The sequence below is a fragment of the Chiloscyllium plagiosum genome, unplaced genomic scaffold, assembly GCF_037043375.1.
Source record: "Chiloscyllium plagiosum isolate Xiang-an unplaced genomic scaffold, Cpla_swu_hap1 HiC_scaffold_42, whole genome shotgun sequence".
Lineage (NCBI taxonomy): Eukaryota > Metazoa > Chordata > Chondrichthyes > Orectolobiformes > Hemiscylliidae > Chiloscyllium > Chiloscyllium plagiosum.
In genome coordinates this window covers 13,894,589-14,038,767 of record NW_028270180.1, presented here as the reverse complement: position 1 = coordinate 14,038,767, position 144,179 = coordinate 13,894,589, and the positions used below count along the sequence as shown (strand labels likewise).

General features: G+C 43.6%; 1 protein-coding gene across 1 annotated transcript; it reads right to left on the bottom strand.

The window, feature by feature from the left end:
* Positions 1–58,871: 58,871 nt before the first annotated feature.
* loxl1 (lysyl oxidase-like 1) lies at positions 58,872–140,870 on the bottom strand. The gene is made up of 7 exons (XM_043680198.2): positions 139,556–140,870; positions 106,534–106,642; positions 92,103–92,240; positions 77,758–77,914; positions 71,230–71,325; positions 71,026–71,141; positions 58,872–60,406 (listed from the first exon to the last, which is right to left on the bottom strand). Exons 1-7 carry the CDS (start codon positions 140,733–140,735, stop codon positions 60,400–60,402), a joined length of 1,803 nt encoding a protein of 600 aa, XP_043536133.2. The 5' UTR covers positions 140,736–140,870; the 3' UTR covers positions 58,872–60,399.
* Positions 140,871–144,179: the final 3,309 nt, after the last annotated feature.

Genomic DNA, 144,179 nt, shown 5'->3' with positions numbered 1-144,179 from the left:
TCAGAGTTTTAATGGGATGTTCTGAAGCCTGAGTTTTCTGAGGGAATAATAATATTTCAAATACAAACCTCACTCTGAATTAAGCTCCGGTTTGGCAAGATTTGGAGCAGCGAGATCATAACACAAGCCATTGATTAGTGGAACAATGGACCAACAGAATTCTCAAATAGTCTATTATATATAATCATATAATTACTGAGTTTTGATTTATTTCAATTTTAATGCCAATTCTAAAAGCTGCATGAAAAAAAACTTCACAATTACACCGTGCCACTAATAAATTATGATATTGTTGGGAATATAGTCTAAGCTTTAACAAGGTATTAAATACAGTGCTTCAATAAGGTAGTTCACCATCATCTTCTCAAGGTCTTTTTGATTTTGATTTTATTGTCACGTGCAATTTACAGTAAAAGTACAATAAAATACAGTGAAAAGCTTTCATTTGTCACCACAAAACAGAGTCATTTTGAATAATTTAAGAATACAGAGAAAAACAAGGCAAATAACTAAAAGTACAGGAAAGGTATCAATCATCCAGAGACAGGCAATACATGCTGGCCCAGCCAGTAACACCTATGTCCCATGAGTGAATTAAAAAAAAAGAGGTAAATCTTAAGACAGAGGTAGTACACATGTGCAGTCATATTCATAGACAACAAACATTTCCATTCACGTAGCACCTTCAATATGGTGACATTTCCCAATGTGCCTCAGAGGGTCGCTGCCAATTAAATCCGGCCACACAGAGTGTTATGGGAGCATATGAGGCCTTGGTTGAATCAACAAGCAGGTTTTTAAAAATGTCTAAACTAATGGGGTAGTGGCAGAAACGTTTAGGAAGGGCATTTCAGAATTTTGGGGACAGGAAGCTAGCAGTGTAGGTGCCAACATTGGAGCCACTAAAATCGGGAAAGCGAAAGATGCCACAATTACGGAAGCACGGTGATCTCAGAGGTTTGGTAAGGAAGGAGAAGAAAGAAGGAGAACACACCCCCATCGATATCAACAGAGCGGAGGTTGAGAGGGTAGGAGAAGGTGAGGACTGCAGATGCTGGAGCTCAGCGTCAAGAGTGTAGTGCTGGAAAAGCACAACAGGTCAGGCAGCATCTGAGAAGCAGGAGAGTCGACGTTTCAGGCATAAGCCCTTCATCGGGAATGAGGCTTATGGGTCAGAGAAGAGAGACAAATGGGAAAGGGGGGTGGCTTGGGGGGAAGGTCGCTGGGAAAGCGATAGGTGGATGAATGTGAGGGAGAAGATGATAGATCAGAGGGGGTAGTGATGGACAGTCAGGAGGGCGGTGCTGAGTTGGAGGTTTGGGCCTGGGATAGTGTTGGGGGAGGGGAAATGAGGAAGCTGTTGAAATCCACATTTATCCCGTGTGGTTGCCAAGCGGAATATGAGGTGTTCCTTCTCCAGTCATCGGGTGGCTTGGATTTGGTGGTGGAGGCGGCCCAGGACCTGCATGCCCTTGATGGAGTGGGAGGGTGGGTTGAAGTATTCAGCCTCAGGGCGATGGGTTTGGTGGGTGCTTGTGTCCCAGAGATGTTCTCTGAAAAGATACAATCTGAAACAGCCCTGTGGCTTATACCCGAAAAGTTGATTCTTCTGCTCCTTGGATGCTGCCTGACCTGCTGTGCTTTTCCAACACTACACTGTCCTGAGATTGAGAGAGTGGAGAGCATCACGTTCCTCGGAATAACGATAACTGGAAACCTGACCTGGACTTCCTCACGTAGATGCAACAATCAAGAAGACACAACGCCTCTTCTTCCTCAGGTGGCTCGGGAAATTTGTCATGTCCATAAGGACCCTCACCAACTTCAACAGATGCATCATTGAGAGCATACCATCCAGGCCATAACGGCCTGGTACGACAACTGATCTGCCCATGACTAGAACAAGCTACAGGACGTTGTGTGCACAGCCCAGACCATCACGGAAGCCAACCTCCCAATCATAGACTCCAGCTACATGGCTCCCTGCTGCAGAAAGGCAGCCAACATCACCAAAGTCCCACCGTACCCTGGGGTAATGATCTCCTACAATCTCTTTCATCAGGCAGAAGGTACAAAAGCCTGAACTGGTGACTGTCTTACATCTAGCTTCACACTCCATTAGGAGTGGATGTATTTTCTCTATTGGCTACTCCATAAACCTTTCCAGTCTCTTAAACTTCCCAAATAGGTCAGATTCTCCTTTCAAGAAAACTGAGCTGCGGTCGGCTCAGCCTTTTCTGATGATTTCAACCTCTCAGCTCTGACATCGTCCAGGTGAATCTTTTGCTGCACTTTTCCAAAATTTCTCTCTCCGTTTCGCAACAGCCTGGAGCTGTGCGCAGTACATGAGCCTAAAGTACTGCAGTCTGATCTGCCTCAGTCCAGTCTTTCATTGCCAAACACATCCCCTTGAACCAAACAAAAAAGACAATACAATTGCAAAAACAATGACACCCTTCAGTTGAAATTTAAGAATCATATTTTATTTATTTCAAGACCAAATGATCTAAACTCTCCGTTCTGCTGGAGTGAAGTTATTGACCCCAGATCAATAGACTCTCATTTGGAGGAAAGACTAGTCATCTATGAGATGCCGACACAGTAGAGTGAGAATGATTAGGCGCATTAACGAGATTTGTCACATCAGATCATTTTGCTTTATATAAACGGGATTGCATAAAGGAACAGAATGGCAGGTTTATCAAAGAGACAGTAAAGTGGCAAGCTGAAGGAAGAGCTCTTTTGTCTATTCAGTGTTTTCAGGAGATGTTAATTAGCCCATGTGTACAGCACTGTTTGCAGTCATCCGTTCAGACAAAACTACAGTGTTCTGCTGCAGACATCATAGTGGGCCTGGCAAGTTAGGCAAGCAGATATATCTGAAATAGAAACAACGAAAGCAACTGGGCACTTTAGAATAGACAGCCCTCTGGAATAGGCATCAATAGTGTGTGTCAAAAGGCTACATTGTGAGCACAATTAGCTTTAGGAGGGACCACAAATTGATGGCAAGCCAACGTGCTATCCATCCTGGTATAATGACACTGGTGAATCACTAATGGATTTCTTACATAATGTATGCATAGTCACACCATGTTCTCTTATGGGGCACAGCCCATCCTGGTGTGGAGCTACATTGCCCATTCCTTCACTGTCACTGAGTCAAACTCCTGGAGGACCCTACCCGCTGGTGCATTGATGGCTCCTACAGCCCATGGTCTGCAGTGGTTCATGAAGGCAGCTCACCACTCACCTTCATCAGAGTGATTTGAGATCGCAGACAAGTGCTGGTGAAGCCTGCAATTCCACAGACCTGGGTGCAAAAGGGTAAGTTTGAAAAACCCAGGCCCGTGTTGGCAAACCTGGGAGTGGAGACTACTCCATGTCACCATCTATCACACACAGCGAGAATATTCTGGATGCTTGCGGTCTTACATCGTTGTGACAATGGCTGGGTCATACCCCGCAGAACTCCCTCATAAATCATACAATCCCTACAATGTGGAAGCAGGCCACTCAGCCCTTCAAGTCCAGACCTACCTGCTAAAAAGCATCCAACATAGACCCAAACCAACCCCCACCCTATCCATGTAACCCTGCATTCCACCTTGGCTAATTCACCTAGCTTGCATATCCCTGGACACTATGGGCAATTTCCTATGGCCAATCCACCCTGACCTGCATATCTTTGGACTGTGGGAGGAAACTGGAGCACCTGGAGGAAACCCACACAGACATGGGGAGAATGTACAAACTCCACACAGTCAGTCGCCCAAGGCTGGAATCAAATCTCATCATTAAACCCCTAATTTCAGATTTTTATTGCATTCAGGATTTGGATTTAGGTTCCCAGACCATTATCTGGTCTCTTGATTAACAGTCCAGAGACAATACCATCAGGCTACACCTTCCCCATCTCAAATCTCAATGCCTTCTGTCACTGTACTATCAGCCTCTCTCTCACTCACCCTGTCCACATTCTTTTCTCATCTGAGGGACACTATTGGTACTCAGAGCTGGAAACCAGGAATGGTTAGCATTTGCACAGTAGCTTTCACACTCTCAGGGGGCTCCAAACCACATTTAATAACATTCTGAAGTGTCGTCTCTAATATAACATGCATTCGTTTGTCACACATCAGGTTCCAGCAAGAAGTCTTGTGACCTTGGCCTGAAAATCAGCTTTTTTGGGGATGGAACAGGTACAGAGAATGTTGAAACAAGTCAGCAGCATCTGTGGAGAGAGAACCCAGTGTTGATCTCCTAGTCTGAGGAAGGACATTCTTGCTACTGAGGGAGTCCAGTGAAGATTCATCAGACTGATTTCCGGGAGGGCAGAACTGACATTTGAGGAAAGACTGGATGGACTGGGCTTGTATTCCCTAGAATTTAGAAGAATGAGATGGGGAATCTCATAGAAACATAAAATCCTGATGGGACTGGACAGGTTAGATGTGGAAAGAATGTTTGCAATGTTGGGTAAGTCAAGAACTAGGGGTCACAGTCTAAGAATAAGGGGGAAGCCATTCAGGACCGAGATGAGGAAGAATTTTTTCACTCAGAGAGTTGTGAACCTGTGGAATTGTCTCCCACAGGGAGCTGTTGGGGCCAGTTCATTAGATGGATTCAAGAGTGAACTGGACGTGGTGTTTGTGATTAAAGGAATTAAGGGGTATGGAGAGAAAGTGGGAGTAGGATACTGAGATTGCATGATCAGCCATGATCATATTGAATGGAAGTGCGGGCTTGAAGGGCCGAATGGCCTGCTCTTGAACCTATTTTCTATGTTTGTATACTTCTAAACAGAGGTAGCAGTTAATGGATAAATATTATCCAGGACCAATTTGAAACTGGCATCGTGGAATCCAGTTGGGGTGCAGTATTGTCTGCAACAACTTTGATTGGCAGACCACTACCTCCTATCCAAATCCATTCCTGTACTGAAATCAGGAAAGAAAGGAAATGATAGCCAGGATGGTCACAAAATTGTTGTCATTTCTTTGCACCAATAGAGCACATAAATTGCTCTATTCCCATGTCAGATTAGTTTATACAGCAGCAGTAAGTTTAATTTCATTTCGACTCTCCCCTCTTCATTTAATAGTCTCAATGAAGTATTTGAAAAACATTAAAGAACCACTCAACAAATAATTTAATGAAAAGTTCTTCTAATGACAATTTGAAATATAATTTTCCACAATCATTATTGTTTTTGAAAGCTTTTTCCCCTCAGTAAATGCCATCATAACTTAAGCTTCACATAATATCAACACAATCGCAACTGTAAAACGTTATAATGACCTGAATAACTAGCTGTTCTTAATGGTTAATCCTAATGCTGAATCCTCAACTACATTTTAATTTATTGATATGGCAGGGATATTGCTGGCTAGCCCAGTGTTTAAGTTGCCAAAGGAAATGGTGGAGGCTGATACAATTACAACATTTAAAAGGCATCTGGATGGGTACATGAATAGGAAGGGTTTAGAGAGATGTGTGCTAAATGCTGGCAAATAGGACTAGATTAATTTAGGATATATGGTTGGCATGGACAAGTTGGACCGAAGGTTTCCATGCTAAATGACTCTATGACTCTATGACCAGTGAAAGTTTTCTGATTTGCTGAGCTTAAGACACTGAGTTTGCTACTAACTCTGTATCAGGGACACACCTCTGCAGTGTGTAGCTTTGTTAATGTCTCTCCACTAACGTTCTGAAGGGCCTGTGCTGGAGATTTGTTGTGCAGGGACATTGGCTTATCCTGAAGCTGTTTATGAAGAACCACCCACTTCACAGTCTGTCAATTGACATTTGGGATTTATAATGAGAAGTTTCTGGTGATTTCTTGTGTTCCACATCCTTGATCCAAAAGGAAGCCTGCTTTATACGGAGGAACTTTTGGATGACTTTTATTTTCTAAAATTTTCCAAAAATTAATCTTTAGACCAAGCCCGTCATCCTACACATCCCCATCAAACAAAAGTACCTTAATTTAAGTTACCCATCAGTTCCCCATCATATCTTCAAAATGTTGATTAAATCACATCTTAACCATCAATTTTAACATTATCTTGTGCAATTGTTGTAAAGTGATCTTTAATACTTCAATTCATCAACATGTTTAAAGTCTTCTATATTTAACTTAGAGGCTGTTCCAGCCCTTTCACTGTGCAGCAGCTCTGACAACTAAATGCTAATTAACTCCTAAACAGACGAATTTATTTCAGGTCCAATAAGAATGAAGAACAAGAATATGATAATGGGAAGTATTATTATAATTATTCATCCGTTTGAGAAGGGACAATCTAACTAACTTAGAAATAGCTGGAAACATATTGTGGCACAGAGACACTTGTTAAGTAAATATATCAGGTACGTTACACACCAGAAATATTCCTGCTTCCCACTTCCTGTACAATGTGTCTCCAGCCATTATGGTTCCAACTAATACCAAACCAACATGGTGGGCAAAGAACACAATCGCTAACACAAATATTCTTTCCTTAATCTTATACTGAATGCCTGTTTAAAATGATGCTATAGAAAACATTTGGAAGATGAAATATTAGCAATGCCAATAAGGGAGAGGGAATCATCATTAATGTTGTTGGTTCCAAGTGAAGAGATAGATGAAATTAGGGTGATGGGCTGAATGATGTTTTTTAGCAATGGAATTTGTTTGAATCAACACTTATGCAGGTGATGTTGTTTTTCTATTTGTCGTGAGATGTGGGATATCACTGCAAATTACAACATTTACTCTTCATCTCTATCTTCTCTTGAGAAAGTGGAGACAAGTCACCTGAGGAGCGGTGGAAGACTCTGAGTCTGCACTCAATGGAGTTTAGAAGGGTGAAGGGGGATCTGATTGAAACGTACCGAATAGAGAGAGGTTTGGCTAGAGTGGACGTGGAGAAGATGTTTCCCCGAGTCGGAGAGACTAGGACCTTACGGAACAGCCTCAGAGTGAAGGGACGGCCCTTTAGAACTGAGATGAGGAGGTATTTCTTCAGCCAGCGGGTGGGGAATCTGCGGAACTCATTGCCGCGGAAGGCCATGGTGGCCAAATAATGGCAGGTATTTAATTGATTAATAAGGGGATCATGGAAGTTTCTGGTGACTTCATGTGTTTCACTTCCTTGATCCAAAGGGTGCCTGTTGGCAGATCTTGATCAAGAAGCCTGCTTTATACAGAGGAACTTTTGGATGATTTTTATTTTCTAAAATTTTCCAAAATTAATCTTTAGACCAAGCCCCTCATCCTACACTTCCCCATCAAACAAAGGTATCTTAATTTAATTTACCCACCAGTTCCCTTCCATATCTACAAGACAGGAGAATGGGGTTGAGCAACACATTAGTCATGAACGAATGGTGGAGCAGATTCACTGGGCTGAATAGCCTAATTCTACTCTATATAGAGTCACAGAGATGTACAGCATGAAAACAGACCCTCCGATCCAACTCATCCATGCCAACCAGATATCCTAACCTAACCTAGCCCTTCCTATTCATATACCCATCCAGATGCCTTTTAAATGTTGTAATCATACCAGCCTCCATCACTTCCTCTGGCAGCTCATTCCTTACACGTACCACCCTCTGCATGAAAACGTTGCCCCTTAAGTCCCTTTTAAACTTTTCCCCTCTCATCTTAAACCCGTGCTCTTTAGCTTTGGACTCCCCCAACACAAGGAAAAGACCTTATCTGTTCACCCTATTCATGCCCCTCATGATTTCATAAATCTCTATAAGGTCACCCCTCAGTCTCTGATGCTCCTGGGTATCTTATGGTCTTTTGGTCTTGGCCGCTGCATTCTGCGTGGCGTTGTTTTAACCTCCTCCATCCAGTTTTGTTCTCATTAAATATTCTCCCAGTGGCTTGGAACAACTTAAAGAGAACAGGTAAAGATCTAATAATATGAAGAGCAAACTGAACAATGATGAGGGATAAGAAGTCGCCATGATACTGGATTAGCATCTCAAGCTAGAGTTCCAATCACATTGTGGCAATTTTACATCAATTCCGTGAATAGTTGGGAGATGTTGGGATAGCGTTCAATACCATGATAGGTGTGGGCAGATTCAAGAGAGAGAAACTGTTCCGACTGGCGCATAGGATTTACTGTATTGGCAAAAGAAGAAATGGAGGCATGAGAAAAAGATTTCATTCAATAAGCTGCTAAGACCTGAATGTGCTACTTGAGAGTCTGGTAACATTTAATCAAGGTATTTCAGAGGCAATTGGAGTATTATCTGAAAAGGAAGAAAATACAGGAATAAATTGGGTTGTAAGTTTGCTCGCTGAGCTGGAAGGATTGTTTTCAGACATTTCATCACCATGCTAGGTAACATCATCACTGAGCCTCTGGTGAAGCTTCACTGGAGGCTCACTGATGATTTTACTTAATATGGTGACGAAACTTCTGAAAACAAACTTTCCAGCTCAGTGAGCAAACTTACACAACCTCAACCTGGGCTACAAATCTTCTCAAACATTGCACATGGAATATACAGCAATGAATTGCATTGCCTTCCCCAGAAAGGACTACGTCCCCAGCACTGACTGTCATCCCCTCTTGGAGAGCTCGTATGGATACAACGAGGAGAAAGGCCTCCTGATCTGTAATCGTTCTGCTGCTCTTGTCTGGCCCTCTCCAGAGGTTGGCTGTAGATCTGGAATAGTAGACTGGGTAAGGAGGATAGATGTCCTTCCCTAAAGGATGCATGTGAACCAGATGGGCAATCTGATAACTTTGGTTAAAACCACAAGAGGCAAGTTTCACATTCCAAACTGTGTTAAATATGTATGATGGTGAATTCACGTCTCTCAAAGTTTTTTCCTGGATTACTAAACTCTAATTGCTCTAATGAACAACTGTGGAGGGAATCTATTCAATAGATGCATAGCTTTCGTCTTTGTTGGCAAATTGTTATGAACATATAAAACTTGGTATTCTTGCATTTGTGCTGATGAGTGCATAATGGAAAGCTTCAGCGACATGTTTCTCTTTTCAGCAAGATTCAAGTTTTCCTTTTCCTAATTCAGTGCTTTCTTATTTTTTTTTTAAGTCAACACAGTGTCGTAATAACACATAACAATATATTGAATGTTTGGCACTGGTGTAATACCTATTACAGCAATTGCTTAATTAACAGACTTTTAATTATAGTTTACATCGGACCAGTTCGAACAACTTCACTGAGTTAATGTCATTATTACAACTTAAAGAGATTATCCGAAGTACATTCTGTGTGATTGAACTGTTTCAGCTTCCCAGATCTCACTGGGATATCTATTGATGATGAGACCTTCTCAATACACACACCCACACTAATCAATACTGCTTTCTTCATTCAAATTCTTTACATGGAATCTCACTGCCCTTGCAGTTCCCACAGTTTCCCTCCTGTGAATCTGGACAAAGCTACCATTGCAGGCTGAGTGAGCGAGATTATGTTTGCGTTTGATTCCCATCCGTGGCTGCTCAGATTCTTCCAATCCCCTCCGCACCGCCTCACCCACATCCTCTTCAATCTGCCAAGGGTTGCCCTGGATTTGCATGGGTTCCCCACGTGAAAGGGAACCACGTTACCGATCCATGGCCTGTTCGTCCACTTCAGTGTCGCTACAGCAGCTGGTCGGCCTGTGACACGTGTTTAATAACAGCACAGGCAATCTCCCTCGAGCTTTTGTTTCAATTTCAAAGAGAAGAGATTGCCACGAGGCTTAGCTACTTCAAAGCCAAGTTCCTGCATGCTGTCAATCGTTGCCATGGAAACAGTCCAATTTTCATCTGGGTTTGTTGATGCATCAACGCTGAAGTGGGGACCACATATATATTATGTAGTACATCTTGTTCCTTAGCGATCTGTTAATGCTGTAGCCTCCAGAGCTGACCTCTCCTTCTTTATCCTGTAAATGAGCTGTACCTGGAAGACCAAAATGCAAATTTAATCTGAATTTCTTTATTTTAATATCTCTCCTGAATTGTATTGCTGACAGCCTAATATTCGTAATGCTAATTTAGCAGTATTCAACTCGTTATTGCAAGGCAAGCTGTGAGATAAAGACATGGTGTGCTAATGGACCGTTGTATTGTGACATTGAATGCCAGAGTAGGATATTGTAACCATATTTCCCAACCCCGTGAATTCTTCTTTAGAAATAAACTACTGGATGCCATTTTTTTTGTTTGCAGACAAGTGATGGAGAACATAATATTCTTGATCCTTTGGGCCGCTACAGAATATTTATTGGATCTGCTGTGGTAAGGAACATATCAACTTTATTTAAAGGACATGTTGCTGAGTCCTCATCTTGCCACCAGCTGTAAAAAGAGGGAGAGAGAAATCGCAGAATCTCTGTAGTGTGGAAACAGACCATTTGGCCTATCAAGTCCACACTCACCCAATAACCCTGTATTTCCCATGACTAACCCACACATCTTGGGATTGTGGGAGGAAACACACTCAGAAACAGGGAGAACGTGCAAACTTCACATAGACAGTGCCCCAAAGGTGGAATTGAACCCAGGTCCCTGGCGCTGTGAGGCAGCAGTGCTAACCACCATGCCACCCAAAGGATTGTGCACGAATGACAGAGTGTTGACACAGAGTGAGAGAAAGAAGGGCTGACAGAGTGAGAGAAAGGGAGTTTCAGGGAGAGAGAGCATAAGAGGGAGGGTGACAGACAGAGAGAGCATAAGAGCGAGGGTGACAGACAGAGAGAGAATAAGAGGGAGGGTGACAGACAGAGCGAGCATAAAAGGGAGAGAGCACAATGGAGAGACAGAGCAAGACTCAGAGGAAGTGGAAGTGGGCGAAATGAGAGAGAGAGAGGCACACACTGATCAAGAGATAAAGATCGGGGAAGAGGGACAAAGAGTAAGACAGAGAAAGAGTGAGAGAGCATGAGAGAGAGAGCACTAGAAAGAGTGAGTGAGAGAAAGCAAGTGAGGGAGAGAGAAACAGTGAGACAGAGAGTGGATGAGAAAAAACATGATACAGAGAAAAAGAGAGTGAGAGGAAACAAGTAAGGGAGGGAGATAGCAAGAGGATGAGAGAGAGCACGAGAGAGAGTGAGAGAAAACAAGTGAGGGAGAGAAATGCGAGACAAAGAGAGGATGAGAGAGAGTGTGATAGAGAGAAAGACAGAGTGAGCCCAGTGGAGAAGGAGTGAGAGAAAGATCTTTGGATGTTTCATGGCAGCCTGCGACATTGTATACTGTGTCTCATTAGCAAATGTCAGCCAGAGATAATCCACTCAAAGAAAAATCAGAAAGGACAATGCAACATGAAGATTGCATTCATCAATCTAGAGAAGGCTTATGACTGGATGTCTAAGGAGGAAGGCCGGAGGTATGCTAGAAATTGTACATATTTGAAGATACGTACAAAGAGTGGCAGAAAAGAGACAGAAGCCGTGAGTAGGAGACACGCAGTTGACATGGAGTCCTTTCCCCTCTCTAATTATCATGGATGTTTTGTGAATACCTCTTAGTCGATGAAGTTTGGAGATGACATTGAGTTGTTAGTTAGAGATTGTTTAGATATTGGTAAAAATAAGCAAGCTTTTTTTTATTTTTACCATCAGATTTTAATGTCTGGAACCTTTGATGGACTCAAATGGTTTTATCAAAGACAAGACATTGATTTGAGATGGTCACAGGGATCACCTGACCAGGCTGATCAAGACCATGGAAAAATCAAAGAACAAGACTCCTGAAATTAACATGTCACCAACCTGACAGAAACCACTCACTTCCATCAATAACCCAGTTTTATTTTAAAACTTTCTAGAAGTTTCACAAATCGGGATGAAAGACTAGCCTGTAGATTACCTAACTTGAAAGGAAAACTTCGCAGCCAGAAGTGGGAAGAGACAAAGAAATTGTATTTCAAGCTGCAGTTTATGTGCAGAGTAGAGAGACAAATAAGGGATCTGTAACAGTATAGTGGCGAGGCTTCCTCATTCTCTCTCTCTCTCTCTGTGTTTCTCTCTGATTGGAGTAATTGAAAGAAGCACAGTGGGGTCTTGTGTGACATAAAAATATAATTCAAATTGAAGGGAAGAATCTACAAGCCTTTGCTTTATCCTGCAGAAACCCGAAAAATATCAAGACAGGAATGATGAGCAGACATTAATGAGTTGTGGATGTTGGGATGGGTGAGTAGCCAAAGAAGGCAAAAGCAGGAAGCAGGTGCTCAGTAAAGATTGTGCAAGAGTCAAAGCAAGTAGCCAACAGAAGATTGAAATGGTATCCATCTGTTGGGGGAGACATAGTCATTGAATTGTATAGCATGAAAACTTGTCCATGTCCACCAGATATCCCAAACTCATCTCGTCCCATTTACCAGCATTTAGCCATATCCCTATCTATTCATATAGCCATTCCGATGCCTTTTAAATGTTTCAATTGTACCAGCCTCCACCACTTCCTCTGGCACCTTATTCCACACACGCACCACCCTCTGCATGAAAACGTTGTCCCCAGGTCCCTTTCAAATAGAGTCATAGAGATGTACAGCATGGAAGCAGACCCTTCGGTCCAACTCATCTGCCAACCAGATATCCTAAATTAATCTAGCCCCATTTGCCAATATTTGGCCAATATCTCTCCAAACACTTCCTATTCACATACCCATCCAGATGCATTTTAACTGTTGTAATTGTATCCACCTTCACCACTTCATCTGGTAGCTCGTTCCATACACTCACCACTCTCTACATGAAAAGGCTGCCCCTTAGGTCCCTTTTAAATCTTTCGCCTCTCACCATAAGCCTATGGCCTCTAGTTTTGGACTCCCCACCCCAGGGGAAAGGCCTTGTCTATTCATCCTATCCATGCCCCTCATGATTTTTTAAACCTCTATAAGGTCACTCCCTCAAACCCCTATGCTTGAGGGAAAACAGCCTCAGCCTATTCAGCATCACTCAAACCCTCCATTCTTGTGGATCGTTTTGGAAAACAAATGATGAAATTGGGAGTGCCAAATGGATGGAGGAGAAAGAGGTTTAAGAGCAGATGGAAAAGACACAGTGATGATAATCTGAAAAAGATCAGGATTGGAAAAGGAGTAACTGAATGGTAGGAGGAGATGGAGAAGGCCGATCAACCATTGTCATGGCAACCAAGTAAAATGGGTGACACCAAAAGTAAAAAGAAATAGAAGCAGAGCAAACCTTGTCAAATTATGTAACATCCTAACCGAAGAACTGATGGTGACATTTCCCCAAGGTGATTAAGTTGTGATGTCAGCTATTTTGGTTGTCACTCCAATTCAACAGGATGGAAAAACTCCAGACAAAACCAATGATTTGTGCCCTCCCCACGAAACCCACTGTGCTCACCCATCCTCACCCCTTTCCCCACCCTCCACCTCTCAGGTGGATGCAAAAGATGACATGACCCTGAGTAAATCTGGGTGGAGGGAAGCAAGGATTGGAAGTTGGAGGGGGAGGGCATGGTGAGTTGGAATTCTCGCTGTTTGCCTGGGCCAATATCCCTCAAGCCACATCATTCCAAATTCCAAGCTCACTGCAACGTAGCTGAATGAGGGGAACTTGCTGTTCACAAATTGGCCATAGTGTTTTAAACATTCCCCTTTTTTTCACTGGAGCGTAGGAGGTTGAGGTGTGACCTTTACAGGGGTTTATAAAATCATGAGAGGTATAGATAAGGGGAATGACTGGTGCCTTTTCCCAAGAGTGGGGGAGTTCGAGACTAGGGGCCATATTTTTAAGGTGAGAGGAAAAAGATTGGAAAAAAAACATGAGGTGCAATCTTTTTCCACAGGGAGTGGGTCATGTATGGAACGTACTTCCAGAGGAAATGATGGATGCAGATTATTCACAACATTTACAAGACATTTGGATAAGTCCATGAATAAGGAATGTTTGGAGGGAAATGGGCCAGAAGTAAGCAGGTGGGACTGGTTTAGTTTGGGATTATGGTAAGCATGGACTGGTTAGATTAGATTCCCTACAATATGAAAACAGGTCTTTCAGCCCAACCAGTCTACACCAACCCTCCGAAGAGTAACCTACCCAGGCCCATTGGGCAATTTAGCACGGCCAATTCACCTGACCTGCACATCTTTGGACTGTGGGAGGAAACCAGAGGAAACCCACAGAGACAATGGGCAAACTCCACACAGACAGTCATCCGAGCATGGAATCGAACCTGGGATCCTGGTGCTGTGAGGCAGCAGTGCTAACCACTGAGCTACCATGCCGCAGAAAGGGTCGGTTTTTGTGCTGTATGACTCTATGACCACAATTCAAAAGTAATTCATTGCACGCAAGTCATTGCCTCAAAATCGTTTCAAAGGTCACGAAAGGTGTGATATGAGTGCAGGATTTTATTTTTACATCACTCATCATCAGACCCGGCACTCACAGTGTGAGTTAAACAGAGCTAGAAATATTTTGATAAAATGAAGCATTCCCCTGCTTTGTATGCAAGGTGCAATCTGTAGCCTCATGACCAAATAAGTCATCACATCTGCTCCACACTAAAATTAATGTTCAGTCTTTAAAAGGCAGAAGGGAAATAATCTGGGCTATATCCCCAATTCAAAGTATCATGATTCACATCATTAATTCTACTACATGACACAAGTTATTAGACTCATAAAATGGAAGGATTAAGAAAAACTATCACCAGATGTTCCCATGGTTGGTCCACCTTTATGACACTACCTTCTTATGCATTCACAACGGCACTTATTCTATATAAATGAATGTTTCTTTTCCCACATGTATCAATATTTGGATTCAGCTTTTCTCCAAGAGGGTTAGCTGCAGTTGAATTTTTGTAACCCCTTTGTGCATAGGAAATGTATCAAAACAAAAAAGCAATGTAATTATTAATTTAGTTCCAAGAAAATCAGAAAACTAGACATAATTTTTTTCTTAGGGAATTGTTTTATTCAATTAATTGCGTATGACTGCTTCCTAATAATTGGCCAGCAAGCATTCCTTATAGATGTTTTTAATCAACCTGATCAAGGATGTCATGATCCACTTCTTGAATCCAAGACTCCTTGCCCATAGTTAAGGACACTCCCCCTGAACCACAAGAGCCCCCACAATCTCTATTTGTAGATATTTTTCCATCAAGTTGCTCAGAAATGTTACGACACACCTCTGGAGCAGGTAGAACTTGAAATAACCTCCGGTACTCTATCACTACATCATGATAATCTTAACTGGTTTGATTTGATTTACTGTTGTCACATGCACCGAGATACAGTGAAACGTGTTGTTTTGCGTGCTATACAGGAAGATTGTGCCACACAAAGTGCATCGTGTAGCAGAACAGAATGCAGATTACAGTGTTACAGCCACAGAGAAGGTGCAGAGAGACAGAAATCATTAATATTTGAGAGGTCTATTCAAAAGTCTGATAACAGCAGGGAAGAAGCTGTTCTCAAATCTGTTTATATATGTATTGAAACTTTTATATCTTCCACCTGACAGAAGATGATGGAAGAGAGCATACTCTGGGTGGGAGGTTGTGTTGGTTGCTTTTCAATCTGTTCAGGCAAAGGATTGTTGTTGACCGAGGGGGTGAAAGATTATTGGGGGTGGACAGGAATTAGTATTGAGGTTACAATTAGATCAGCCACATTTTATTGAATGACAGAGTAGTCCCGAAGGGCTGAGTGGCCTAATCTTGTTTATTCTTTCTACGTATACATGCTCCCTCCTCAGAGCCATCCAGCTGTGGATATAGACTCAGATGAGGCAGGCATTCAGCTCTTATGACTACCTCCAAGAACCACTGCATGGGTATGTCATTGGCTACCTTGGCCAATACCAGGAGCAGATCTAGGAGTCAATACTGAGATAACCAAACTCACCTATCTTCCCCCTACACCCTCTCCTCGTGGGTTTATTCTTAGCAGAATTGACATATTTTCTGCTACTCACACCTATTTTTAGCATCTATTCCATAGCAATAACACTCCTCTACAATCATTAGCACTCCATTTTGTCTTTTGCTTTTGTTACTCTTACCTTAAGTTCCTTACACTCCTCCTGCCCCTTTGTCAATGGCATTGAAAGAGTATTATCTTCCAGCCCTCTTTAGTTCTGAAGAAGACCTATGTCAGACTTAACCTTGCTACCAGACCTGTTAAGTATCTCCAGCAATTTCTGTTTTTATTACAACAGTGACAATCCTTTAACAATATTTCATCAACTGCAATGTTGGGATATCCTAAGACAACAAGAGGTAAATTTTAAATTGTTCTTCTAGATTTTGAGCACTAAGATTAAGCACTGTACATAGCCCATGCAAAAGTGAGAGGTGGATTTTCCCTTCAGGAGGGCAAATAGGACAGAATAGAATAGAATAGGAACTTATTTTACAAATAAATACAATGAAAGGTGTTTAATTCGCTATAATCCAACACCTAAAGTAATACCAGATATCATATATTTAAAAAGTTAAGACAAAGTCTACCTTTGTTCAATTCAAGGCTTGTGGGTTTCCAGGTCAAAAAGTGTGGTCCTGGAAAAGCACATCAGGTCAAGCAGCATCCGAGGAGCAGGAGAGTCGAAGTTTCAGGCATAAGCCTGTGAACAGGTGAACAGGAATGTGGCTGGGAGAGGGAGGGAGATAAATAGTGGGACGGAGGTGGAGCTGGAGGGAAGGTAGCTGGGCAGGAAATAGGTGGATGTAGGTGGGGGTAATTATGAGAGGTCAGAGGAGAGATTAGAGTATTTAGGTGGGAAGGAGATGGACAAGTAGGACAGTTCAAGAGGGCGATGCCAAGTTGGAGGGTTCAATCTGGGATAAGGTGGGGGCAGGATGAAGAAACTGGTGAAATTGACATTGATTCTGTGTGGTTGGAGGGTCCCAAGGTGGAAGATGAGGCGTTCTTCCTCCAGGCATCAAGTGGCTTGGATTTGGTGGTGGAAGAGGCCCAGGACTTGCACGTCCGTGGTGGAGTGGGAGTGGGAGTTGAAGTGGTTGGCCACAGGGTGGTGGGGTTGTTTAGTGCATGGGTTCCAGAGAAGTTCCCTGAAACGTTCCACAAGTTGGCATCCTGTCTTCCTCATGTCGAGGAGACCAGATCGAGAGCGATGGACACGGTGAATGAGGTGGATGTAACATCTGCGCCCACACCTCCCCCCTCACCTCCATCCAAAGCCCCAGTGTTTCTTTTCACATCTGGCAGAGATTTTCCTGCACATCCACCCACCTCATCTATTGTGTCCATTGTTCCAGATGTGGTGTCCTCTACATTGGGGAGACAGGACACCAACTCGCAGAGCATTTCAGGGAATAACTCTGCTACACACATTAAACAACCACAGAACACTTCAACTCCCTCTCCCACTCCACCAAGGACATGAAAGTTCTGGGCCTCCTCCACTGCCAAATCTAAGCCACCTGATGCCTGGAGGAAGAACACCTCATCTTCCACCTTGGGACCCTCCAACCACACGGCATCAACATTGACTTCACCTGTTTCCTCATCTCTCCTGACCCACCTCACCCCAGATCCAACTCTTCAACTTGGCACCGCCCTCATGACCTGTCCTACCTGTCCATCTTCCTTCTCACTTATGTGCTTCCCACTAACCTATCAAAATTACCCCCCACTTGCACCCACCTATCGCCATCCCAGCTTCCTTCCCCCCAGCCAAGCCCCACCCTCCTATTTATCTGTCAGCTCCCTTTCCCCCTCCACATTCCTGATGAAAGGTTTATGCTGAAAACGTCAATTCTCCTGCTCCTCAGTTGCTGCCTGACTTGCTGTGCTTTTCCAGCTCCACATTTTTCAACTCTGACCTCTCCAGCATCTGCAGTCCTCCCTTTCTCCTCATGGGTTTCCAAGGTCTTTCTGGAACCTCAACCTAACTCCAGGGTTAAACTGTGGCTTATTTTCCCATGTTCTCACTGTGGCATCGGTAGTGGAATGAATAATCTACCAGTTTAAGAGGAGAAATAGGCAGTGATGGTGGTCAGGTTAAAGATGGTGCTTCATCATGCAGGCACTGAGTTAACCCTTTGAATAAAATATGGTTCTTGCAAATGGGCCAATCCTGTAGGAGGGGTTTCAAATTCTCTACAGGCTGACCTTTAGCCACGCTACCTTCATGCAGGGAATGTTATCCCATAGCACCCCTTCCAACCTGCTGCATTCAGGCATCCATGTCATTCAATACTGGTGCAGAATCCTGAAAGCCAAATGGAAAATTTAATTTGGCTTCCTTTAATTGCCCTGAGTCAAGTTCTGAAATAACCAACTTGACTATCCAAGCCAGCCCAGCTAACAGGAGCAACGTTGACATTTAGGATTTCCATTGGTACTCTCAGGCTTTTGGCCCATGATCTGAATAATCAGCTGGTGGCATTATCAAATGCACTGAATGTTTGCAAAGACAGTGGATCTTCTAGACTTTTTTATTTATTAATTCACAGAAAGGTGCCCCTGAGAAAGTGATGGGGAGCTGCTGTCCTGAAGCTGCAGCCCATTTTGAGTCAAACCATGCAATTGCTGTCTCTTTAAGAAAGGACATATGTGTCCATAATCTACCAGTTTCCATAATCTCCTTGCATTGGGGAGACAGGGCGCCTCCTAGCAGAGCGCTTTAGGGAACATCTCCGGGACACCCGCACCAATCAACCACACCGCCCCGTGGCCCAACATTTCAACTCCCCCTCTCACTCTGCCGAGGACATGGAGGTCCTGGAGGTCCTGGGCCTCCTTCACCGCTGCTCCATCACCACCAGACACCTGGAGGAAGAACGCCTCATCTTCCGCCTCGGAACACTTCAACCCAGGGCATCAATGTGGACTTCAACAGTTTCCTCATTTCCCCTTCCCCCACCTCACCCTAGTTCCAAACTTCCAGCTCAGCACTGTCCCCATGACTTGTCCGGACTTGTCCTACCTGCCTATCTCCTTTTCCACCTATCCACTCCACCCTCTCCTCCCTGACCTATCACCTTCATCCCCTCCCCCACTCACCTATTGTACTCTATGCTACTTTCTCCCCACCCCCACCCTCCTCTAGGTTATCTCTCCATGCTTCAGGCTCTCTGCCTTTATTCCTGATGAAGGGCTTTTGCCCGAAATGTCGATTTCGCTGCTCCTTGGATGCTGCCTGAACTGCTGTGCTCTTCCAGCACCACTAATCCAGAATCTGGTGCCCAGCATCTGCAGTCATTGTTTTTACCTCTGTGTCCATAACCTACTGCCGTACACCAGTAGCAAGCACTCTGAGGTTGCAGAGTTGGATGCAAAGCAAAATTGACCAAAACCAAAATAAAAACACAGCACAATTTTAATCTTAAACTCTATGCATCCAAGTCTACACTTCAGTTTCCCCCAGACCTCCTGACCTGTTCAACTCCAGCTCAAAATTGACATTGACATCCCATTCATTGGATGGAAACTGACCTAGCGTGTTTCATCTACTGCCTTTCCAGCTAACCCACAGAGAAAAGACAGTAACCCCATTCATTAGTAGTTGGAGTCAAGTCTATAGAGGCAAAAGAATAACATTTTAATGAGATGTATGATTAGTACCCTATGGAGACGATGCTGAGAAAGAAAAATGCAGAACAAAATGTAATGTATGGAAATCATAATCATGTTGTGAAAAATTCTGAAAGGCATTTTCACCAGTTAAATGAAGCAATCTAGTTTTATTCATTACAAGCTATTAGAAATATATTTATGTTTAGGCTTTAGAGTGGGAAATAGCCTTTTTTTGTGTGTAATGGGAACCAAGAACATTCTGTACTCAAGTGAGCATCAAGCAGCTTAAAAGGAATGTTATACTCTTGCAGGATCCAAAATGTTGCTGATCACCATTCACATCACGGTAAGTAAATGAATAATTTCTTCACTTAATTCCAAGAACCAAAGTTTTCCTGAAAATGTGAAGGAACAGGGTAAGATTTAACACATTGTGTGGCACTCCTGTCAGGCTGAAAGACAACTTGAATTTGACATGTGATTGGGGAATGGGTTCAAAGATTACAGGTGCAGCTGTTATCTCTGCTCGGGCAATCTTATAGAGTCATAGAGTCATACAGCATGGAAACAGACCCTTTGGTCCAACCAGTCCATTCCAACCATAATCCCAAACTAAACTAGTCCCACCTTCCCATATCCCTCCAAACGTTACTTATTCATGTATTATCCAAATGTCTTTCATAAGTGTACCAACATCCACCACTTCCTCTGGAAGTTCATTCCACACACGAACCACTCTCTGTGTAAAAACATTGTCCCTCATGTCCTTTTTAAATCTTTCTCTTCTTACTTTAAAAATATGCCTGCTAGACTTAAAATCCCCCTCCGAGGGAAAAGTCACCTGCCATTCACCCTGACTGTACCTTCTTATCTACATCTTCTCCAGAGTCTCTGGGAATGCAGGGAATTTATTGGGGCTATGATCTACTGATGTCATGAGATCCAGCAGATATGTCAACCCTGTGATTGCATGCATTTCAGAATCTATAATGAAAAGCAGGAATTTGATTTTACATTTTGTATATATATGTAGTGACTGGAACCAGGGCCAGGTAGGTCTCATTGACTGTGAGGTCCTTATCCCTAGACTGAGGAGACCTTCTGAAGCTCCTGTTTTTTGCTGTCAGAGCCCATTTACTGTGCACATGTAATTGACTTGGTGATGAGATACCAACCTCTGTGCAGTAATTTCAGTACAGATAAGTAACATGAATGGATATATTTATTTGCCCTTGGACCAGCATTGACAGAGCCTTATAGAGCCGAAGTAGTCCATTTGGCCCATCTTTCCTGTTTGGGCTCTTTCAAAGAGCTATCCAATTTGTCCCTGCACTTTCCCTGCAGCTCTTACAGCCATCATTTTCCTTTTCCAGTTTTAACTTATTTTTTTTTTAAATGTTATTCTTGAATCTTTTGAAACTAAATTGTAGATACTAATACTAAACTGCATTTACTAATTGTAAATACAAATGAATAATAGATCATAAAAACTCCCTGCATTAAAAATACTTCCCTACCGTTCCTTGTGTCTTTTGCCAATTAACTTCCAGAGGATGAAGTAAGAGCCCAGCTATAGGGTTAGCTAAAGTCAGTTCAATGCAAAGAGCGACTTATTAATGATGTTATTTATTGACCCTTGTCACCATCCAGTTCCCCAAAGCACAGCTTGTTTTACGGGCTAGCCCGAGATTCATATAAACCGGCTTGATGAATGGATCTTGTTCATAGCTACGTAAAAACATATTAATTTTAACAACCCCTGCCCCCGCCTCCCCATTTAAGAGGCAGGTTCAGTGGCATGTGCACCATCTGGTGGAGATTAGATTCTTACCCTGTGACTGAGTTTATGTGAACCCTAAAAGACAACAGGAATTCAATTCTGTCAAAAGAGAAGCCACCACTTCTTATCACCTTACAACTTCCTTGTCTTTCCGAAATTTTCATTTGCTAACTCTGACAGGGAAAGAAAAAAAATCTTAAAACAAACATTTGAAGAAATCATGGTTGAGAATGTAGTACTGGAAAAGCACAGCAGGTCAGGCAGCATCCGAGGAGCAGGAGAATCGATGTTTCGGGCATAAGCCCTTCATCAAGAATAAATCATGATTTGAAGAAATCATGCGAGATTTGCTTTAAGAAACGTTGCAGTTTAAAACAAAGCAGGTTTATACAGGGAATATGACGTTATACAGTTAGTGTTCATTGGTTATAGGTTTTTTAAATCAATAAATCTAAACCAGTTCTTCAGCTTTTAAGAAACAGTCTTGCTGAGTGATGTTTCCTCAACTTTGAAATGTAATCTGAAATATTCTCAACCTTCAGACATCAACTGATGGTTATGTTCCAAGGTTAATTGCCAGACCTATATTAAGAGTTAAAAAGTGTGGCACTGGTAAAGCACAGCAGTTCAGGCAGCATCCAAGGAATAGGAGAACTGACGTTTCGGGCACTTCATCCATTTACTCTCCTGTTCCTTGGTTGCTGCCTGACTGGCTGTGCTTTTCCATCGCCACACTTTTCGACTCTGACTGTCCAGCACCTGCAGTCCTTACTTTCTCCCAGACCTATATTAAGGTAAAATAGGCTCATGATTATAGCATTGAACTAGACAGAGGTAATTAAGCAGATCTATTGTGTGACAGTAGTCATCAAGCCCATAGACGTGAAATACATAAAAGCAAATTGGGAATGGTACCTGTATAGGGGTCAGAGCAGGGTGAGAAATTAATGTAAAATTCACAACAGAGTTCTGTTTGCAACACAAAGCATTAAAAGGATGATCACATGTGGTTCTTTGTAAATTAAAACTTACACTTCTCTACTCTCGAATTATCTTTGTGGCTGTTTACCATGTCTGTATTATCACATGCTTTGCAGAAGCTTTGAAACGATACTATGTACAAATGCAGGTACGAAAGCTTAATGCATTCTTGCACAGTATCTCCAATTCCTATCCCAAGTCATTGATCCCATTTTAAAACTGCGGCTAAAGCAATTCATAAAAAAATGTCTGCACACGATTATTGCAGATTGCTATGAAAACACTAGCCTTTTTTTACTGATGGGCTGTGGCATTTCAAAACTAGTTCCTGCAAAAATCTTTTCATTTCACAAATAAAATTCTGCATCTACCGAGGTTCCATAGTTTCCTGGAACATTTTAAAGCTCACAAATGATTAGTTATTGAGAAGCTGCGAATCGCAGTTTGAACTCCTCGTAGATACTTTTAATCAACCTGTTCAAACACACGTCTGGAGCTGGTGGGACTTAAACCTGGGACTTCTCACCCAAAGGCAGAGACGTGATCGCAAGAGGTATTTAACTCCTGGGAACTTAACAAATAATCTTAAAACACACTTGTTTTGGCAAACAGCATCTGCTGAGGAGAGATGTTTGCACAATTATTTAATGGCTTTCCTGAATAAGTGATAATTCTGTTTTTCACATTTGGCGGTGTTAAAGAGTTTATTGTGCTGACAATGGATAATGGTTTTTAGATATTGGATAAATGTTGAGTGAATGATTGATCTCAGCCTTCTCTTAAGGTTTCCAGAATCACAGACGTCAGTCTTCAGAAATTTTGATCCATTCATTGTGATATCAAGGATCAGCTAAAGGCATGGGATACTGTAAAATCTGACAACATTATACCGATGACCTGTGCTCCAGAATTAACCATACCCCCTAGCCTAGTTGTTCCAGCACAGCTATAGAATTGACATCGACCCAACAATGTGAAAGAGTGCTCAGCCATGTCTTTCTCACAAAGCAGGACAAATATAAACCAACCACTTACCACCCCATTAAGTTATTCACAACCGTAAGCAAGGTGATGGAAGGTGTTGTTGATAGTGCTATTAAGTGGAAGGTAAGGAGATATATAAACTGCACACTGATGCTCAGTTTGAACTCTGCCAGCTCCAATCACCTTCTGACTTCATTCCAGCCATGGCCAGAATATGGAGAATAAAGGTGAACTCAAAAAGGTGAACCATAATGACTGCTCTTGACACGAGTGCAGCATTTGACCAATTCCTGATGAAGGGTTTATGCCTGAAACGTTGATTCTCCTGCTCCTTGGATGCTGCCTGACCTGCTGTGCTTTGCCAGCACCACACTCTTCTGATCTCCAGCATCTGCAGTCCTCACTTTCTCCCAGCATTTGACAAAGTGTGGCATCAAGGACCCTTAACAAAACTGGAATCATTGAGTCATAAAGGTTTCCTGTACAGAAGAAGGCTAATCGGTCCATTGAGTCTTTGCCAGTCAAAACCACCTAACTATTATTAGTCCATTTTCCAGCACTTGGCCCATAGACTTGGATACAAAATTGGTTTGAAGGTAGGAGACAGATTATGGTGGTGGAGGGTTGTTTTTCGGACAAGAGGCCAGTGCCACAGAGATCTGTGCTGGGTGCACTGCTTTTTGTCATTTGTAACAATGAATTAGCAAATTTGCAGCTGACACCAAAATTGGTGGTGTAGTGGACAATAAAGATGGCTACCCAAGCGTACAATGTGACCTTGATCAGATAGGCAGATTGGCCGAGGAGTGGCAGGCACAGTTTAATCCAGATAAATGCGAGGTGCTACATTTTGGAAAGGCAAATCAGGGCAGGACTTATTTCATACAGTGAAATAAAAACAGAGAATACTGGAGAATCTCAGCAGGTCTGTTAGCATCCATGGAGAGAGAAACAGAGTTAACATTTCGAGTCCAACTTGACTCTTCTTTAGAACTGGAGGTTCTGGAGGTTGGCAAACGTGGTGCCACTGTTTAAGAAGGGCGGTAACGACAAGTCAGGGAACTATAGACCAGTGAGCCTGACCTTGGTGGTGGGCATGTTGTTGTAGGGAATCCTGAGGGACAGGATGTACATGTATTTGGAAAGTCAAGAACTGATTAGGGATAGTCAACATGGCTTTGTGCGTGGGAAATCATGTCTCACAAACTTGATTGAGTTTTTTGAAGAAGTAACAAAGAGGATTGATGAGGGCAGAGTGGTAGATGTGATCTATATGGACTTCAGTAAGGCATTCGACAAAGTTCCCCATGGGAGACTGATTCGCAAGGTTAGCAAGGTACGAGCATAAGAGGTACAGTTAATAAATTTGCAGATGACACCAAAATTGGAGGTGTAGTGGACAGCGAAGAGGGTTACCTCAGATTACGACAGGATCTTGACCAGTTGGACCAATGGGCTGAGAAGTGGCAGATGGAGTTTAATTCAGATAAATGCGAGGTGCTGCATTTTGGGAAGCAAATCTTAGCAGGGACTTATACACTTAATGGTCAGGTCCTAGGAAGTGTTGCCGAACAAAGAGACCTTGTTGTGCAGGTTCATAGCTCCTTGAAAGTGGAGTCGCAGGTAGATAGGACAGTGAAGAAGGCATTTGGTATGCTTTCTTTTATTGGTCAGAGTATTGAGTACAGGAGTTGGGAGGTCATGTTGCAGTTGTACAGGACATTGGTTAGGCCACTGTTGGAATATTGCGTGCAATTCTGGTCTCCTTCCTATCGGAAAGATGTTGTGAAACTTGAAAGGGTTCAGAAAAGATTTACAAGGATGTTGCCAGGGTTGGAGGATTTGAGCTATATGGAGAGGCTGAACAGGCTGGGGCTGTTTTCCCTGGAGTGTCGGAGGCTGAGGGGTGACCTTATAGAGGTTTACAAAATTATGAGGGGCATGGATAGGGTAAATAGGCAAAGTCTTTTCCCTGGGGTCGGGGAGTCCAGAACTAGAGGGCATAGATTTAGGGTGAGAGGGGAAAGATATAAAAGAGACCTAAGGGGCAACTTTTTCACATAGAGGGTGGTATGGGTATGGAATGAGCTGCCAGAGGAAGTGGTGGAGGCTGGTACAATTGCAACATTTAAGAGGCATTTGGATGGGTATATGAACAGGAAGGGTTTGGAGGGATATGGGCCAGGTGCTGGCAGGTGGGACTAGATTGGGTTGGGATATCTGGTCGGCTTGGACGGGTTGGACCGAAGGGTCTGTTTCCATGCTGTACATCTCTATGACTCTACGACTCTAACTGAAAGGGATTGGAAAGTGATTTTTAAAAATTCTATTGACAGCCGTTAACTCTGTCACTTTCTCTCTCTGTTGGTGCTGCCAGACCTATCTAGTTCCTTCCAGCAATGCTTGATTTTATTTCAGATTTGCAGCACCCACAGTATTTTGGTTTTGGAAAATGCTGCTGAGTCTGATTTGATTTGATTTACTATTGTCATATGTACTGAGATACAATGAGAAGAATTGCTTTGTGTGCTAATCAAACAATTCATACCTTACATCCGTATATCAGGGTAAGAGAAGAGAATGCTGAATATAGTGTTACAGTTATAGAGAAGGTGCAGAGAAACAACACAGAGAAACAGAGAGATCCATTTATAAGTCTGATAACAGTGGGGAAGAAGCTGTTCTTAAACCTGTTGGCACATGATGGAAGAGGGTGGACGAGATTATAACCAGGTGGGAAGGTTCTTTGATTATATTGCCAAAACAGCAGGAAGTGTAGACAGAGTCAATTGCTGGAAGGCTGGTTTTCATGATAGACTGGACTGTGTTCACAACTCGCTGTAATTTCTAGCGTCCTTGGGCAGACCAGTTGCCATACCAAGTTGTGATGCATCCAAATAGGATACTCTCCATGGTGCATCTGTAAAAATTGGTAAGAGTCATTGTGGTCGTGCTGAATGTCCTTAGTCTTCTGGGGAAGTAGCAGCGTTGTTGCGCTTTCTTGACTGTAGCATTGACGTGGATGGAGCAGGTCAGTTTGATGATGATATTTACTCCTCAGAGGACTACGTCAGCCAGAAAGGTGATTGAATCTTGTGTACTTAGTGCTAAACTAAACCCCCAGACTTGTTAACTGGCCTCTTTGTTGAGATTCTACAAATTATTACTCAAATAACTAGTTTAAATCCATGAATAAGTTTCTTACCCTCAGAAGTCCCTAATTTTTTTATATAAACAACATGTTCTGTTGATTCACCCTTCATCTCTGCTATTTTCTGAAGATTTATTACCTCCAAGCACAATGCTTACTTCAGCTTTAATTAGAATGTGGTTTTTAACTCACTAGCAAGGATATAAAAGGAGTGAAATCACCTTAAAGCACCCCTCATCAAAGCCTTGTATTCAACTGTACGCACATTCCTGATGGTTTGAGATGAATTCAGATGTTATCATCCAAAAAAAATGCTTTGATAAAGAAGGAAGAAACCTGACAGAACAAGGGCCTCAGAGATACTGATTAATATCTTTATGTTTCCTCCTGGCGATTTTGTCTTTTTGTTTTTAGCTCTGATGTTGACTGCTCACCATTAGCAGCTCCCCCTCACCACTTTCAGTCGACAAAAATGCAGCCTGTTTAAATACTCTTAAACTGACGATGATAAGCTGACTTCAAACAAATCTCATTCCAAACATTATCCATCATGTTGCAAATCAAATTATCCATCATCCCATACATGAGACGCATTTTGGATTGTGAAAAATAGAGGTTCGATTGGAGCATAAGCAGTGAGATGTATCAAATTGGGTGGAATGGGATGTAAATTCCAAATCATAGCAAAGGTCACCTTTACCTGGTAAAACTCTAGGGTTCTGAAGTGCACAAAGGCACTCCATTTGCATTATTCAGTTTCAAGATGCAGTAATGCCTCACCACATCAGCAATATTTTATCCCATTCGCGAAAAAAACCCACTGAATAGCAATAATGCAGAACCTCCTCAAAGAATGATCCATTTATTATTAAGTTGCAAAGCAATTGGATTATTGAGTTGTTAGTTATCTATGGCAGCTAAGATTAAGTACATGCACCTCCAATATTGTTCTAATATCAGCGATTTGTTATTACTTCCGCAGTTGGCAGTACTGGGTTTTATTTTTAACTTAAGGATTGTATTTTGTGCAAGAAAGTGATTCTTAAAAAGTCCCTCCCTCAAACTGAAGCTACCCCCCCCCCTCCTTTCCTTTGCCAATATTGGGGAAAGGTATATGTTTTATCAAATGAAACAATTATTCATTTGTAGAGATTATATCGAGGCACTTTCAGTTCAATTAATTCTCTCATTTCATAGTGATTTTCAAAATGCTTCCAGCAGAAATGTTTGTGCAACGGTCATCACTTCCAACATCAAGCAAATAAAGCACAAACAGTAAATCCTCTGTTTCTGCAAAATCACAAGTCACAAATTTGCCTACCTGCACTAAAAAATAAGTGACAACAAAAATCAACAGGCAGAAGTTGAGTATCCACAATATTTTTAATTATTTTAACTTATATTTAACATGCTTTGCATTCATCAATTTCACTTTCGGGGTTCTCAGGAACGGAACCCTCTCAGAGATGGGGGAGCACCTACAAAAGGGTGCTACTGTCACCATTGCAAACAATTAGGTGCTTTCTGATGATGGTCACCAGACTGATTCATGGGCTGATGGAGGTCGATTCGGAGGAAAGGTTGAGCAGGTTGGGCTTATGTCCATTGAAGTTTAGAAGGATCAAGAGGATCTTAATGAAACATACAGGTCTATAGCGCAACAGTTGCATTCCTCTGCAACCTTGTATTATAGAAAAATCACGCTGTAGAAAATCGCTATACCCGTTCAGTAAAATGTTTGCACCATCCAAACAGTGTTCATGATTCATCAATCACATTATAGCCGATTCATATTAACGAAACGTACGTTATACCAGAACGACCTGTATATGACCCTGAATGAATGTTTCTTCCTGAAGCACTAAAGTCATAGAGCTGCACAGCACGTGAATAGACCCTTCGGCCCAACTCGTCCATGCTAACCAGACATCCTGACCTAATCTAGTCCCATTTGCCAAATTGGCCCATACCCCTCTAAACCCTTCTTATTCAGGTACCCATCCTGATGCCTTTTAAATGTTATTATTGTACCAGTCTCCACCACTTCCTCTGGCAGCTCATTCCATACACGCACCACCCTTTGTGTGAAGAAGTTACCTTCAGGTACAATTTGGGTTCCTTTTAAATCTTTCCTCTCTTACCTTAAACCTAAACCCTCTAGTTTCGCTACCCTGGGGAAAATACCTTTGCTATTTACCCTATCCATGCCCTTGATGATTTTATAAGTCTCTATAAGGTCACCTCTCAGCCTCCAATGCTCCAGGGAAAACAGCCCCAGCCTATTCAGCCTCTCCCTATAGTTCAAACCCTGTAACCCTAGCAACATCCTTGTAAATTTTGTCTGAACTCTTTCAAGTTTCACAACCTCCTTCCTGTAGCAAGTCTAGAAAAGAAGACAGTTTAAAAATAATTGACATGGAGATTAGGGAATTTTCTTTTCTGTTGAAGCATCGTGTGTCTCTTCGCTAGAGCGTAATGTAGACAGGATCATTGAATTATTTTAAGAAAGAAGTAGATTGGCTCTTAACTAACAAAAGTTAATGGCGCATGGAATGCCTGTAATCATGACCCTGAGCATTGAGTTTCCTGGCCAACTCTTCTGTCTTAGGTCTGCTGCAGTGCTCCAGTGAGAGTCAGAGTAAGTTGGAGGAACATCATTTCATTTTCTTCATGGGTACTTGCGGTCTTCAGGACTCAATGCCAAGTTCAATGATTTTTAGGGCCTGAATCCCTTCTTCCATGTCCTTCCCCCTTACACCCCAAATCCTGTCATGATGTGGAATCTTTCATCACAGCCAGTGCACCTTCACCCACTTACAGTCCCCATTATCACCTAACTAGCTTTTGATCTTTCATGGTCTTTTATCAACAATCACTTTGCCCCTCTCTCTGTCTCTCTGGGCTCTGTCTCTATCTTTCAGCTTATTCCTTCATCCCCTCAACTCTTTGTCAGCAACAAAAAATATTGCTTTCTCCCCCCAAGTATTTTCAGTTCGATGCTGGGTTACTGGACTTGAAATGTTGACTCTGTTTTCTCCCCACAAATTCTGCTGAATTGCTCCAGCAAGTTCTTCTCGTGTTTTTGTTAAGGAGCCAGTGGCTATGGAGAGTTTTGCCATAAAATGGAGTTGAGTCTAAAATCAGATAAACCGTGGTTTAAACCATATCAGCCATGATCGAATGGTAGAACACACTCAATGGGCCAAATGCTCTAATTCTGCTCCTATATCTTATGGTCTTTTGATTTAACTCAATGTCAAAGTAGGCTCAAGGGATTGAATGGCCCATTCCTCCTCTTAATGTCTACAATCCCTCCTAAACCACTGAAATTTAAGTCAGGGGGCAGTGAGATCATTTATAGCTGAAAATTTAATCCACACTAGTTTCACTTCTGGGCCGTACTATATCAAGATGTGGAGATGCCGGTGTTGGACTGGGGCGGACAAAGTCAAAAATCACACAACACCAGGTTATCGGCCAACAGGTTTATTTGAAATGGAAAGCTTGTTGGACCATAACCCATGTTGTGTGGTTTTTCACTTCTACTATTTCAATGCACACCTGGTTAGTCTCCCAATTTCTACTGTCCACAAGCTTGTGGTTATCCAAAACTCCGCTATCTGTATTCTTACTCACTATCATCATCGGGAGAGGCTGGATTAGCTGGGACTTTTTTCTCTGGAGCACAGTAGGTGACCTTATAGAAGTTTATAAAATCATGAGTGGTACAAGTAAGGTGAATGGCTGGTGTGTTTTCGCTAGGGTGGAAGATTTCAAGACAAGAGGGCATTTTTAAGGTGAGTGAAGAAAGATTTAATAAAGACTTGAGGGGCAACAATGAGGGTGGGTCATGTGTGGAATCAACTTCTAGAGAAAGTGATGGATGCAGGTAAATTACAATGCTAAAAAAATTTGGAAAAGCACATGAATAAGAAATCTTTGGAGGGATATGGACTAAGTGCAAGCAGACGGGACTAGTTTAGTTTGGGATTATGGTCAGCATGGACTGGTTGGACCAAAGGGTCAGTTTCCATGCTGTATGACTCCATGACTTAATGTGGGTTAAGCGATTCCTTGATTTAAAAATTCTCATCCAAAACTTGTTTGCTCAGTAAGTCTGCAACTTCCTTCAAGTCTCCAAGATATCCATACTCCACTATTTTTGACTTGTCTGTCCAACTTTAAAACCCTAAGCTTTAGAATTATGTCCTTAACCTTTCCACCTTGAAGATGCTTCTTGACATCTGCCAGTTCGTGAGGCAATATTTGTTAAATTTGCACCAATACCAAGTGGTGCTTATGATTCTGCAAACCTTTGTTATGACAATTTCAGGCGAAACATATCGAAACAATCAATGCAACTGAGCGGAAGTTTAACCCTATTAATTAATCTGTTATCCTTCTGCACGGAATGGGTCCACTTAACCTTGTCTCTCAGTTGCAAAATGCCTCAAATCCAAGCATTGCACCAAATATTGTTTCCCCTGTCATGTCAAAAATCACATGACACTGGGTTACAGTCTAACTGGTTTATTTGAAACTGCGAGCTTTCGGAGCATTGTTCCTTCCTCTGGTGCTGGTGACTCCGAAAACATACTTTTTCTAATAAACCTGTGATTTTTGAATTTGTCTGCCCCAGTCCAACACTAGCACCTCCACAGCCCTGCAGTGTGGCTTTTCTTGAACTCTGAAAACATTCAGGAATTTCCCACTCAAATCATGGGTGGTGATTGAAGACATCCCTTATAACATCATTGAATTTCCTGTCAATTATTTCATTCAGGTTGCAAATAGCCAAGTCAAAAACTTGTGTGGTTTGATGTCAAGTCTTGCTCTTGTGAAGGCCTTTAGGTCTTCTATCATATAACAATGGCATGAAACAATGACAGGTGTTGTTTACATACATGAATCTTTGAAAGCAGGACACTACACTGCAGGAGTCAGTTAATAAAGTCAAAGAAAGACTTCAAACTATTTAGCACTTTTTGTCACCTCAGGATGTCTCAGAGTGGTTTTGTAGATAATAACTTTACTTCAGCAGTGGAGTCATTGTTATAAGTGAGGGAACACAATAGCCAATTTGCACTTTGCAAGGATTCTCAAACAGCAAATAATCTATTTTAGCAAAATGATGGTTGAAGGACAAGGCATTGGCCAGAAACTGTTCCCCTATTTTTCTTTAGCTCTTTACCATCTTGTATGAGACAATACTCCTAATAATGAAGGACTGCAGTGGAGGGTCTGCCCTGCGTTTATGCTTAAAAAACAGTGAATGCAGATGTATTTGTATTGTACATCCAAGAGGCACAAGAGTGAGATTCAGCTGGTTGAAACTGAAACAAAGATATCTTGTAAATTTGGCTGAGGAAACTCAACAACTCTTTGTACAGTTACAAACAGCTCTTTCTGGTTATACAAGTCAATGGTATCATGCTAAAACATTTGGAAAATGTAACATGTAAAAACATCACATTTACTAAAAAACATCTTGCTCCATACCACGGATTACAACTGATGGATCATTCACATTACCTTAAATAATTTAAAATCATAACACAGTAAACCAGCAATGTGTTTGATATTTTGACATAAGGGAAGAACTTCTGCAACACATTAATTTTAAGATCGTGTTTAATGTTAACATGGTTTAAATATTCCTTGTAGGCTCGCAAATGAATACAAATATCAGGAACTCCCAAAAGCGATTAATTCACTCTGGGGTATGGTCAGATTGGGGGGTGGAACCTCCCAGACAGTACATGTTTTGTAAACTAGTGCCAACAGTTGCAGAAACTTGATTTGCGCCAATCACAACTGATGCTTAACATTTTGCAACTCTTTGCGTGCATTATGACAATTTCAGGGAAAACATACCGAAAGAATCAATACGCCTGAGCAGAAATTCTGCCCCCCCCTTATTAATCTATCATCCTTCCTGGCTCCACTTAATGTTGCCACTCAGTTGCCAAATGCCTCAGATCCCCAGCATTCCACTGAGCATTTGCTTCCCCTATAGTATGACATTTCTTGAACTTTGAAAACATCCAGGAACTTTCCACGCAAGACATGGGCTGCAATTGCAGAGAACATCATTGAATTCCTGTCAGCAATTTCACTTGGGTTGGAGGTAACAAGGGTGAGAGGGTATAGCTTAAAACTTCAAAGTAGGAAGGCAAAGGGCCCAAAACAGAGCTTTCCCTTATCTTGAACTTATCTTCTGCAATAATTACATCTTTGTACAAAGTTAAAAATTGCACAACACCAGGTTATAGTCCAACAGGTGTATGTCGAAGCACTAGCTTTCGGAGCGCTGCTCCTTCATCAGGTGGTTGTGGAGTATAACAACCTGATGAAGGAACAGCGCTCCGAAAGTTAGTGCTTCCACATACACCTGTTGGACTATAAGCTGGTGTTGTGTGATTTTTAAATTTGTACACTCCAGTCCAACACCAGTACCTCCAAATGATTTCTTTGTAGCCATAGAGTCATAGAGTCATAGAGTCATAGAGATATACAGCATGGAAACAGACCCTTCGGTCCAACCAGTCCATGCTGACCAGATATCCCAACCCAATCTAGTCCCACCTGCCAGCAGCACCCCTATCTCTCCAAACCCTTCCTATTCATATACCCATCCAAATGCCTCTTAAACGTTGCACTTGTACCAGCCTCCACTACTTCCTCTGGCAGCTCATTCCATACACATACCACCCTCTTTGTAAAAAAGTTGCCCCTTAGGTCTCTTTTATATCTTTCCCCTCTCACCCTAAACCTATGCCCTCTAGTTCTGGACTCCCCGACCCCAGGGAAAAGACTTTGCCTATTTACCCTATCCATGCCCTTCATAATTTTGTAAACCTCTATAAGGTCACCCCTCAGCATATGATGCTCCACGGAAAAGAGCCCTAGCCTGTTCAGCCTCTCCCTATAGCTCCAATCCTCCAACCCTGGCAACATCCTTGTAAATCTTTTCTAAACCCTCTCAAGTTTCACAACATTTTTCTGATAGGAAGGAGACCAGAATTGCATGCAATATTCCAACACTGGCCTAACCAATGTCCTGTACAGCCGCAACATGACCTCCCAACTCCTGTACTCAATACTCTGACCAATAAAGGAAAGCATACCAAATGCCTTCTTCACTATCCTATCTACCTGCGACTTCACTTTCAAGGAGCTATGAACCTGCACTCCAAGGTCTCTTTGTTCCGCAACACTCCCTAGGACCTGACCATTAAGTGTATAAGTACTGCTAAGATTTGCTTTCCCAAAATGCAGCACCTTGCATTTATCTGAATTAAACTCCATCTGCCACTCCTCAGCCCATTGGCCCATCTGGTCAAGATCCTGTCGTAATCTGAGGTAACCCTCTTCGCTGTCCACTACACCTCCAATTTTGGTGTCATCTGCAAATTTACTAACTGTACCTCTTATATTCGCATCCAAATCATTTATGTAAATGACAAAAAGTAGAGGACCTAGCACCGATCCTTGTGGCACTCCACTGGTCACAGGCCCCCAGTCTGAAAAACAACTCTCCACCACCACCCTCTGTCTTCTACCTTTGAGTCAGTTCTGTATCCAAGTGGCTAGTTCTTCCTGTATTCCATGAGATCTAACCTTGCGAATCAGTCGCCCATGGGGAACCTTGTTGAATGCCTTACTGAAGTCCATATAGATCAAATCTACCACTCTGCCCTCATCTATCCTCTTTGTTACTTCTTCAAAAAACTCAATCAAGTTTGTGAGACGTGATTTACCATGCACAAAGCCATGTTGACTATCCCAAATCAGTCCTTGCCTTTCCAAATACATGTACATCCTGTCCCTCAGGATTCCTTCCAACAACTTGCCCACCACCGAGGTCAGGCTCACTGGTCTGTAGTTCCCTGGCTTGTCCTTACCACCCTTCTTAAACAGTGTCATCTAAAGATAATGGTAAATGGCAAAACATAAGGCTTTGTTCAAGTCCATAATGATTGGGATGTGTTGATACAATATTTTATTCTCGCAGATGCTGACATCAGTGACCTCTGTCTGGGAGGACAATACAAAGGGCAAACAGAAACAAAAAAACCTTGTTGGCTGAGCAGGCCCAGAGAAAAAGAGGCCAATGAATCACGAGCAGCACAGTGGCACAGTGCTTAGTACTGCTGCCTCACAGCGCCAGAGATCCGGGTTCAATGCCCACCTCAGGCAACTGCCTGTGTGGAGTTTGCACATTTTCTCTGTGTCTGCGTGGGTCTCCTCCCACAGTCTAAAAAAATGTGCAGGTTAGGTGAATTCTATGAAAAAGGGAATCATGCACATTCTTAACCCTCTGTGTTCCAAGGTGGCTCGGTGGTTAGCACTGCTGCCTCACAGCACCAGGTCCGATTCCAGCCTTAGGTGACAGTCTGTGTGGAGTTTGCACGTTCTCGTTGTGTCTATGTGAGTTTCCTCCCACAGCCCAAAGGTGGATTAGCCATGGCAGTTACAGGGATAGGGGAGTGTGTCTGGATGGGATGCTGTTCAGAAGGTCAGTGAGGACTGGAAGGACCAAATGTCTTGCTGCCACAGTTGGGCTTCTGTCATTCTCTGCAATGAAAGAGAGGGGATCCAGAGCTGTACGAGGCAATGCCAAAGAGAATGTTTACTTCCACAGCACAAACCATTAGCTTGAGAGAAGAAGGCTGCCAAGGTATAATTATTTGCATGTCAGAATGAGAGACACTTTTTTAGCATCTGCTAAACTGCTTTGCTTTAATGGAACAACCATAATGCTACTTGATTTTCATTGCCCAATAAACTGAGTGGACCACTAAATGCAAAACATTTGCGGCTCCAAAATATGATATTCAGCCCAACCATTCAACACTGGTGTTTATGCTCCACGTAACAGTCAACTTAGAGTCATAAAGATGTTCAGCACGGAAACAGGCCGTTCAGGTTGAGCAAGTTGGGCCAATGCCCATTTAAGTTTAGAAGAATCAAGAGTGATCTTAATGAAACCTGTACGACCCAGAGAGGATGCTGAAAGAATGTTTTTTCTTGAGGCACTAGAGTCATAGAGCTGTACAGCACGGAAACAGACCCTTCAGTCCAACTCGTTCATGCCGATCAGATATCCCAAATTAATTTAGTCCTATTTTCCAGAGTTGGCCCATATCCCTCTAAATCCTTCCCATTCATATACCCACCCAGATGCCTTTTAAATGCTGTAACTGTACCAGCCTCCACCACTTCCTCTGGAGCTCATTCCATACATGCACCACCCTTGGCAAAAAAAGGTTGCCACCTAGGTCTCTTTTAAATCTTTTTGGTCTCACTTTAAAACAATGCCTTCCAGTTTTGGACCCACTTACTCTATCCATGCCCCTCATGATTTTATAAACCTCTATCAGGTCACCCTCAGCCATCGATACTCGATGGAAAATAGCCCTCATCTAGTTTGAGGCCCATTACCCACCTATTGCCTTCTCTCTGAGAAACATGCCTAAACTCTCTCAGCTTTTCCCTTAAGTTCATCAGTAGTGTGATTTCACTCCTCACATTAGAGTCGATATGTTCCACTCTTATGTCTATTTCTATTGTTCTTATAGATTTTATCTCTTGCTTAATTTTAATTAAAATAGCTTAAGAAAATTGAGTTGTGACAACTTTAATTGAGGTAATGAAGCAACAACTATAGAAAGAAAAGTTGTTGGTTGAATACAGAGGAACTTCAATTAACTGTCATTCAATTATACAAATTTCAGATTATGTGGACAAGATCGCAAGGTCCCAATGCTTAGCTAAACTGTGTTATCCGACATTCGATTATTTGGATATTTGATTATCCAAACAAAAGTCTCCCCGCCCATGTCATTCAGATAATAAAGGTTCCTCTGTATTTGACAATGCATGGAAGAACATCTCACAAGGTTCAGAATTGGGGTCTACTTGGAAAAGCGGCTCTGACGCTGAGAAGGCCCTTGCTTTGCGGAGTTTAAGAGTTGGGTCACTCTTCCTGTAAAACAGAGATAGTACAAATAAAGGTAACGTCACTATTGTCCCAGAGGCTTACTCCTTATTAGAGGAAGAGCTTAACATGAGGGTCACCATGATTTCAGAACATAAGAACACAAGAACCAGGAGTAGGCCTTTGAGCCTGCTCCACCATTCAATAAGATCATGGCTAATATTTTCAGATCCAGTCCCCTCCCCACCTTACCATAGCCCTTAATCCCTTTACTGTTCAAAAAATTATCTATCTTAGTTTTAAAAACATTAACGAGGAAGCCTCAACTGCTTCTCTGGGCATGGAATTCCACAGATTCACAACCCTTTGGATGAAAACGTTCCTCCTCAACTCAGCCGTAAATCTGCAACCCCCTCTTGTCCTAGTTTCAGCCGTCAGTGGAAATATCCTCTCTACTTCTATCTTGTCAACTCCCTTCATAATTTTATGTAGGCTTTGGACTGCACACCTTTGGACTGTGGGAGGGAACCCGAGCACCCAGGAGAAACCCAAGCAGACATTGGGAGAATATGCAAACTTCAAGCAGATGGGAAACTGAGGGTGGAATCAAACCCAGGTCCCTGGTGCTGTGAGGCAGCAGTGCTAACCACTGTGCCACCATGATCAATGAGTTGTGGCAAAGGGTTCACATACTTCAATATAGGGTTATCAGCAGATTGAGAATAAAGGGTTGCTTGAACAAAATGGAGATGAGTTGCATGTAACTGCATAGATGCCAGACAAACATCTTCAAATTCAGGACATGGTTAAGAAGAATTTACCCTGTGTAAAGACCAGGACACTATGAGAAGGAAAGCATGCGTTTCCAAAAGACAGGTAGATATGTTGGACATTCATGAGAATAAAAATCCCTGGACAATGTTTGCAGAAGTGTTAGCAAGGAAACGTACCTCTGTGATGGGAATTCAAGAGAATAAACGTCTGTTAGATCAGGTAATGGACCAACTATTGGGTTTAGCTGAAACAACACCTGCAAGTGATGGGAGGCAAACTATCTCCACTGGAAATGATTTGTATTGAATCGGAATCAACGTGAATAATTCAAGGTATCAATCATCCAAATCAGAAGAGAACACATTGTGGAAGCCATGTGAAAACTCTAGACCATCAGAATTTGTGAATCAGACTTGGGTGCCTGTTCTTATTAAGACCCATGAGTAGCTCATTCTCCACTACTGTTCAGCAATCAGGCCCTCAGTACAGAAAGGAAGCTTGGTGGCAGCACTGTACCCCATCTGTGGTGGTTGGTACTGAAATGTAGGACAGGCCCCAAATCCTTTCCATAAGATGGCTGACCACAACTCTCTCCCAATCCAACTGCCTGGCTTTAGCATGTGTTAGAATGGTTTCCGGTAGATATGGCCCCGTCAAAATGCTCCTTCCTTGACCCACCAGTCCTGGAGTGGGACTCGTCCCAAGCTTCTTATTCTGGAGAAGGGGCACTAACCATTTCACTACATGATCTCTAGTTGTACTGAAAGAGCAGTTCTAATCTACAGGAGGAGCATATACAACAGCAATGGTGTAGGTGCGTAACCTCAACTGGGAACACTTAAAGTTGTCACATTATAGAACAGATTTCCTCTAATCACTGGTAAAATGCTGGGTGAGCAACAAACAGCAATACACCAATTTGAGGAGAAAGTGAGGTCTGCAGATGCTGGAGATCAAAGTTGAAACTTTATTGCTGGAACAGCACAGCAGGTCAGGCAGCATCCAGGGAACAGGAGATTCGACGTTTCGGGCACAGGCCCTTCTTCAGGAATTCCTGAAGAAGGGCCTGTGCCCGAAACGTCGAATCTCCTGTTCCCTGGATGCTGCCTGACCTGCTGTGCTGTTCCAGCAATAAAGTTTCAATACACCAATTTGATCCAAGTCTTCAAATGCCAACATTAGTTGGTACAGCAAAGCTGGTGATCTCTCAGTATCCCAGTTTGGATATCTCTCAGTGACCCAGGATGGACATCTCTCAGTATCCCAGTGTTGCGATCTCTCGGTATCCCAGCATGGAGATCTCTCAGTATCCCAGGATGGAGATGTCTCAGTGGCCTGGCATGGAGATCTCTCAGAATCCCAGTGTGGAGATCTCTCAGTATCCTAGTGTGGAGATCTCTCAGTCTCCCAGTATGGAGATCTCTCAGTACCCCAGTGTGGAGATCTTTCAATACCCCAGTGTGGAGATCTCTGAGTATCTCAGCATGGAGAAGTATCAATATCACAGGATGGTGATCTCTCAGTCTCCCAGCATGACGATCTTTCAATATCCCAGTGTGGAGATCTCTCAATATCCCAGCAAGGAGATTTCTCAGTATCCCAGCATGATGATCTCTCAGTATCCCAGCACGGAGATTTCTCAGTATCCCAGCACAGTTATCTCTCAGTATCCCAGCATGATGATCTCTCAGTATCTCAGCGTGGAGATCTCTCAGTATCCCAGCATGATGATCTCTCAATATCCCAGCGTGGAGATCTCTCAATATCCCAGCATGGAGATCTCTCAGTATCCCAGCATGATGCTCTCTCAGTATCCCAGCGTGGAGATCTCTCAATATCCCAGCGTGGAGATTTCTCAGTATCCCAGCACAGTGATCTCTCAGTATCCCAGCGTGGAGATCTCTCAGTACCCCAGCGTGGAGATATCTCAGTATCCCAGCCTGGTGATCTCTCAGTATCCCAGCATGGAGATCTCTCAGTATCCCAGCGTGGCGATCTCTCAATATCCCAGCATGGAAATCTCTCAGTATCCCAGCATGACGATCTCTCAATATCCCAGCCTGGTGATCTCTCAGTATCCCAGCATGGAGATCTCTCAGTATCCCAGCGTGGAGATCTCTCAATATCCCAGCATGGAAATCTCTCAGTATCCCAGCATTATGATCTCCCAATATCCCAGCACAGTGATCTCTTAGTATCCCAGCATGGTAATCTCTCAGTATCCCAGCGTGGAGATCTCTCAGTATCCCAGCCTGGTGATCTCTCAATATCCCAGCATGGAGATCTCTCAGTATCCCAGCGTAGAGATCTCTTAATATCCCAGCATGGAGATCTCTCAGTATCCCAGCATGATGATCTCTTAGTATCCCAGCGTGGAGATCTCTCAGTATCCCAGGACGGAGATCTCTCAGTATCCCAGCGTGGAAATCTCTTAATATCCCAGCACGGAGATTTCTCAGTATCCCAGCATGATGATCTCTTAGTATCCCAGCGTGGAGATCTCTCAATATCCCAGCACGGAGATCTCTCAGTATCCCAGCACGGAGATTTCTCAGTATCCCAGCATGGAGATTTCTCAGTATCCCAGTACGGAGATCTCTCAGTGGCCCAGCGTGGAGAGCTGTCAGTGGCCCAGCATAGCAATCTCTCAACCTTGCATTGTGGTCTTTCAGCAGTATGTAGTGGTCTCTTAACCCGGTGTGGCCTCAGCATGGACTTTTGGTCTTGAGTTGATTCCTTGAAGTGCAGTCCCTCTTGGTTAAGTGATTAAAAGATACTGCAATGTTTGACTTACAGCTTTATTTCTTTACTTACTACTTAAAACTAAGAAAGTTTGCAATGTTTAATTTTTAACCTTCTTTTGGATATGTTTCGTTATACTATAATTATGCAAAGTTTAACTTTTAACTTTGTTCTTTTTACAGTCGGTTCAGATATAACGCAGTAGTTCGGTCTTTGTGAGATCTCGCCTTGTAAGAAAACCGCACATTAGCCACTTCAGTTTAACTAACGAGGCCGGAATTGTGTTTTAGCCAATGCAGGTGAGGAAAGTTTGTGTTCTACAAATAACGTTCTAAATTCTTCAATCACGTTAAAGCCAATTTGTGTTGAAGAAATACACATTAAAACAGAACTCACTCTATCTTGTTGTAAAGATTCTGTACCTAGGTGCTTGTATCTAAGATGGTGCCTTGTGTGGTGACATTATACAGTTTTCACTGCACTCCCGTACTTTAGTACTTGAGTGCACATGACAATAAAATCAAAATCAAATCAAGTCAAATTGAATGACTTGTTACAATACCTTCTTGCTGAGCTTGTACTATAACTTCTTGTCACTTGCATGTAATGCTGATTACCTTTAGATTGTACTCCTCAGGATATAAAGCCTGACGGCAGGTGCCGAGGAGATTTACAGGATTATTCCATGCGTAAAGGGCTACAATTATGTGGAAAAGCTAAAACATTTTCTCCTGAGTGCATAACAAGGAAGATTAAGGAACTTAATAGAGGTGGTCAAAATTTGTGAGGGATTTAAATAGAAAACATGCTACTGACAAGAGAGTTGGTAACTAGAGGACACAGATTGAAATTAGTTGGCTAAAGACACAGAAGGGAGATGAGGAGTTTTCTTTTTCCACTCATGATTTATGATCTGCAATGTGCCACTTGAAAGGATTTTGGAGACAAGCATTATAGATACTTTCAAAAGGGAATTGCAAAAGGAAATATTTGTCGGACCCTTGGCAAAGGTAAGGGGGTTGGGACCAGTTGGATAGCTCTTTCAAAATGCTGGCTCAGGTACAATTGACCTCGTGCTGCACTGCAGTGCCAGCAGTGTTTGTTTCTATTGTTTGAGCTGAATTTCTCTGCTGTATTACAGAAGGCCAAAAGCTAAATGTGAGCATTTGGCAGACACCATCATCTCACACCTGTCCATGCCAACACATATGGGCCACAAGCAAATCATCTGATACACCACTCCCAACAAAGTTATCACTTTATATTTCTGCTCTCCACAATATTTTGCTCAGTTTCAGTAAAGCAAATTACTCAAGATGCTTGAGAAACAGAAAGGTCTGCGAATAAGTCAATCGGACTCGTAACATTAACTCTGTTTTCCTCTCTCCATGGCTGCTGCCAGACCCCTTGAGTATCTCCGGCACTTTCCACTTTTATTCCAATAATGGGTCAATGAGCTAAAGAAAGGCAGAGTTCAACTTGGATAAATGTGAGGTATTTCATTTTGGTTCAACAAACAAGGGCAGGACTTATACAATTAATGGCAGGCCCTTTGGTAGGGCTGTAAAACAGAGAGACCTAGGGGGTTCAGCTACATAATTCTTTGAAGTTTGCATCACATGGAGACAGGGTAGTTAAAAAAGGCATTTAGCACGCTTGCCTTCATTGCTCAGTCCTTTGAGTATAGGAGTTGGAAAGTTATACAGGATGTTGGTGAGGCCTCTTGTGGAATACTGTGTCCAGTTCTGGTTGCCTTTTTATAGGAAGGATATTCTTAAGCTGGGGAGAGTTCAGAAGAGATGTACCAGGATGTTGCGGGACATGGGAGGTTTGAGTTATAAAGAAAGGCTGGAAAGGCTGAAATGTTCTTCAGAGTCAAGAGCAGGGTACTGGAGAAGCACAGCAGGTCAGGCAGCATCCGAGAATCAGGAGAATCAACGGTTCATCCTGGAATGTTTTTCACTGGAGTGTAGGAGATTGAGAGATGACCTTATAGAGGTTTATAAGATCATGAAGGGTATAGATAGGGTTAATGAAGGGTATAGATAGGGTCACAGAAACCCAGAAATGTGGGCATTGTCGAGGGTTAGTCAGTCATAAACACTCCTAATTTATGCAAACATTAGGTCGAACAATCCACTTGATTGCACACTGCCGGGGCCCGTCTTTGACTACGTGTTTGGGACTGAAGTACGATCAGAATTTGAGGAACAGCCCACTCAGACAATGGGCTACAACGTAAGACATCTTAAACTGAGCTGAACACCGTCACCTCCTGGCCACAGAAATTACACACCCATGCTCCTCTGTAGCTTTCCCACGCCTAACATTATTCAATACCACCCCCACCACACAACAACACCCCAGTGTGCAACACCACCCCACTATTCAACACCACCCCACTGTTCAATACCACCCCACTATACAATACCACCCCACTATACAACACCACCCCACTATACACCACCCCACTGTACAACATCACCTCACTATACAACACCACCCTACTATACAACACTACCCCACTGTTCAATACTACCCCACTACACAACACCACCCCACTATACAACACCATCCCACTCTACAACACTATCCCACTATTCAACACCACCTCACTGTACAACACCACCCCACTATTCAACACCATTCCACTAAACAACACCATCGCACTATTCAACACCACCCCACTATACAACACCACCCCACTATTCAACGCCACCTCACTGTACAACACCACCCCACTGTACAACACCATCCCACTATTCAACACCACCCCACTATACAACACCACCCCACTATTCAACGCCACCTCACTGTACAACACCACCCCATTGTACAACACCACCACACTGTACAACACCACCCCACTGTACAACATCACCCCACTATACAACACCACCCCACTATACAACACCAACCCACTATACAACACCACCCCACTATTCAACGCCACCTCACTGTACAACACCACCCCACTATATAACACCACCCCACTATTCAACACCACCACACTGTACAACACCACCCCACTGTACAACACCACCCCATTGTACAACACCACCCCACTATACAACACCAACCCACTATACAACACCAACCCACTATACAACACCACCCCACTATTCAACGCCACCTCACTGTACAACACCACCCCACTATATAACACCACCCCACTATTCAACACCACCCCACTGTACAACACCACCCCACTGTACAACACCACCCCACTGTACAACACCACCCCACTGTACAACATCACCCCACTATACAACACCACCCCACTGTACAACACCACCACACTGTACAACACCACCCCACTGTACAACATCACCCCACTATACAACACCACCCTACTATACAACACTACCCCACTGTTCAATACTACCCCACTACACAACACCACCCCACTATACAACACCATCCCACTCTACAACACTATCCCACTATTCAACACCACCTCACTGTACAACACCACCCCACTATTCAACACCATTCCACTAAACAACACCATCGCACTATTCAACACCACCCCACTATACAACACCACCCCACTATTCAACGCCACCTCACTGTACAACACCACCCCACTGTACAACACCACCCCACTATTCAACACCACCCCACTGTACAACACCACCCCACTGTACAACACCACCCCACTATTCAACACCACCCCACTGTACAACACCACCCCACTGTACAACACCACCCCACTATTCAACACCACCCCACTGTACAACACCACCCCACTGTACAACACCACCCCACTATATAACACCACCCCACTATATAACACCACCCCACTGTACAACACCTCCCCACTGTACAACACCACCCCATTGTACAACACCACCCCACTATATAACACCACCACACTGTACAACACCACCCCACTGTACAACACCACCCCACTATATAACACCACCACACTGTACAACACCTCCCCACTATTCAACACCACCCCACTGTACAACACCACCCCACTGTACAACACCACCCCACTATATAATACCACCACACTGTACAACACCACCCCACTGTACAACACCACCCCACTGTACAACACCACCCCACTATATAACACCACCACACTGTAAAACACCTCCCCACTGTACAACACCACCCCATTGTACAACACCACCACACTGTACAACACCACCACACTGTACAACACCACCCCACACTCAGGCTTTCAGAACCCAGCACTAGTCCAGCACTGACACACTCACTTCTCTGCCAGCAAGCTCCTGCAGTGGACAGTTGTTGGAGGAAGGGATAGCCCTTCATTCATACACATTCTCCACTGGAAGAGCAGTTAATAGACACTATGGACAGGAAGTCTGGCAGGAACCCACATCAGGGGAGGCTGGAGAAGAAGATATAACCACAACATTTATATTCGCAGCATTGATGCCCCATTTGACAGCAATCTCAGAAATGGCCTGAAACTAAATGAAAATTAAAATCCTGTTTTGTACTGCCTCATTAAATTGAACTGCTTTCCAACCAGCATATGGTGCATTTCTTAACCAATGTCTGGTATTTAAAATTAATTTACCTAAGAGCTTTGTCCAACAGCATTTATTACTTTTCTAATGATAGCAACATCTCTCTACAGTCAAATAACACTGATCTTAAACTGACAGTCAGCTGAGAACCATTAGGCATGTGCTACACAGTCATAATAATTTCAGAAAGAACTGACAATAACCAATTGGCCACCTATGACTGTGAGATACATATCCTTTTGACTGTGGCTCAATAATGAATCTCAAGGTTCAAATCCCACTCCAGGACATCAATATATAGATCAAGGCTGATGCTTCATTACTGTTTGAAATGCTGCTTTTTGTTTTGGATGACATTTTAAACAAAGGAGCAATCCATCTGCTTGGAGATGTTCAAGATCTCATGTGTGATGCATTTTAATGTCACTTCCTCTAAGTTTGGATTTTGAATAAGTGGCATCTGGGTTTTTCTGTATGTCAAAGAATCATGGAGACATACAGCATGGAAACAGACCCTTCAGTCCAACGCGTCATTGAAGACCAGAAATCCTAAACTAATCTAGTCCCGTTTGCCAGCATTTGGCCCATATCCCTCCAACACTTCCTATCCATATACACATCTAGATGTCTCTTAAATGTTGTAATTGTAACAGCCTCCACCACTTCCTCTGGCATCTCATTCTATACAAACACCATCTTCTGCATGAAAAAGTTGCCCCTCAGGTCCCTTTTAAATCTTTCCCCTCTCACCTTAAACCTATGCCTTTTAGTTCTGGACTCTCCTACCCTGGGGAAATTACCTCACCGATTTACCCTATCCATGCCTCTCATGATTTTATAAACCTCTTTAAGGTCACCCCTCAGCTTCCAATGCTCCACGGAAAATAGCCCCAGCCTATTCAGCCTCTCCCTATAGCTCAAACCTTCCAACCCTGGCAACATCCTTATAAATCTTTTCTGAACCCTTTACAGCTACACAGCAAATTTCCTATAGCAGGGAGACAAGAATTGAATGTGGTATTCCAAAAGTGGCCTAAACAATGTCCTGTACAGCTGCAACATGACCTATCAATTTCTATACTCAATGCACTGACCAATAAAGGCAAGCCTACCAAATGCCTTCTTCACTGTCCTATCTGCCTGCTACTCCATTTACAAGGAACTATGAATCTACACCGCAAGGTACCTTTGTTTGGCAACAATCCCCATGACCTTACTATTAAATGTGTAGGTCCTGCCCTGATTTGCCTTTCCGAAATGCAGAACGTCACATTTCTCTAAATGAAACTCTATCTGCTACTCCTCAGCCCATCTAATCAAGATCCATGTCTCAAGGGTTTAACCATTAATTTGGAAGCATCTGTGTGACCATGGTTATTTCTTTTAAAACAGTTTAGGGGAGATAGTCTCAAAGGACTAATGGATTTTTGTTCATATAGGGGAAGTGTATGAGTGAGCAACGTACATTAAAGCTCGGATAAAAGCTTCTGGGCTTGTTTAGTGCAAGCTTAGGGGAAATACCCTTGACTGAAAAAAAATTGGTTTTAGTTTCAGTTGGGGTAATTCTACAGAAATCTTGGTTAAAGATGGATGCTTAAAATGGCTGCTCCTGAGAAAGGGAGAAGAGAGTAAGAATGCATTACCTTAAATAGTTTTGTGAAAGTGCCAGATCAAAAGTATTTGAATAAAACCCAGTGCAGTAATTTGAAGTTGAGAAAGTTTAAGCTCAGGCATGTGAGAGCTTGAGGAAGATAATATTGCATTTTCAGACTGAGTGGAAATAACTCTATGGAGGTGTTAGAGAAGTGATTGTTGCTACAGTGAGTACAAACAAAATTGTTTTGGAGATCTGTAAAGATGTATGTGGAGATCTAATGAAAGAGTGTTTTTGAGTTTAATAGGATTATATGTGATCACATTTTTCAAACTTGTAAATTTGTGTTATTAATAGATAGTCTGGTTTATTACCATATTATTGTCTTTTGTTTTACGTTTAAACTCATTTTATTTGTTATAGTCAAATCTGCAACATAGTGTGCTTGTGTTTCAACGAAGTTCACCTCATTAAAACCAAAATAAAATAAAATATGATCTATCAAGCCAAATTTCAGTCTGGGGTCTAATTTGTCCAATAGTAGCAGCAACAGTGTTCATAACACACCACTGTGTGAAGACCAGAAGAGGACATACCTCGTGTCCTTGGCAATGCAAAGCCCTCAATTAATGTCACTAATAAACTGATTCAAACAGTGGTGTTTTCACACCACTGTCTGTGGAAGGTTGCTGGGTGCAAATTGGCAGCCAAGATTTCTATTTGTGGTCCATTAGCTCTCAAGTGGGGGTGGCAATGGTCTTGTGGTATTATTGCTAGATTATTAATCCAGAGGCTCAGGTTATGCTCTGGGGATCCGGGTTCAAATCCTACCATAGTGGTGTTTGAATTCAGTTAAAAATCTGGAATCAAGAGTCTAATGATGATCAAAACACAATTGTTGGGAAATCCCATCTAGTTCATTAATTCCCTTTTGGGAAGGAAGTATGTCACCCTTACCTGGTCTGGGTGACATGTGACTCCAGACCCATTGCAATGTGGTTGATTCTTAACTGCCTTCTGGGTAATTAAGGATGGGCAATAAATGCTGGCCTACTGAATGACATCCAGATCCGTGAGTGAATAATAAAAACACTTTTCGAGACAGGTGGGATTGTGAAAAATGCAATGTAAATTGCATTTTTCATTTTTAAATTTGTGTTATTAATAAGTCTAGTTTATTGGTTTATTCGCTTTTCAGACACTCCATCTTTCCTCTCAGATTTAATGGTTTAAGGAAGAGCAGGGAAGTCTTCCTGGTGCTTTGGTCACTACTTAATCTTAACCTTTAATCAACATCACATCTACAACGCTGTCACACTTGAACCCTATCATTAGCCTATCACTATAGCATCTTCACTCAAGGGTGTTGTTATTATAGTGTGACAGTGTATCAGATCCAGCTCAATTGTCAATGAACCAGAAAATCCTAATTGCATGTCCCAGCCCTGAGCACAAATATCAAGATTTAAACCCTGCTGTCTATGCCACCTTCATGTTGAGATACTGAAACAAGTTCACCTCTGTCCTCTCAGATCAACATTAAAGATGTTTTGAAGAAAAGTAGGATAGTTAGCCCTGGTGTTCTGACCCATCAATCTGCATCAGGAAACACAGAATCTGGTCCTTCCCACATTACTATTTGTGGGATCATGCAGCATAGATATTGGCTGCTATATTTTCTACATTGTATTAGTGAATTAACAATTCAAAACGTACTCGATTGGCCACCAAGTGCTTTTTGTCATGAACGGCACTATTCAAATGCAAATCTCTTTTTTTTTTCATTAGAAATGTATGCATTCTAAATGGTAAAAAAATGATGTAAGATTTTAAACACAATATGAAAATCATTCCTAGGTATCACATTACAACTGTTTGCAACAGGAAAATATTAACTTAGAACTTCTCACATGTAATTATCTGTTTCCTGAGCTTTGAGTTGGCGCAGCACTTCAATAATTGAAAATAATTTTGTAATTATTTTTAAATTGCTTTCTTTCATTCAGATATGAAGAATCTATTAGATGGTACATTTCTGCTCTAATTAGTTTATAAGTCACGGTTTATTCTAACCTGAGATACTGAAGTCTGCATCCTCAAGGAGTGAAGCAGAAAATTCAATCATGCTTTCTGAGAGGCAACATATTGCTTGAGCAATGTTTATGAGAGTGTTGTGATTGACAGTGGCTCAAACGCAAGATCCAATATTGGCAAGCTGAAGTAATAGATTTCATTAGGTGAAAGAACTCCATCTTCAAAAGAATACATCAGTCCAATATTAATCAGCAGTGAATGGCTCTGGTCAATGGCTTGCCATCCCAAATTGGGAGGGAGTGGGATGTTGGCAATGGTCCTTGGATTAGGAATTCTGAATGCTGGATTAATGTTCTGGGAATATGGGGTCAAATCCTGCCTGGGTAGCTGGTAAAATCTGAATTCCATTACCTCTCTTTTGTTTTTTAAATAAAAGCTAACCCGGGTTCAATTCCATCCTCGGGCAACTGTCTGTGTGGAGTTTGCACATTCTCCCCGTGTCTGCGTGGGTTTCCTCCGGGTGCTCCGGTTTCCTCCCACAGTCCAAAGATGTGCAGGTTAGGTGAATTGACCATGCTAAATTGCCCAGAGTGTTAGGTGAAGGGGCAAATGTAGGGGAATGGGTCTGGGTGGGTTGCTCTTCGGAGGGTCGGTATGGACTTGTTGGGCCGAAGGGCCTGTTTCCACACTGTAAGTAGTCTAATCTAATCAGTAATCTAGCTCATTAACATCAAAAGATGTTTGATGAGTTGTTGGTTAGATACAGAACTGGCATAGTCTAACTTGGATTGAAGCTTTCACAATCAAGTTGTCTGTATTTTCTGTGTTGAACTGCAAAGAGGTGATTGTGGCTCATGTTTGGTTTCCTGGTGGCTAACAAGTCACATAATGCTGACTGTTGAAAATTTCTAGCAAATTTTAGCTTACGCATTTATAAATTAGATGCTTTGAAACAGGTATTTATTAATATTTAATGAATGAGAAGTATCAAGATAACTTTGTATTTTGCAATATATGTCTTATGTGCTTCCAGCACTTGCACCTGACACAGAGAGTTAGAAAGTCATCGAGTCCTACAGCACGGAGTAAGGCCCTTTGGCCCATACTGACCAAAATGTCCATCCATACTAACCCCATTTCCTTGCATTTGACCCATATCCTTTTAAACCTTTCCTATCCGTGTATTTGTCCAAATGTCTTTTAAATGTTGTTATTGTACCCACTCAACCACTGGCAGCTCATTCCTTACGCATACCGCCTTCTGTGTAAAGAAGTTGCCCCTCAGGTTCCCTTTTATTCTTTCCCCTCTAACCTTAAACTGATGCCCTCTATTCTTCGATTCTCCAAACCTGGGAAAAAGACTGAATACATTCACCTTATGCATGCCTCACATCTGAAGATAATTAGCTCCCTTGCATTATACAAGGCTATTGGTGGGTCATAGAACATAGAATATAGAACAATACAGCACAGAACAGGCCCTTCAGCCCTCGATGTTGCGCCGATCTGTGAACTAATCTAAGCCCACCCCCCTACACTATCCCAACATCATCCATGTGCTTATCCAAGGATTGTTTAAATCTCCCTAATGTGGCCGAGTTAACTACATTTGCAGGCAGGGATTCCATGCCCTTACCACTCTATGTGTAAAGAACCTGCCTCAGACATCTGTCTTAAATCTATCATCCCTCAATTTGTAGTTATGCCCCCTCGTACATGCTGATATCATTATCATTATCCTGTCTACCCTATCTAACCCTCTGATGATCTTGTATGTCTCTATCAAATCCCCTCGAATTACTTCAATCACACATGGCACATCAATGCCACATGAAAATTTCATATCTTTCTCCAAACTGGAATATAGAAACAGAGGAACAGGAACAGGAATAGGCCAGGTAACCCCCTCAAACCTGTTCACCATTCAGGGCTGATGTCTATCCCAACTCCACACAACTGCCTTTGGTGCATATCCCTTCATACTTCTGCTGAATGAAAATCTGCCTGTCTCAGATTTAAACAAACATCTGATGCAGCATCCACTGTCATTTATGTAAGAGAGTTCCAAAAACTGGGAATTCTCATGTAGAAGATGAAGCAAGTTGTGAATAATCAAAGTATGTCTTATGATCTCTAACCCCACAGAAGGCAAGAGCAGTAATTTAATAGCTACACCATAAACTCCAGCTTCCCCACCATACATACACTATATTGATGCGCTGGAAGTCACACATCAGCAGGTTATAGTCCAACAGGTTTATTTAAAATCACAAGCTTTCAGAGCGTTGCTCCGTTATCAGGTTATGTGTTGAAAGAGCAGCGCTCCGAAAGCTTGTGATTTTAAATAAACCAGTTGGGCTATAGCCTGCTGTCTTGTGATTTCTGACTTTGTCCACCCCAGTCCAACACCAGCACCTCCATATCATATTGATGTATCTATATGTTATGGCCATTTGGCAATCTGGATTTTAAAGTAGAAGTAAACTAGATCTGTGATTTCAGTACGGTGAAGGTAACTGTTTTTTTAATAGAGGTCACTAACTACATCATTTGCAAATTGGTATGTGACTTAAATGCTTAGAAGGATATCTGTGGGGTTAATAAATGTTCAACTTGGTGAATATTTTATGACATACAGAGAAAACAGACTGGGGCTACTAGTTTTGTTTTCAGTTCAGTTCAGAGATCAGTTTCACCCTCATAGCAGAGTTGTGAAGTCTCTGACTTGAGAGAATGTTGTCAAAAGTTTACAAGCTGTCAAAACTGGAAAGAAGTCTCTGGCCCATCAAAACTAAGAAAAGTCAGTTAAGTAAGAAATGAAAGAGTTAAAGTAGAAGTGACACTTTTGATTGGATTAAGTATCTTTAAAGTATATCACTCAAAAAAAGGTTGAAACTTTGTTTTGCTGTTTAAGATCTTTCTAAACTATCACATATGTATAGTTTAGATTTTCTTGTTTTTCCCTCCTTCTTTTAAACTTGCGTTCTTTTGTAAAGGACATTGGCAGGCTCATGTGAAAATGTTCAGTGACTAACTACCATGGTAACCATTAAAAGTATGAGGTCCCAGATTTCACTTTGGAAACTGCTTTGTCCAGCATTGCCATCAACTGGTTTGATAATACAATGCCAACTTGGTCAAATATAGCGGCCACTTTTTAATTTTTCTGGCATCTCGAAGATATACTATTGGTAACCCTCCCTGCAAATACTGCAGTGTTTCCCAGAAAATGGTCAGCCACTATGACAATAGGGAATCTAGGGATGGGTTAGATTGGGCCTTGTCACTATGGATATATCCTAGAAACAATTGTTAAGGCAACTTTGATGGTCAAATTCTTGTTGGGACAAATTTCACACCAGTCCTCATATGCATCATCCTTATTATACGATATTAACTTTTTTTTTAATATTCTGATTTTATTTAACATTTCATAGAAACAAATTCTAAGTTACGTGATGACGGCTTCTCTCTATCGCTCCAAATGTTTGTACTGTGGGTACTGGTCTCAGTCAGAACCAAATCAAGATACAACACAAGTATAGGGGACTGCTTATCCCATCCATTACAGGATCCTCCAACGTAGTAGCAATTCTGCTTTCTCGGTAATGAGGAACTGCCTCTGGAGAACCAAACTGGCTAGGATCCGACTGTGAACAGATGATTGACTCCAACACAGGAGAATGGGTCAGGGTCAAAAGTCTTGCCTGACCCCATTTTCAGTTTTGGTAGTAGGTTTGATGAAAAATCCTACTCTCCAACTTCTCTCTCTTGCACACAAAGTTTCACATCCATTAATCATCGCTTTCTGGAAAATCCCCATTTTCTCCCTTCCAAACTGCCTTTGTATTACATATTTCATTTTTGGCCCATTCCCTTATAACTATATACCAAATAGAAATCCCAATAGTCACTATCTTATTGGATCACATAAATACCTTGACCTCATCATGTTCAAGTTAGTTTATACTTGGAATAATAGTAATTTGGCCAATATTTGGTGTGAATCATTGCTTTCTTCGGAAGCATTTACAACTTGTTAGCTGGCCCATTTCTATGTGAAGTGAGAATATCCGAAAGAACAGTTCAGTTATATTCATTCATAGTGTGTGGGCTTTGCAGGAAAGGCCAGCATTTATTGCCCGTTCCTAATTGGCTTGAATAAGGTAGTGGTGAGGTGTCTTTTTGAATCATTGCTGCCAAGTGATGTGGAGCCACCCTGAGTTTGACTGTGAGATCCAGGATTTTGACCCAGCAATGGGGGAGGAGTAAGATTATATTTTTCACACAGGACGGTGAGAGATTTGGAATGGAACTAGCAGATGGTGATGTTGCCATGCATCTGCTACCCTTGTCTTTCTTCGATTTGTAAAGTACTGTCGAAGGAGCTTTGGTGAGTTACTGAAATACCATTTTATAGATGGTACACACTGCTGCTCCCAAGCATTGGTGGTGATTGGAATGAATGTTAAAGGAGGTGGATAGGGTGTCAATCGAGTGGTCTGCTTTGTCCTGAATGGTGCCAAGCTTCTAGATTGTTGTTGGAGCTGCACCCATCCAGGCAAGTGGGGAATATTCCATCACACCCCTGACTTGTGCCTTGTAGATGGCGGTCAGGGTTTGGGGAGTCAGACAGTCACTACTAAATTCCAAGCCCCTGAGCTTGTTTTGTAACCACAACTAGTGGGAAAGCCGGCATTTATTTCCCATCTTTGACTTCCCTCTAGGATGGCAACCTTCCTTTCTTCTGTTTCTTTATTAAGATTAATATATTTGCTAGTATTTCTGGTTGTGAAGTAAACTTGCATCAGACCAGGCTCCTGCCTCATGCCGAATGTTTACCTTTGTATCCTTTACCTGAACAGTACATCCTAAATCCTGGATGGCATGGTGGCTCAGTGGTTAGCACTGCTGCCTTGTAGCATCAGGGTCCCAGGTTTGATTCCAGCCTTGGGTGACTGTTTGTGTGGAGTTTACACACTCTCCCTGTGTCTGTGTGGGTTTCCTCCCACAAGTCCAAAGATGTACAGACCATGTTAAATTGCACGTAGTGTTAAGTGCGTGCATTAGCCAATGGGATTGGGTGGGTTACTCTTCAGAGGGTCAGTGTGAACTTGTTGGGCTGAAGGGCCTGTTTCCATACTGTAGGGAATCTAATCTAAATTTGAGCTTGCAAAGAACACACATATCACATTTATAATGACCAGCCTTACCAGGACCGTAAGAAACCACAGAGGCATAGCCCAGACCATCACAGAAGCCAATCTCCACTCCATTTACACTTCCCGTTGCTGCAGAAAGGCTGCCAACATCACCAAAGACCCCTCCCACCCTGGTGATGCTCTCCTACAACCTCTTCCATCAGGCAGAAGATACAGCAGCTTGAACACATGCACCCACGGATTCTTTCTCCCATTATTAGACTAATGAATGGACTTTTATAACTTCAAATAATGTTTTGATATGGAGGGTCCAGTGTTGAACAGGGGGTGGACGAGGTCAGAAGTCACACGGCGCCAGGTTATAGTCCGACAGCTTTATTTGAATTCGGAACACTGCATCTTCGTCAGGTTTGTGCGACTTCTGATCAAATAATGTTGATCTTGCCTTGTGCCCCTCCTGTACAGTGTAGCCCTGTACGCCTCGCTCTGCCTAAGCACCCTGTGATCTGTATGTTCTTGTTTGCTGTAATCTGTCTGTACCACTCGCAAAACAAGGCTTTTCACTGTACGTAGGTACATGTGACTACAATAAAACAAATCAAATCAGATCAAATTAAATGAGGAAAGTGCTTCAACGTGTGCTGTACAATTTGATAATCAGTCACAGGAAAACCTTCATTCCAAACACTTAAAAGTGTTCTCACGTATAGAGGTAGTCGAACAGTAGGAGACACATAGTAAAAGGAGGCTGAATCAGATGGTCTCAAACCACAACTTAAAGTGAAATGTTTCCTTTATTCTTATTAATATTGTAACTAAACATCCGACCTACAGAAGTTGAGCAAAAATTATCTATTTCTTATGAAATATTTCTGATACTTATTTGGTGTCTACACATAGTTACCAGGCAGAGCCCTTTGAGTGCAATGTTATATCTCATATAATCACTTTGGTTCAGTTAAAAGGTGAGTCATTCAGTAGGGTTAAGCTTGTCGTCAGGTTTTCCAGTTTTTGGTTCCTGAGTGTCTGGAATAAAAGCACAAATCAATTCATGTGCAGTTGTGTCCAGTTCATTGCTCTATGCTGTTATTCTAGTAAAAACAAATAGTTTAATTGCTTCCCACCACTATTATTTCATTCAGTTCCTTCTGGTACACAGTATATCATTATTTTCTTTTGTCAGTAGTAAAGATTTTCTTTTTACTACAGTTATTTACACAAAACAATTAAAAGATCCCATTCAAGGCAAAAATCAAGGAAGTTATTGTGTTAATTTTGTTGCCAAGACTAGGCAAGAACGTGAAAGAATTTTTTCAAAGCAGTTCCTCCTGCCCTCACTGCCAGAGGTTAAAATATAATCAGCAGCTCCCCAGAGATGTTCAACACTCTTAACAATGAGTATCCTGCCAACCACCTCAGTGAAATTAGCAGAAATGCTTGAACTTTCACACAGACTGGAGTCAAAGGCCACATTAAGATCAGCTTTCAGGCCTAACCTGAAACCTTCTACTAACTTATAATTGAGATATTTGCAAATGGCTGACTGCTTGATTAGCTCAGCTGGCTGAGTGGCTAGTATACAATGTAGAGTGATGCTAATAGTGGAGTGTTCAATCCTTATGCCAGCTGAGGTTACCATGGAAGTCCCACCTTTTCAACCTCATCCCTTGCCTGAGGTGAGGTGACCTTCAGCTTAAATCACCATTCAGTCACCTCTCTCTAATGAGAGTTTAGTACAATGGCAACTCTATTTTACTGTCTTATCATTGCGTAGAGATGGTTTTCTGCTCAGTCTGAGGCCCAGAAATAATAGGTAGACCTCCTCTCTCTCTCTCCCACTATATGGAGGGGATATTAACTATCTCTCAGCCAAATTGCTTTTGGACGAGACTTAAACAGAAGCTAAGTCTGCCCCCTCCAGTGCTTGTAAAAATCTCTGTGCAACTGTGGGAGAAGAACAGCTTATTTTCCCCCAGTTTCCTGGACAATATTTATCTTTCAAACATTACAAATACAGATATTCCAATGAACATCAACACAGGCTCAACGAACAGTACTTTATCTTCCTACTGGGCATTTTACAGACTTCTGGACTCAACGTCACTTTTATTTCTTTAACATCTTCCCCTGTTTTGTTCACTTCCTGTATTTTCTTTCTCTCTCTTATCTCCTAAGCTTTCAGATGTCAGCCATCCAGGATCCTGTGTACAATTCCCACCTCCTCTGGAATTATTTTTTTATTCCTTGAGTTGTCCCATTACCACTCTCATTGGACTTGCTTCAATAACCCTTTTGTGGCTTAATCTCTCCTGCCGTCCACCTCCATTACTGTCTCTTTTGTTCTTTGACTATCCCCACTTCTCTTAACGTTCTCTTGTTCAGAATCCTGATTTTCCCCAATTCTGATGAGAAGTCACAAGAACCTTCTGTTTCTCTCCTCTCAGATGTTACCAGACCAGTTGAGCATTTCACAGATTTATTTTCTTTACAAACAAAAGGATAGTCGGATCATGATCATTGTTCTGTTTGTGGGATCTTGCTGCGCCCCAAATGGCCTCTGAAGTTTCCATGTGACAACAGCAGACTTCAAAATTGATTGTAAAGCACTTTGGGACATCCAGAGGCCACAATAGGTGCTACATAACTGCCTCTTCATTCAAAGGTGCTTGAAGCAGTTAGCAATTCAGGACTTCCTAATACACAGAAACTTGGAAATCATCAGGCATACTTTGTAAATCAGAGTTTAGATTAGAGTGGTGCTGGAAAAGCACAGCAGGTCAGGCAGCATCCGAGGAGCAGGAAAATCGACATTTCGGGCAAAAGCCCTTCATCAGGAATGGAGGCAGGGAGCCTCCAGAGTGGAGAGATAAATGGGAAGGGAGGGGTGCCCTGGAGGCTACCTGCCTCATTCCTGATGAAGGGCTTTTGCCCGAAATGTCGATTTTCCTGCTCCTCGGTTGCTGCCTGGCCTGCTGTGCTTTTCCAGCATCACTCTAATCTAGACTCTGGTTTCCAGCATCTGCAGTCCTTACTTTTGCCCATACTTTGTAAATCAAACATCTTTAAAAACAGTGTGGTGTAACTAAACCTCAAAAAGCCTGAGAAATAGGATTGTTCAAATAATCAGGAGAAAATATGAAATAGATTTTAACCGAAACTTTGGATTGACATTAATTAGAAGGCTAAGAGGGTATGTTACACTGATCTGCACCTCAAATCCTACTAGAGAAATATAAAAGTTATATATTTCCCCCTTTTGACCCCTTGTCATTTCCAGGTTAGTTTCATAAGTCAGCCATTACAGTATCCTGGAATGATTTAAAAACAATCTTTCTTTGGCAAATTGCTATGAAATTGGCTTCACTTTAAAACAAAAAAAATCACATCAAAGCTGATGTCGGATTGGAAAGGAAACACAGTGCAGATATGTTGACATGATTTCGAAAGAGACTTATTCAAAAACATAATGCATTATGTCCATGCAGTGTTTCAATCCATAAGGATAAATCATAGGTTACATGACAATGACACTGAACTTGAAAGTATTCAGTTGAAAAGTACTCCATTTACTTTGATCCTATAAATCCTTCTCCTTCTCCTAATCTTAGCTCCCTGTCATTGGAACTCATCAGAAAGATTTGCCAACTGATAGTCAACATACTTTGCCATTGAGCCCTGGATTGGGAACACAAACTCCACCTTCTGGGTCTGAGGTAAGGATAATACCCACTGTGTCACAAAGCCTCCCTGGCTCCTCTGTTAAGACCCTCCTGGAATACCTTCCCCAGGTCTCCATTGTGGCAGCCTGTGCAGATCCTTGCTGTCCAGGAAGAACGTCAGAACATTCTACCATAGCGACGCAAATTGGTATTGTAACAAGTGCCAAGGGGTAAAGAGGTTGGGCCTCTTTTGAGAGAAATAAAAGTTGCTGGAGAAATATTAGCCAAGATATGGACAAATGGAGAGCACTCAAAGTTCCTCGAGATATTAAGTAATATAGTTGTGTAAAGGTACAAACAACCATATCATCAGGAATACATTAAAAAGTAATTTTAAAATATGTTTGCAGCTGTCTAGCCGCATATCTTTAAGCTTTCCCCCCACAACTTGACATAATTCTCTCTCTTCCATTGGAGGATGTGTCCACTCAGGGAATCTGCATTGCCATAACAGCATGCTGTCGTCTGGAGCCACGTTGGGGAGATGCCGGTATTGGACTGGGGTCGCCAAAGTCAGAAGTCACGCGACACCAGGTTATAGTCCAACAGGTTCCTTTGAAATCACAAGCTTTCAGAGCGCTGCCCCTTCATCAGGTTTACAAATAAACCTGTTGGACTATAACCTGCTGTCACGTGACTTCTGACTTTGCAGTCTGCAGCTATATGGATAGTGATAGTTCCAGCTTTCTTTCCATCCCATGTCTGACCAGGACCTTCTCCTAATCTTAGCTCCCTGTCATCGGAACTCATCAGAAAGATTTGCCAACTGATAGTCAACATACTTTGCCATTGAGCCCTGGATTGGGAACACAAACTCCACCTTCTGGGTCTGAGGTAAGGATAATACCCACTGTGTCACAAAGCCTCCCTGGCTCCTCTGTTAAGACCCTCCTGGAATACCTTCCCCGGGTCTCCATTGTGGCAGCCTGTGCAGATCCTTGCTGTCCAGGAAGAACGTCAGAACATTCTACCATAGCGACGCAAATTGGTATTGTAACAAGTGCCAAGGGGTAATGATCAGCTCACTGCAAATGCGCCTTTTACGTAAAGTGAAGTGATCTTCAGACTTTCTACGTCCGTTGAATGAGTGAGGAGATGAATTCTGATTTTTAAAACTGAGGAGGACAGGGAGGAGGAAGAACAAACTTGACCAACTGAGAAGTATCAGCAAAAGAAGATTTGAACCAATAGTATTCAGAACTGAGATCTACTTCTGATCTTTCACTCGATTCTCTCCTCACTGTAACATACCTTCCCACATTTATTTTTCTCTTGGTCAATTTTTCACCAGTTCTATTGTGGTTGCAATTCTGGTGAAGGGCTCCACATCCAAAACATCACAAACATTAATCCCTCTCCATAGATTTTGGATGATCCTCTGAGTACGTAAAGCAATTTGGGATTATTATTTTCATATTTCCATTACATTATAAACATTGTTTACCCCTTCCTTTGACAATTCCTGGGAACTGTCTTGATGAATGCAAGATGAAAGGCTTCAACAAACGTGTGTCTTTTCACAGCAACACTCGATTTCTTCTGTTTTTGCTTCTTATTTTGATTCAGACCATGAATAAAAGAAGGGAGATCTGTAACAATGATGCAAAATGCTTGGAATGCAGAATAAGTCCAAATCATCCTCTTCTAACGTGCCCAGGGTTCTTTGACACTCTCAATATTGTCCCTGCCGTTTCACAGATGTTGACTGACTTAAAGTCAAAGAGACATACAGCATAGAAACAGACCCTACGGTCCAACTCATCCATGCCGACCAGATATCCTGAATCAATCTAGTCCCACTGGCCAGCCTATGGTCCGTATCCCTCCAAACCGTTCCTATTCATATACCCATCCAGATATCTTTTAAATGTTGTAATTGAACCAGCCTCCACCACTTCTTCAATGTTGAGGAAGTGGTGGGCGCTGGTACAATTATAATATTTAAAAGGCATCTGGGTGGGTATATGAATAGGAAGGGTTTCGAGGAGCATTGGCTAAGTGCTAGTAAATGGGACTAGACTAATTCAGGACACCTGGTCGGCGTGGATGAGTTGGACCGAGAGTCTGTTTCCATGCTGTGCAGCTCTAAGTCAGTCAGCAGTTGTGAAAAGATAGGGACAATAATGACAGTGGAGAAGGATCCTGGACCACAGGAAGAGAAGGACATTGGACCCTTTAGACTGTTCTCAAATAGATGGGAGACACAAGCAGGGTTAATCTTTTCCTTAGAAATGACTAATTTGCTTTTTCTATAATCCAAGGGCATCAAAGCAAGCTCCTGCAATGGACAGAGTACCAAAACTGAAAAGTAGGGCCACATACAGGGCAAAATGAGCCTGTACTCTCTCATGTTTTAGAATGAGAGATGATCTTATTGAGAGGTTAAAAAAAAGTCTGCAAAAGTTTTAGAGTGCAGATGTGGAGAGACCGTCTCCTTGTGCTGGAGACTTTAGAACCAGGAGTGGTAATTTAAGGGGAAGACGAATTTTTAATTAGGAACGGGTTGAATGGATATGGAAGGTGGGCAGGAAAGTGGAATTGAGGTCAAGATGACATTAGCCATGATTGTATTGAATAGAGACTCCCAAGGAGCTGAAACTGCCTGTTCCTGCTCCTAATTGTTATGTTGTTATGATCACAAAAAGGGAGGCAATGGCCAAGAAACTCAGCTAATGTTCTGGGGGACCTGGGTTCAAATTCCACCATGACAGATGGAGGAATTTGAATTCAATTAAGAACCTAGAATTAAGGATCTGATGATCATGGAACCATTGTCGGTAAAACCCATCTGGTTCATTAATATCTTTTAGGGAAGGAAACTACCATCCTTACATGGTCTGGTCTACATGTGACTCCAGACCCACAGCAATGTGGTTGACTCTTAACTCTTCTCAGGGCAATTAGGGATGGGCAATGCATGCTGGCCTAGTCAGCGATGCCCTCATCCTGTGACTGAATTTTTAAAAAACGATACAGGGTAGCCATTGAGATATGAGATGAGGAAAAGTGTCTTCATGCAGATGGTTATGAATCTTTGGAACAATCTACCCTGAAGAACTGAGGATGTTCAGTCGTTGAGTGTAGTCAAAATTGACCTTGACAGATTTTTAGAAACTAAGAAAATAAAGAGATAGGGAGAGAAAGTGGAATTGATGTAAAAGTTCTGTCATGATCGCACTGAATAGTGGAATAGTAGGGCACTGCTAAAAGTGTGACTGCAGTGATTCTTTTGCTAATAAGTCAAGCTCACTTCATACAAGTGTTGCGAATTATAATAGAACATTTCTCAGATGCCCACACAACCTCACTGGAAATAATCTGGTGCCTAGTCCATGTTAAGGATTGTTCGCAGTTGTTGGCTCAATATCCTGTAGCTTCACGGGCAGATTCTTTGGTTATGACTGAAGTCCTGTTAACTCCCGATGACGGCTACCAAACATCACAGCTGCTGCACGATCAAGTTCCACACGCACCAGATGTTTGCTCAGGATATACAGTGTCGTGTTTTGAAATTGAAACCTTGTAGATCACGACCTGTTAAAAAATGAAGGGATGAAATTTCAGAAGGAATTTCAGATTTGACTGGCCAGCAGTCAGCTTGAATTAAATTCATGGTCAAGACTGCATAAAAATGCAAGAATCCTTTCCAGATTGGCTCTTTCAATCTCAGAAACTTAATATTTCAAACCTAAATGCTGGATTAAAAAGACCAATGCAGTTTTAGACAGTCAGTTCTGCTGTAAGGCAGTAATTCTGTTCTCATGCAACCCCATGTTATTAGAAAATCACATAACAGCAGCACCATTAAACTAACATGGGGCTGGAATTGCATTATAACCAATACATGCTTTAAAAGTTCATACCACAGAAAAGTGTCCCCAATTCCTCAATTGTGTTGTAGCGAATTCATGTTAATGAAATGTGCGTTATAGCAGAACAAGCTAAACTATCACCAATGCATCGATGGGTTTAACCCATGGATAGCTGAGGTATACCCGAGGTTCTATCACAATTGCTGCTTAGTCAATCTTAAAGAGACAGTGGCAGCTGCAGTACAAATGAACTCAAAACTATTTGGCAAATTGGCTGGAGTTCCCCTTTTCAGTTTATTGCATAGTCTTCTCCCAAATCCACAACGGCTCAGTGGTAAGCACTGCTCCCTTATAGTACCACTGATGAAGGAGCAGCGCTCTGAAAGCTAGTGCTTCCAAATAAACTGTTTGACTATAACCTGGTGTTGAGTGATTTTTAACTTTACTCTAAATGCAGCCGATGTATGGAAGCTTCCCTCTAAGTCAAACCTCGTTCCAGATTTGGAAAAATATCCTCATTGAGGAAAACCCTGGAATGGTCTACATGCCTTGGACACCTGGACAACAGTGATTCAAGGAGATGACTCACCACGACAGCAATTTTAAATGTGCAGACAAAGTTAGCTTGCACATTCTGTGAATGAATTAATCGGACAAAAAAAAGTCTCCTGTAGGTATAGCAGGGAATAGGGAAAGCAAATGGAATGCTAGCGTTTATTGCTGAAGGAATAGAGTATGAAAGTAGGCTAGTATATTGTTACAAGGCATTACTGAGATCTGACCTGGAGTATTATGTACAATTTTGGCCCCCTTACTTCAGGAGGGATATAGTTGGATTGGTATGTTTCTGAGATTAGATTCCCTACAGCATAGAAACAGGCCCTTCGGCTCAACAAGTCCACACCGACCCTTCGAACAGAAACCCACCCAGAACCATTCCCATACCCTATATTTACCCCTGACTTGGCAATTTAGCATGGCCCATTCACCTAAGCAGCACACCTTTTGGACTGTGGGAGGAAACCGGAACACCCAGAGGAAACCCACACAGATTCAGGGAGAATGTGCAAATCCCCACAGACAGTCGCTCGAGGCTGGAATCAAATCCGGATCCCTGGCGCTGTGAGACAGCAGTGCTAACCACTGAGCCAGCGTGCCACCCCATAGATGGGAGACTGTTCAGAGGACATCCACTTGATTGATTCCAGAAATTAAGGGTTTGTCTTATGAACAGAGAGTGGGCAGTTTAGGCCTACACTCTGGAGTTTAAAAATCGAGAGAAGATCTAATTAAGGTTTAGAAGCTACAAAAAGGGACTGACAAAGTAGATATAGACGGGTTATGCCATGTTGGAGTTCAGCTAATTAGATGAGTTAGTACATCTGTATAAATACATTCCCCCCAAGGTTCACACATGAATAACGGCCATTTAAATGACGGTCTCCTGGATAAATAACTGAGACAAAAGTAAGCTGTCCCTGCACGGGATCATTACAGAATATAACTGGTTGATATATAGTTTTAAAGATTTATGATCCACACAAGACGAGTAGACACTGGGGATTTAAAGGCCAATGTGCTCGCTTAGAGATTCATGCAACTTTCCATTGATCCCAATATGAGGGATTTAGGTGCAGATAGGATGGCTCAGTGGTGAGCACTGCTGCCTCACAGTACAGGGACCCAGGTTCGATTCCAGCCTCGGGTGACTATCTGTGTGGAGTTTGCATGTTCCCTCCATGTCTGTGTGGATCCCCTCTGGTTTTCTCTCACAGTCCAAAGATGTGCAGGTGAAGTGGTTTAGCCATGGTTAACTTGCCCTGTATTGTCCAGGGACATGCAGGCGAGGTGAGTTACCCATGGTTAATATTGGGGATAAGGTGGGTCTGGGTGGGATGCTCTTCAGAGGGTCATTGCAAACCTGATGGGTCAAATGGCCTCTCTCTGCACTGTAGGGATTCTATGGCTCCATCACCAGTTACACTGAAAATAGCTGTACTTACCTTGCAGCCAAAAGGTAAGGAGGTAGGATCCTACAATCTAAACAGAGTACGCCAGAACCTAATGATTTGGAACGTGTCTGCATCACTTTCAGAAACTTGAACACAAAACCAAAGGCTCCTCAGTCCTGCAAAATTGGAAGTGCTGTCTTTCAGATGAGACATTGAAGTGAAGCCTCATCTGTAGTGTCAGCCGAATGTTAAGGATTCCACGCCATTATTCGAAGAAACAAATGGAGGTTTGCCCTGGAGTCTGGCCAATATTGATTTGTTAACTAATAACTAAAAAAAAACATTTCTCTCAGTGCTGTTGTTGCTGATTGAAATTTGGCAGCTGCGTTGGCTACATTATAACAGCTTTGCAGTACATTAATGGAGCATTACGCAGTGCTAAGGGATGTCCTGAGGTAATAAATAAGGGCTGCACTAAGTACAAACCCATGAAGACACCAAATAGCCATTTCATACAGAGGGCCCCTATGTGGCAGATCCTGCCTCTCTCAAATTAAGTCTCTTCAACCATCAGGGCGGCACGGTGGCTCAGCGGTTAGCATTGTTGCCTCACAGCGCCAGAGACCCGGGTTCAATTCCTGCCTCAGGCGACTGACTGTGTGGAGTTTGCGCATTCTCCCCGTGTCTGCCTGGGTTTGCTCCGGTTTCCTCGAACAATCCAAAAATGTGCAGGTTAGGTGAATTGGCCATGCTAAATTGCCCATAGTGTTAGGCGAAGGGGTAAATGTAGGGGAATGAGTCTGGGTGGGTTGCGCTTCGGCGGGTCGGTGTGGACTTGTTGGGCTGAAGGGCCTGTTTCCACACTGTAAGTAATCTAATCTAATCAGGAAAAAGCGCCCCCAATGGATTAGCTGTACGTCCATCACCTTGGACTGATGCTGACAATCCTCCCTGCCATCATCAGAGGCCACCAATCACCATCAAAGCCAATTCCTCCTCATTCAATCCCAGCTTTCCTTTCAGTTTGTCTAAAGAACATGCTAATTTTATGCCAAAATTGAGAGGCTGTTCTGCGTCTTCGCCTGAGCCAATTCGGATGTCTGGTTTGATTTGATTTGTTGCAGTCACGCGTACCTAACTACAGTGAAAAGCTTTGCTTGCAAACAATACAGGCAGATCATAGGGTGCTTAGTCAAGATTGAGGCGTACAGGATTACACTGCACAGGAGGTAGACAAAGCACCATCAACACCAACAAGACCAAGGAGACACTGAACCTCCTTTCAATCACACCATAACAAGCCAAATAGACTCTCACTCAGTCAATCTGGTTCTGCTCAAAACCAGAAGGTGCAAAGGCACCACTGCTTGTTGTCTCTGGTAATTTTTGGTAAACCTCTCTGCTATCCATTACAGTAAATAAACTGATCTCCTGCACAATATCTCCATCACCTTCTACAATTGAGAAAACATTGTAAAACTTGCACTTATGCACCCATACAGAGGCTTCAAACCTGGAGACAAAAAATGACGCCCAGGTCCGTTTCTGTGAAACCTTGTGGTTGAGTGGACAAATACCTTTTGCCAGGAGACAACTGGGTTAATAAAAACTGGAGGAGGGGCAGGTGCCAAATGCAGGGCCCCTCAAAAGTTGCATTAAGAGTACTGTGTGGCCTAACCAAGTTCCTGAGCAATCTGTGGTGAGGCAAGAGCAGAAGATGTCAAAATTGCTGCTAAAATTGGGGTGGCACAGTGGTCCAGAGGTTAGCACCGATGCCTCACAGCGCCAGAGGACCTGGGTTCGATTCCCGCCTCGGGCAACTGTCTGCGTGAAGTTTGCACATTCTCCCTGTATCTGCGTGGGTTTCCTCCGGGTGCTCCGTTTTCCTCCCACAGTCTAAAGATGTGCAGGTCAGTGAATTGGTCATGTTAAATTGCCCATAGTCATAGGTGCATTAGAAGAGAGTAGTGAATGGGTCTGGGTGGTTTACTCTTCGGAGGGTCGGTGTGGACTTGTTGGGCCAAAGGGCCTGTTTCCACACTGTAGAGAGTCTAATCAAAACAAAGATGCAGTTTTTAATTTTTGTTTGCCTGAGGTTCAGATTTCACTGTAGCCTTTCAAACTCAATATTAAATTGAAGTCTCATCTTCCCTCTCAGGTAGATATGAAAGACCCCATGGCTCTAGTCTGGAGAGTAGCAAAGTGAAACTATCTTTCTTCACTTGTAGGACATGAGCATCACAGGTTGGACCAGTATTTATTGCCCGTCCCTAGTTGCCCTTGAGAAGGTGGTGGTGAGCTGTCTTCTTGAACTGCCTGCAGTCCATTTGGTGTAGGGCCACCAACTGTGCCATTAGGGAGGGTGTTCTCGGAGTTTGACCCGGTGACACTGAACGCACAACAATAATATTTCCAAATTAGGGATGATGAGCGGCTTGGAGGGGAACTTGCAGGTGGTGAGGTTCCCATGTAGTTCTAGATGATCATGGTTGTGGGTTTACCATTGACCATGATCATCTAGATCATGGGGTGGGGGTGGGGGTGGGGTAGTTTTCTATAGTGCATCTTCTAGATTGTGCACACTGTTGCCACTGAGTATCCGGGGTGGATATTTATGGATGCGGTGCCAATTAAGCAGGCCAAAACCATGTCAAACTTCTTAAGTGTTATTTGGAGCTAGCCTCATCCCGACACGTTGATGTTTTCTTGTCGCCTTGGAGATGATGGATAGGCTTTGAGGACCCAGGAGTTACCTGCTGCATCATCCCTAGCCCCCAAGTTGCTCTTCTACCCACAGTGTTTACATAACTGGTACGCTGCAGTTTCTGGTCAATGGTAAAACCCCAATAAAATGTTGACAGTGGGGGGTTCAGTGATGGTGATACCACTGAATGTAAAAGGGGTGAGGGTTAGATTCTGGTTTTGGAGGTTATCATTGCCTGGTATTTGGGTGGCAGCAATGTTTCTTGCCCATCATCATTGTCGACACTAAGCATCTAAAAGCAGGGTACCTCTTTGTTATGTTTGCTGGAGTCTTGCTGTGTGAAAATTAGAGTCGCCAACATGACCCCACTAATTACACTTCAAATACACCATGTATATTTTTACTAATTTTGTTATCCACAGGATGTGCAAAAGGATCAACAGGATCTGGGAAGGCCAATGCTTGTTGCCCATCCTTAAACTGGCCTTCACCTTGAGGTGATTACTGGGGCAATTCAGAGGGCAGTTAAAGAACCAACTTCATTACTGTGGGTCTGAGTGAGACGTAGACCAGTCCAGGTTAGGATGGCAGCTTTTCTGGGTGCCACAGTGGCAAGGACTTGGGTTCGATTCCAGCCTCTGGCAACTGTCTGTGTGGAGTTTGCACATTCTCCCCGTGTCTGTGTGGGTTTCCTCTGAGTGCTCTGGTTTCCTCCCCCAGTCCAAAGATGTGCAGGTTAGGGTGGGCTGGCCATGCTGAATTATCCTATAGTAAACTGGAAGGTGCAGGCTAAGGAAATGCAGGGATCAGGTGGAGGGATGGGTATGGGGGTGGGATGCTTTGCGAAGGGATGGTGTGGACTCAATGGGCCAAATGGCCTGTTTCCACACTGTAGGAATTCTATGATTCTCTCTGAAGGACCACGCGACCTTTAAACAATGATTGATGATACCTCCACAGTCGCCATTATTGAGATTAGGATTCCAGATGTATGCATTAATTTTAAATCCCACCAGCTGTGTGCCTAGAATCCATGCCTCCAGAGGATTACATTAAAAAAAACTGCAGACACTGGAGTTCTGAAACAAAAAACGAAATTGCGGGAGAAACTCAGCAGGTCTGGCAGCATCAGTGGGAGGAAAGCACAGTTAATGTTTCGAGTGCGCTGACTCTTCATCGGCATGGCAAAGGATTAGCCTTGCCTTCAAACATTAGCCCAGTAAGAAAACCATTACACTTCAATCTCCTCAAGTCAGCAATAACTGGACCAGGACATCTTGAGATTATGAAAGGTGCTATGTAAATGCAAGTCTTAAAATAAAATCTGCACCAGGGTCACCATCAGAATGCCGCACTCAATCTGTTCACTCTTAACACTTTGAAGGGGGCTGCACCAACCACACAGGCCCTCAACCTTACAGGGATCGAGGGAGCTAGGGAGTGAGTGAGTAAGAGTCAGTGAGTGAGAGTGAGAATGTGAGAGACAGAGTGAGAGAGAGTGAGAAAGAGAGAGAGAGAGAGAGAAAGAGTGAGAGTGTGAGACAGAGAGAGAAAGAGTGAGAGTGTGAGACAGAGAGAGAGAGAGAGAGAGAGAGAGGAGGACCTAGCTTGATGGAAGAACGTCGACATCCATACCTTAGCACGGACAGGAAAGCATAGCAACATAACCGGGAACCCCGGCAGCCACAGCTGATGGAGAACATGAGTAGAATATAAGGAATAGGAATGAGAGAAGGTGTCAACAGAGCAGGGTGTTCCCATCCTGACAGCCTCGGGTGTACCTGTACCCGCACTCACTGCCACAGGGGTCAGATCGGCGTTCTGGAGGGTGAACCCACGGAAAGCGACAGGCCCGGATGTAGCCCTCGGCTGTGCACTCAGATCCTGTGCGGACCAGCTGGTGAGAGTATTTTCAGACATCTTTAACCTCCCTGTACTACAATGTGAGGTTCCCACCTGCTTCAAGATGACCACCATCATCCCAGTGCCAAAGAAAAATCAGGCAATGTGCCTTAATGCCTACCATCTGGTGGCTCTGACCTCCATCATTATGAAGTGCTTCGAGAGGTTAATCATGGCACACATCAACTCCAGCCTCCCAGGTCCCCTACAATTCACCTACTGTCACAACAGGTCCACAGCAGATGCCATCTCCCTGGCCCTACACTCATCCCTGGAACATCTGGATAGCAAGGACATCTGCTTCAGAGTCCTATTTATTGACTTTAGCTCTGCCTTCAACACTATAATTCCAACAAAACTCATCTCCAAACTCCGAGATCTATGACTCTGCTCCTCCCTCTACAACTAGATCCTCGACTTCCTGACCCACAGACCACATATCAGTAAGGATAGGCAACAACACCTCCTCCATAATTCTCAACACTGGTATCCGCAAGGCTGCATACTCTGCCCTTTACTATACTCCTTATACATTCACGACTGTGTGGACAAATTCAGTTCTAACTTCATTTACAAGTTTGCTGATGACACCACCATCATGATGAGACAGAGTACAGGAAGGAGATGGACAGCTCAGTGACATGGTGTAAACAGAAGAATCTCTCCCTCAATTTTGGCAAAATGAAGGAGCTGATCATCGACATCAGGAAGCAGAGTGGAGGACATGCCCCTGTCTGTGTCAACGGTGCTGAGATTGAGGTGGTCGAGAGCATCAAGTTCCTGGGAGTAACTATCACCAACAATCTGTCCTGGTCCATCCACATTAATGCTGTTGTCAAGGAAACACAGCGATGCATCTCCTTCCTCAGAAGGCTAAGGAAATTAGGCATGTCCACAATCCCAATAGGACAGTATCCTATTCAAATGCATCGCAGCTTGGTATGACAAGAAGCTACACAGAGTTGTGAACGCACGCCCAGTCCATCATGCAAACCAGCCTTCCACCCAGTACATCTGACTGACTTGTGAAAGCAGTCAACATCATCAAAGACCCCTCCCACCTCAGTTATACTCTCTTCCACCCTCTACCATCGGGCAGAAGATACAAAAGTTTGAAAACGCGTACCAACAGATTTAAGAACAGCTTCTTCCCTGATGTTATCAGACTTCTGAACGGATTACTTAGTGATTAAAGGTGATCTTTCTCTGTACCTTCTCTGTAGCTGTAACACTATATTCTGCATTCTGTTTGATTACCCTGATGCACATAGGTAAGTTATGATTTGTCTGGTTAACATGTCAAATAATGCTTTTCACTGTATCTCGGTGAATGACAATAATCAATCTAATCAAATCAATCTAGGGAGTAGGCCATTTGGCTCCTCCAGCCTGATCCACTATGGACTTAGATCATGGCTGATGCAACATTCCTCACATCCACTTTCCCATAACCCTTGATTTCAAGAATCTACCTATTTCAATATACACAAGGACTCTGCCCCCACAGCCCCTTTCTGAGGCAAGGACTCTCAAAATGAGAGAGAAGAAATTCCTCCTCATCTCAGCCTTAAAAGCTGGACAATGGAATTGTTGCTTTTCATACAAGTTTGCAAAGGCAAGTAGCGGGACAAAGACAGAGAGGTGCACTCATCAGCGAGCCGTTGTCAATTATACAATCGTCAGTTACCACCTCCCACTATGAAATCGAGACTGGACGAGGCAGGGAGATAACTGAGTTCCTTCCCCTTCTATTCATGGTCAATAACAGTCAGATTTAACACTTGCTCCTCTCTCCCCGTCCCACCAAGGGATATTGGAGACTTGGGACAATGAGTGACCACATGATGGCGCCCATGTCCATATGTACACATCTCTTGGCATAACACTGCACTCAACAGAGACTGTGAATGAGTTGCGTGGTATCATATTGTGGCACGACAAGGTAACCTTCCAACAAATGTTTGTATTTCAAACAGGAATTTTAATGATACAAGTTCTAAGGGAATGTGAAACCTAGCACTTAAAGCACATATATTGATATGCAAAAAAAACAGTAGGCGTTTCTCTAAGAGCTGCTTATAGTTTCTTTAATACACCCTTGCTTATCATCTCGCGAGCAACAACTGATACTTAGAGAGCACCTTCAAACATAGAAGAGACCCCTCCCCAAACCAAACTTCACCGAAAGAGAAAAACAGCTGCTCAGTTATTGGGCAAAGGTTGAATGAGCTAACATTGGGATGCGTTGGAAAGAAATATTTGTATTAGGTTAGACTAGATTTCCTACAATGTGGAAACAGGCCCTTCAGCCCAACCAGTCCACACCGACCCACTGAAGAGTAACCCACCCAGACCCATTTCCCTCTGACTAATGCACCTACCATGATGAAGGATTCCTCACCCACCAGACATCTCAAAGCACTTTTCAGCCAATGAAATGTACTCCAGGAAACACCAAGGGCCATTAGTGCACAGCGAGCTCCCGTAAACAACAATGTGATCATCTGCCAGTCGAGGAATAAATGTTGGCAAGGACACAGGGGATAACTCGCCCTATTCTACCTCAAAACAGCCACAGAATCTCTGACCGAAGCATCTGTTTAACATCCCAAACGTAAGACAGCCAGTACTCTCACCCTGAAGCATTGGAGAGTCAACCATGTTTTATTTAACAGTCAAATCCTAGTATAGGGTTTGAACACAAAACTTTGTGAGCGAGGTGAGAAAGGGGATGTCACTGCAGATACAGTTGAAAAGGTTCTGAGGTGACTCCTGAATGTGAGGAGTGAAGCAAAGTGAGCAGCTGTAGCGGACATTGGTTAGGCCACTTTTGGAATGTTGTATGCAATTCTGATCTTCCTGCTATGGGAAGGATGTTGTAAAACTCGAAAGGATTCAGAAAAGATTTACAAGGATGTTGCCAGGGTTGGAGGATTTGAGCTATAGGGAGAGGCTGAACAGGCTGGGACTGTCTTCCCTGGAGCGTTGGAGGCTGAGGGGTGACCTAATAGAGGTTTACACAATCATGAGGGGTATCAATGAGGTGAATAGGCAAGGTCTTTTCCTTGGGTTGGAGGAGTCCAGAACTAGAGGGCATAGGTGTAAGGTGAGAGGAGAAAAATTTAAAAGGGGCCTAAAATGGTGTGCGTATGGAATGCATACCAGAGGAAGTGGTGGAGGCTGGTACAATTACAACATTTAAAAGGCATCTGGATGTGCATATGAATAGGAAGGGTTGAGACGGATATGGGCCAAGTGCTGGCAAATGGTACCAGATTAATTTAGGATATCTGGTTGGCATGGATGAGTTAGACCGAAGGGTCTGTTTCCACGCTGTACAGCTCTATGACATTACTGACAGGAGGTCAAGAGCTTAAGTTCAAGGCAGCTAACAACTTGGGATCAAGCTGCATAATAGAGGGAACAGGAAGCCTAGGCTGGAAGCTCAGATGGAAAGGACCAATGTCGGAGAAAGGTAATAAGGACAGACTTGGCAAAGTATTGGAAAGACATCCAAACATGGATGAGGACTTGGAATTCTCTCTGTTGTGAGACAATGGGAGGAGGGGTGGTCAATAAAGATGCCAGGGAATGGATTGAGTGCTTCTTTCTATCTGTCCATGGCACTTGCTGTCCTTATCCTTTCCCAGGTGGGAGGGGTTATGGCTTTCAAATGGACTGTGAACATTCAGAGCTTTGAGGCAAATGGAACTGTGCATAGACTGGAATTATATGCTGGTGACAACTCCAAAATCACAGAAAAAAAAGACTCAAAGTACTTACTGTGTTATTTTACAATTTGTCGTGGCTACGTATCGCCCTGTGTAGTGGATATTGCATCTGATAACATTGTTTGTGAAATCCGATTCTTGTATAAGATAATTGGGGTTCACTTGAAGCTACAACACAAAAATACAAATAAGGGACGTAAATGTGTAATTTGCTGACAGTTCAGGATTGCATGCAGCAGCAGAAATAGGGTTGTACCTTCAGTATGAATTTCCCAGGCTGGACGTCTGTGATATCAATCCATTGGCAATCTATATCCGCATTGTAGGTATCATAACAACCAGGACTCAGACCCTGAATGAAAAATAAATGTCGTGTTTATAATTGTCACTGAATGGTGTACTTTACCAAAGCAATTGATGGAGTCTCAAAATATGGCCAAAGAAATTACTCAGTGCATCTTTCTTGTGCAGGCTCTCTCAGAATCACAATCCAACTATCCCAAGTCCACTACTCCTTCCCCATAGTCCTGTAGTATTTCTCTCACTCTCTTTTCCATGTATACATCCAATTATCTTTCAAAAGGTGCATTTCAATTTATTTCTGCTCCCTTTTCAAACCTGACAATCCGATTCAAATGATATTGCATTAAAAAAAGTATCCTTCTCTTCCCCCCCTCCAATTATTGTGAACATATTTCCTCTGGGTATCAACACTCCTGCCACCATTTCGCCTCATACTTTAATAGATATTGTCTGATTAACTTGTTCAGATATGTTACCCACACACTGCTGGAGCAGGTCAGACTTGAACTAAGGCCACTGGGCTCAGAGGTAGAGACACTACCACATCTCCACAGGAGCCCTCACTCACGGACTGACTAAACAAACGCCTATAATTTTGAATGCCTGCGTAATGAGAACGATCAACAGACCATGCATCACGATAGGGGCTATGGCTTCATTACCAGTGCTTCCCTGCGGGGCAAGTTGTCAGTTTTGACCCAGGCTGTGACAGTAAGGTGATGAACAGATGTTTACGCCACAGGGGGAGAAAGAACGTGAAGCGAAAATGACAACCCGATACTCAGGTGTCTCATGCAACAGTGAGTGTTCAGTCAAGGAGCAGCAAGAGATTTGAGTGCAGCTTGCCTGCTCTCAGCGTATCCCTGTAGGGAAACGGAATATGATTCTGAGACTGGGGAAGGAAAAACCGGTCCATTCAGTAAGACAGAGGGGCTGAACTGTGTGAAGCAGTGGATAATAACTTTGGATAATTCCACCTGAAGCATAGGTTCGAGCATTCACAGATTGAGAATGAGAATGAGGCTTAAGCTTGCCAAAATAGCATTGCAAAAGATTAGAATTAGAATTGTTCTCCAGTAAAAAAAAAATTACTTCTGGGTTTATGGCTCAGAGTAACTCAGCAAGGAAACAGGCCCTTCGGCCCAACTGATCCATGCTGAACATGGTGCCCACTCAGCCAGTTCCAATTGCCCGCATTTGGTCCACATCCCTCAAAACCCTTCCCATCCATTTCCCTATCCAAATGTTTTTTTAAATGTCATTGTACCTGCCTTGAGCACTTTCTCTGGTAGCTCATTCCATATACACACCACTCTCTTTGTGAAGAAGTTGCCCCTCAGGTCCTTCTTAAATCTTTCCCCCTCACCCTAAACCTATGTCTACTTAGAACATCAAATATAGAACAGTATAGTACAGTACAGGTCCTTCAGCCCTCAATATTGTGCCAGCCTTTTATCCTACTCTAAGATCAAACCAATCTACATACCCTTCATTTTACTATCATCCATGTGCCTATCCAAGAGTTGCTTAAATGTCCCAAATGTATCTGACTGTACTATCATATCACTGCTGGCAGTGTATTCCAAGCGTCCACCTCTCTGACATCTCTCATATACCTTCCTCCAATCACCTTAAAATTGTGCCCCTTCGTGATAGCCATTTCCGCCCTGGGAAAAAGTCTCTGACTATCCACTCCATTATGCCTCTCATCATCTTGTACACCTCTATCAAGTCACCTCTCATCCTTCTTCACTCCAAAACACAATATTCCAACTGTGGTCTAACCAGGGCTTTGTAGAGCTGCAGCATAACCTTATAGCTCTTAAGCTCAATCCCCCTTCTAATGAAAGCCAACACACCATATGCCTTCTTAACAATCCTATCAACTTGGGTGGCAAGATCCCACTGTTCATCCACACTGCCAAGAATCCGGCCTTTAACCCTGTAATCTGTATTTCAATTTGACCTTCCAAAACGTAGTCACAGAGTGGAAGTAGTTTTTCAATTTCTGTATTAACAAAGTCAAAGAGCAGAAATGCCTGACAATGAAATCCAATTCAGAGAAAACACATTGCTGAATCTAACAAAAACTTGAACACAAAGATCAAGTTGCCACTCCAAGTTAGTACTGAGGAACAGCTGCACTGTTGGAGGTACACACCATTCATGTTTAAGTGTGTTTTTCATGGCAAGATAAGACTTTATTATTGCAAAGAATCTCTCTGGTCCTGAAAGTTTACTTTTCCAAATGTAGAGCCAGTGAGCTGTTGGCTAAAGGAATGTACCCAGCAAAGAAAAGGAAACAAAATGGTGCAGAAGACTTTACAATCTGCAGTTGTTAAAGTTAATGTTGAATCCAGAAGGAAGTGTCGAAGTGGAAGACAAGATGTAGATGCTGGAGCTTCCGTGGAGTCTCACTGCATCTATCAAAGGGAATTGAGAGACTGCAGTGTTCTGTGTTTTACAAAGACATGGCCCACTCCTGCTTCACCTGACTGTACCTTACAGCCTGAGGGTTTCTCAATCCACCAAGATGGACCGCAGAGCGTCCTTGGGCAAGGCAAAGGACAGCGGGATCTATCTCCCAATCTCTTGGTGCTCGAACATGATGACCCTGATGAGTCACTGTCTCCAGATCTAGAATATCTAACAGTGAAGTCCCATCCCAACTACCTGCCATGGGACTCTACCTCTGCTATCATGGCAGCAGGTTATGCAAAAGTGAAGAGGCACTTGATGAGGTATACACTGCTACAAATAGCCTTGAAATGGAATACCTGAGGCTTTGTTCATTGTAGATGGTGACTTCAACCGGGCCAATCTCAAGAGTGTGCTACCAAGGTACCATCAACCTGTCTCCTGTCCCACCAGAGGTTCAAACACCCTGGACCATTGCTACACAACCATCAAAGACACCTACTGCTCCATTCCCCACCCGTCCTTTGGTAAATCAGCACATAAGATTCTGATCCTTCTTCCACCTTACAAGCAGAAACCGAAGTGTGAGTATCTGGTGCAGTGCTGGTCTGAGGTAATGGACGAGCTCCTACATGACCATTTGGAATTGATGGACTGGTCCGTACTCAAAAACCCAGCGGTCAACCTAAATGAGTATGCCACCACCGTCATAGACTTCAATTGCAAGTGTGTAGAGGACTGTGTGCCAAAGAAGTCCATCCAAGTGTTCCCCAACTGGAAGCTACAGATGAAAAGAAAGATCCACTCCCTACTGAAGTCCAGGTCTGAGGCATTCAAGTCGGGTGACCCTGACCTATACAGGAAATCTAGATACGATCATCACAAAGCTATCGGGGACAGCAAGAGACAATACCAGACTAACCACATGAACAAATGTCATCAGTGACAAGGCTTTCAAGATATAATGAGGGGGATAAAGTGATGGAAAGATGAAGCAGAATTACTTGAAATTTAGTATGCAGGTGCTTCTAGAACGAAAACGAATGTAGGTCAGTGATTACAGGATGATTCTTCCACGGAATGTGCATCAAAAACTGTCAGATGCTGGAATCCAAAGTTGACAGGCAGGAGTCTGGAAGAACACCACAAGCTAGGCAGCATCAGGAGGTGGAGAAGTTGATGGGTGCAGAATTTTGGATGAGTGTGCACTCACAAAGGATGACAAGCAGGAGTCTGGACTGACAAGCACTGGAATGGTCAGGTCTAGAGGTAACAAGGGTGTGGGTAAGGGATTCAGCAACTGAGCTGAGCTCTGGGTGTTGTGGCAGTGGGGATTGTGGGTGGTCTCAGTGATGGAGATGGAGTTGAGAGCTTGGATTGGGGTCAAACAGTATATCAAGGTTGTGAAGTCTGAAATACACCTGATAAGTTACCCAAGTCTGATCCCAGGAATTGAGGGGGAAGGAGATTTGAGATTTAACTGGAAAATTTTTCAGCTCATTCAGTACTGGATACTGGACAACCAGCAGATGGGTGAAGAGGTGGAAGGCAGAGAGAGTTTGGGTCTGAATGGAATTAGGAAGAGACAGAACACATTGACGTGATCTAAAGGTTCCAGCAGAAAGTGACTAGTAGCGAGTAGTGTTCAGTGTACCTGCAATTATTGCCTAGCACATTAAATGAAGAGTCACTTTTTAATTCAGGAAGGTTTGAGCTTTATCAGACACTGCCCCAAGCAAAGACAGAAAATGCTGGAGAAAACTCCACTGGTTACATACCGTTTGTAGAGTTGGGGACAGAGTTAATGTCTTGAGTCAGAAATGACTCCTCTTCCAAAGCTGATTGCAGCTTGCTTCGAGGAATGAGAGGAACCAAACTCAATTCAGAGAGCAGTTCTATGACTATGAATTAATAGCCTAGCTAAAAAAAGGTCACGCTTGAGAGAAATGAAGACATCAACTGGTTGATGGCCCCAAACCTGGATTGGACGAGGAGGAGGAAAGGATGATTGTGAAAGGCTCACAGTCTGCACAGCCAACACACCATTTCTGGACATATCCAGAACACTGCAGACAGGCAGAAATAGCTTGCTGCGGACAAACATACTTTAGAACAAAGATGTCATCAACCACTGCCAGAGTGAAATAGAATCAGTGTCTGTTCTTAAACACGTGCACAAATTGCAAAAACTAACTGCAGCATAATTCTCCAACATTTTCTGTTAAATTGAACACAACTCAGTACATGCTACAATTATGGCATTATTATTTTTATTATCCAATGGTTGTTCTATATTCCCTGTTAATAGATTCAAATCCACATGGGCACTCATTTCTCCACAGCTCTGGCATTCCAAGAATGAACTGGCTCAATTAAAAGTATTTGGGTTGATTTAATATAGGACAATTCAAGCCAACTAAATACAGCTTTGCGCCTTAACCCAAGGCATCATATTTACGTGGGCGGCACGGTGGCACAGCAGTTAGCACTGCTGCCTCACAGTGCTAGAGACCCGGGTTCAATTCCCGCCTCAGGCGACTGACTGTGTGGAGTTTGCACGTTCTCCCCGTGTCTGCGTGGGTTTCCTCCGGGTGCTCCGGTTTCCTCCCACAGTCCAAAGATGTGCAGGTCAGGTGAATTGGCCATGCTAAATTGCCTGTAGTGTTAGGTAAGGGGTAAATGTAGGGGTATGGGTGGGTTGCGCTTCGGCGGGGCGGTGTGGACTTGTTGGGCCGAAGGGCCTGTTTCCACACTGTAAGTAATCTAATCTAATCTAATTTATCTTTACCACATTCAGTAAAGCCAACACATTCAAAACCTTCTCCTGCAGACTGAGGGGTAAGTAAATCAATAGCAGAAATACAAACAGTAGTTACCCTAACGCTGACCAGAATGGAAAAGCAGCATGCCTATGAATTTGAAAAGTGTGATGATTTTCTTTGAAGTCACGCTCCACTTTCTTCCTGGACTAACTTTCCTTAAAGTCCAATAACATTCTGCTCCAGCTCATCTCTTTTTTAGTCGCACTCAAATAAAACCCAGGTTAGTTTATGCTCCCACTTCAGGGCCCACCCTCTACCTGCTACTAGTTTATCAGCAGTAAAGGCTGTGCTGGGGAAGCCAGCTTGCTTGGAGATATGGCGAACCTCTGATGTGCCCAATTAATGGCAACTTCAGGATTTTACCCACGGCCATGCCCATCAGCAGCCATCCCAACGCCCACTCCTCACCTGCGTTTCCCCTGCCTTGCCACCCTGTCCATTGTGGACCCCCCACCTCCCTTCTCTGGGGAATGCCAGACTTGCCCTAGTGATACTACTCGCCCCTCCCCCTCTCCCCGCAACCCCCCGCAAGCTTTGTCCAGGCTTGCTTCCACGGAGACTCCCCACAGTCCCAGCAGTGACCACCACTTCCTGTGGCGCCACTGGGACTGGAAAGCTGCCGACTGTTTGATTGGCTGGAAGCTTGCATGAGGTGCGATTTGTTCCTGGCGGGTGGTGGTGGTGGTGGTGGGGGGTGCAGAATCCTTGCCTGAATCAAATGAATGATCCAAACAAACAGAGCCCCCTTATCCTGTTTAGAAAAAGGGGAGGTGGGAACTCAGCCCCTTAGTTCCATTATAAATTAAGACACCATTTCAAAGCCCAGAAGAAAAAGCCTTTGTGACACATACTGGAGATATGTTTTTTTAAAATTTATTCAAGGGTGAGCGGGCATTGCCGGCTATGTCAGCATTTATCTGCCCCTCCCTCAGCGTCCTGGCAAAGTAGGTGGTGAGCTGCTTTCTTGAATCCTGACATTGTCAGGGATGCGGGTACACCCACCGTGCTGTTTGGAAACGAGCGCCAAGATTGTGGCGCAGTGCCGTGAGCATGGTTATATTGTTCCAAGTGAACATGGTGTTTGACTTCAACAGGAACTTGCAGATGACGGTGCTCCCCTGCTCATTCACTGCCTTTGTCCTTCCCAGTGGTACAGGGTTTGGAAGGTGGGGTCAAAGGAATATATTGAGTTGATAGCTGATAGATCTACCGAATTACTTTGCCTGCGATGGACCTCCTACCTGAGTGTGTGCCGTACAGGCATAACGCTTCAGATGGCCAAAATCACATGTGGTATCCTCCAAGCAGAAACTGGCTTTGTGTCCCTCAGCCACTTTCCTTCCAGTAGCCGCATCCAGCAGATCATAGTGACTGAACTCATCCATGCTGTGATAGTGCCTGGCAATGCAAGACAGGGACAACTTAAGAGGTTGATTTGGAAATAAAGCCATCATTGCCACTTGGCTGGGGACCAGGGGCAAGCACATGTCACAGCGAATGGACACATTGTGCAATAGCTTCTGGTTCTTCGTGCTGCTCTTTGCCATGGAATTGGGATAGGAGTTAACTCCTATGGAACGTGGAGTGAATTTGAAGAGGCTTAAATCAATGGAAATTGGTAGCAGTCCAAATCAGGCCTTAATTGGCATTAATTAGCTTAAGAAGGGAAACCCGCGCCATGTCTGCAGTGTCAGAATGTATCGCTGTCTCAAGGTAGAATCGCAGACACACTTTTCGAAGCAGCATCTAACCGCGCTACACATGGCCTGGGCATGTCTGTGCTACCACTGGGTGCCAGAAATGCAAAATAATCCATCGTTTTAACAAGTCGAACAATTTAATCTCAAAATATCCAGCGCCTCTGTCTTCAGAAATGAGACTCGAGTACCAACTTGCTGCTTACGACCTGGGACACGATCACCAGTGCAAAAAGTTGGGCTCGTTTAATTTACCTGTAACGAGCAGGATGGGGATGAATAACTGTTGCTGGATTCAGATCCAACTCACATTCATTTCAAATCTGCTTTCAGATAACTCTTAAGGAACTTTAGTCAAGAGCCATTTTGAAATGACAGTCAATTTGAAATTGTTTTAACAGTCAACATAGCACCATTGTAACACCATTATCTCTTCTACTGCTGTTGTCTTCTCTCCTATCAATAACCTCCGTCTAGCCAGATTCTTACATTCTTATATGTGAGATAAACCATATAGGGAGTTATAAAGTGGATCAACAAAATGCCTGGATTGCTTTATGGCACATTAGCTCAGATCATTTTCCACAATATAAATAAATGCTTTATGTTACACCCTCAACAACGGCAGTAATTGGTGGCTTTAATATTCCACAGTGCAGTGAAGCATAATTGCTCAAAACAAAATTGATGTTGCGACAAAGGAGGAGATTTTGGAAGGAATATCACATGTTTTATCAAATAAGTGGGTTTAATGGACTGTCTAAACCTTGAAAAGCTGTTGGAGAGTCAGGTTCTTGGGCTGCTACATTCCCTGTCATGTCCAGGTATATACAATCCACAGCACTGGGTGGTAGAGAGTTCCTTGACTTTGACCCAGCAACAGCAGAGGAATGGAGATACAGTTCCAAGTAAAGACAGTGCAAGGCTCATAGGGGAGCTTGCAGGTAGTGGTGCAAGTATTTTCAATGCCCTTTTTGATGTAGTTCTCCTGGGTTTGGAAGGTGCTATCAAAGGAGGCCTACTGAGTTGCCATAGTGCATCTTGCAGATGGTGCAGACATTGATGCTGCTACTGTGCATTAATGCTGGATGGGATAAATGTTTCGGACGTGGTTGAGGTGTTATTCAAGCAGCCACACTGTCTCTACAGTGTGGAAGCAGACCATTCAGCCCATCAAGTCCATACCAACCGTCTGAAGAGCAATCCACTTAGACGCCTCCCCTCCCCCATCCTGTAAGCCTGCATTTTCCCATGGCTAACCCTCCTAGCCTGCACATCTTTCACACACACACACACACCCAGGTCCATGATACTGTGAGGCAGCACTGCTAACCACTGAGCTGCCCTAAGTTGAATGGTAAATCTTCAGAGATGAAAGCATTGACATAGGCAAGGACAAAGCATTATATCATTGGGTGTTCGATACAATAGGGAAAGATTCCAACAACACACTACTTTGTGAATACACCCTTTTCTTATTGTCCATTAAGTTGTTCGAGGAATGGAGATCACTGGTTGATGAATGGCAAAGTCAATGTAAAGAAAACTTGCTTAATACTCCAGCAGACATTAGGTAGCTGAAGGTGTGGAATGTAGCAAAGAGTATGGTGCTTACATGTTGCAAGATATACAATACATTCTGGAACGAGGGGAGGGGAGCAGGAAGAGATGGGGGTATCTTTAAATGTGATCAGAAGACGGCTAATAATCAACTCCACTTGCAGCCTGGATTATAACAAGCACAGGGAGGATACAAACTGAAATGTTTAGCTTGGCTATTGTTATTTGGCACATGTAGTATTGAAAGCCTGAAAGGGACTTTTCTTCCACTTCAGCAACACTATGACTCATGAAGGAGTTGATCATGCACAAGATGTTTTCCTGAAGGAGCCTGACTCAGTACCAGTTCCAGATACAGCTGGCAAGTGAACCGAAGGCTGACTGCCAATACTATTCCACCTCCTGATGATCGAATGACGATCTGTTGACGAAAGTTAGCAACTTACATGGCTTCGAGGAGAGCATTTCCGACTGCCGTTGAGAGAAAGGAAGAAAGTTAAAAGGAGAAAGCGGCAGTAACGCCACTGGATTAACAATCTAGGCCCCCTTCCCCACTTGGGGACATGGGGTTCAAATCTCACCAGGGCAAGCGATGAAATTCAAATCTGATAAAAAGCTAGTCTAATGGTGCATTGCTGTAAACACCCAATTGGCTCATTAAAGTCCTTTAGAGAAGCAAATCTTACATGTAACTCCAGACCAACAGTGATGTGGCTGGCTCTGACCTTATTCTGGGCAATAATAAGAAATGCTAGCCCAACCAGTAATCTCAAGAACATATTTCAAAGCCTCGAGGGGTATGAAATTTGCAAAGAGTGAGAGATATTCTTTATGTGCACGGAAGGACCAAGAGGAGACCAAATTAAGGTGGAACAGGTAGTGGCAGCTCGAGGAAAAACCGATGTTTAAACAAATAGCTAGGATCTGGAATACATTGCTTCAGAGAATGGTGAAGGCAGCTTCAGTTGAGATCAAAGAGAATTAAATATTTGGAGAGAATTAGGGTTACAGGGAAAAAGGAGAAGAACAAGACTAAAAGAGTTGCTCCTGCATCGAGCCAGCAGGAAAATGACAGGTCAAATGGCCTTCGTGTGAGCTGTAATCAGGCCAGGATTTTTCAGGTAACGCAGCCATACACTGGCCAGAAGCTCTGCATCATTTGATATTGCTTCTTGCATCGCACATGCAGTACTGTGGGATGCAGTTAAAGCAGGCTCTTTCCCATCTTCCCCAATGAAATCTTTGCATTTCTGCTCCCTTCCCACCGCACAGTCCTGCCGGGGCACAATCCCAGGAGTGCTGCAGATCATTTTGCACCTTGCACAACGTGGGAGAATTAGAAAGGGGATCTCAACAGATATTCCCTTGCAGAGAAACGTATCGGAGCCCAATTATCATTTGACAGTGACGCCCTAGCATTTCAGCAAAAGCATAAACTTCAGTTTGATATCACCGCCCTGGACTCAACAAATTACAACAAATCCTATATTAACAGGCAGCTGGCCCAATATCGTGCATTTTTCCTTCAACCTAACCTCTCCTCCTCGGAATCCAAGCCAACATTTACACTTTAATCATACAATCCCTACAATGCAGATAGAGGCCACACAGACCCATCCCCCTACCCTATCCCCATAATCCCACATTTCCCATGGTTAACCCACCTAGCCTGCACGTCCCTGGACACTACGGGTCAATTTGGCATGGCAAATCCACCTTGACCTACACATCTTTGGACTGTGGGAGGAAACCGGAGCACCTGGAGGAAACCTACGCAGATACGGGGAGAATGTGCAAACTCTACGCAGACAGTCGTCCAAAGCTGGAATCGAATCTGGGTTCCTGGCGCTGAGGGGCAGCAGTGCTAACCGCTGAACCGCCTAAAAGGAAGGTACAGGCACCACTGGGATATGAACACAGAAACTCCTGCTAAACAGACAGGCACTTTAACCAACTAATGATGTCAGAAGTGGCAATATTCATTGAGGAGTGTAACGTGTTCAGTACAAGTTGCAATTTCTCAGATAAAGAAGTAGTTTGTGCCTGTATGCAGCAAGATGAGAACAGCATTCAGACTTTGGCAGAATAGAGGCGAGAAACATTCACAGCTCACAAGTGCCTGGAACATAATAACGTCTAACAAGAGAATATCTAACTATTTCCCTTTGGCATTTAACAGCATCACCACATTTGAATCCCCCACAATCAACATCCTGGGGATTAGCATTGACTGCAAACTAAGATGGAGCATCTATATAAATACTGTGGCTACACAGACATGTCAGATTAGGAATTCTACAGGTGATTAACTCACTTGCTGGCTCCCCTAGGCCAGTCCACTTCTATAAGCCACAAATCAGGAGGGTGACAGAATATTCTCCAGTTGCTTCGATGATTGCAGCTCCAACAACACTCGAGGAGTTCAAAAGCACCCAAAACAGAGCAGCACCTTTAACTAGCACCCCGTCCACCATCTTCAACAGCTACTCTTCCAATGCACAATGTGGAAAGAAGAAATAAGAAAGTTGCCATCCGATTTGATTTGCTCCTTCATAAGCTTCATTCTAATGCTGGACGTAGGAGAAAGGGAGGACTGCAAATGCTGGAGAGTCAGAGTTAAAAAGTGTGGCGCTGGAAAAGCACAGCAGGTCAGGCAGCATCCGAGGAGCAGGACACTCAATGAAACATCTAATGGTATCTAACCCAGTGATCTGGCAGAAAGAAAATGTGAAGAGATGAGGTTAACTCTCCAGAATTATTTATGGGATGTTGCATTCATGTAGGTGCATTTCTTGCGAAATGATACACCTTCGTTAATAGGGCAGGACAATAGCTCAGAGGTTCGCACTGCTGCCACACAGCACCAGGGACCCAGGTTTGATCCTACCTATGGGCAATGGTTTGCATGGAGTTTGCAACTTCTCCCCATGTCTTGCGTTTAGCTGCATTTCATTTGCAGAAAAACATTTTGCGATGTCCGGCTCCCAGGAACAGTGCTAGATAGATGCAAGTCTTCCTTTTACTCCATTTTTCCCTCCTTTTATTCTATCATGGGTTGTTAAGTATATTTAGGGCTCAGTTAGTCAGATTTTTAATCAGTAAAGGGAATCAAGGGTTATGGGGGAAATGGCAGGAAAGTGGAGTTGAGAATTATCAGATCAGTCAAGATCTCACTGAATGATAGGGAAGACTCAATGGGCCAAATGGTGTACTTCTGTTCCTACAAATTATGGCCTAACTCGGACCACTATAGAATTGAATGGCACATTGGTGTACACCACACCAAACATGACGTCAACAAGAACATGATGATTAGGTTAAAATGGGGATCTAAAAGAACTGCATTCAGAAAAGGGTCTGAATCCCATCACTTATATCTGGTGCTTGATACATCAAGTTAATACCAGCTCTGGTTTCCTATTTTGACATTTGAATTGTTGTGTTACGGACCCGACTTCATTCACCCCCTTTCAACAGCTAACAATTCAGGAATTCCTGTGGCTATTTTCTTGGCTGACAGCAGAAGGCAAAAAGCATTGCAGTGGACTTGCACAAACTTGAAGATCATTTATCCACCCCGTACAGTCAGGCCTTTGTAGTCACAAACTTCGGACTTGTTTGTTAGGAATATTTCACATAGTTTACAAGCTTGCTGTTGTGCAATTATGGCCAGTCGGCAAGTTGCCAGCAAAGAGGAAAAAAGCTCATTTATGTGATTAAGGGTTGAGAGATGCTATTTCTTTAGAAACTAAAAAAGGAACAGGACATAACGTTGAAAAATGTGTCACAAATTTAGCCCATTGTGCTTGTTACCAGCAGAAAAACAACTAACAAGCCTAATCCCACTTTAGATCACTTGTTACATAGCGAATGTTCCCTTTTATTTCCATCTGCAGACCCTTGAAGATTGTTTCAGAGCTTTTGTGGCAATTTTGCACATCTTAAAGGATCCACTCACACACAGCCTGTTTGTCTCCTGCATGTTGAGTTCTGGCCTGTGTAGCTTAGAGCAAACATTCTAGGATACAGCAGGACTAACCCATAAGGTTTAGAGGGATACGGGCCAAATGCTGGCAAATGGGAATTTATTAGTTTAGGATATTTGGTCGGCATGGACGAGTTGGATCGAAGGGTCTGTTTCCATGCTGCACATCTCTATAACTTGTGATACTATCCAATTACATTTTTAGAAGTGTTTCTGCCTCTTCTGCCCTTTCAACTCCAAATCCCCACCCTACCTCAGCACAGGTAAACAAAGTTACTTGTCTACCAATTATGTTAAATCTGTACCTCACCTGGTTATTGATATCCCTGTTAATAGATCCTTCCCATACAATTTATCCACACCCCTCAACATTATGCACCTCAATTAAGTCTCAGCCTCCAAGGAAAACAACGCTGGTTTATCCCATATTTCCTTGCGTCTTAAATGCTCCATTCTTGCCAACATCCTCGCAAATCCTCGCAATCTCTTGATTGCTTATCACATCCTTCTTTCAATGCAGCGAATGGACCAGTACACAGTACAAACTGCAGTCTAAGTGGTGTTTTGTAGATTCCTAGCCTAATCCTCACATTCTTACATTCTAAACCTCAGGCAGTAAAAGTGCCTTCGGGACCATCTCCTGCAACCTATTGTGTACAGTTCTGGATGCTACATTATAGGAAGGGTGTACATTGGAGACTGTGCAAGAACGATTTACAAGAAAGGCTGCAGGAATGAGGAACTTAATTATGAACAGAGATTGACCAAGTTCAGACTGCATTTGGAGAGAGGAAGGTTGAGAAGTGATCTGATAGAGGTTTCCAAAATCGTTAGTGGCTGGATAGAATAAATAGGGAGAAATTGTTCCTGCTCATGTAAGAAACAAGAACAAGAGGTAGGGATTAATTTGGGATATCTGGTCACCATGGATGGGGGGTGGAGGAGGTCTGTTTCCATGCTGTGCAGCTCTATGACTCTATGATTGACTTGCTGATGAGATAATGTGAGGTCTAAAGATAACCAAATGTATGCTAAATATGTATCCGAAGCAGAAGATGGAAGTGACAGAATATTGAAAGAACTATATGTGGTTATGTAAATAATCACTTTAACAGACTCTAACAACATATGTTTAAGGTGAGAGGAGAAAGATTTTAAAAAGGGGCACTTTTTTTAAACGTAGACAATTATTCATATGTGGAATGATCTGCCAGAGGAGGCTGTGGACATGGGTACAGTTACAATGTTTAAAAGACATTTGGTTAAGTACATGAATAGGAAAGGTTTGGAGGGATACGGGCCAGGAGCAGGCAGGTGGGACTAGTTCAGTTTGGGATTATGGTCAGCATGGACTGGTTGGACCGAAGGGCCTGTTTCCATGCCATATGACTCGATAAGAGGGCGTAGATTAAAAGCAGTTTGCAAAAGAAGCAAAGGCGAACTAAGGGAAAATGTTTTCACTCGGTGAGTAGTGAGGATATGGAATGGACTGCCTGGAATTGTGGTGGAGGGCGGTTCAATTGAGGCATTCAAGAGGGGATTGGATGATTAGTTGGATAAAATGTAACATGTAAGGGTTTAGGGAGAAAGGAGATTGGCACCAGGTAATGATGCTTACCGTGAATGGCACTGTGGCTCAGTGATTAGCACCGCTGCCTCACAGCACCAGGGACCCAGGTTTGATCCAGCCTCAGGCGACTGTCTGTGTGGAGTTTGCACATTCTTCCCGTGTCTGCATGGGTTTCCTCCCAATATCCAAAGATATGCAGATTAGGTGAATTGGTCATACTAAATTGCCCATAGTGTTCAGGGATGTGTAGCGTTAGGTGCATTAGTCAGCGGTAAATATAGGATAATAGGGTAGGGGAAGGGCTTGGTATAGACTTGTTAGGCCAAAGGGCCTGTTTCCATACTGTAGGGATTCTACGGACATATCGAGTAAGAGCAATGGGCTCAGTGGCCTCCTTGGGCACCATAACACTGCTGTGATTCTGAGTCTTCAGTGATTTACAGACATGTACTCTGCTCCTCTACACTGCTCACAATCCTACCCCTGAGTTTTCCCTTGCCTTGTCTGGCCACCATGAATGTGATACTTCACAATTTTTGGGATTGAGTTCCATTTTCCACCTTCTCTGCCGATGTGACCAGTGCACTGATACCTTCCTGCAGCTTTCTCCACCAATCAGTGTTACTGATAACCTGCTGCAAATTACTGGGAGTAACCTCCCAAAGCCTGTTGGACAGAGGTCACCCACCAAGGATGGTGTGATGAAGATTGATCCATCCATACCTGTCACACATTTGCCTCAGGTCAAGTAAGAGATTGACCCATAGAAATGATACAACACAGAAGATGGCCATTTGGCCCATCTTCTTCATGCCAATCTAAAGACACCCAGATGCTATTTCTAATCCTGTCTTCCTGCAAACGGCTCATCGCCCTGCAATTTATTGAATTTAAGGTTCAGGCCCAGGTACGTTTTAAAAGAGCGCCAACTTGTCTGATCTTTTCTCAAAAGCTTTTTAAAAGGTCACTGGATGCGAAAAGTTAACTCTGCTTTCCGTCCACAGATGCTGCCAGACCTGCTGAGTTTTTTAAAAAACTGTTTATGGTCTCTGCTTCCACCACCAACTCAGGCAGCAAATTCCAGACACCCACCGCCTTCTGCATAAAAAAAAAACTTTTTTCCTCAAGTCCCCCAATCCTTCTGCCAATTCGTTTGAAACTAAGAGCCCCAGTTTTTGAACTCTTTGCCTAAGGAAACAGGGGTTGCTTCTGTCTCTTCTATCTCTACCCCTCACAATTTTGTATACCTCAGTCATGTCAACCCTCAGCCTGCTCTGTTCTATGGAAAACACCTCCAACCTCACCCGAAAGCTACGGCAACGTTCTAGTAAATCTTCTGTACACTCTCTCCAAAGGAATTACATCCTTCCTATAACGTGCTGACCAGAACCATAGAATCCATCTACTGTGGATGCAGGATATTTGGCCCATCGAGTCCAAACCGACCCTCCGAACAGCATCCCACCCAGGACTAGCCTCTCTACCTTACCCATGTATTTCCCATGGCTAATCCACCTAGCCAGCACATCCCCAGACACTATGCGGCAATTTAGTTTGGCGAATCCACCTAACCTGCACATCTTTGGACTGTGGGAGTAAACTGGAGCACCTGGAGGCAACCCGAGCAGACACGGGGATAACATGCAAACTCCACACAGACAGTCACCTGAGGGTGGAATCGAACCTGAGTCCCTGGTGCTGTGAGGCAGCAGTGCTAACCACTGAGTCACCATGCTGCCCCATACAAATAATCCAGATGTGGCCTTAATAGTGTATTATACTATAAATTGCTTGAAGATTTTCCAAGAAACATCGATGTTTTGGAGAAAGAAAATGGAATACATTTGCCCCATGGGCCACTAACAATTAGAATCAGAATTTCACCAAACTAAACTAATTTCCCATGAGAGGGGAGGCCTATTAGTGTGGGGACCAAATGTGGAAACTCTGGCCTCAAAATTTAATTTTTGTTTGTAGGGGAACATGGAGGAGCTGGGACTCAGCCAAACTCAGCAACATTATTTAAACTCAGTGCTCAGTTCGAACAGCCTTAACTCACATTGTGGGAGCCACACCTTGACAGACGCTCTCGAATGCTCCTGAAGGAGAGATGAGGGCTGCAGAACTCCCAAGCCGTGAAGTTATTCAAAGCACCAACCCCTTAATAATCGGAAGAAACAAATTGCCTATGCCAATCGAAGTTGATTGGAAAGCTCTCTGTTACAAAACCTATTTATTGACCTTTCTACCATTAGGTAGAAAGAGCACTACCATTTCAACATTATAAATGCTTGGCTGTGTACCACAAGCTATAATTACCTCAGCAGGTGTTTTTTTTCTCTCTCTCTTTATTTCTTGCTTTTTTTGCTTTGCGTTTACCTCTACACGACTACCTAACTGCGGTAGTGCTTATTTTTTTTCCAGCATCCATGTTGTGTGTGTGTGTGTGTGCAAGTGTGAGACAGAGTGAAAGCAGGTCGTTCTTAAGTTCACTGTTTGATTGACAGCTCAAAGAAGTTATTAAAGGATTAGCTGTCTTTGATATGGGTTTATGAACAGATGTCTGTTTATGCAAGGCCTTAAGCACTTGAGGTTTAAAAGATTTAAGGGGGCTTTCTTGGAACAGAGTTTTGTTTGATATAATGAAGGCCGGAGAAGGAAGTTTGATATTCATTTTATTTCATCTCAACAAAGCTCCTGAGGTGGTGAATATGTGTATGCTAGCACTGTGCAGGGCTCAACGGTGACAATGGCAGGGTATGGGTTGGTATCGGGGCATGGAGGTGGCTTGGTATTTGTATATAGTGGGTGAGGCTAAAGGTACTATGATTTAATAAAATATTGGTGAGCCTTTAAGTTGCTCCTGATTTAATTTGATTTATTGTTGTCACATGTACCTAAGTACAGTGAAAAGTTTTGTTTTTATGTGCAGTACAGGAGGGATCAGAGGGTGCTTAGACAGAGCGAGACATACAAGGTTATGACTGCACAGGAGCTACACAAAAGGTCAACATTTGATTTGTAGTTAGAGCAGTCTAAGAACAGCGGGGAAGAAGCTATTCTTGAACCTGTTGGTGTGTGTGTGTGTGTGTGTGTGTGTGTGCGAGTTCAAGCTTCTGTATCTTCTGCTGAATGGAAGAGAGTATTACCGGCCATTTCTAAACTACATCTGGAGTAAGTGAGCCTAAATCTACTCCCAGAACCTCTTGCAACCTCTGTTCAGAGGCAAAGGTCTCACTATTCAGGAGACAATCTCCCATGTGTCAAGTTGGCATGTTTCCCGACATTAGGAACGAGAATCCAGGCCGGGGTCTGTGTTTCATTTTAATCCAAACCCCAGGAGTAAAGGGTAGGTGGTCAAACGCAGGATATTTTGCATCAAAACGGTCATACACCCACCCTTCATCCACAGGATCTTTCATCTCACCAACATGAAAGTTTAGCTTAGCAAGGCCAAGATGAAACAGGTTGGATTGAGTCCCACGTAACATTCACACCAGCACGAGGTCAGTCACTGCATCTGGATGTAATTGAGCCGCTGGCCCCTAATGAAGTTACTGGCCTGTCCAGATTTGACAACGTTGAGGCAAATGCAAGGTTGGCCTGGATCTCCCCATGATGTATTCTGACAATTTGCTGGTGAAATAATTGGTCTTAAGAGGGCGAGCACAGGCCAAGTTTCCATATGAGGTTAGTCCCCGGATTGTTAATGCAATCCGAAAGGAAAAAGGAACAATTGTATGAAAAGTCTTTTTATTTTGAAGAAAATATCCAGCAGGAATAAATCTGGTTGGGTTCGGCTAAAAGACTGACCATGGCTTGACCACCACCCCCACCCTAGTCTGGCCTACCTGTGACTCCAGACCCACAGTAATGTGGTTGACTCTTAACTGCCCTCTGGACAATTGGGGATGGGCAATTAATGCTGTCTTTTGAATGCATTTTGAAAAAATGTGCATTCCTCATTAGCTGCACAGGTTCTTCAACCGGGGGGTCTGAATTCTAACGAGAGGCTGAATAGGCTGGGATGTTTTCTCTTTGGGAGCATAGGAAGTTGAGAGGTGACCAGTGCAAAAATGTGCAGGTGAATTGGCCATGTTAAATTGCCCATAGTGTTCAGGGATGTGTAGGTTAGGTAGGTTAGTTGGGGGAAATGTAGAACAATAGGGTAGGGGAATGGGTCTGGATGGTTTACTCTTCGGAGGGTGAGTGTGGACATGATGGGCCAAAATGGCCTGTTGCCACACTGGACAGATTCTACACAACAGAGACAAATGGGACTGGTTTATTTTGGGAACATGGTCAGCGTGGACTAGATGGACTGAAGGGTCTGATTCCTTGCTGTATGACTCTATGACTCACTTATCACCCCCACAGTCAATGATTGGTCCTCCCCAAATTCAGTCCCAGAAAGATTCAGTACAACAGAGCACTGAGCACGCTGTGCAAACAGATGAAGAAGCCAATTCAGCCCATTTTGTGCATTCATAAATTTCTTCCCCACCACACTGTTGGCCAAACAGTGACTCGTTCAACACCCAGACGATTCACCAGTTTGCTTTATGCGGCCCTGATTGTACACTACCCTGCACAGTACACGTGCAAATTAGTGCTGTGTTGGGGAATACTGAAGCTAACCAACTGACATTGCTGGATACTATTATTTCATCAATGTTTAAATATCCAGCAGCAGATCAAATAATTGAAGAATTAGTGTTGATTAATGTAGCTAATATGTATGTAAGTTTGCTCGCTGAGCTGGAAGGTCTGTTTTCAGAACGTTTTGTCACCATGACTAGGAAACACCATCAGTGAGAGTCTCTGGTGAAGCACTGGTGCTATGTCCCACCTCTCTATTTAAAGGTCTAGGCTTCTTAAGGTGGGTGATGTCATTTCCGGTTCATTTTTTTCAAGGGAAGGTAGATAGGATCTAAATCGATGTGTTTATTGTTGGAGTTTTGGTTAGAATGTCAGGCCACTAGGAATCCTTGTGCATGTCTTTGTTTCGCCTGTCCTAGGATGTGCGTGTTGTCCCAGTCAAAGTGGTGTCCTTCTTTGTCTGTATGTAGGGAAACTAGTGATAGTGAGTCGTGTCTTTTGGTAGCTGGTTGGTGTTCATGTGTTAAGTTCCCTGCTAGTTTGTCTGAATCTTATAACAAGACCTAGTTTCAGTAATACGCTAATTGCTTGGTAGGGTGCTGAGCTATCCAATTATTTACAAAAGGCAAAACAAAAATTGATGCTTTATCCAGTAATTAGACAATGATATATTGTATGAGCTTAAGATAAAAGTTTGCATCTAAATTGTAAAGAATGTTTTAGACTGAACTGTCGACCATTTTGGATCAGGTCATCTCTAAAAGTATTCAGCATTGGAAAATTGATGTCTTTACACCAAACATAGTTCCATTGATGATGGGAGCGAAGTGATGTTTGGACAGAAACACCTTTCGGTTTACTGGCACATGCAACCCAACTCTCCTACAAACAGTTCTAAGTCCTGAAGAAGTCATAGCAGACTCGAAATGTTGATTCTGCTTCTAAGAACAAAGAACAATACAGCACAGGAACATGCCCTTCAGTCCTCCGAGCCGATGTCACCACATTTTGCCCTAAAGCTGTCTTCACTTACATGATCCACACCTCTCTATTCCCTTCTTATTCATACATTTGTCCAGGTGCTTCTTAAATGCTGTTATTGTGTCACCTCTGGCAACATATTCTCCAGGCACTCACCACCCTCACTCACATGCTTTGCATATCTCTTCAACTTCCCCCCCACCCCACCCCGTACCTTGAACCTGTGTTCCCTTGTAACTGACCCCTCCACTCTGGGAAACAGCCTCATACATTCCACTCTATCCATTCCATTCACAATCTGATAAACTTCTATCAGGTTACCCTCAACCTCCTGCGTTTCAGTGAAAACAAACCCAGTCTATCCAACCTTTCTTCATAGCTAGACTTTCCCAGGCAACATCCTGGTAAACCTTTTCTGTACTCTCTCCAAAGTGTCCACAGCCTTCTGGTAGTGTGGTGACCGGAACTGTATGCAATATTGCGAATGTAGCTTAACTCCACAGATGCTGCCAGAACCTCCTGAGTCTCTTCAGGGTTCTCTGTGCCTTTTCCTTTACTGACAGTTTCTTCACCCTTTCTGTAACTAGTCAAGAACTCACTCATTTCCGTGCCTGGATCAAGAATTACAGATTGTTGTACAAATGTGAATGTAAATATCAATTTCAATCATAACAATGAAACAGGCAGAATGGTTTTCTGTCATTTTAAGTTACTGCAAGGTGATCTCCCCAAAATATGGAGGCTTTGAAATATTGACACGGATTCATTACTTGATAGAAAACAGACTTGATACAGTTTCAAGTACATTGAGGGTGTAATGTTCAACCAACTGTACATAAATGGAATCTGAAAAGGAAACCAATAGACGGTGAACCTGAAACAAACAGAATAAGAAATAAAATCCTTAATAATTATTAATGCCTGCTTTTAACTATGAAAGATGCATCAACTTCCATAATTTATTCAGTTTTGCAGTCACTATCTTAACCTTTTCACTTGACATTTTAAATGAGCTGTAATCTTTCTTGAGTCATTTTCATTATACAGAAATAATTACTGTGGCGTTGGTGTAATGTTATCTTAATTGAATCCCTGGGCCAATGGTGTGTACATAGGTTCTGTGGTTCTGATTTGCCCCATTTTTTTATCACCAAAGGGATGTTGAAATGTGCAGCGCTGTTCTGGAGCACTTACTGGTGGCAGCTATGCCACTCCCAGGAGTGGCGAGGTCTGTTCGGGAGGAAGTCAGCAATCCCCTGATTCTTCACTCGCTGGGGGAACCGCAGCAGGACTCGGATGTCGTAATCCGTGACGTCAGAAGCGTACGCAGAGCTGAAAGGGAGAAAAGGAAGTTTGGTCTGAGCCTGTGAGGGTACTCTGGAATGCTGGGAACAAAAGGATGTCATTCCAAAACTCACGCACCCAAGCACACTGAGGAGGCAGCCATGACGGTGGGACCAACTTTGACCTTTAGATGCATTTTGTTCAGTCATTGAAGTAGCTACAGAGAAGCCGGTATCCTGTCACTGAATCACCCTTTATTTACACATGCACAGGATACTTGCTGTTACCAGTCACCCCTGACCAAGAAACAGCACTCTGAAAGCTTCTGATTTCAAGTAAACCTGTTGGACGATAACTTGGTGTCATGTGATTTTTGTCCCTCAACGGAGGTGATTCTAAATCCCCTTTTTTTTTTATTTTAAAAATCTTTTCTCCTTTCCCCTGTACTGCTGCCACACAGTAGCAGTGCTTATTTTGCTCTTCACCCATACTGTGTACATGTGTAGGTGCAGGACACAGTGAAAAATACCAGTTGTGTAAATAACTTCATTAATATTCCACCACTAAGAAAGAACCCAATGTGGCCAATGAACCAGTGACAAGAAAAGCCCAGAGCGAGCAGTGCTTACTTGAAGAAAGTGAAGGGGAGGGGAGAGATTAAAACAAAACAGAATTGGAGGGGGACATAAAGCACTCCAAATCCTCTCAGTGTCCATCTCTCTCTAACGGCATTGAGAATATTGGTGGTCACCACGTGCACCTGCTCCAGGGACACCCAAACTTGAACATAACAGCGGAACGGGGCAGGCAGTCAGCCATAATGACCCCTCCACAGCCCGCTGCCCAAGCCTGTTAATGGCCAGCCTGGTCAGGCCCAGCATCCCCTGTTTATCTTCGTCAGCCAGGGCTTCCTGATTGACCAAGGCTCATGATCCTAATCGAGGATCTCATTGTCAACGAGGTCCACCTGGATCCAATCACTAAAGTCGTCAAGTTGCACAGCACGGAAACCGGCCCTTCAGTCCAACGTGTCCATGCTGACCAGCTTTCCTACAACGAAATGGACTCATTTGCTTGCATTTGGCCCATATCCCTCTAAACCTTCCCATCCATGTACCTGTCCAAAATGTCTTTTAAGTGTTGTAACTGTACCCACTTCCACCATTTATTCTGGCAGCTCGTTCCATAAATGCACCAACCTCTTGTGAGTAGTTTGCCCCTTTGGTCTCTTTTCAATCTTTCTCCTCTCACCTTAAACCTTTGCCCTCTAGTTTTGGACTCCCCTACCCCAGGGAAAAGACCTTGTCTACTCACCCTATCTATGCCCCTCGTGATTTTATAAACCTCTATAAGGACACTCGTCAGCCTCTATTCTCCAGGGAAGAAAGTCCCGACCTACCCAACCTCTCCTTATAACTCAAAACTTCCAGTCTCGGTAACATCCTTGTAAATCTTTTTAATACCCTTTTCAATTCAGTAACATCCTTCCCACAGCATGGCTGTACAATTTCCTACGTTGGAACAGCGACTAAACTTGGAAAGCACCCCATTAACAATAAAGTGCCATGGAACATCCTGTTAGTGTGAAGGTGCTATATCAATACAACACATATTTTTAAAAATCTTTCAATGATATAGCACTTAACATAACCCCCGGATGTATCAAAAGGGACTTACAGCCCATCAAACATTTTTGAGATTTCTATAGAATCCCTGCAGTGTGAAAACAGATGACTCGGCCCATCGAGTCCACACTAACCCTCCGAAGAGCATCCCACCCAGACTCATCCTGATCCCAGTAACCCTGCATTTCCCACAGCTAATCCAACTAACTTGGAGGAAACTCATGCAGACACGTGGAGAACGTGCAAACTCCATACAGACAGTCGCCCAAGGCTGGAATCAAACCTGGGCCCCTGGTGCTAACCACCGAGCCCCTATGCCACCCAAATGTGGTGGCAGTGGTGCAAACTTCCACAAACAGCAACAGGGTAAAGTCCAGATAATTGTGATGTTGATGGTGAGGGATAAATATTGGTCAGGACATCAGGGAGAACCACCTTGTTCTTCTTCATAAGAGTGCCCTGGGATCATTCACACCCATCTGAGTCGACAGGCAGGTTCCGAGGAGACAGTGCAGCACACCCACAGTATTGCACTGGAGAATCAACCTTCATTTCTGTGCCCAACCCTGGAGGGGAACTTGATCTAGAAACCTGCAACGCAGAGGCAAGCGTGCAGTCCATGAATCTACAGCTCAATCTTAAAAATAATTAAATACTTTAATTACCTCATGAATACATAATTGGCTATGTGCAGACAAAGCTTTGTGGGCAAACAAATACTAAATAACTCGCTGTGTTCCACAAAGGACCTCAGGCAACTCTCTCCACTGGACAAAGTCCATTATACAGTACTGGGTATCTTATTTAAGGAAGGATTAAATGTGTTGAAAGCAGTTTGAAGAAGGTTTAAATTAGATTAGATTAGATTAAATAAGAAAGAAGAATTCAGGTCTGAGCTACCTCCTTGATGTGTTTTGAGGGGCGGTTTGGTCTGGTGCATGACAATTCCAAAGACTCATGACTCTTTTGAAGAAAATAAATTTATCTGAAATGGGAGATTCTAGATTCTCACAGATGATGAAACATCTTATTTCCATTGACCCCCGTCAAAACTTCTCATGATCTTTCGGTCACCTGTTAAGTCACCTCTTATTCTTCCAAGCTCCATTGGATACAAACTGATCCTGTAGAACTTTTTCTCAGTAGACAACCTTCCTTATTCTAGTATTAGTCGAGTAAACCCTTTCAACACAGTTAATTTTTCCTGAAATAAGATAGCCAATACTATGTACAGGCCTATAGATGTAGAATCATCAATGTCCTGTATAATTGAAGCATAACCGTTCCATCTTTGTATTCAATTCCATAAGCAGGAACATTCTCCTAATTACCTGTATACTAATGTTTTGCCATTCACGTGTTAGGACACTCAGATCCCTCTGCATCTCAGAGTTTTGCAATCTCTCACTATTTAGATAATATACTTCTTTTTTATTCTTTCCACCAGGATGGACAACATTTCCCCACATTATACGCTATGTGTCGGATATCTGCCCATTCACTGAACCTATCTACATCCCTTTGTATATTCTCTTCACAATTTTCCGACCTGTCATTGAGTCATTAGAAAAATTTAACAACTGTACCTTTGGACTATTCATCCAGATCATTTGTAAAAGCTGCAGAAATGTTGAGGACCCAGGGGTTGATTTCTGCGGCACACAGCTCTTACAGATTGTCACCAAGAAAATGACACATTTAGGCTGACTCATCATTTTCTCTCCATTAGCCAATCTTCCATCCACACTGACATGCAACCACCTACACCATGAGATTTTTGATTTCAAATTCATTGGCATCTGCACACCATTGGCTGGACTTTAGCACTCATAGCCAATTCCTTAAGGAAGGTTATGGTGAGTTGTCCTCTTGAACTTCCTAAGTATGGACACCCATACTTGATGGTGAGGGATAAATATTGGTCAGGACATCAGGGAGAACCACCTTGTTCTTCTTCATAAGAGTGCCCTGGGATCATTCACACCCATCTGAGTAGACAGGCAGGTTCCGAGTAGACAGTGCAGTGAGGAAGGGAATTGCAGGAGGTTAACTGAGCGACAATGAAGGAATGGCAATACAGTTCCAAGTCAGCAATAAGATGCCAATTAGTGTGACACCTAAACAAATACCTTCTGGAAATCTAAGTGTGTCCCATTCACTCTTTGTTCAAAGCACAGCTACTTCCTCAAAGAACTCCAACAAATTGGTTAAACACGATATCACTTTTCACAAAACCACGTTGACACTGCACGATTACTACAAACCTCTTTAAGCTCCTTCCTAAAATGTCATAACAATAATACCTCCAGTTATCTTCCCAATGACAGGTAAACTAACGGATCTCAGAGGAAGGCAACTGGTTGGTGTCAGTCAGAGGACACCCCTGGGCGAGAGGACAAAAGGAAAACTGACTCACACTTCCCTTCCTTCTCAGTCAGTACAAACATTTCCGATCAAAGCAAACAACATAAATGGATTTAGCAGCACTTGTGCCAACCCTTTGCTCTGTACAGACATTCATGAAGGAAGAGAGAGATTTTAAAAAGACATGACGGGCAAAATTTTTCCGTGAGAAAGTGGTTCTCATGTGGAATGAACTTGCTGAGGAAGTGGTGAAGCAGTTACCACATTTAAAAGATATAGATAGGTTTACGATTAGGAAAGGTTTGGAGGAGTATGGGCCAGGAGCAGGCAGGTGGGACTAATTTAGTTTTGGGATTATGTTCGACATGGACTAGTTGGACCGAAGGGTTTTGGTTCAGTGCTGTATGAACTGTGGATAGCACTAGAAAACATCAAAGACTGGCTTAATCAGAACATCAACAAGGTCAACCACCGTTACCACAATTGGAAAGTTTGGAAGACTGTGCTTACTTGTACTCAGATGTCACCTCAAGTCTCACATATACCAAAATTTACCATCAGGCCCAATAGCAAATCAATATACAAGGTTTGAGCAAGACCACATCTGAAGCATAGTGTTCAAGTTTGGTCCCCTTACCTGAGGAGGGATGGAGTTAGATTGGAAGCAGGGCTCACCAGGTTGATTCCAGAGAATAGGGGGTTCTGTCTTATGAAGAAAGATTGAGCAGCTGAGGCCTACATTCTCTGGTGTTTAGTAGAATGAGAGGAGATCTAATCGATCCTAAAGGGTATTGACAAAGCAGACATAGAAAGGATGTTTCCACATGTGGTACAATCTAGAATGAGAGGTCAGTTTTAGGATAAGGGATAGCAAATTTAAAACAGTGATGAGGAGAAATGACTTCACTCAAAGGGTCATGAATCTATGGAATTCACTTCCCCAGAGTGCAGTGGATGCTGGGACAATTTAAGGAGGAGACAGATTTTTAATTAGCAATGGGTTTAAAGGGAAGCAGAGTTGAAGCAGAGATAAGATCAACCATGATTGTGAAGTCACCTGATGAAGGAGCTGCCCTCCAAAAGTTTGCGATTTCAAAGAAACTAGTTGGACTATAACCTAGCGTTGTGTGACTCCTGACCGTATTGAATGAGGAGCAGGCTTGAAGGGCTGAATGGCCCAATCTCATGCTCTTACATTTCTGTTCACTTCCTGCAAGGCTGATAGATGTAATGCCCAGAACAGAATACTGATGCAATCTAACAATGGTAACATAATCCTCACCCCCCTTGATTCTCATTCTATTCTTGCAATTAAAGAAGCATTATCTACTTGAAAAACATTTATCAAATTTTAGTAGCTTGCAGATCAAGAAATAGATATCGCTCTTATTACAACAAAGCCTTGCAAAAATGATGTGACAAGTTTTATCCTGCTACCATCTGGCAGCAAACAATCAAGAAGATTTTCAAAAGAGTCTCTCAAAGAGTTCCTTATGTTAAAATTCCTGCTGGAGTTGTCTAGTGAATGAAGAGCTGGTTGAATGGAGAGACTACAAAAGGGACAATCCGAAAGCAAACAAACAACTGTCATAGAGTCATAGAGATCTACAGCATTGAAACAGACCCTTTGGTCCAAACCGTCCATACCGACCAGATATCCCAACCCAATCTAGTTCTACCTGCCTTCACAAAACTCCACTCTGGAGTGGAGGCTTTCTGCGGATATATTGTGAGCCTTTGACAGCCTCTTTAATCAGCCATATTCCTACTGCTACTGAATTCATTCGATCTCTGAGGTAATTCCAGGGAATAAATTGTTTGGTTCATTCAGGCTTTCTGTGCACATTGAATAAAATTAGCTTTATTGTCACATGTACTAAGGGGAGTTGAGTAAAAAGTTGATAATTTGCACGAGGTACCTTGGTACAGCTTCTTTAGTACAAGTTATAAACTCATAGTCATAGACATGTACAGCACAGAAACAGACTCTTCAGTCCAACTTGTCCATGCTGACCAGATATCCTAAACTAATCCAGCCCCGTTTGCCAACACTTGGTCCGTATCCCTCTAAACTCTTCCTATTCATATACCCTTCCAGATGCCTTTTAAATGTTGTAATTGTACCAGCCTCTATCACTTCCTCTGGCAGCTCATTCCATACACGCACCACCTTCTACATGAGAAAGTTGCCCCTTAGGTTCCTTTTAAATTTCTTCGGAAAAACAATACAAAGACAAAGAAATAAAATTTTTTGAGAAGATTTATAGCTCAGTTGATGATAAGTAGGTAACTTAGCTCGTTGAGCTGGAAGGTTCGTTTTCAGATGTTTCGTCATCATCAGGTTTCTTAAGGTGGGTGATGTCATTTTCGGTTTCTTAGAGAATTCTTAGAAGCATGGCATTCTAACCAGAACTCCATCAATAAACACATCGATTTAGATCCTATCTACCTTGCCTTGAAAAAAATGACATCAGCCACGTTAAAAAGCCAAGACCTATAAATAGAGAGGCAGGACATATGACCAGCGCTTCACTGGAGACTCTCACTGAGAATGTTACCTAGTCATGGTGATGAAACGTCTGAAAATGAACCTTCCAGCTCAGTGAGCTAACCTACATACTTAAAGAAATAAAATGCCCAGCATTGCAGATTGTAGGAATAAATTAGAAAATAGAGAAATGACAAGTTCAGAACAGTCCTTCCAACCCAGTCCACGCTGACACCAACCTCCAGTTGGCACTAAGTCTCACCTCGAGGTTCACCAGCCTTTAGAGAACACTTTGGTGGCTTCGTGGATCACATGTAAGCATCTTAATCAGAAGGTTAAGTTAAAGTCCCACTCCAGTAACTTGAACACAGGTCCCCCCTCCAAGGAAGCACTGGAGACAATGGACAGGAGATCAAACCCGGACTGCTCTCCTGAATCAACGCACAATATAGAAAACGTGCAGGTGGATACTCCTGGAAAATCCCACAATCAATATGATACAAGCAAGTCCTCTGACCATTATTGTATTGTCGTTTGCAATGTGGCATGGTGCAGTGATGAAAGGTGCTGTATCAATGCACATCTTCCTTGCAGTGCAAGAACATAGCACCCCAGTATTCAACAGGAGCAGAACAAGGAAATCACTGCATGTCCCAACACTCCATGCCATGGAGGAGAATGGGGGAATAATGCTTCTTCAGTCCCCTGTCTTAAGGCTCATTCACTTTAAATGGTTCTGTCTGAAAACAAGAGGTTTTTAAAAGGTGACATGTCGATATCAACCACTGGCATCATCTGTCACAGAAGAGTGGTTTAGTTCCATCAGCTCTGATCTTGGGTGATGACAGACAATGGTAAATATAAACGTCAGGCAGAATTCAAATCTGTCAGGATGCAATGAGGCTGCGTCGCGAAAGCAAGCCTGAGAGATGGGAAAAAGAAGCTTGACAGTTGAAATATAAGAATTAGGAGCAGGAGGGGGCAATTCACTCGAGCCTCCTTCATTATTTAATACAATCACACTCATCCTCAAACCCCAATTTCCTACCCTGTTCCCAGAACCCTTTCCTAATTAAAAATCTATCTCCTCCTCAAATTTATTCAGTGTCCCCAGCATCCACTGTGCTATTACATATGTCCGCCTCCAACTCAGCGTTCTAGGCATCTTTCTATACCCTAGGAGAAAGTGAGGACTGCAGATGCTCAGTCAAGAGTGTGGTGCTGGAAAAGCGCAGCAGGTCAGGCAGCATCCGAGGAGCAGGAGAATCGACGTTTCGGGCATGAGCTCATTCCTGATGAAGGGCTTATGCCCGAAACGAGAATTCTCCTGCTCCTCGGGCTGCCTGACCTGCTGCGCTTTTCCAGCACCACACTCTCGACATCTTTCCATATCTTACTTTGATCAAGTCAACCGAATGAAAAAAAATCAATCGACTAATTGACAGGTGCTTAAAGAGGCAATCTTCAAAGGAAATCTAATAAATTAAACTCAAACTATGGTCCCAGGCTGATGACATGCTTCAGACTCTAGAAAGTTTAAATAAACATGGGAATGAATGAGTTATGTCAAATCAGAAGTTACCATTCATAACAAAAAAAATTAAGGCAAATTTAAATTAAAATTTGGCCAGAACTGATGCACTCCATACCGCTCCCCCATAAACACCATCCCCACACTGCCAGAACTTCCCCCACCCCTGACCTCAGCCCCACCACTGCCCCTACCGATGCTAATAGGACACAGGCAGCTTCAGGCCTGTCACTGGACACTTAGTGGCCCCTCCTCAGAGGCATTGGGAGTGGGTTTACACATGGAAGGGAGCCAAGCAGTTAAATATAATGACCCTGTCCACAGTTTCCTGCCTGGATCTGTATGTAGAGACACAGACACACAGAACATTGAGCAGGAGATAAAGTGAGGGTGATCAGAGGTGCTCTGGTTCCCACGTCTGTACCGGAGCTCAGGACTTCCCTTGGGTCGGTGAATTACTACATACATAACCCTGCCCTCCATCCTGGCACCTTTGCAACAACTCCTAAAAGGGTCAGCCTTGGTAATGGTCGTGTCGCCAAGCTCTAGCTTTCAGGGAAGTGAAGAACCAGCTATCATCCTCTAAGGTGTTGGCACACTGTGACTCCAAGCGCGATCTGATATTCTCCTGTGATGCCACCCCATAGGGCATCGGAGTAGTGTTAGCTCATTGGTTGCCCAATGGATAGGAATGCCCAATGGTGTATGCATCCAGGACTTTGGCCAATGCAGAGTGTTAATATGCCCAGATAGAAAAGGAAGGTTTGGACGTCATATTTGGAGTCAGGAAGTTCCACCAATATCTTTACAGATAGAAACTCGTAATAACACCAAGCCATAATCTCCTGCTGAGTCTACTTAAAGAGGACAACGTACAACACAGATGGCCTCCTTCTTCAAGGACCGCAATTTCCCCCCCGACGTGGTCGACGATGCCCTCCACCGCATCTCTTCCACTTCCCGCTCCTCCGCCCTTGAGCCCCGCCCCTCCAACCGCCACCAGGACAGAACCCCACTGGTCCTCACCTACCACCCCACCAATCTCCATGTACAGCGCATCATCCGCCGTCATTTCCGCCACCTCCAAATGGACCCCGCCACCAGGGATATATTTCCCTCCCCTCCCCTATCAGCATTCCGTAAAGACCACTCCCTCCATGACTCCCTCGTCAGATCCACATCCCCCACCAACCCAACCTCCACTCCCGGCACCTTCCCCTGCAACCGCAGGAGGTGCAAGACTTGCGCCCACACCTCCCCCCTCACCTCCCTCCAAGGCCCCAAAGGAAACTTCCATATCCGCCGCAGATTCACCTGCACCTCCACACACATCATCTATTGCATCCTCTGCACCCGATGTGGCCTCCTCTATATTGGGGAGACAGGCCGGCTACTTGCGGAGCGTTTCAGAGAACACCTCTGGGACACCCGGACCAACCAACCCAACCACCCTGTGGCTCAACACTTCAACTCCCCCTCCCACTCCACCAAGGATATGCAGGTCTTTGGACTCCTCCATCGCCAGACCACAACAACACGACGGCTGGAGGAAGAGCGCCTCATCTTCCGCCTAGGAACCCTCCAACCACAAGGGATGAACTCGGATTTCACCAGTTTCCTCATTTCCCCTCCCCCCACCTTGTCTCAGTCAAATCCATCGAATTCAGCACCGCCTTCCTAACCTGCAATCTTCTTCCTGACCTCTCCGCCCCCACCCCAGTCTGACCTATCACCCTCACCTTGACCTCTTTCCACCTATCACATTTCCGATGCCCCTCCCCCAAGTCCCTCCTCCTTATCTTAGCCTGCTGGACAAACTTTCCTCATTCCTGAAGAAGGGCTTATGCCCGAAACATCGATTCTCCTGTTCCCTGGATGCTGCCTGACCTGCTGCGCTTTTCCAGCAACACATTTTCAGCTCTGATCTCCAGCATCTGCAGGCCTCACTTTCTCCTATTATTAGGGGGAGCAAGAGTGACTGACCCAAGCAAAGGTCACTGCCAGATACTGGCTGAACTCCACCAGGGCCATCCAGGAGTTTCCAAAATGAAGATGTTGGCAAGAATCATAACTAGTAGCCAGCAATGGTTGCAGACACACTGGTGGGGCAGTACCCAGAGGGCCAACAAGGACAAACATTACCGCCAGCAGCTTCCCCACATTCATGGGAATGGCTGAGTAAACCTTGGACTCGGTTAAACATTGACTATGCAGGTCCTTTCATGGGCTCAATGTCCTTAGGCATTATGGACACCCACTTAAAGTGGCTGGGAATGCAAAGAGTACATTCGTCATACACGGGGACAATGATAGAAAAACTGTGAACAACCTTTGCAATACACAGACTCCTTGAGGTGTTGGTCACAGATAATGGACCATCAGGGTGTTTGAGTATTTCCTAAAGTCAAATGGTATTCAGCATAAAAGGACAGCTCCATACCACCCATCATACAATGGTCTGCGAGAAAGAGCAGTTCAAACTTTGAAGGCAGCCTTGATGAAACAGACAGTTTGTTTTTGATGAGAGGACCACCCCTGATGCAACTATTGGGATAGCTCCAGCAGAGTTGCTAATGGGGAGAAGACTCCGCACCAGGTTAAATCTGATCTTCCCAGATCGGGTGGGGGAGGGGAATGGTGAATGTGGTGGTGGAATGGGGGGGGGGGGTCACAACATAAGGACTGCCAATGCCGGACTCAAGAATCCACTAATCGACAGAGGCATTTTACATCAGGGGATGAAGTTTGGTATAAGAACCACAGTCATGGTCCTGCATGGATAAGACACATGGTCAATGTGAGGTTAGGTTCAGTGATGTATAAAGTTCTGGTTGGTGTGACAGACCTGAACAAGCATGTGGACTGTATGAAAGCTACAAAGGTGCAAACGGCCTGGGCACAAAACGCACCCAGTTCCACGACAGCCTTTCCGACTGTTCTGGAACCCATGGCTTCTACCTCTCCATCAAGCTTTGAAGTCCCTTGGAATCGGAGATGGACACGATGGCTATCACTGCCTTGATGCCCTTGCAGCCTGAAGAGGAGAATTAATTTCTTCTGAGACACTCCTGGTGGAAGAGGTGAGCTACCCACTGCCCGTGTCGGAGGCAGGATTGGAGGAACCTGACCCAGTACTAAAACAGCCCAGGAGGAGCTAAAAGAAAAAGAACCAGCCCTTGTCCTCAGACTCAGAGGGAGAGGGAGGTAGTGATCGTCAAAAGGTCAGCCAAGTGGATCTCATAGATTATGAGTTGCCTGATTGGGGCTTTTAATCTGGTCATACAGTTGTAAAGCACAGAAGCAGACCCTTTGGTCCAACTCATTTATGCCAATTAGATATCCTAAATCAATCTAGTCCCATCTGCCAGGTCAGTCAGAGAGCCCTGGCTGACGGATGTAAACAGGAATGTCAGAGGTTCTGTCCACTCTGAGAGCTGGCTGTGAGGAAGCTGGATCAGTCTTGAGGACGTTAGCCATGTAAAGAAAGGGTAACTTGGTGACGGGATACTGGCCTCTATAGAGTTACTTCAATGGCCTCAACTGTTTTCGGTGGCAGAGAATACCACAGACTCACCACTCCCTGGGTGTAAAAATATTCCAAGCCTACCCCATACCCTTAGACTGTTACCCATAAATTCTGTGTGTTACGTATGGGGTACGTAAAGCTGGGCGGAGCTTGGGGTCAGCCTAGAACCGGCTGTGGAGGTGTGAACATGTTCAGATTTACTACTTGCCTATCTTACGGTTCATTCCTGGCTTCAAAGGGAGCACCAACAAAATGCTGGACTTCTCTGTCATTGGGGATATCTTTCCTGCCTTTACCCTGTCTAGTCCTGTTGGAATTTTATAGGTTTCTTTTTAAAATTAGATTACTTACAATGTGAAAACAGGCCCTTCAGCCCAAAAAGTCCACACCGACTCGCCGAAGCGCAATCTATCCCCCTACATTTACCCCTTCACCTCACGCTACGGACATGGCCAATTCACCTGACCTGCACATCTTTGGACTGTGGGAGGAAACCGGAGCACCCGGAGGAAACCCATGCAGACACGGGGAGAAAGTGCAATTCCACACAGTCAGTCGCCTGAGGAGGGAATTGAACCCGGGTCTCTGGCGCTGTGAGGCAGCAGTGCTAACCACTCTGCCATCGTGCCGCCCACTATAGGATCCCCTCCCCCACTCCATGTCATTCTTCTAAACTCCAGTGAATATCATCCCAGCTGATTCAGTCTCGCAGGTTACAGCTCGATCCAATAATAGAACCATTAGGAGGTTCTCCAAGACTGTCTACCAACCCTGCAGCAGATGACCAGCGTGGTGCTAAAGTGCAGTCAGAAATTAAGCAGTAGCCCTGTCAAAAAGTGCAAGCTGTTGGGGGCGGCTGCAGTATTGAGAAACCCATGGAACACGGATTGTCTGGGTTGTAGACAATCCAAGCGGAGTTAGAATCTGTGATCCATCAGGATCTCCTATTGCAATGGAATACTGTGCACAACAAACATGCACGTCAAATCCCAAGTCTTTCTTTATATGTACTCAAGGTGTTAGTCAATGTCCTTTAACTGTGCATCCTTGACGATACAATTAATGTCCCATTAACAGGGATGCCTGGGAAAGCATCTCGAACACGATTAGGGTGACAACTAAGCTGCCAACCTGCTTTGGGAACGAGATAAACGACCAAGGGGGAACGGTTCAGGGCATGGTTCTGCAGCAGATTTCACAATATTTCCTCGCACTGTTTATATCAGCAATGCACCAGTTGGTAGCACTCCCAGCTGAGTCACAATGACCCTGCATTCAGACCCACTCCAGAGGCTCAGAACAAAAGTCAAGGCAGATATTTCGAGCATTAACGAGGGAGGTGCTGCAGTGTTTCAGGTGCTACCCTTCAAAAACGACCTGCTGACAGCTGGATGATAAAGATCCCATGGCACTCCTTCAGAGAAGACCAGGTGGAACATGGGCCGAATCGCCTAATTCTGCTCCTATATCTTATGATTTCCTGGCCCATATCTACCTCTGAATAAACATCACAAGAACAGATCATTACCACATTGCTATTCATGCGAGATCGCTGTGTGTAATCTGGTTGCTGCTTTCTCTACGTAGTCATAGAGTCAGACAGCACGGAAACCGACCCTGCAGTCCAATTAGCCCATGCTGACCATAATCCGAAAGCAAATTAGTCCCATCTGTTTGCACTTGGCCCATACCACCTACCCCCCACCACCCATTTCTTATTCATTAACTTATCCAAGTATCTTTTCAATGTTGTCACTGTACTCCCATCCACCACTTTCTCTGTAAGTTCATTCCACATACGAACCACTCTCTGTGTAAAAGAATTACCCCTTGTGTCCTCTTTAAATCTTTTGCCTTTCATCTTAAAAATATGCCCATTAGTTTTGAACTCCCCCACCCTAGGGAAAAGACCCCTGCGATTTACTTTATCTATGCACCTCATGATTTTATAAACCTCTATTCGGTCGCCCCTCAACCTCCTACATTCCCGCGAGAAAATGTCCCAGTCATTCCAGTCAATTTTTAGATCTTAAACCCTCCATTCCCGGTAACATCCTGGTAAATCGTTTGTGAACCCTCTCCGGTTTAATAACATCCTTCCTACAACAGGGCGACACAGTAGTCCAGAAGAGGCCTCACTTACATCTTGTACAACCTCAACACGACGTCCCAACTCCTATACTCAAAGGTCTGAGCAATGAAGGCAAGTGTGTTAAACACCTTCTTAACCACCCTGTCTCCGTGATGCAAAATTTAAAAGAATTATGTACTGGAATCTCTAGGTCTCTCTGTCCTACACCACCACCCAGAACTCGACTATTAATTGGATCAACCCTGTCATTGTTTATTTTACCAAAACACAATATGTCATATTTATCCAAATTGAATTGCATCTGCCAATCCTCAGCCTACTGACCCAACTGATCATTACAATAATGGTGGTACTTCATTTGCTGTCAAGCACTTTTGACAGTGGTCATAAAAAGTGTTTTTTTTTAAATGCAGGGATTATTTTACTATTTGAAGGAAGAGGCTAGCCTTAAATTGGACCTATCAGCTTCAGAACGGCCTTTGGTCCCGTGTCCAATTGGGAAGCAGATACCTGCACATCACTACTCAAAAACAAACTCTATCCCTTTGCAGACTGTGTGGCAAAGTTTGATCTAAATCCAGGAGCTGGGACAAGTGATTGCAAAGAGACATCCTCCTTACAATCTGGCTTTGGAAACATCTTCTGACTCCTTGACTTTGATAACAAGTAGAAGTCTGCAGGGTGAGTGAAACAAGTCCAGAACAGAGTTGCGTACCTTGCCAAACACTTCTCTTCCGCTGCACATCGTAGGGAATACAAGTGAGACCTCTGCACGTACGTGGATGCTTGGACGTAGTGGGGATCCGGTACCAAGTCAGGCAAACCTGAATGAAACAGGGGAGGAAAAGGAAAAAGAAACTGTCATGAATCACTGAACAAAGTTCATCTTCATGGCCAACACATGGCTTTGCACCCTGGAGGCCCAGGGCAGATCATTTTCTTAAACGTGGAGTCTTCTAATCCAAATGGGTCGAAGAGTGGAATTTCTGTCTGGGTAAATAATAAAATGCTGCAGAAACTCAGCAGACCTGGCACCAATCATAAAGAGAGAAACAAAGTTCATGTTTTTTTGAGAGCAACACAACCTTTCTTCAGTTCTTCCATTGTCTTATCTTTTCTCCCCATAAAATAAATGTTTCCTCCATATTTGACCGCACAGTTATCCTTTCAGGTAGCCCACATAGGCTTTTCCATGTCAGGTACGGGAGGTCATAGAGTCATAGTCATAGAGATGTACAGCATGGAAACAGACCCTTCGGTCCAACCCATCCACGCCGACCAGATATCCCAACCCAATCTAGTCCCACCTGCCAGCACCCAGCCCATATCCCTCCAAACCTTTCCTATTCATTTACTCATCCAGATGTCTTTTAAATGTTGCAATTGTACCAGCCTCCACCCCTTCCTCTGGCAGCTTATTCCAAACCCGTACCACCATCTGTGTGAAAACGTTGCCCCTTAGGTCTCTTTTATAACTTTCCCCTCTCACCCTAAACCTATGCACTCTAGTTCTGGACTCCCCAACCCCAGGGAAAAGACTTTGCCTATTTACCCTATCCATGCCCCTCATAATTTTGTAAACCTCTAAAAGGTCACCCCTCAGCCTCCGACGCTCCAGGGAAAACAGCCCCAGCCTGTTCAGCCTCTTCTTAAAGGTTGCCCCAAAAGTTACAGAGTCCGAGGATCCTACCAAAATACGAGCAAGGGCAGTTCTCTGGGATTGTGCCAAAATATGCTGGAGGGTACAAATCCTCAGGCACTTGCCAATAAATACCAACTGCACTCACAGGAATGTGTTAATACAAGGAGCGAGGAATCCAGAAAATGCTGACAATGGCAAGGGCTGCCCCTGGAATGCACCAACATTTGCCCATTATTATTATGCCAATAAGTGCAGGGCACTGGTGTGAGGCCAGTGTATGCCGAAATGTATGCTGTGAATGTCCACCACCGCCAAGAAAAAAGATGGCTGGTCAATATTTCCCATGCTGCCTATAACCCGAGAGAGATACAGCGCTGAAACAATGTTACTTCTATCAAGTCGTGTTGAGAAATCTCAATCCAAAATAACTAGCATCATCCATTAACTACCTGTCACTTCAACCCTCTCTCATCCAACCAACCGTGTATTCAGGAAATCACTATCTGCTCTTTCCCTCTCCTGTTTCATGTTGCGATATCACAGTGGGGATCACAGATACCATCCTCAGGTTCTTAATGTCTTCTGTCAGCCTCAAATTACAGTCAAGTTCGTGATGCCTGTGGTCGGGTTAGAGTAGATAGGGAAGAACAGTTCCCATGCGTGAAAAGGGTCAAGGACCTGACAGTTTTAAAGTGTTTTACAAAAGAAGCAACTGCAAAGTGCAAAACCACCTTAACATGCAGCGAGTGTGGAGGATACTAAATGCACTGCCTGGAACTGTGCTGAAGGCAGGTTCAATTGAGCCTTTTACGAGGGTTTTAATTGGTTGTTTAAATAGAATAGAATCCCTACAGTGTGGAAACAGGCCCTTTGGACCAACAAGTCCATACTGACCCTCCGAAGAGTATCCCACCCTAACCCATTCCCTACCCTTTTACTCTACATTTACCCCTGACTAATTCACCTAACACTATGGGCAATTTAGAATAGCCAATTCACCTGACCTGCACATCTTTGGACAGTGGGAGGAAACCAAAGCACCGAGAGGAAACCCACACAGACACGGGGAGAATGTGCAAACTCCACACAGACAGTCGCCTGAGGCTGGAATTGAATTCGGGCACTGGGGCTGTGAGGCAGCAGTGCTAACCACTGGAAATAGAATCAATGTGTGGGGTCATGGGGAAAAGGCAGGAGGTAGGCACAAATTTGAATGGTCAGACAGCCGGTGCTGTCACAGTAGGCTGAATGGTCTCCTTCAGTCTTTGGGGACAACAGAACAATTGTAGGAGGGAGATGGGGGGGAAAGAGGGTTGCAATGGTAGATTTAGATAATAAAAAGTGTTGAAGGCAGCCCAAATCTAGAGGGCTTAGGTTCAAGGTGAGAGGGGAAAGGTTTGAAAGGGAACTAAGGGCAACATTTACATGCAGAAGGTGGCGCGTGTATGGAATGAGCTGCCAGAGGAAGTGTTGGAGGCTTGTAAAATTATAACCTTTAAAAGGCATCTGGATGGGTATATGAATAGGAAGGGTTTGGAGGGATATGGGCCAGGTGCTGGCAGGTGGGACTAGATTGGGTTTGGGATATCTGGCCGGCATGGACGGGTTGGATGGAAGGGTCTGTTTCTGTGCTGTACATCTCTATGACTCTCATAAACCATTGGGACAGTGGTGGTTTTAACATCTCAGAGGACACTTGCTGAGCAGTACCCTAGACTATTCACTTGGACTATAAGCCCCAAAAGTGGCGCTCAACTCAGGATTCATGAGGAATTCAGCAATTTCTCTGAGCAGAGCTTACACAGGAATGAGAGATGGACCACGGGTCTGGAATTTTATTGCTCCAAACCTTCTCTTGAATACTCATCCGCTTGAAGTCAAGCCAGGTTTATATTTTCCAAACGTGAAGTGGATGCCCAGTGTTTATCAAAACAGGAATTGAGAACTATTGATGTATAAAAAAAATGAATGGCCTAAGTGTTTACATATCCTTCAAAGTATTTACAGTACATGAAGCAAGCAAGCAAGCAAGGCGGATGTAACTTGTGTCGTTTTATTAGTGATTCATGGCCCTAGTTGCATGTATTTCCTCCTTAAATAAACAGTTTGACCATAAAATAGTTTCAAGCTCTAAAACGGTCCAAATACTTAAAGTAAAACCGTATAGAGGGAGTTCGTTCAATAGCCCTAAGCAATGACAAGGTCTTACAATGTGCCACAAAGTGGCACTACAGCAAATGGAGGAATGGTTAAAAACTACAATGCCTCTCACTTTGGTACATTTTTTCTATTAGCCAAGATCTCGACCTCACTGGACTAATAATCCAGAGACCTCGGCTAATGGGATTCAAATAGCAGCTGGTCTAACTTAAATTCACTTCATAAATCAGGAATGCAAGGCTAGAGTCAGTTTTGGTGATGATGAATCTATTATCAATTGTTGTAAAAACCCATCTGGGTCACCAGGGAAGGAAACCTGTTGTCCCCACCTGCTCCAACCTAAGTGTGACTCCAGACTCTCAGCAACATGGTTGACTCTTCCCTACCTTCAGAAGTGACTGAGCAAGCCACCAAGTTCAAGGACAATTCAGGATGAGGCAAAAAAAAACCCCGGCCCCACGTCCTATGGGGCAGTATGGTGGCTCAGTGGTTAGCACTGCTGACTCACAGCACCAGGAACCTGGGTTCGATCCCCACCTCGGGCGACTGTCTGTGTGCAGTTTGCACATTCTCCCCGTGTCTGCGTGGGTTTCCTCCGGGTGCTCCGGTTTCCTCCCACAGTCCAAAGATGTGCAGGTCAGGTGAATTGGCCGTGCTAAATTGCCCACAATGTTAGTTCATTAATCAGGGGTAAATGAAGAGGAATGGGTCTGGGTGGGTTACTCTTCAGAGGGTTGGTGTGGACTTGTTGGTTCAAAGGGCCTGTTTCCATATGGTAGGGAATCTAATCTAATCTATGAGAGGATGAAAAAATGTTGAACATCAAAAGGGAGCACTAAGCTAAATGAAGCCACTCACAGTGAGTTGTACATTTATCAGGATCCCGGTCGGCTTTCCTATGTCCAACCCCCTCAATGGAGATATGGGAATGAGCGGATACTCTCGAGGAGGTGAAAGAGGATTTAGAGTCATAGAGATGTACAGCATGGAAACAGATCATTCGGTCCAACTCCTCCATGCTGACCAGATATCCTAACCTAATCTCGTCCCATTTGCCAGAACTTGGCCCACATCCCCCAAACCCTTCCTATTCATATATCCATCCAGATGCCTTTTAAATGCTGCAATTGTACCAGCCTCCACCACTTCCTCTGGCAGCCCATTCCACACTTGCACCACCCTCTGTGTGAAAACGTTGCCACTTAGGTCCCTTTTAAATCTTTCCCCTCTCATCCTAAACCTCTGCCCTCTAGTTCTGGACTCCCCCATCCCAGGGAAAAGACTTTGGCTAATCACCCTATCCATGCCCCCTCACGATTTTATGAACTTCTACAAAATCACGCCTCAGACTCTGATGCTACAGGGAAAACAGCCCCAGCCTACTCAGCCTCTCGCTATAGCTCACATCCTCCAACCCCAATGTCATCTTTGTAAATCTTTTCTGAACCCTTTCAAGTTTCACAACATCTTTCCGATGGTAAGGAGACCAGAATTGTACGCAGTATTCCAAAAGGTGCCTTACTAACGTTCTGTACAGTCGCAACATGACATCCCAACTCCTATATTTAATGCACTGACCAATAAAGACAAGCAGATCAAACGCCTTCTTTACTATCCTGTCTACCTGTGACTCCATCTTAAATGATCTAACGTCTCTGTTTCTCTCCAATTTTCTTCGGAAAGCTGAACCACAAAAATTCAAGAAGCCATTGGTACTAACCACCCGCTCTGTTCCATGGTCAAGCAGTCACTCTTCATAGCTTCCTCTTTTCCTATACCCAGTTGTGTCTAAAGTGCTGCGGTAAGCTACTCATAACACTACATCCCTCAGGATAGGGACCCCATTAACCATGGTGGAGGGGAAACAACCATTAGCAAGTGCTCAAATCCAACCAGGGTATGTGATGAAACTGAATTGAATACATCTGATAATCTGAAAATGGTGGACACTACCAGATTGTTACAAAATCACAACCAATTCTCTAATGTCCTTCACTATAGAGTCTCTGTCATTCTACCTGTATGCAACTATGGTTCTTCCTCAATATCTTCAGGGTAACCAGACAGATCACAACAACTAGCCTCAACACTACTGTCCACAGCCCAAGAATACAAAGGGTCAGATATTTAATCCAGCTCCAGCTGATTACCAGGTTAGGATAATGTTCTGTCAGTGAGACAATTATCATCGCTGCAAATTCCTCCCAGCCTACTAAAAATGAAACTGCAAACAAACTCCACTCTGTTGCAAGATTTAACAGTAGGAAATTTGTTTGCAGTCTACCCATGAATTTGAAAGAATGATCTTCAGATTCGAGCGGATACATAGGGTGAGACACATTCCTTAAAGATTCTCCTTTGGGTTGATGGGGAGGTACCAGAAAACAGCACAGGGATTTCACTGTCAAATGAACGATGGGTGAATGGAAAAATTCATCCTTATTTTTAGCGTGAGCTGCAGTTGAAAGAAAAATGTTACATTTCTGTGGCAGCCCACATACTTCATAGCTAAATTAATTTCAACTTTATTCATTGTTACAGTGTAGCGTCAACGGATGAGAGCAGACACTGGTGTAGGACCAGGAAAATGTTCTGGGGAACAGGGGACTCAATCCCACTACAGCATCTGATGGACTTTGGATTTGATTGCCCTAGAATTCAAAGCTAGTCTAAGTAATAATGACCATGAAACTGTAGCTGTTTGCCAGAAAATCCCATCTGTTTCACTAACAGGGAAGGAAATCTGCCGTTCTTACCTAGTCTGGCCGAGATATGCCTCCTCATCTACAGCTCTGTGGTTGACTCTTAATCTTCTGAAATGGCCTAGCATTTCACTCAGTATCAAGAGATGGACAACAAATGCTTAACTTGTCCACATCATAGGAAAAAATCTTTCTTAACTAACAAGGGAGTCAAAGAGTATTTAACTAATGAATCCCTACAGGGCAGAAAGAGGCCTTGCAGTCCATTTCCAGAAGGTATTCAACAAGGTGCTGTTAAAAAAGGCTGCTGCATAAGATTATCATCGCTACAAATTCCTCCCAGCCTACTAGAAATGAAACTGCAAACAAACTCCGCTCTGCTGCAAGATTTAACAGAAGCAGATTTGTTTGCATTCTAACCATGAATTTGAAAGAATGATCTTCAGATTTGAGAGGATACATAGAGTGAGGCCCATAGTGTTCCAGGTAATGTGTTAGCAAGGTTAGAAGATTAGATAACTAACAGAAAGCAAAGAGTACTTTTCTGCTTGGAAATCTGTGGCTAATGGTGTGCCTCAGGGATCAGCAATGGGACTGTCATTGTTTACAAATTACATCAACTATTTAGAGTTGGGGACCAAGTCTAATGCATCAAAGTTTGCAGATGACACTAAGATGAGTGGTAAAGCAGAGTGTGCAAAGGACATTGCAAGTCTGCAGAGGGACATAGATGATTAAGTGAGTGGACAAGGGTCTGGCAGATGGAGTACAATGTTGGCAAATGTGAGGTCATCCATTGGTCAGAGTAATAGCAAAATGGACTATTATTTAAATGGTGAAAAATTGCAGCATGCTGCTGTGCAGAGGGACCTGGGTGTCCTTGTGCATGAATCTCAAAAAGTTGATTTGCAGGCAATTAAGAAGGCAAATAGAATATTGTCCTTCCTTGCTAGAGGAAAATAGGGAGGTTATACTGCAGCTGTATAGGGTGTTTGTGAGGCTACACCTGGAGTACTGTGTACTTTTGGACTCCTGACTTGAGAAAGGATGGTTTGGCACTGGAGGAGATTCACTAGGTTGATTCTGGAGTTGAGGGGGTTGGCTGCCGAGGAGAGACTGAGGGCTGTATTCACCAGAATTTAGAAGAATGAGGGGGATCTTATAAAAGTATAAAATTAAGAAGGGAATAGATCAGATAGAAGCTGGGAAGTTGTTTCTACTAGAGCATATAGAACATAGAACATTACAGTGCAGTACAGGCCCTTGGGCCCCCAATATTGCACCAACCTATTGAACCAATCTGAAGCCCATCTAACTTACATTATTCTATTTTCATCCGTATGTCTATTCTATGACCATTTAACTGCCCTTAAAGTTGCTGAGTCTAACTGCTGTTGCAGGCAGTGTGTTCCATGCCCCTACTACTCTGAGAGAAGAAACTACCTCTGACTCTGTCCTATATCTATCACACCTCAATTTAAAGCTATGTCCCCTCATGCTAGCCATCATCATCTAAAGAAAAATGCTCTCACTGTCCACCCTATCTAACCTACTGATTCCCTTAAATGACTCAATTAAGTCACCTCTCAACTTTCTTCTCTCTAACGAAAACAACCTCAAGTCCCTCAGCTTTCCTCACAAGACTTTCCCTCCATACCAGGTAACATCCTAGTAAATCTCTTCTGAACCCTTTCCAAAGCTACCACATCTTTCCTGTAATGCGATGACCAGAACTGTATGCAATACTCCAAGTGCGGCCACACTAGAGTTTTGTACAGCTGCAACATGACCTCATGGTCCTGAAACTCAATCCCTCCACTAATAAAAGCTAACACACTGTATGCCTTCTTAATGGCCCTAACAACCTGGGTGGCAACTTTCAGGGATCTATGTGTATGGACACCAAGATCTCTCTGCTCATCTATACTACCAAGAATCTTACCATTAGCCTAGTACTCTCTGTTCCTGTAACTCCATCCAAAGTGAATCACCTCACAATTTTCTACATTAAGTTCCATTTGCCACCTCTCAGCCCAGCTCTGTAGTTTATCTATGTTCCTCTGTAACCTGCAACATCCTTTGGCACTATCCACAACTCCACCATACTTAGTGTCACCCACAAATTTACTAACTCACTCTTTAACCCATCAACCATTCAAAAAAATGTCAAACAGCAGTGGCCCCAAAACAGATCCTTGCAGTACATCACTAGTATCTTGAACTCCAGGATGAACATTTCCCATCAACCACCACCCTCTGACTTCTTTCAGCTAGCCAATTTCAGATCCAAATCGCTAAATAACCTTCAATCCCATGCCTCTGTATTTTGCGCAATAGCCTACCATGGGGAACCTTATCAAATGCCTCAGTGAAATCCATATACACCATCAACCGGTTTACCCTCAACCACTTGTTTGGTCACCTTCTCAAAGAATTCAATAAGGTTTGTGAGGCATGACCTACCCTTCACAAAACCGTGCTGGCTATCCCTAATCAACTTATGCCTCTCTCCATGATTATAAATCCTACCTCTTATAACCTTTTTAACACTTTACCCACAACCAAAGTAAGGCTCACAGGTCTATAATTACCAGGGTTGTCTCTACCCCCTTCTTGAACAAGAGAACATTTGCTATCCTCCAGTCTTCTGGCACTATTCCTGTAGACAATGACGACATAAAGATCGAAGTCAAAGGCTCTGCAAACTCCTCCCTGGCTTCCCAGAGAATCCTAGGATAAATCCCATTTGGCCGTGGGGACTTATCTCTTTTCACACTTTCCAGAATTGCTAACAGCTCCGCTTGAACCTCAATGCCATCTATTCTAATAGCCTATACCTCAGTATTCTCCTTGACAACATTGTCTTTTTCCAGTGTGTATACTGATAAAAGATATTCATTCAGCGCTTCAATATCTCCTCGGGCTCCATGCACAACTTTCCACTACCATTCTTGACTGGTCCGAATCTTACTCTCATCATTCTTTTATTCCTGACATGCCAATAGAAAGCTTTAGGGTTTTCCTTGATCCTTCTCATGTCTCCTCCAGTCCCTTCATAGCTCTCTCTTGAGTAAAATGGCCAGATTAGATTAGATTAGATTAGATTAGATTAGATTACTTACAGTGTGGAAACAGGCCCTTCGGCCCAACAAGTCCACACCGCCCCGCCGAAGCGCAACCCACCCATACCCCTACATTTACCCCTTACCTAACACTACGGGCAATTTAGCATGGCCAATTCACCTGACCTGCACATCTTTGGACTGTGGGAAGAAACCGGAGCACCCGGAGGAAACCCACGCAGACACGGGGAGAACGTGCAAACTCCACACAGTCAGTCGCCTGAGGCGGGAATTGAACCCGGGTCTCTGGCGCTGTGAGGCAGCAGTGCTAACCACTGTGCCACCGTGCTGCCCACAATCATGTGCTTCAATCAGGATGTTGCTGCAATGGAAGGCTTGAGTTATTAGAAGAAACTGGATAGGCTGGGACATGATCGTAGGAGGTTGAGGGGTGATATTATAGATGCTTAAAAAAAATGAGGGATATAGATAAGGTGAATGGCAGGTATCTTTTCCCTAGGGTGGGGAATTTCAAGAGTACAGGGCATATTTTTAAGATGAAAGGAGAAAGATTTGAAAAGGATATGAGGGGCAACTTGTTTTAAACAGAGAGTGGCTCGTGTGTGGAATGAACTTCCAGAGGAAGTGGCGGATTCAAATACAGTTACAATATTTAAAAGACATTTTGATAAGTACATGAATAAGAAATAAAAACCAAAAAGAACTGTGGATGCTGTAAATTAGAAACAAAAACAGCAAGTTGCTGGAAAAGCTCAGCAGGTCTGGTAGCAACTGTGGAGAGAAATCAGAGTTAATGTTCCAGGTCCATTGACCCTTCCTCAGAACTTGAATCAGAAATGTTTGGAGGGATATGGGCCAAGTGCAGGCAGGTGGGACTGGTTTAGTTTGGGATTATGGTTAGCATGGACTGGTTGGGCCGAAGGGTTTGTATGACTCTATGACTCTACAATTGATGGTCAGAACACTGGAACAAGACTTCTCCTCAAAATGAAACCACGAGATATTTTGAAACCATCTAATGAGCAGTGTCTATGAACATGATAAAGACACTTCCAGCAGCTGAGCTTTCTACCTCATCACGATTAGTGAGCCAAAGTATTTGAATCTCGATGGTTAAAGGCTAATTTCTTGGAATTAAGTTTTGATGGCAATCTTGAATTTGAGGGACAGTACTCAACAACAACCTGCATTGATAGAGCACCTTTAACATTTGCAATTATTCTAAGGCATGTCTGCAGCTGACTTGTTCTGAGCAGAAGGGAAATGGTATACCCTACAAACCAGCACCTCTGATCCAAAATTCCTGAAGCACATTCCCAATATTGGGAAGCTTTCCATTTGGGAACAAACACAATTTATCCCATATTTACATTTAATTGCAAAGTGCAAGAACCAGGGAACTAAAATACAGGATTTGACTTTCAGCAAAGGTTAATGCCTTGATGATTACCACAACTTGTAAAAACAGCTGGATAAATATCTGATTGGAAATGTAATTGAAGGTTACTTGGTTAAATACAGGCAGATGATTAAATACTCCAGGGCCTGTTACAATCTTCATACTCCTACAACAATGCAGATGCCATCTGTGGAAAAGCAACCAGCTAGCAAAGAATAATAAGAGGTTGAAAGGTTAAAAAGATAGCCTGGAGTTCTGCCCAACAACTCTCAGAGGTCCTGGAGAAACATTTGTAGAACTTAAGGTAGGGCTCACTATAGACCTGAGAAGGGAGATTTATAGGATAAAGTACCCAGCTGAAAGGTCCTTAATGCGGTTAACACACAAAGGTCACTACATGGAACAAGAGGTGGGACTGCCTCTACTCATCATTACCACATAGGTCAATGAAAGTGCAAATCTCTGTTCTGGCAGCTTCAAATGTTTAACAGATCTACAGTGAAGTAATGACATAACACTCTCCAGACACCTTCAGGCAATGAGTGGTACAGTATGTTTTCCCCAAATATCCCCATGTCTCCTTGCGGGGGAACATTCCAGAATACCACAGTACACTGTGAAAACAACATGTTTGATATCACTGAACCAGGACTTCTTAAAGTTTATTCTCTCATGGAGGATGTGGGCATCATTGGTGAAGCCAGCATTTGTTGCTATCCCCAAGTGCCCTTCGAATTGCGTGTCTTGCTAAGCCACTTCAGAGGGCAATAAAGAGTTAGCCACGTCACTGTGGGTCTGCAATTCCAGGTAAGGATGGCAAATGTCCTTCCCAAAAAATAGTCAGCAAACCCGATAGATTTTATGACAATCGACGGTTGTAAAGATCACTATTACAACAACAACAACAACACTCTAAAAGCTTGACACCATCCAGGATAAAGCAGCCCACCTGATTAGCACCATTACAAACATCCATTCTCTTCACCATCAACGTTCAGACAGCGCCTTCCAACCCACGGCCACTTCCATCTAGAAGGACAAAGGTAGCAGATACATGGGAACACCACGCCCTACAAGGTCTCCGCCAAGCCAATCAACATCCTGAGTTCCTACAGTGTTGCTGGATCAAAATCCTGGAATTCCCTCCCTTAGGTCATTGTGGGTCTACCTACAGCATACGCATTGCAGTGGTGCAAGAGGTCAGTTCAACATCACCTGGCAAGTAGGGACAAGCAATAAAAGTTGGCCAATCAGTGACACTCATATCCTACAAATCAATAGAAAATATTAAGGTTGTTGTGTAGGTTTCTGAAGGGGTTAATGTTCATCAAATCCCTACAGTGTGGAAGCAGGTCATTTGGCCCATCGAGTCCACATTGACCCTCCGAACAGCATCTCACCCAGAACCACTGCACTACCAATCCCCTGTAACCCTGCATTTCCCATGGCTCATCCACCTCGCCTGCATATACCAGGATACTATGGGGAATTGAGAATGGCCAATTCACCCAGCCTGCACATCTCTGGACTGTGGGAGGAAACCATTCAGACACAGGGAGAAAGTGCAAACTCCACACAGTCACTTGAGACTGGAATCAACTCAAGTGCCATGTACTTGAGGCAGCAGTGCTAACCACTGAGCCACCGTGCCACCCTGTTCATGTTATTTGACTCCAAATACCAATGTCACATACAGTCTACAGAGGGAGATCAGGAGTACTGTTCCAGTGATCAGAGGGAGCAGGTGCCAGGTTTGGAGGATTTGAGCTATAGGGAGAGACTGAATAGGCTGGGGCTATTCAACTTGAAGGCTCAGGGGTGATCTTATAGAGGTTTAGAAAATTATGAGGGGTGAATGGACAAGGTCTTTTCCCTGGAGTGGGGGAGTCCAGACCTCAGAGAGGATAGATTTAGGATGAGAGAGGAAACATTTTAAAGGGACCGAAGGGGCAAGCCTTTTCATGCAGAGGGTAGTGCGTATATGGAATGAGCTGCCAGAGGAAGTGGTGGAGGCTGGTACAATTACAGCATTTAAAAGGTATTTGAATAGGAATGTGAATAGGAAGGGTTTAGAGGTATATGGGCCAAGTGCTGGCAAATGGGTCTAGATCAGTTTAGGATAGATATCTGGTCAGCATGAACGAGTTGGACCAAAGAGTCTGATTCCATGCTGCATAACTCTATGTATCTGTGCTAGCTCCCTACAGTCTTGGTAATGATGCCTGACCAAACGCAAATCTATACGTTGCAATTACTCAGTTATCCTGCATCCCCCCTGAACATTTTACCCCCAAGGAATGGTAGCTTATAGGTCTACAAGAATTGGACTAGAAGCAGGAAGTGTGTATACTCCCAAGTTGCGTAGACTAAGATAGACTACACCTGGAATACAATGTTCAGCTTTGAACACCACACCTTAGAAAGGATCCTTTAGCTTTGGAATGAGTTTGGGTTTGTTTTACCAGAATTATGGACAACAAAAGGTTAGATTACAAGGTGAGATTGCACAAAAGGGTGGCATGGTGGCTCAGTGGTTAGCACTGCTGCCTCACAGCACTAGGGACCTGGGTTCAACCCCTGTCTCGGGTCACTATCTGTGTGAAGTTTGCACATTCTCTCTGTGTCTGCGTGGGTTTTCTCCAGGTGCTCCGGTTTCCTCCCACAGTCCTGAGGCGAGTAGGCTAGATGAACTGGCCATGCTAAATTGCCCCATAGTGTTAAGGGATGTGTAGGTTAGGTGCGTTAGTCAGGGGTAAATGTAGGGGAATGGGTCTGGGTGGGTTACTCTTCGTAGGGTTGGTGTGGACTTGTTGGGCTGAAGGGCCTTTTTCCACACTGTAGGGAATTTTTAAAAAAGTAGGATTTTTTTGGCCATAATATAAAAGATTAAGTCTCGATTATTTGATGGCAAAGTATTAAAAGCCACTGATAAATTAGATAGATAGTGAGAAACTGTTTCTGCTAGTTGGAAATCTGAGACCAGGGAGCTTGGTATGAAAATAATAAATCTAATTATCCAAGACTGATGCCTGAACTGTAGATACTCTTCAGTGATGTATCCTTGACCATCAATTACTAAATAGGTCCAAGACTAGCCAAAGACAAAATAGAATAAGAGACTGCAGACTACGCCTACCCAATGTCACATACAGGAGAGCTGGCATATATCACAGGTGCCAGGAATGGATATCTGGGAAAATACCACTGAAATTATAAATTAAATTTAAATTCCACCAGAGGTCATGATGGGATTTGAAACAATGCCCCAAGATAATCTGGCTGGATCTCTGGATGACTTACTCCCATCTCCATCTCCCCTCTGTTGGACTTACTCATTTCTAGTTATCTCCTGTTGGGAATGGGCTGAATTTTCCCCACTGCGAGAGGGAATCCAGAGTCCAGATTGCATGTCATGCGGAAGCCAAAAGAATTGTGGATGCTGTAAATCAGAAACAAACACAGAAGTTGCTGGGAAAGGTCAGCAGGTCTGTGAAATCAGAGTTAATGTTTCGGGTCCAATGATACTTTCTCAGACCCTTCAGATCTCTTCCTAAAATGCAGTGACACTATCACGACTCTGTCTCTTATATGTACATGGACATCCTGACAGTGAGACATAACACAACAGGTTTAACAGCTGGAAAATATACAAAGTATGAAGAGGAGCCAGAGGAAAGAACTCCCACAGTTAATTAATCCCAAGGAAGATTTTACAATCTTTATTTATTCAATATAAGGATGATGTGGTTTGTGATTTCAGTCAACTTGGGTCTAAAAAGACAGGTAAATTAGGGAATTTTATATAGATTCATTAAATTTTTAATTTTTGTGAAGGTTCTGGGAATACTGGCTTTTGATTGTTTAGGGCATTATCCCACTGAGGTATAATGTTTCATATACAGGCCTGTCGTAAACTTCATAATACTTTTGGACAAAAAAAACTTATCAATCGCAATATTTAAAACTGCAATTAGTTCATGACCTGGTCACATCAAAAGAGTTCCAAGCTTGTACCATCCATTGTGTGAAAAACAATATCTTAATTTGGCAATGCTCCCTAGTCTTCGGTTCACCAACCTACTGAAACAGTCTCTCCCAGAATCCTTAGGGACAAAACAAAATTTGGGGAGACTCAGTATGGATTTGTTAAGTCGTGTTTGACAAATTTGGATTTGTTGAGGTGACTGGAGAGTTGATGTGGTCAACTTGGACTTTAGCAAGGCCTTTGATATAGCAATTTGATCAAGAAAGGAAAAACCCATGGCAACAAAAATAAAATGGCACATTGAATCTAATATTGGCCAAGAGACAGAAAGTAGAGGGTGATGGTAGAGGGATATTTCTGTGACTATTTCTGATGGGGGTCCGTAAGGCTCCGTACTGGGGCCTTTGCTGTATGCGGTATGCAGTAACGATCTGGACTTAAAAATAAGGGGTGTGATCATGAATTTCACAGTGACAGGCAAATTGTGGTTGGGTGGTTAGTGGTGAGCAGAATAGTTGTAAACTGTAAGAGGATAGTAATGGACTGGTGAGCAGTGGCAAATGGAACTCAATCCAGAAAAGTGTGAGGTTGTATACTTGGGAAGAGCTAAACACAATGAATGCTAGCACCCTGTACGGAAGATCAGAAGGCATCTTGGTGTGCATATCCATAGTTTTCTGAAGGTAGCTGGGCAAGCGGATAAGATGGCTGAGAATGCATATGGGACACTTGCCTTTATTAGCCAATATATAGCATACAACAGCAGGGAGATTATACTTGAGCTGTAAGAAACTCCATATAGGCCACAACAGGAGAGCTGTTTGCAGTCCTGCTTATCATACCAAAGGATGTGATTGTATGAGAGAGAATGCTCAGGAGATTTACCAGACTGTCTCGGCTGGAGGATCTGAGCTATGAGGGAAGATTGGATAGTCTGGGGTCATTTTCCACAAAGTAGCGCGTGTAGAGCAGGGACCTGACTGTTGTGTATAAGATCATACAGAGTATAGATAGAGTAGATAGGAAGGTACTTTATAAATTAGTGGATTGGCCAATAACCGGGGGCATTGATTTCAGGCAAGAGGCGGAGAGCTGAGGAGAATGTTTTTCACACAGAGGACGGTGGAAATATGGAACTCATTGCCAGAAAAACTGACAATGTGTTGCCCTCAACTGTTTTCCGTGGTAGTGAATTCCACTAGCTCACTACTCCCTGTGTGATATTTCTCCTTGTCTCAGTCAGCTGTTTTCGAAAACCACAGGATGGAGGTTTTCGAAAACCACAGGAGGGGGATGCTGAGACAACCTGTTGCCTTTATCAAAAGGGTTGGGAAACAGTGGACGCAGATTGAAAGTGACTGGCAGAGGACCAGAGTGACGTAAGTGTTCAAGGAGCTGAATACACTGTGGTAGTGGCAGCTCCAATTGTGGCTTTCAAAAGGGGATTGGATAGCTGTGTGAAACAGGAATATCTACAGGGCTACAGTGAATAGGTGGGGCAATGGAACAAACTGAATCATTCTTATGTGAGCTGGCACGGACGTCAAATGGCCTCCTATTGAGATGTAACCAGTTGATGATTCCAACAGAAGGGAGACTTGAAATAGAGAAGGGAGGAGACAGTCAATCTCAGGGGATGAGCGGGTAATCTGGAAGGGAAGCTGTGGTAGATACTCATCAGAGATTGCAAGGGGCATTGAGAAGTCCTCCAAAGATTTGTGAGATGCTCTTCAATGAGCTGAAATCTGCTTCCTCTCCAAAGTGATTGTATTTGACAGCTAGGAGGAGTGGGTGAGGTTTGAGAGAAAGAAGCATTAATATTTGATGAAATTTTAACTCAAACGTCAGGTTCAAAAACAACAGGAATTGCTCAAAAAGCTCAGCAGGTCTGGCAGCCTCTGTGGAGAGAAATCAGAGTTAACATTTCAGGTTGCGTGACCTTACCTCAGAACTGATAGTAGCTAGGAAAATGTTGGTTTACATGCAGAAGATAGGCTGGGGCGCGGGGGTGGGTAAGGAGTAACTGACAGAGCCCAAAGAGAGAGAAGAGTAGCCGGACAGACAAAGGATTGGATAATGATCTGGCTGGGATGGTGAATAGATTAGATTCCATACTGAATGGAAACAAGCCCTTCAGCCCAACAAGTTCATACCAACCCTCCAAAGAGTAATCCACCCAGACCCACTCCCCTACATTTACCCCTGAGTAATACACCTCACACTATGGGCAATTTAGCACAGCCAATCCACCCTAACCTGGACATCTTTGGACTGTGAGGGGGAACTGGAGCACCCAGAGGAAACCCACGCAGACATGGGGAGAATGTGCAAACTCCACACAGACAGTTGTCCGAGGAAGGAACTGAACCCAGGATCCTGGCACTGTGAGGCAGCAATGCTAACCACTGAGCCACCATGCCACCCTGTAGCTGTTAATGGGGACTGTCTATGGCTAACAATAGGTTGCGTGTAATAGCAGACTGTGTGATAACAAGGCCTGATGTGGGAGCGTTGAGGCAAGGACATGGCAAACCTCAATCTCTGAAGTTATGGAACTCAATATCGAATTCAGAAGGCTGCAGGGTCCCTACTGTCAAGTGCAGGCTTTCTGAAACGTCAAGTGTCACGTTTTTTGATGAGAAAAAACATTAAAAACTTATGAGGCCTGTACTTTAAAATACTTTGAAGGGAAGACCATCAAATTACTGTCCAAATTTCTTTACACACTGCAACATCCTGGTCTCCACAGTGGATGGATGGAGGAATCATGCCCGACGTTGTCCATCTGACCTTATTCAGCTCATTGCCCACACTTTGCACCTAGTTCAACTGAGGGAACATGAAGACGAGGAGCAGAGGTCCATCGTAGGGTACCCTGAGCCTGTTCCACCATTCAGCATGGCTCACCTTTGCCCCTCAATCCCACCTCACGTCGAGTGTTCCCTTGGTATTCCAACCTACATCAATCTCAATCTGGATTGTGCTCAATGACCAGAGTGGGCACAGATCTCCGAATGCCAAAGATTCATAATCCACTGAGTGAGAAAATCTCTGGTTTAAATGCAGAAGTGGTCACATGTTTATCCTGAAACAACGAGCTCTTGTCCTAGTCCTATCAGGAGAAGCAGCATCTCAGCATCTACCCTGACAAGCTCTCTAAGAATTGAATGTGTCTTTAGTTTGGACATTTCAATGTGATTAGAGCCTGAGATAGAATATTAATCACGTCCCAATTTGAACATTCCCCATAGATCAATGCTTTTCGCTATTGACCTGTTCATAGTAAAGGGAAACCACTGCTCTTTTCTAGATTTTATATCTTGTTCACCATCTCCAACCTAGTTTATCCCTGGTAGAAATGCAAACACAGAAATTTTAAAGGTTTCAGAAATGATTTACAAGGATGTTGCCACAAAGTTAGAGGGTTTGAGCTACTGGGAGAGGCCGAATATTTCCCATGAGTGTAAGAGGCTGAGAGGTGACTTTACAGAGGTTTATAAAATCATGAAGGGCATGGATAAGTCAAAGAGTCAAGTGTGGAGGATTCCAAACCTATAGTGCATAGGTTTAAAGTGACAGGAGAAAGATCTAAAAGGGACCTAAGGGGCAGCTTTTCTCACACAGAGGGTGGTGCGTGTACGGAAGTGGTAGAGGTTGGAAAACTTACGACATTTAAAAGGCATCTGGATGGGTATATGAATAGGAAGGGTTTAGAGGGATATGGGCCAAGTTCTGCCAAATAGGACTAGATTAGTTTTGGATATCTGGTCAGCGTGGATGAGTTGGACTGGATGGTCTGTTTCCGTGTTGTACAACTCTATGATTCTATGAACATAGAACATTACAGCACAGTACAGGCCCTTTGGCCTTGATGTTGCCCTATGACTCTAATTACGTCCTTCGGAGGTGCAATCAACCAGTATTTTTGTCAGAATTGAAAAGTTTAAAAGATAAAGTACATTGACTAGATGGGCCAATGGGCTGCAGAGAGGCAAGTGGAGTTAAATTTAGATAAATGTGAGGTGTTGCATTTTGGTAAGGCAAACCAGGGCCAGGACTTATACACTTAATTGTCTGAGGAGTAACTTTCTCACGCAGAGGGTGGTGTGTGTCTGGAATGAGCTGCCAGAGGAGATGGTAGAGGCTGGTACAATTTCAACATTTAAAAGGCATCTGGATGGGTACACGAATAGGAAGGGTTTAGAGGGATATGGGCCAAATGCTGGCAAGTGGGACGAGATTAATGTAGAATATCTGGTTGGCATGGAAGTGTTGGACAGAAACGTCTGTTTCTGTCCTGTATAACTCTTCATCAAAGTAAAGTAACATTTTTGGGTTGTGGAAGACATCAAATGTACTAGTGGAATTGTTGTTCCTGAACATTTCAATGTAGATATAACCATGAAGAGACAGACAGACAGACAGTCAGTCAGGATGACCGAGGCCTTTAGACAGGCTGCTAGCTAGGCCTGTTTGTAGTCATCTTGGCCAGGTTCTGTTCTGCTTTACACTCTTTTTCGGAAACTAAAGAAAACAAATTAACTCATTAATTTAACAGAACCTTACAGGAGCACTGTAACAAAGATTGAACATTTATGGAAAGTTTAAAAACTTAAAATATTATTCCTGGGCCTGGCAATATGACATAATCCCTGTCACAGGTAGGTCAGGGAAGTGCCCAAAGCCTGAAGCATACTCCCTCTTGAGGACCCCTGGGACCAGTGTAGGTAATGGAGTATTTTTTGGTAGTACAGAGTCGTTGGGCTGAAGAGCCTCTTCAATGCTGTCTGATTTTGTCATTCTCCGATTATCTGAATGGACTTTACCATGGAAGAGAGGCCGACAATCAAGACTAATGAACTCCTCCATAGCCCACTGCCTGAATATGTCAGTGATCCCTTTGGTCAGAAAACTCTATCCCCAGACTCCTTCCGAGCATATTAACAAATAGAAGTATTTTTCAAACAAAAACAAAAATTGCTGGAGAAACTCAGCAGGATTTGAGTTTCTGTGGAGAGACAGAAACAGGGTTAATGTTTTGGGTCTAGTGAGCCTCCAGAAACTGAATCCACACCCTTCATCTGCGTACCCTTAACTTGCTAATGATATTAATGTAGCATCAGCATTAACTTTTATACAGAGTCATGCGGTCATAGAGATGTACAGCATAGAAACAGACCCTTCGGTCCAACTCATTCATGCCGACCAGATTTCTTAAAGTAATCTAATCCCATCTACCATCATTTGTCCCACATCCCTGTAAACCCTCCTTATTCATATACAGAACAACTTCGATTATTCAAACACCGATTATCTGAATTTCGCATTATCTGAACAAAATCTCCGGATGTTTGGGCAAACGGTGTTATCCAAACAGTCGATTATCCTAGCATTCGATTATCCAAACAAAATACTTACCTCCCGTGTCGTTCAGATAATCGAGGTTGTCCTGCACCTGTCCAGTGGGGTATATAATGGGATGTATGGCCAGTATTTGCTTTTTCCTTTGTTTAGTCATAGTCATAGAGTTAAGGTTGCTGTAATTTCATTGAAAGTTAGATTCTGGTTTATTGGCGCTTTGTTAGTCGGGTGTCTACATTTGCAGTGAGAGCACACATGATTTATGGTGGCACATTGAACTGAATTGCAAATGGGCACAATCCTTTGTAATCTGCCCAGGAGTATTGGCCTCATTGTTTACACAAGGTCTGCTGCAATTTTAAAACCGTCTGTTGTGGTTTAACGATTATTAGCACTGGGCACGTGTTTTGTTTAAAATTAAGATGTGGGCTCTGTTTCGGCTTTGCTTGATAAAAAACACGCCTTTTGGATGGTGCGAAACAGGAACAGACACAGTAAGAGTACTGGCTGCTTTTCTATTTGCTCAGTAAACAGTGCAGGAATGTGTGAAGCTATAAAGAGCTCCAGCGTGGAGTCAGGTCCAATGCATCTGATTTGCGAAATAATCAACAGGAAGACGGCGTATCCAAGAGGAAGTCTGGGAGGAACCTTCTTATGTAGAGCGTGGAGCTTGTGACCACAAGGTGATGGATGGCAGGTAATACTTTTATGTTGAAGTCATTGAAGGAGGAAAAATATCAAAGGATGCACTTGTAGAGGCCGGTTGAAGAGTTTTCCAGCATGGACTCATTGGGCCGAATACGCTCTCAATTCTCTGTAATCATACCACAGATTTTGAGTTTTTCTTTCCGTTATTCTTTCATGGGTTGTGGCTGTCACTGGCATGAAACAACTTGGCTGAAGTGTCCACCACATCGCTGTGGGTCTGGGGTTACATGTAGGCGAGACAGGGTAAGGAATTCTCCCCCTGCAGGACATTAGTCAACCAGATGGGTTTAGGCAAGACCTGTCAGAGCTGCCCTGGCCACCATTACAAAAACTAGCTTTCAGTTCCAGATGTATTCAGTAAATTTGAATTCCCTCGACTATCCCGGTGAGATGTGGTCCCACGTCCCTGGGACATTCACTTGTTTTTCTCCATCAGTAGTTCAACACACCACTGTCTCCCCCAAATCAATGGCTTCATGATGCTTCATTGAGGTTAGTTCTCTATGTCTAGTAACTATCATAGAATCATTGAATCAAGCATTACAGAAAAGGCACATTGTATATCTGTACCAAAAAAGCGCCTCTAAAATTATAGAATCCCTGCAGTGTGGGAACAGGCCCTTCGGCCCAACAAGTCCACACCGACCTTCCAAAAAGTAACCCACCCAGACGCATTCCCTCTACATTTATGCCCAATCTACACATTCTTGAACACTATGGGCAATTTAGCACGGCCAATTCACTTAACCTGCATACCTTCGGACTGTGGGAGGAAACCCACACAGTCACAGGGAGAATGTGCAGACTCCACACAGACAGTCATCCGAGGCTGGAATCAAACCCAGGTCCCTGGCACTGTCAGGCAGCAGTGCTAACCACTGAGCCTCCGGTCCTATTGTCCTGCATGGTTCGACATTTGAAGTGCTCATCCAAATACCTTTTAAACAATGTGAGATTTCTCACTTCAACTACCCTCTCAGGCTGTGCATGTCAGATTCCTACCATCCACTGGGTGAAAAATATTTTCCTCAAATTCCCTCTGAACCTCTAGCCTTTCACCTTAAAATGATGGCCCCTTGCTATTGATCCTTCAACAAAGGTGAACTGCCCTCTATCCACCCTGTCCATGCCCCTCCAGTGCAATGGTGACCAGAACCACACACGGTACTTCAGCTGTGGTCTAATGAAATTTTTTTACTGCTCCAACAGACTTGCCTGCTCTTACAATCCACGCCTCGACTGATAAAGGCAGGTTTCCTGTATGCCTTCTTAACCACCCTATTAAGCTGTTCGGCCACTGTCAGGGATCTGTGGATAAGCAATCCCAAGACCCCCCACACTTCCTTGTGTGAGCCATTCATTGAGTACTCTTGTATCTTATTACATTTTCCAAAGTGTATAACCTCACACTTAGGATAGAAATTCCTTCTACCACTAATCTGTTCGACCTGTCAGTATCCTCCTACAAATAAAATCTTCTTCCTCACTGTCAACTACCCGGCCAATTTTCGTGTCATCCGTAAATTAACTCCTTATCCTCTCCACATTTGATAAGGGATCGAGCACCGATCCCTGTATGCACACTGGCCTCCAGTCATACTAACAGCCTTTTATCAGCATCCTGTCTCTTTCCACCAAACGAATTTTGGATCCAACTTGCCAAGTTACCCAGCATTCCATGCCCTTTTACCTTCTTTATCAGTTTCCCGTGTGGAACTTTGTCAAAAGCTTTGCTTGAATCCAGATAAACTAAATCAACTGCACTACCCTCAGCTACACATCTGGTCATCTCCTTGGAAAATTCTACCAGACTTGTTAGCCATACTGACCATCCCTGATGGAAATTGAGAGCGTGTGCTGGAAAAACACAGCAGGTCAGACAGCAACCGAGGAGTAGGAGAGTCGATGTTTCGGGCATGAGCCCTTCAACAGGAATGGCTTATGCATCAGGGCTTATGCCCGAAACGTCGATTCTCCTGCTCCTCGGATGCTGTGATTTTCCAGCATCACACTCTCTAACCTGATCTCCAGCATCTACAGTCCTCACTTTCTCCCATCCCTGATGTAACCTTGCCTCTCCAATTGGAGATTAATTCACTCCTTCAGAACATTCTCCAGTAGTTTCCGTGCCACTGATGTAAGACTCACTGGTCTGCCATTCTCCGGTTTATCTCTACCACCTTTCTTAAAAAGTTGAACCACATTGACTGTCCTCCAGCACATCCCCTGAACCTATCCTGACAGTTAAGGTATCCATTTCGGTCACTATTATTGCCAATCTCTTTTCCATCAGATCCTAGTTCTCTTTCCTTCCATTCCTTTGCTGTTTGACCGTGATATTAGATCGATGTGGGGTGGATCAGATGCCTGGAAAATGCCATCTTGCTTTTGTAGTTAGACACAGTGAGACTCCTGTTGCACTAGAATCTCTACAGTGCAGAAAGAGGCCATTCAGCCCATTTGAGTCTGCAACAACCCTCTGAAGAGCATCCCACCCAGAGCTAATTCAACCACCCTATTCCCCATAGCCCTGCATTTCCCACAGCCAGCACCTAGCCTGCACATCTTTGGACTGTGAGAGGAAATCAGAGCACCCAACATAGTCACGGGGAGAATTTGCAAACTCCACACTGGCAATCACCAAAAACTGGAATTGAATCAGGTCCCTGGAGCTGTGAGGAAGCAGTGCTAACCATTGTGCCATCATGCCATATGCCTTTTAAATGTTGTAGACTCCACTACTTCCTCTGGCAGCTCATTCGTACAGTTAACCCCTTCAGGGTCAAACAGAATGGAAGAAACAGAACTGGGATCTGATGGAAAAGAGATTGGAAATAATAGTGACAGAAATAGGTACCTTAACTGTGAGGATTGGCTCACACAGGGAGGTGCTGGAGGACAGCTAATGTGGTCCAACTTAGGTCCCTTTTAAATCTTTCGCCTCTCACCTTAAACCTATGCCCTCTAGTTTTGGACTCCCCCACCTTTGGGAAAAGACCCTGCCCATTCACCCTATCCATGCCCATGACTTTACAGACCTCTATAAGGTCACTCCTCAGTCTCCCACGCTCCAGGGAAAACAGCCCCAGCCTATTCAGCCTCTCCCTGTAGCTCAAACCCTCCAATCCTGGCAACATCTTTGTAAATCTTTTCTGAACCATTTCAAGTTTCACAACATCCTTTCGACAGCAGGGAGACCAGAATTGAATGCAGTATTCCAAAGGCAGCTTAACCATGTTTAACCCATCATGTCTGTGAATGAGCAACATACCCAGTGTCATTCTCCCAGTAAACCTACATATTCATCTAGTATAATAACATCAAAGCATCCCTTTTAAAAGTGACAGATCATGTGTATAGTTGATCAACTCTCACTAAATTATTAAGAGTGCATGAAAAAACATTTCCGGGACACCAAATGTTAAACAAGAAGGCAGACATATTAGATTAGATTAGATTACTTACAGTGTGGAAACAGGCCCTTCGGCCCAACAAGTCCACACCGACCCGCCGAAGCGTAACCCACCCATACCCCTACATTTACCCCTTTACCTAACACTACGGGCAATTTAGCATGGCCAATTCACCTGACTTGCACATCTTTGGACTGTGGGAGGAAACCGGAGCCCCCGGAGGAAACCCACGCAGACACGGGGAGAACGTGCAAACTCCACACAGTCAGTCGCCTGAGTCGGGAATTGAACCCGGATCTCTGGCGCTGCGAGGCAGCAGTGCTAACCACTGTGCCACCGTGCCGCCCACATAGCATATGTTATGCTAAAAGTCACGCAACACCAGGTTATAGTCCAACAGGTTTATTTGGAAGCACTAGCTTTCGGAGCGCTGCTCCTTCATCAGGTGGAGCATCTGGTGAAGGAGCGTCGCTCCGAAAGCTAGTGCTTCTAATTAAACCTGTTGGACTATAACCTGGTGTTGTGTGATTTTTAATTTTGTACACCCCAGTCCAACACCGGCATCTCCATATCATATGTAATGCTGCACTTGCAAATAAAGCTGTTATCAAGGAAAGGATTCTTATCTAGTTTTTGATTTCACCATCTGGCTTGGTATCCATTTGAAAGCAAAGTGTGTGCAAGTATAAAGCCTCAACCATTGCCACAAAACTGACACAAAAACTTATTTGGCTGCATATGTCATTTTAGTGAGGCTTGTTGTACATCTTATTATTAACACACACACGATACTAAAGTGACAATTAAAAGATTTTCTGTTGCTTTAAAAATTATATGTTTTTTTTGGAGAAAATTATTCCTTTTATGGATGATGAGCCCTCAGATTTTTTTTCAGCTTAATATGCCATTTGATGTTTAGAAAGGATAGTCCAAATATCAAATAAAACTACACCAGGTATGTAATTAGTAATTTGTTGTGCTTGTTTTACTCATTTGCTTTCCCAGACTGAGACAAACACAAGATCTCTTTGTTTAACAAAGTCAATATAAATATTCCCTGAATAAAACAGACAATTAAATATGGCCTCTTACTTTTCTTTAAATAATTCTGGAAAACTAATACAGTGGGTCTCTGAGCTACAAACATCCGGCCCATGAATGCCTCAAATGGGATTCCATACAAGGATGTATAGATAAAGATCCTACATTTGAACATTTCCTGTACTTCCTGAACAGCTATTTTATATCGTCCTGCATTGTATAAATGTACACATGAATCAACTTACAAACAGACTTGAGGACAGAAGCCATTCACAATCTGGAACTGTCTGTCTATTGACGTTAACAGAGAATGTGAAAAGGATAGCTGGCTATATGGTAACAAAATATAAAAGCTGTTCTCTCATTAGAGAGAGAGAGAGAGAGAGAGAGAGAGAGAGAGAGAGAGAGAGAGAGAGAGATAACCAGATGATGGTTTTACCTGAGGGTCACCACACCTCAGGCAAGGGATGAGATTGAGAAGGGGAGTCCTATGGTGGCCAACGGCCCAGAACGAAGATAACTACTGGTTGGGGAACTATGGAGCCCAGTCAGACCATGTGGAAGCCCAGAAAGACTGTGATGTCGGTCTTTTTAGCTTTATTTTTTATTTATAACTTGTACTATTTATGTATGCAATGTGGTGTAACCTTTCTTTTCTTTATATTTTGACTTGTACCTGGGTACTTTGTATTTAAGATAGCCCTGCGTGTTCGTGACATTGTACACATTTCACTGTATGTACTCCTGTTCTTTTGTGACTTGAGCACACGTGACAATAAACCTAATTCTGATTCTAATTCATGGTTACCTCAGCTGGTGTAGGAAGTGAAACCCCACTGTTGGTGTCACTCTGCATTTCAAACCAGCAAGGGTCGAGTGTGGGCTGCTGGAAAAGCACAGGAGGTCAAGCAGCATCCGAAGAGCAGGAGAATCGATGTTTCGGGCAAAAGTCCTTCATCAGGAAAGATGTTCCTGATAAAGTGCTCATGCCCGAAACATCAATTCTCCTGCTCCTCGAATGCTGCCTGACCACCTGTGCTTTTCCAGCAGCCCACTCTCGACTCTGATGTCCAGTTCTCACTTTCTCCATTGCATTGCAAACCAAGCTTATCATTTGACTGACTGATGGATCTGGTGAAATTACTCTTGGAGCTACTATCCTGTTATACCCACATTCAGATCACTTGTACATAATAAATGCACTATTCCTTAATGCTTACTGCTGGGGAACCCCACTGCATCCAGTTAGGTAAATATTTTTAACACCAACAAAGTTCAGGTCTTGGACGTTCTGTTATAATGTTGTTTTGCAGAGTGCAATAATATCTTTAAGGGAATGCCTACAATATTAGATCATTCTGACTTCATAAAGAAATTGATATTTAGTGAGCAACTAGAGATGTATAAACGCAGTTCCATCACAGAAAATGAAACCGTGTGTAACTTGTCAGGGGAAATTCCCACAGGATTTGCAATCATCACTGGGAATTTTTTCTGAATGATCCAATGCAGCTGGGCTGAAGACAACCATTTTTATCTTAGAGCTCAATAGACTTCAGCTTTAAATCCCAATCCAGATGACTAGAACACAAACTCCCCCTCACTACACACGTTCTGACTTACTAAGTCTGCTAGATGGATCGCTCAGTCAACGTGCTAGCAGGCACAGTGGGATAAATGGTCTCCATTTGTGCTGTAACAACTCTGAGAGCCTGTGACAAGGGTATGATTCAAAAATCATAGAATCCCTACTATATGAAAGCAGGCCATTGGCCCATTGAATCCGCACCAATTGTCTGAACAGCACCCCACTCTGCACACCCCCAAACCAATCCATGTAACCCTGCCTGACCTACTGGTCTTTTCCAGCACCACTCTAATTTTGACTCTAATCTCCAGCATCTGCAGTACCCATTTCTGCCAAATCCACTTAGCCTTCACATCCCTGGACCCTATGGGCAATTTAGCGTGGCCAATCTACTTAACCTGCAGACCTTTGGACTGTGGGAGGAAACCGGAGCATCCGGAGGAAACCCATGCAGACACGGGGAGAATGTGCAAACCCCACACAGTCACCGGAGGCTGGAATCAGGTCCCGAGTGCTGTGAGGCAGCAGTATTAACCACTGAGCCATTGTGTCCCCCCCTCATATTGAGCTTAGTTTTATCTCAATGCAAGTGGATGTGTTCTGAGCAAGTTAAAATCTCACTCAAATAAGCTCTAGCACAGGAGCTTAGGAAAAACTACTGCTTTCAGTATGGACTCCAATAAAAGTATGCAAAGGTACAAAAGTAATTCCAGTGATCTACTTCACCATGTTTGCAATATGTGCATTTTTTGAGGCATTTTATTTAAAACATTGGACTTAAAAGATCTCCCTGGGAAAAAAAAATTGGCATTACATTTTGACAAAAAAAATCTTTGAGTGATTTCAATTATTTCATCAACAAACTGTAACAATGCAAGCTGACATAGGAAAAAGTGATCGGAAATCCAGGCTCAAGTATTTGCAATGGGAACAGCTGGCACTGATTGCAACCAACAACTTAACACAGGAAGGAAATATATGACCATGTCCACACACTTGGAGCATGTGATCTCAAACATCGTAGCTACAAGGATCAAAGTTTATTTTTTTTTAAAATCAGTCTGGTTTCTTTTAAGCTGGAAATGAAGATTTACAAATAAATGTCAATGCCCCTCACCAAAAACAATTAACTTCTGACTGACCTGATCGACACAGAGTGAATTCTATGAGTGTAGATAGAAGCCAGGTTAACAAGCTATTTGGAAAGATTTGGCATTACTTTCATGCTTTTGAATTTAGAGAATTATAGAAAAGAAACAGCATAGAAGGGCTTATGCCCGAAACGTTGATTCTCCTGCTCCTCGGATGCTGCCTAACCGGCTGTGCTTTTCCAGCACCACACTCTCGACTCAGATCTCCAGCATCTGCAGTCCTCACTTTCTCCTAGTTGAATTCAACCCATTGTGTCTGTGCCAGCTCTCTGTAAGAGCAGTTCACTTAATGCCACTAGCCAGCCTTAAATCATAGCCCTGCAAGATTTTCCTTAACAGATAATGATCCAATTCCCTTCTGAATGTCGTCACTGAAGCAGCCTCAGTATACCTGAAAGGCAGTGTATTCTAGATCCTTACCACTCACTGTGCAAAATGCTTTTCTGCATATTGCCATTTCTTCTTCTGCTAATTATCTTAAATCTGCGACCTCTTGTTCTCTGTCCCTCCACCAATGTCAGAACTCACATGACACCAGATTATAGTCCAACAGATTTATTCAAAGTCACAAGCTTTCAGGGTGCAGCCTCTTTGTCAGGTGAAAGAGCAGCGCTCCATCAGCTTGCGTGATCTCAAAGTCACCTGTTGGACTGTAACCTGGTGTCATGTGACTTCTGACTTGGTCCACCCCCCCCCCCCCCCCCAGCCCAACATCGACATCTCTACATCTTCCAGCAATGGGAACAGCTTCTCTTTGTCTATTCAATCTTCTGATTACAAAGCAAAGTTAAAAATTGCAGAGTTAAAAAACACCAGGTTATTGTCCAACAGGTTTAATTGGAAGCACTACCTTTCGGAGCGCCGCTCCTTCATCAGGTGGTTGTGGAGTATAAGATTGCAAGACACAGAATTTATAACAAAAGTTTACAGTGTGATGTAACTGAAATTATATATTGAAAAAGACCTGGATTGTTTGTTAAATCTCTCATCTTTTAGAATGGGCATGTTGGTTTCAGTTCTTTCATACGTAAATTCCAGAACTTTCTTAAAGTTACATTCTCAAGTGAAATTTAACAATAGGCGCCATGTTGACCCAGATAATGCATTGAAGGTGTGAGGTGCCTTGTGGTGAGGTTGTCTGTGCCCTAATGTTCAGATTAATTCTAATATAAAAAAGGGATTTACATAATCTTACATGGATTTAAGCAGCTTTTGAGGAAAATAAAATGTAATTCAGCAAGTACAAATTTACCCCACAAATTTACGTGTGTGTATGTGTGCATGTTGGTGTGCGTGTGCAGGGGGGGTTTGAGAGCCTGTGTGAGAGTGTGAGCGTAAAAGGGGTATAATTCTGTGAGAGGGTGGGAGGGTATGTGTGAGTGTATGAGAGAGAGCTTGTGTATGAGAGAGGGTCTGCGTGAGTGTATGGGTCTGTAGAAGTGTCTATGTGTGTGTGTGCGTGTCTGTGTCTGTGTAGTGCAGTGGGGTGACCTGGACCTAAGGCCATCCCTATGGTTACTAAACTTAGCTATCAGCCTCTGCTCAGCCACTTTACATTGTTGCCTGTCCCAAAGTCCGCCTTGGAAGATGATCACCCGAAGGTCCGAGGTTGAATGTCCCGGACCGCTGAAGTGTTCTCCATCTTGGGGGGAGCACTCCTGTCTGTTGATTGTTGTGCTGTGTCCATTCATCTGTTGCCCTAGCCTCTGCTTTGTCTGACCAGGGCATCCTTGTCTGAAGAGTATGAGATAAGTAATGTTGGCTGAGTCACATGAGTACCTGCCATGTACATGGTGGGTGTTGTCCCCATGGGTAATGGTGGTATCTGTGTCGACACTCTGACAAGTCTTGCAGCATCTACCGTGACAAGGTTGGATGATGTTGTCCTGAAGCCAGGCAGTTTGCTGCGAACAATGATCTGTTTGAGGTTTGGTGGTTGTTTAAAGGTGAGGCGTGGAGAAGGTCTTGGTGAGGTGCTCATCCTCATTGATAATGTGTTGCAGGCTGTGAAGAACGTGGTGTAGTTATTCGGCTCCTGGGAAGTACTAGACAACGAAGGTGTCCATCAGGTGGTTGAAGGTGACGAAGGAGCAGCGCTCCGAAAGCTAGGGCTTCCAAACAAACTTGGTGGACTATAACCTAGTGTTGTGTGATTTTTAACTTTGTCCACCCCAGTCCAACACTGGCTCCTTCATTATAAAGCAAGGCATCTCATATCTATTAGAGCAAATTACCGCAGATGATGGAATCTGAACTGAAAACAACCAATGCTGGAGATTACAGTGGGTCAGACAGCATCCATGGAGGGAGAGCAAGCGAACGTTTCAAATTTCTGCCTGACCTGCTGTGATCTCCAGCATTTTTGTTTTCAGCATCTTATGTATTCTTTCTTAACAGCCTTATCATTTGCTTGCCCTGATACAAAAAAAAACTGTGAACACATTCGCCACAATTCCTCTTTTTTTTTGCAACACCCCCCTCCTCAAATTCTAACTATTTGGATGAAACTGCCTCTCCATGTTGTTTGAGTGAAATTGCACCACTTCGCACCTCGCGCATTCACTGTGTCTGCCCATTTCATATGTCAGAGTGTGGTGCTGGAAAAACACAGCCGGTCAGGCAGCATCCGAGGAGCAGGAGAATCGATGTTTCGGGCATTAGCCCTTGAGGCGTTTGCTCGAAACGTCGATTCTCCTGCTCCTCGGATGCTGCCTGACTGGCAGTGCTTTTCCAGCACCACACTCTCGACTCTGATCCCCAGCATCTGCAGTCCTCACTTTTGCCCATTTCATATGTTAGTCTATATCCACATTTTCTGCTACTTTCTTGTTCACCATATAATGTCAAACTGTGTCACATTTGCATGTTCAGGATTTTTATTCCCTTTTACAACCTAGCCAATTCACTCATGTATAATGAAAGCAATGGCCCTAACACCCACCTCAGGGGACTGCATTACACAAACATTCTTAACAAAGAGCAAATAAATTCAGGTCTTTGAACCTTCTGATGTATTGTTACTCTGCAGAACTTCAACTTTATCTTGGAGAGAGAGCTTGCATAATTAGATCATTCTGACTTCATAAAGAGATAGATAGATAATGAGTAATTAGAGATGTGTAAAAACAAATTTATCACAGAAATTGTGTGGAAAGGGTGAGGAAAAAGCCTTGCAGTAGTTTTAATAATAACTTGGAAACTGACTCCTACAGTGCAGCTGAACTGAAGACTAATATCCTTGTCTCAAGAGTTCAGAGATTGTGCTCAAGTCTTACTTCAAAATACAAAATCGGAGAGTCCAATGCTTTCCTGAGGGTTATACATGTTAAAACAAATCTTCAATGGTCTTTCTCAGCTTAAAATACATCACGACAATTATGGGGAAGATGGTGGCACAGTGGGAAAAGACTTAACTTGTAATCTGGATAGCTCAGCCCCGTACAATCACAAAGAATGATGTGGAGGTGCCAGTGTAGGACTGGGATGGACATGGTCAGAAGTCAAATGACACCAGTATATAGTCAAACAGGTTTATTTGAAATCACACGCTTTCATATTTTTTTGTGATTTCAAATAAACCTATTGGACCATAACCCAGTATTGTGTGACTTCTGACCTTAAACTCAATGTTGGAGAAACTCAGGTCTGGTATCATCTGTAGGGGGAGAGAGAGAGAGAGACAGGGAGAGAGACAGGGAGAGAGACAGGGGGAGAGAGTGTTAATGTTTCAAGTCCAGTATGACTCCTCTGCAGAAGAACTCTAATTCTGAAATCATACCAGACTTGAAATGTTAACATCGTTTCTCTCTCCACAGAAACCTGTTGAGTTTCTCTATGTTCGTTTCAGATTTCCAACATCTGCAGAATTTTACATTTAGCCCTGAATAATACTCTTGTATTCAATTATCAGCATGGCAACTGGTGCAATTTACAAAGGAACCTCGATTATCCGGCATTCAATTATCCGAATTTCGGATTATCCGGCAAGATCGCAAGATCCCAATGCTTGGCTAAGCTACGTTACCCGGCATTTGATTATCCGGAATTCGATTAACCAACCGAAATACGCCCCGGCCATGTCCTTCGGATAATCGAGGTTCCTCTGTAAAGTCCATTCATAAATTTGGAATTTAAGCTAATCCCACTCACAGTGACTGAAACTATCATCACTTGTTGTAAATCCTTGCCTGACTTACTGATGTTTTTCCCAGGGCAGGAAATCTGTGCTCCTTACATGATCTGGCCTCCCTGTGGCTCCATATGAGCAATAACATGGTCAACTTTCGATGGTTCCCTGAAATGGGCCAGTAAGCCAGCTAGGGATGGCAAACACATGCCAATGTTGCCAACGACACCTATCACTTCATGAAAGTGCAAGAAGGCTTTCACAGAATCCCTACAACATGGAAACATGCCATTCAGCCCATCATGTCCACATTCACCTTCCAAAGAGCATCTCACCCAGACCCACCCTACTTACCCTATCCCCGTGACCTGTATTTCCCATGGATAGCCCACCCAGCCTGGACACTTTAGATTAGATTAGATACCCTACAGTGTGGAAACCAGCCTTTCAGCCCACCAAGTCCATACTAACCATCCAAAGAGTAACCCACCCAAACCCATTCCCCTACACTATATTTACCCTTGATTAATACACCTAACAGTATGGACAATATAGCATGGCCAATTCACCTGACCTGTACATCTTTGGATTGTGGGAGGAAACCCACACAGATACAGGGAGAATGTGCAAACTCCACACAGACAGTCACCCGAGGCTGGAATCAAACCTGGGTTCCTGGCACTGTCAGGCAGCAGTGCCATCCACTGAGCCACTCTGCCACCCTCAGGTGTGTTCTCCTGAGTTCTGTTGAACAAGGTTCCCAAATACCAACATCATTAAAAACAGAATATTTCATCATTAGTTTCATCCCTGGTTGCTGAAAGCTTGCTGTGTGCAGATTAGTTGTCCTGTTTCCTGCATTATGACAGTGAATGCATTTCAAAAGTACTGCATTGATTGTAAAGCATTTGTCCTGAGGCTATAAAAAGTTGCGAATGAAAGCAAGTTTTTTTTTCCCAATCAAGACTGAAAACAGAAAGCCAATGGCAGAGGGGACCAAAACACCGCAACATATGTACATCACCGGTCAAACATGAGCAGTGCTGGTGAGAAATAATCTCCAACATTGATATGACATTAGCAATGGACATCACCAGCCTGAACACCTGAATAAACTGCTTAAATCCTCAACAACTGGGGCACACTCATTCAAGAAACATGTAATGCATGTTAGCATTTTATAAACTGTCCCATTAATGTGTGCACTGGTTGGGACTTGGTGGGGGTTTGAACAGGGCAATAATGCAGTCGTGACATGGAAGTATTTGAAGAATTTCAACCATGCTCAGAGGAAACAGTAATTTCATGCTGGATTCTGTTTCAACAGCAAAAACCAAGCACAGTTTGACAACTTGTTGCACATTTTAAACACTATTACCTCTGCCGTTCTGGTCTGGTCGATACACGCTCCCCAGGGCCATACGTGGGAGAGGAATATGGCGTCTGAGCTGCTCGGTCCCTCCACTGGGATCCACTCGTCGCTGGGCGTGTTGGTCCAAACCAGTGGTGGGACCATTCGGTTCACTGTAACGGGACGAGGCATACGGGTCCACTGGCACGTTGCGGCTGAACGGGTAGATTCCAGCGCCCGCTCCGTCAGAGCTCACCCTAGGCACCAAGTGGCCAAGATCCGAGGACGGGCCTGGGGACTGAAGGCCGGGGTTTATGCCGGACGGCGAGAGGGCGGGCTGAGTGTCCGGCGCCAGGACGGGCTGTCCCCTGCTCTCATCGTACAGGCTGTGCATGTATCGCCGATCGAGCCCGTCGAAGGCTGGGGGCTGCTGGGGTGTGTGGTACCTCTCCTGGCCGGGGTACTGGCCCTGGGGTCTGTAAGGGTAGGCGTTCTCCCTGTACTCGTCGTATCTCGTCCTGGGCATTAGGGCGTACCCCCTGCCCTCCGGGAGTAGGCTGGTTGGCACCCGACGATACGGCACACCTTCATCCATGGCATCGAAGACTCTCGGCGACCCTGGCTCATAGCCAGGGTCGTAGGCGCTGGGATAGGACGGCTGGTGGGCCAGCGGGTAACGTTGGTAAGGCGGCTGGGCGTAAGGGGTATCCGCAAAGGAGCTGGCGCCAGGCTGGTGCTGCCTGGACCTGGTCTCCTGCCTCACGGTGGGTGGCACGTACCGGTGGGTGTTGCTGGGGTCCCCGAATTGGCCTTGCCTCCAGTTGTCCGGCACTTGCCCGAAACCGAAAGGGTGCCTGGTCTGACCCCTCACCGTCTCCGAGGCCACTCGGCCCGTCTGCGCCGGAGCCTGGCGGCGCCCGTGATTGGCCGCGGGGCGTTGCAGCTGCCTCCTGGGCGGGTGCCGGGCGCTGGCACCTCCGAGCCAGACCCTGGGGCTGCTCCGGGCTGGGTGATGCCCGGCGGGCAGGTACTCGGAGCCGCTGTGCAGGAGGCTGTAGACTCGGCCGTTGTTCTCCCAGCGGATCATCTGCGTCCAGTTGTCGTCTGGCCGCTGCGCTGAGCCCGGCTGAAAGCGCAGGGAAATTAACGAGGAAACTGACCAGCAGGTCAGGAGCAGCAGCACCCGCCTCTCCCTGGCCCCTTGCATCTCGTGTTGTGCACCAACCCTCTCCACTCGCCTGGAAAACTTCACAAATGTGCTGCCTCTCTCTCTCTCTCTGCCTAGCGCTGCTCTCCTCTGTGTATGCAAAGCCCCAGACTGGACATGTTGGGACAGAGTGATGGTGAAAGATGAGAGAGAGAGAGAGAGAGAACTCTTCAAATATTCCCAACGTTTCTTCTGCGACACTTTGCACCGCCTTTTTTTTTTCACTTTTCTCTCTCTCTCTCTCTCTCTGTTCACCGCTGGGTCAACCGATTACTTGCATGTTTTTTTCCCTCTCTCTTGCATTCCCTTAAAATCTCCACCGCCAGTGGATTTCCAAACAGAAAATGAAGTTCAGAGATCTCCCCTACAATTTTCTATCCCCCTCCGGGCAACAAAACGGGTCAGCCCTCACAGCATTGGTCGCCCCTCCCTATCCATGCTCAAAGTTAGCATTCCCGAGTTGAAATGGCACTGGAAAGTCTCTTCACGCTTCAGAGAGAGGTTTCGCTTTGGGGTTTTTTTTTTCGTTTGCAGGAGGTTTGAGGATCAGGAGGGGAAAAAAAAATACATTAACGTCGAAAGGGAGATTTTTGGAATTGGGGGTTCATTTTGAAATTTGCAAGAGGTGCAAGCAGAGGTTCCCAACGTGTAATAGGAAAGGTTTAGAGGGATATCGGCTTAAACGCAGGCAAATGGGATGAGTTGAGTTTTGGAATCCCTCTCAAGTTGGGCTGAACACCCTGTTCCCATGCTGTATGATTCTATGACTTGCACCAGTATTGGCTGGTTTACTGTTTTATTTTATTGTTATCCTTACTAAATGTCAATATAATTAACTATTGTTTGTCGTCCCCAGGCAGCTGCACTCCCTCAGCACAAACCTGATTTTTTGCACTGTTGTTTCTGGGGTGGGACTAGAACCCAGAACTTGAAACTGCTACCAGTTGAGCTGTGGCTTTCCATTCTGGCCCTGGAGGGGTTAATTAGCAGTAATTCATCATCATCTGCCCCTCAGTGAGAGGGTGACATCTGCTCATGGTCACAGATTTCTGTCAGAAGCCTTCATGTGATTGAACAATTCATTACTTGAGATCTATGAGCAGGAGGTAATGGGACGCTGATGAACTTCCTTAACTGCCATCACGCAGATTCAGTTTGGAACTTTTAACTTTATTTCTTACTTACTACTTTATACTGACTAGAACCGTAATGTTGAAATCTTAGCTTATCTCTTTGTCTACGTTTACCTAAGATTTTGTACCAAGGTACCTTGTACCTAAGGGGCAGCATGGCGGCTCAGTGGTTAGCACTGCTGCCTCAGAACGCCAGGGACCTGGATTTGATTCCAGCCTTGGGTGACTGTCTGTGTGGAGTTTGTACGTTCTCCCCGTGTCTGTGTGGGTTGCTCCGGTTTCTCCCCACAACCCAAAGATGTGCAAGTTAGGTCGATTGGCCATGCTAAATTGCTCATAGTGTTCAAAGATATGTCAGTTAGGTGCATTAGTCAGGGGCGACAGTAGAGTAACAGGGTGGGGGGACGGGTCTGCGTGGGATACTCTTCAGAAGGTCAGTGTGGACTTGTTGGGCTGAATGGCCTGTTTCCATACAGTAGAGACTTTATGATAAAGTGGTGAATGGCAACATTGTAAACTTTTCTCTAGTGCTCTTGTATCCCTGTACTTGAGTACACATTACAATAAAAACCTAATTCTCATTCATTGTTAAGCCATTTGGACTCAAAGCTTGATGAAACTTTTTTCTTTAATTCTCTTGTGGGGCATCACTGGCTGCGTCAGTATTTATTACCCATCCCTAATTACCCTTGAGAAGGTGGTGGTGAGCTGTCGTTCATATGTGCTGGAGGTAGATCCACAATGCCCTCATGGAAGGAATGCTGGGATTTTGACCCCTGCCACTCTGAAGGAATAGTGACAAAATTCCAAGTCAGGTTGGGAATGGCTTGGAGGGCATCTTGTAGGGGGTGATGTTCTCAGTTTGCATGACAAGTTATCACCATTTTAAATGTTTAGTAGCAAGCTCCTTCTAGTCGTTAACCGTCAATGTTGCCGTACCTCAAGAAGAGCTTCGGAGCATCTTTTTTGCAGTTTCTTTTTTGTTCACAGCAGGTGGGTCTTTCAGGCTAGGCCAGCATTTTTTACTGACCCCCTAATTGCCCAAAGGGCATTTAAGGGTCAACCACATTGCTGTGGGTCTGAAGTCATATATAGGGCAGACCAGGTAAGGATGGCAAACTTCCTTTCCTGAAAGACATTGGTGGATCAAAAGCTTTGTTGTGCGATAGTCGTATGTTCATAGTGCCATCCAGCACGGAAACAGACCCTTCGGCCCAACTCATCTATGCTGATCAGGTTTCCTAAACTGAACTCGCTCCATTTACCTGCATTTGGCTCATATCCCTCTAAACCTTTCCTATCCATGTACCTGTCCAAATGTCTTTTAAATGTTGTAATTGTGCTCACCTCTACCACTTCCTCTGGCAGCTCAGTCCATATAGGCACTGCCTTCTGTGTGAAAACATTGCCCCTCAGGTTCCTTTTAAATCTTACCCCTCTTAACCTCAACCTACACTCTCTACTTTTGAATTCCCCTACCCTGGGTAAAAGACCTTGCCTATTCACTTTATCTATACCCCTCATGATTTTATAAACCTCTATAAGGTCACCTTCAGCCTCTGATATGCCAGGGAAAAAAGATCCATCCTATCCAGCCTCTTCTTATAGCTCAAACCTTTCGGTAACGTCTTTGTAAATCTTTTTTGCACCCTTTTCAGTTTAGTAACATCCTTCTTGGAGCAGGGCAACCAGAATTGTATGCAGCACTCCAAATGTCGCCTTACCAATGTCTTGTACAGCCGTAACTGAACACCCCAACTTCCTGTGCTCAATACGCTGACCAATGAAGGCAAGCATATCATACACCTTCTTCACCACCCTGTCTACATGTGACACTACTTTCAAGATGTTATCTACCTGCATCCCTAGGTCTCAAACTTCCCAGGACCATACCATTAACTGGGTAAGTTCTGCCCTACTTTGTCTTATCAAAATGCAACACCTCCCATCTATCTACATTAAATGCCATCCACCATTCTTTAGCACACTGCCAATTGATCAAGGTCCCATTTTACTCTTGTATAACCTTCTTCACTCTCCACTATACCACTAATTTTGGTGTCATCCCCAAACTTGCTAACCATGCTTCCAATAGTCTCATCCAAATCCTTTATATAAATGACAAGCAACAGTGGACACAGCACTGTTCCTTGTGGCACACCCGCTGGTCACAGGCCTCCAGACTTATCAGCGGCCCTCTACCACCACCCTCTATCCCCTACCTTAAAGCCAAATTTGGGTCCAATTGGCTAATTCTAGTTGGATCCCATGTGATAACCTTGCAAACCAGTCTACCATGTGGAACCTTCTC

Bases quoted from the DNA above. Each gene is read 5' to 3' on its own strand.
- loxl1 (XM_043680198.2), bottom strand. From the start codon at position 140,735: ATGCAAGGGGCCAGGGAGAGGCGGGTGCTGCTGCTCCTGACCTGCTGG. The intron at 71,326-77,757 runs GTAGGAGGTCCA...TTTTTCATTCAG, and splicing joins CCTGTACGGCACACACTCAG to GGTCTGAGTCCTGGTTGTTA. The intron at 71,142-71,229 runs GTACAACCCTAT...TTTGTGTTGTAG, and splicing joins CTGGGAAATTCATACTGAAG to CTTCAAGTGAACCCCAATTA.